The 128,395-nt window shown below is 36.8% G+C and overlaps 4 protein-coding genes across 5 annotated transcripts; 3 read left to right on the plus strand and 1 right to left on the minus strand.

Moving 5' to 3' along the window:
• Positions 1-29,992: 29,992 nt before the first annotated feature.
• LOC140171419 (uncharacterized) lies at positions 29,993-53,920 on the minus strand. Its single transcript, XM_072194677.1, has 19 exons — positions 53,627-53,920; positions 50,644-50,896; positions 50,211-50,352; positions 49,289-49,411; positions 48,511-48,633; positions 44,677-44,802; positions 44,266-44,388; positions 43,298-43,432; positions 42,988-43,116; positions 42,182-42,337; positions 41,556-41,711; positions 36,719-36,874; positions 35,499-35,762; positions 34,418-34,684; positions 33,877-34,137; positions 32,831-32,956; positions 31,893-32,027; positions 30,612-30,731; positions 29,993-30,281 (listed from the first exon to the last, which is right to left on the minus strand). The coding sequence occupies exons 1-19, from the start codon at positions 53,698-53,700 to the stop codon at positions 30,088-30,090; spliced, it is 3,063 nt and encodes a 1,020-aa protein (XP_072050778.1). The 5' UTR covers positions 53,701-53,920; the 3' UTR covers positions 29,993-30,087.
• An 18,042-nt stretch (positions 53,921-71,962) lies between these two features.
• Positions 71,963-77,023, plus strand: LOC140171985 (uncharacterized). Its single transcript, XM_072195333.1, has 4 exons — positions 71,963-72,375; positions 74,237-74,495; positions 75,998-76,139; positions 76,968-77,023. Exons 1-4 carry the CDS (start codon positions 72,287-72,289, stop codon positions 77,021-77,023), a joined length of 546 nt encoding a protein of 181 aa, XP_072051434.1. The 5' UTR covers positions 71,963-72,286.
• A 1,238-nt stretch (positions 77,024-78,261) lies between these two features.
• On the plus strand, positions 78,262-85,098 carry LOC140171420 (hyalin-like). Its single transcript, XM_072194678.1, has 9 exons — positions 78,262-78,379; positions 78,701-78,826; positions 79,654-79,788; positions 80,448-80,603; positions 81,724-81,879; positions 82,426-82,575; positions 82,975-83,226; positions 83,933-84,211; positions 84,452-85,098. Exons 1-9 carry the CDS (start codon positions 78,301-78,303, stop codon positions 84,721-84,723), a joined length of 1,605 nt encoding a protein of 534 aa, XP_072050779.1. The 5' UTR covers positions 78,262-78,300; the 3' UTR covers positions 84,724-85,098.
• Positions 85,095-121,126, plus strand: LOC140171421 (epithelial sodium channel subunit alpha-like). Of its 2 annotated transcripts, XM_072194680.1 has the most exons (12): positions 85,095-85,902; positions 86,212-86,346; positions 87,186-87,305; positions 88,237-88,547; positions 88,752-88,858; positions 110,465-110,628; positions 111,158-111,273; positions 111,939-112,044; positions 114,960-115,032; positions 117,603-117,660; positions 118,745-118,891; positions 119,592-121,126. In XM_072194680.1, exons 4-8 carry the CDS (start codon positions 88,492-88,494, stop codon positions 111,946-111,948), a joined length of 453 nt encoding a protein of 150 aa, XP_072050781.1. In that variant the 5' UTR covers positions 85,095-85,902; positions 86,212-86,346; positions 87,186-87,305; positions 88,237-88,491; the 3' UTR covers positions 111,949-112,044; positions 114,960-115,032; positions 117,603-117,660; positions 118,745-118,891; positions 119,592-121,126. The 2 variants fall into 2 exon arrangements, with proteins under 2 accessions (XP_072050781.1, XP_072050780.1); XM_072194679.1 differs by lacking the exons at positions 88,752-88,858; positions 110,465-110,628; positions 111,158-111,273; ... (3 more) ...; positions 118,745-118,891; positions 119,592-121,126 and having other exon boundaries at positions 88,237-88,478.
• The last annotated feature ends 7,269 nt before the right edge of the window (positions 121,127-128,395 follow it).

Here is a 128,395-nt window from a genome sequence, read left to right on the forward strand (position 1 = left end):
GTATGGAAGTGCAGACGATCAAAGCCCCGTGCGCCATTACAGCTAAAGGACATAACGCAAATGCACTCTGCTCTTGAAAGATGGTGCGTCGATGTTAGATATATGTCTCCGACTACTCCATCTGGTAGGCTATTCCAAACGTGAACTGAAGTGAAGATGAAGGTCCTGTCAGTAGATATGGTTCTAGAAACTGGTACTGTGAGTGCAAATGGCTTAGAACTGGCAATACATTTCATATTTTGATATTAATTTAACAGCTAAAATCGTAGATCTTTTTCAATGCCCGGTTTAATATTGGTCATCTTTGTGTTGTTTTCTGTCGGCAGTGACAAACGATTCTCTTCTCAATGTCGAGGTTTAATGTTATTTTATGTTATATGGACTACGACGTGGATATGTTGAAGCTTGTTAATATCCGTATTTAATATCCAGAAGTACTATTTACGGCTAGGAGGTACTATTTACGGACGCAAATATAAATTACTTCTGCCCTTTCTCCCATAATGGTGTGTTTCATTTTTTTTTATCATGTGACACACTTTAAACATGTTAAACCAATCAATGAACAAGAATCTATTAATGAAGGATATGGTTACATTTATAACACAATGTTGTTATATTAACATAAAGCGCACCTAAATTTAGAAACATGAAAAACAGATCTACCTCGAGATGAAGAGATACGATCGTGAATGTTGGTTGACTTAATGTCCCGGTAATTGGACGTATTGAAGATCAGGTTTCAAAGCGTTATCTTGTTGTATTTCCATGCATACAAATCAGTAATTAAAGTACAGTTAATAATAGTGCGTGCATGGCAATAAAAAACGATTCTTTAGAATGTTTTTGTAAACATTCATATTAATTTCCATAGGTATCATGTTTCATGTCATAATACGGTATAGGTATATTATTTCGTTATTCTACCTTTGCTGTGACATGATTGGAATCTTCTGCTCGTGTGAAACAATGTGTCATTTGATTTCCCATGTGTTTTTGACACTCGATTAATCTCGAGTTGTTTTTTGAGACTGGAAATTCATAATTGTGTGTGAACGTTACACTCTAAATCTTGTGTTTAGAAAACATGACCAAAATAATATTTAGGTTAGTTAAACATTATTTTGGCCATATTTAACACATTTCGTGACCCACAGCCTCATCCCCCCCACTTTTCCCAAAAAAAGTTGAGATTTTTACACTACTGGATACCCTCTGGCTACATAATGTTTATGTACCAAATATTTCTTGCAGATTAATTCGTTTAGCAAAAATATCGCCAAATTTGAATTTCGTTCTGGTGCACAACACATTGTCTATGGAGCAGTGTAATACACATAATCATGCATAACTCGCAAACGCAAAATCGGAATGAACTGAAATTTTGGAAATAAGCTTTTTTCGTGGATATCTACTGAAAAATGTCATAAAAAGAGGATGCTAGGATCACGAAATCCTCCTTTAAAGCCATATTATAACATTTCCTGAGGAGGACGCCCTATTATATTTTTTTTTCAAAGTTTTGTTTGTCACACGATTATATTGTACTTTGATAAACCAACATACCTTGCAAAAATCAAGATTCTTGGTTCTGTAGTTTTGTCAAAATCCGAGATTTTGAATAAACGTGCAGGAACCGTCGTTTTATTATTACGATGGAAATATTAGTCGAACGCGTACACGATGTGCATGACACAGTACGTACATGGTGTGCGGGCAGTCATGACATATCAAAAGAACCGATACAGCTCACGTTCGAATGAGTGACTCGCACTGGCGACACGGTACATGCGCTGGAATCAAGTAGCGATTTTCTTTGTATTGCTTCGTCTGTTTGGGCTCAAATTAAAAGAGGACATGTCTGACAGTGAAAACTAACATTGTATACACAAAAAAAATAATACAACTCTATTTCTTATAGAAATGTTATAATGTGGCTTTATCATGTCTAAATTATGATCGCATATTTTTAGGATTTAAAACATGGTTTCGTCGATGGCTTCCTAAGGCATTAGAGAGCTTACGGTTTCCAAACGCCGTGATCGTACGCCCGTCTATTATATGAAAACAAGTAATTAGCATTATTCATAAGGTGAGTTTGAAGAGATAATTTAAATGATTCAGAAGAAGAATAAGTACGGATATAAAGAGGTAGAGTGTTCCACAGCAAATGATCTGCCCCCCCATGACCGGGATTATTTGTCACGTATCAGTATTAACCCGCTTTGCAGATAAATGCAGAAGGGGAGGATCCTTTGGGGAGATGACACGCCAGAAAGTCGTCACCACTTTGCCTTTACTTCTACTAGTATAAGCTTATACTGTTATATTAGCCTTAGGCTTAAATCTGCATTGTGTCGATATAATCAGGAGACTACAAAATCATGATAATCCGCATCTCATGATCTCATGTACTGCACACCATATACCCAGCTATAGCAAGACGAATGTGCAATTAAGCGAAGAACTCGGTTTTTCGAACGCAAAACGTACATGGTTTGTTACACTGCAAAAACAGCAGAGCAACGCTAAATAAACACTTGAACACAATAAACACTTGTTTGTACAGTGAAGGTATAGGGTGTTAATTTACTAAAATAACATTAAAACGCGTAAAATTATGAAGATGTTCATGTTCATTAACACATCTAGATTTACCACATTCGCCTTGATATAAACATTGAATGGCGTCATTTGCTGATGTAATGAAAAAAAGGTTCAGCGGGAAGTGTTAGCTTTCGTTCGATATAAAAAATTTTGCTTGGCTGAAGGAAACTATCGGGGTTTTGACAAAAACAATCACATGCAGATGCCGGATTTTCCACTAGTCACCAGCTAGCTAGAAGCTCACACAGCTCTTATGATGCTATGCACTCAATCGCGTAGTGTAAACACAGACTGTGTAGAGACAATACCATGCTAGACTCTCTGTGCTAGGACAAATATTGTGTATTCAGGTGCTAGGTGGAAACTGTGCATAGCGCATAGATACATTTATGAGAGTATCGTTTTGTAGCCAAACTTTCCGATATGAGATATAATGAGAAAGAAATGAGAAGAACAGAGAAAGAAAACAGAGAGATGAAAATAAAGGAACCTGGAACAGTGATTGTATAAACTATCCACATAATAGCACAAGGCAACCATTCGAAGAAGCCATAGCCCAGTCAGGTATATTTCGCATAACACAAGTCCTCAAATTTCGGAAACTGGACGCTGATATTTCAATCCTATGAATATTGATTGGCAACAATTTCCAATATGTCAGCGCTCAAATCGGACACAATAGATGAATAGACGCTGCAGTCCTTTGGCGATAAAACCAGATTTCGTGATTAATTGCGCATTTGGCCTGCTATGGAAGGTAGCGTTTCTGCCTCTTTTCGCAGCAGATTTAGCTATAAGTGGTTTATACCTTTCAGACGATGTCCTGTCATGTCCTGCAGGAATATTTCTTATCTATTGGAAAGGGGATTAAGCTTTAAGGAGGATGATAACATCATTAGCTGTTGTTAACTTTTATATCAGGGGATAGGCATTTGAGAAAATTTGGGCTTGGATTAGTGCAGTCATGACGTGATAACGTCTTCTGATGTGTCTGGATTTTGAAATCCGTACTTATAGTTGAAGCGTGGATGTGAATTATCAAAATCATTCATCTTCAATGCATGGTGAATTGATGACAGTGTGCTTTAAATTTTGTATGGAAGCATGACTTTCATCGATATTAGTTTTTTGATTCATATGCTGTCATTGCATTGTCTCGACTTACAGTAGTATTGAAGTACTATTCAGAAGTCCTTAGAGAACTAGAATGAACAGTGAACATGGCCGCAAGTTACCTTAATTACAGTTCAACTCAGGAATAAGTAAGCTTAATGCATTCATAATACACGCTGACTAATTCCATGATTTTAAGTTGTGATAACAATTTGGGTAGGCCTACATATCACACAATGGTATTATTATTTTGTCATCTCTTTTTTTTCATTTCGTGTTAAATTGAATTTGATTTTGTTTGAGAATAAATATGAAACATTTGTCACATGCAGGTACAGATATTTTTTGCAAATATAATTTGAAATTCACACTCCCTTTTAGTTAAGTGATTAAAGCCATAATTTGTGATTTGCTCCACAGCGACGCCCTTAATTTTTGTTGAATTTATACTCTTTGCATGATTGTAATACCCAATGGTGTACTAAAATGTCATGTGAAAGACTAAGCCTGAAGTGCTTTAATTATAGTAAAATTTAAGTTTTATATTAAAACCGGAGATCTCCGGTTTAATTCAGAGTTCAACGATCGAGTGGTGGCTAAACCACAGAATTAATTATGTGGGCTAAACACATCGCGTACATGTGTATTATTGAATCAGTGACGTATAAACTGTGTGCATATCGCTACTCGTCTTATGTCTTATTTTATTCGTTCTAGCGGCGTGAAGCTACGGCTATATTCATGATAATAATACGATCGGCGAGCTAATACACGCATTGTAGGCGCTGGAATGAAATAGCAATTTTCTTCGTTTTACCTCAGAATATAGACCATTTAGATAAAGTGCCATATTAGAAGTAAACTATTAAAATATTAGAATTTTCTAATGTAACACTCCATACCATAATACATCTGTAATCCTCCACACAGGGAGTGTGAAATTCAAATGGAATTACCTGAATGGGCAATTCCATTTGAAATCTATTCCACTGTGTGGAATATTAAGGGCATATGAGCGTATCTTCCACAGGCGTTCCAATTGTCAAGAGAGCCTACTTGAAATTATATAAATTGAAAAATGTGCGAATAGATACTTTCCGTTTTAATATCGTCAAACAATTACCCTTCACACACATGTAATAATATAAGGCACAATATAATCTGAATCAAATTTATTTACAAAAATTACATTTATTGGTGGTATACAATACTTTACAGTAATATTTAACAGTTTTATCATATTTTAACATGTTTAGATAATTATATAATTAATATGAGCGCAGTATAAGATCAATTCATACATTATAACATTAACATTATAAGAACACTAAATCATTAAACCTAAACCGTTTGGTCATTTTGTAATGCTTGTAGCACAGCGAGCTAATACAACGTATAATATATATTCGGTTTAATTTAGGCCTAATGGATTTTCATTAACCAGAAAAGTCAAGGAAGATCCTTGATTTTCACAACTCATCACCGATGTGCCGTCAGCCCGGACCGTCAGCTCTCAAATACCCACCATTACCAGTTAAGGCGGGGAGCATACACCCACCAAAATTTATCCGCCCCCTGTTAGATTTTTAAAGGGCCCTGTAACGTAATGATAGGACTTTTGTGTTGCCGTTACCCGACCGATCCGATTTTTGACAAATCTTTGGTGTTGTTTTGTTTTTGTTTGTTTTCATTGATTTCTTTCTTTTTTTGATAAAAGAATAATATTTAACGAGAAAAAAAATAATCAGAAGATTTTTTTTTTGCTCATCCAGAAACTTTATTCAGTAGACCTATTCTAGCTTTTCGTGCTTCAGTGTATTCCAGTATACATTGTGCATGTTAGGCATACTATTAACGCTCTTCACGCGGATGTCGACTGCAGACGACATGTTTAAAAAAAACCTAAAATTCAAAAAATTCGGAAATTTAAATTGTCATGACCATATTTGGAATCAGCATGAAAAATCCATTAAAATGAGTACAAACAAGCCTAGTATTGGTTCAGAAGTTCTTAAGATAGCTCTTCAGTGGTATTTTGAGAAAATATTTTAAAACTGAAACTTTTTCCGTTGAAGGGCATGGCTAGCACGCAGAGCATTGTCAAGTGTGTCTAGAATCAAAGGTGAATATTGTTCTGGTTATTACTTTAAAAAAATATTCGCAATAGATAAAAAAAAATATTCGCCAACAGTTAAAAAAAAACCCATTTGACATATCATTTTAGGTTTAAATTGGTCGAGTTAGTGTAACAAAAAGGAAAGAAATAAAATATAACGGCAACACAACACTATGCCTACTGATACAAAACCCTACTGAGTTCCTATCCATTTGTCCTTCAGTCTAGTTAGCATGGATATAAGCCACTTTAAATCGGGTCTACAAGCAGGATCTTTATCTAAGCAAGGTGTGGCCCAATTGATGAGAGGGGCAGTACCCGTCTCATTGCCAATCACACACATCACAACACCTAGTGAGTACACATCGCCTTTTACATGTACCCCTCTGGTGCAATCTACGACCTCTGGGGCGATATGGGCACTATACTTGCGATAGTAGCTTATTTCTTCCGATGTCAAATTGAAAGGTTTGGGAGGGGGTTGAAGAGGTTCAGCTAAGCCCAAATCTATGATCGTTGCCTGCCATTCTGATGAATCTTTGTCTTTACGTACCATTACATTTTCTTCTTTTAGATCACCATGGACAAATCCTGCCGTATGGAGTTCATGAAGGCCAATGGTAAGGCTTAAGGCTACTGTAATCCAATCGATTGCGTGTAAGTTATTGGATTCTAATGAATTCAGCAAGTTGACATGACCGAGGAATTCCATAGCAATGCAGCCAGTCTTTGTTATCCCATACAGCTTGGGAAAGTGTTTGCTTCCTGACATTTTGGACAATATTTTGGCTTCTTTGCGCATACTTTTGTAGTCAAACATATTGAACTGCTTTAATACACAAGGTGGACCATCATTGCCAAGTTTAGCCATATAGACACTGGCTTGCTCTCCATTACCAACAGAAGTATTAAGATCAGAGAAAATATGAATCCCTATACGAAGTACTGGAATCTTAGAAGCGAGTGATTGTTGCGTGTCACTGTCCAATCGATCTTGTAGTTGTATCTTCTGGTCCATCTGCTGACAAGCCGGGTCTTCTGGACCTAGAGTCTGAGGACAAACTGCATTGGTTTCTAAAATCATGGTGTTTCCCTCTGGTATATGTAGTATAGCTATATCGCCTACATTTGGGAGATGGATTGTGTGTGTGTCTGAGATCGGTTTGGCGTTTCCCCCTTTTATCTGATGAGTAGCAAGATCTCCAACATTTGGGAGATGGAGAGTGTGGGTTTTTGAGATGGTACTGGCGTTCTCCTCTGGTATCTGGAGGTCTGGATCTTCAACATTTGCAGACTGCAGATGAGCTATATCAGCTTCTAAGGCGTGAATTTGAGCTCTTAATGACTGGTAAGTGGAATCATCTGTTAGCTGAGTCTCTGGAGCAGCCGGTGCATCTTTTGGCGTTTTTAGATGAGACGGAGTCTCCTGAAAAAAGAAGATAAAAAGAAAGTTTAACAATTATTACAACCTCTATCTTACTATAAATAGGGAAATGTTGTATGTATGTATGTGTGTATGTATGTGGTTTATGTAAAAGGCTCCGTCAGTTTCGATCCAAATGTCGCCAAATTCATACGGGAGATCAAGGAATATACGGGAAATTGCCTCGACTTTATTTGGTTGAAATCGGTCAAGAATTGGCTGCAAAAACAGTGAAAATATGGGTAAACACGGGGTTGTTGTTATGAAAATCAGTCACCAGCCTGCGCGTCACTGCAGCTGGCAGGCAGCGCGTCGGCGCGCGAGCGTAATGCGCACTACGCCAATGCGCGCGTAAACGGCGCAGAGCCATGCGACTTGCGAGCCAGAGACCAGTGGACATGATAATACAGAAAGAAGGAAAAATAAATAAAAATTAAAGGACAAAAAGGTACATGGACGGGTCACGGGATTATGATAAAGATGAACACGTCCGCATACACGCTCTGAGAGGACGTATACGGGAAAAATATGTGTGTTGTATAAACAAAATGAAGCGGTAGACCTATACTATAAAGAAAAATGAAATTAAAATGACAAAAGAGGTACGAGTAATTAGGCCAACGGGTTAAATTAACTAAATGAAACGGGAACGAAACAAAGAAGGAAAGAAACTAATCAGGAAATGTAAGGGAAAAAAAAAAAAAAGCTATAATAATGATAACAGAATTAAATAAAAAACATGGAAACGGGAAATCACAAGCAGCAAATAAAAAATGAAGCAAAAGGAAATGTAACAAATAACAGATTTAGAAAAAAATGGGAACGGGTTTAAATAAATAAATAACATGGAAACGGAAAATCAAAATGTATCTTTTCGATGATTCTACCTGTCCAGTAATTCTTCCTGTTATAGTGAACGCTCCCATTTACTCATCTAGCGGGGACCCGCGCGAAGCGCGGGTATCCCGCTAGTTTCACTAAATTGTGAATATGCAGGCATCTGCAGGTGAAAAGAAAGATAACAAGAAAACAAGTACGCAAGTAAGTAAGCAAGGAAGCAGGCACAGAAAGAAAGAAAGAAAGAAAGAAAGAAAGAAAGAAAGAAAAAAGAAAGAAAGAAAGAAAGAAAGAAAGAAAGAAAGAAAGAAAGAAAGAAAGAAAACGGAAAAACGCAGAGAGAGTATACGAATAGGAAAAGGTAGAAAGAAACGAGCAACATAAAGGATGAAACAAAGAATAAAAGAAAAGAAAGAGCGAAAAAATAGAAAAAGCGAACAATTTAAATTTGATATAAAAGCTAATGTAATCTTGAAAGGACAATATTTGAAAATGAAAGTCATACAAAGAATCGTACAACGTTTATTTCGATCGAGTTTTATAGAAGTTAATGATTACTAAAACAATACTTACGTAGACTACCAAAGTGTAAACCTCGTCAGGGCTCCTGGACTTCCTTTTCTTAGATCTTATGGCGTTTTCCTCTGGTAGGCCTATCTGGAGATCTGGATCTTCAACATTTGCAGACTGCAGATGAGCTATATCGGCTTCTAAGGCGTGAATTTCAGCTCTTAATGACTGGTATGCGGAATCAGCTGTTAGCTGAGTCTCTGGATCACCCGGTGCTTCTTTTGGTGTTTTTTGATGAGACAGGGTCTCCTGAAAAGAAGATAAAAAGAAAGTTTAACAACTACAACCTCTATTTCACTAAATTGTGAATAGCAGGCATCTGCAGGTGAAAAGAAAGATAACAAGTAAGCAAGTAAGTAAGCAAGGAAGCAGGCAAGACAGATAGTAAGAAAGGACGAAAGATTGAATGAAAGAAAGAAGATAATTCACAGAAAGACAGACAGAAAGACAGACAGACTGGAAAAGAGAAAGAAAAAAGTAAGAAATAAAAAGAGAAAAAAGAGAAAAAGAAAGATAGAAAAAAGAAAGAAAGAAAGAAAGAAAGAAAGAAGAAAAAGTAGAAAGAAACGAGCAACATAAAGGATGAAACAGTGAATAAAAGAAAAGAAAGAGCGAAAAAATAGAAAGAGCGAACAATTTAAATTTGATTAAATTTGATATAAAAGCTAATGCAATCTTGAAAGGACAACATTTGAAAACGAAAATCATACAAAGAATCGTACAACGTTTATTTTGATCTGAGTTTTATAGAAGTCAATGATTACTAAAACAATACTTACGTCTACCAAAGTGTAAACCTCGTCAGGGCTTCTGGACTTCCTTTTCTTGGATCTTATGGCGTTCTCCTCTGGTATCTGGAGATCTGGATCTTCAACATTTGCAGACTGCAGATGCGCTATACCGGCTTCTAAGGCGTGAATTTGAGCTTTTAATGACTGGAAAGCGGAATCATCTGTTAGCTGAGTCTCTGGAGCAGCCGGTGCTTCTTTTGGCGTTTTTAGATGAGACGGAGTCTCCTGAAAAGAGAAGATAAAAAGAAAGTTTAACAATTACAACCTCTATTTCACTAAATTGTGAATAGCAGGCATCTGCAGGTGAAAAGATAGATAACAAGTAAGCAAGTAAGTAAGCAAGGAAGCAGGCAAGACAGATAGTAAGAAAGGACGAAAGATTGAATGAAAGAAAGAAGATAATTCACAGAAAGACAGACAGAAAGACAGACAGACTGGAAAAGAGAAAGAAAAAAGTAAGAAATAAAAAAGAGAAAAAGAGAAAAAGAAAGATAGAAAAATGAAAGAAAGAAAGAAAGAAAGAAAGAAAGAAAGAAAGAAAGAAAGAAAGAAAGAAAGAAAGAAAGAAAGAAAGAAAGAAAGAAAGAAAGAAGGAAGAAAAAGTAGAAAGAAACGAGCAACATAAAGGATGAAACAGTGAATAAAAGAAAAGAAAGAGCGAAAAAATAGAAAGAGCGAACAATTTAAATTTTATTAAATTTGATATAAAAGCTAATGTAATCTTGAAAGGACAACATTTGAAAATGAAAATGATACAAATAATCGTACAACTTTTATTTTGATCTGAGTTTTATAGAAGTCAATGATTACTAAAACAATACTTACGTCTACCAAAGTGTAAACCTCGTCAGGGCTCATGGACTTCCTTTTCTTGGATCTTAGGCCACAGCATGATGCCAACCAAAGCCATCTCGACCTTTTTCTTACTTCCTTCTTCTCTTTCTTTTTACTGGGAATTAGATAGTAGTAAAATATGATATAAAACTTTTTCAAAGATAATCCGACTCCACTAATGCATGCAGTGGTTTGTATTATGTAAAACGCCACTAAATTAACAGTTTTACTGGTGTGTTAGATATGCCAGCAAGCAGAATCTTAGACAACTATCACATTACTACCACACGGAATAAAGCAATAATCAGGCGATAACTTTTCGCATTAAGTTTGCATGGTCTTCCAGCATCAGACATTGCAGGTAAACGCATCAAAGTTATCGGATAAACTTAATGTTTTTGAACAATTTAAAAATTGAACTTACCTTTGTTTTGAGAAAATACAAGGCATAGTTGTATGTAATTAATGATATTCTAGCTAAATAACGAATACTAGAAAATTTTGTAAGCTGTATTTACAGCAAAATCAAATGGTATGTTGTTTAAGCTGTGTCAGAAACTGAATCATATATGTTTTGTTTAGATATCACAAGGATGTAGCGCATGTTGTCATGATGACTAGCGCAAGCGTAATACGCACGCGCTTTACGCAGTTAATCGCGCGTATTGCAATTATACCCATAGACACATGCTCGTTTGTCTGGGATTATACCACCGAGCACTATTATTTTCCCAATCTAATAATAATAAATAATAAACAGGCACTTAAGGGCTGGGGTATGAACGTTTGGACAGTATTTATTTTGGGACATTAGAGCACATCAGACATATCGAATTGCATTCTGAATACGAAGAATGTCATTCTGATATCTAATAATTTTGAATTTTGAAATTCGCAATTTAATACACATTTTATGGCAAATCATTAAAATTGATATTTTTGATATTTAACAGTACTTGAAGTAAACTTTATAAATCTGATGATTTATACTTAAAGTGTATGTAGGTGGGTTGAAAAGCCGACGATCAATTGAAAATTTTGACCTTTCGTATTAAAGATATGGATTTTTTTCCCAAAACACCCCAAAAAATTAGGTCTTTTTGGGAAAAAAATCCATATCTTTGATATGAAAGGTCAACATTTTCAATTGACCGTCGGCTTTTCCTCCCTGCTACATACACTTTAAAATATATCATTAGATTTATATAATTTACTTCGAGGACTGTTATATATCAAAATTCGAAAAATATCAAATTTTTATAATTTGTCATAAAATTTGTATTATATTGTGATTTTCAAAAAATGAAAATTATTTGATATCAGAAAGACATGCTTCATATTCAGAATACAATTCGATAGGTCTGAGGTGCTCTCATGTGCCACAAAAAATACTATCGAAACGCAATAAACGCTCATTTTAGATCCCTTAATATAGCGCATTATTACGAAGAGCCTCAATACGCTTTACAACAAAATATACAAGCAAACATAATCTTTTAAAGAACCAACACGATTAAGAAGACAGTCAGAAGGAGAAGCAAGGGAAAATGCTGTAACTCAAACGTGTTGGCTTCACAAAGCATGCAAGCAATAAGTAGTAAAATACAATTACAGAAACATAAAATATAAGCAAGCAATAGAACATGATATATATGTGAATGGTAAAATACAAAAATATCAAAGCAAAAATATAAAACATTTCGAACATGCAGCAAGAATTAATAAGAGAGCATGGATGATCGTGATCCACGATTAACCGAATTAGGTCCAACCATCCATCATTACGGCAATTTTAGGATTACAAGACCCCAAAACGGTGTAGTTAGGACTATAATAATATTTATATATCTATAGAGTCGAGACTTCCGACTATGATCTGGTGATCGGCGAATATCTAAAATTATTATTATTAATTAATCTTTCTTTAACCAGGGTAGCCCTATACAGTAGCTGGTACTGATCTTCAAAGAGGGATAACCACATGAATAAAAGGAATCCCTAACTGTTCAAGCAAAGAAAAAACCCTCGCAATAGAGTGTAGCCTAATAGGCTATATTTCCCAGAAAACAAAGCATGTGTGGTGATATATTATTTACACGTTTTGGTGCAAGTTTGCCCCCTCCTAAAATGAGACAGTTGAAAAGGGTTATCTATATATCTTTACATGTAGGTCAATGATTGCGCCCATGTAATGTTTATCATTTAGAATAGTTTGACGTATAAAGGTGTGGTCAAATTGTACACTGCAAAAACAGTGTCTAAAGATTAAACACTATTCTAGACACCACCTTGTCCTCGATCTGTAAACATGCAAAAATGCTAACTAACATGTTTAAATAAGTAAATAAATGTAGATATTTATATTGCGCTTTATGCTGTAAACAGCCTCAAAGCGCTTTACATTTATTCCGCCGTCATTAGAATATGTCGGAACCACGTTTGCAGCCTAAGTGCCGCAGGGTCCATCAGTACAACGACTGTGACTACCCCTACCAGCTTCCCATTGCACCTGGGTTGGGTGAGGCAAGCGAGGCAAAGCGCCTTGCCCAAGGGCGCAACACGGTGGTGGGACGGGGAATCGAACCCACGCACGTCGAACAAGCTCTCGGATTAAGAGTCCAAGGCCGTAACCACTAAGCCACCGTGCCCTCATGCCTACATGTCTTGTATTTAATGTAGGCCTATTTAGATATCAAAATATCTAAATAGGCCTACATTAAATACTTTACCTGGCATCAAATTCCTAAGCATAATATGATCCTCGTTTTACCAAAACTAGAAACTATACAGGATATATCAAAATGTTTACCCACCAGGCTAGTTTTGACGCATATTGAAGAGCCTGCATTTTAATATGCAACATTTGATCATCTTGAAATGACCACCATGGCTCTATAATTTTTTATTGCATCAAACTATTAATTAGGCGGCCCTTATGCTGAGGCAGTTTTGTCTATAATGATGATCACTTGCAACTGATAGTACAAATCATTATTTTGATACAGCCTGTACGCGTTCTGATGCAGGCTTTATCATAGGCCTACATCTTATTTAACCCGGCATGGTTTACGAGATGATAAACAACATGCACATACAAGGTGAAAACATCAATTGTAAAGCTACAGAGACCGTGTTTTGTTGTTGCTCATCAATAATACACTTTCTTCCTGATTTCTCTTGTGTAACATAAATTGTTAAAAAGCACAAAACATGAGTATTACTTTCAATTCGTCTGATTGCCAATATAGCCAGCGGAAATCTCGTTCCGATTAAATTCGTGGTAGTGATTGAGCTTTTGTTACATCTTGTTCAGTTGACTTTTTTCAAAATCGTCTTTGAAATATCAGGATAGGAACACTTACTTCGAATAAATTTTGAAATTGAGATATTGACGAAGTCATTAATTTGTTCCAAACAATTTGGCTCGCATGATTTTGTTTGGAAGAAACCACCTATAATAGATTCCGACATCGCTCTACAAAAATATACACTCGTGGCATCGCTCTACAAAAATATACACTCGTGGTTGAAATTAAAACATATGTTTTGCAAATTTAATACCAAAAAATATTAATTTTTGATCAATATTTATTGGCGCAAAAATATTTAGGCCTACTTCTACTTATCAAGCACAAACATAATATAGCGTTCAATGTTTAATAATAATTGTAAACATGTAGGCCTATTTCAGCCTATTTTTACCAGTTCATTGCTTGTTTGTTTTTCTTCAAATACGTCTGACTATACGTCTGACAGAAACAGTTTTGGCATTTATAAAGCAATGTTAACTTACCGCAATCTGGGTGTCCTCATAAAATCACTTTTGGTTAAATACCACTAATAGGGCTGGGCGATAAATTGAAATACGATGAGGAACTATTTGTTTTCATGGCATTCGAAAAGACTGCATTAAAATAGCTGAAATTGATCAAGTTATATAGCGAAAAAAGCACTTTTTAGAGTTTGATGCTTCAAAATGGTACATTTTCTCTCATTATATGACATTTTTGATGTAATAGTACCAAAATTCATACGCACGGCTTCGGTTTTTAGTAAATAGTCGCCCTATCATATTGTAACTTTCAGCTTCGAGGGCGCACTGTCATTTTAAGGTGTTTACGGTTCAGTGCGTTAAAACAAGAAAAGTCTCAGAGCTTCTCAGGTCAACCTATGTTGAATTTTTGATCATTTGGCATCTAAATCATATAGTTTCACCTAATATTGGTGACATTGAACTGTGAGAGTTCTGAATATGAGAAAATTCCACCCGAAATTAGGCATTTTCCCATTGAAACACGTGTAATACATAATTAGTGGTATTTAACCTTTTGTAATCTATACAGCAATGTAAACTTACCGTAATCTGGGTGTCCTCACAAAAACACTTTTGCAATTTACACAACAATATACACTCATTACAATTGGTATGTCCTCATATAATAAATAAAACTTTGCAATTCACAAACTTATGTACAATTATCGTATACAGATAATATCATAAATTGATAAAGGATGAACTTAGCCTTCATGTCGTCTGCAAACATCAACACCATTCTGATAAAAACGTTGCACTTTATGTTCAAAATAGATGAAATATTTTTCAAAGCAACCTAAATCTGCATGCTAATTTTGGAATTATATGTGCAAGGCCCTTCGTCTTTAGGCATTTCTGCGAAGGTGTTTTAACACCTTCGCAGAAATGCCTAAAAAATGCCTAAAAAATGCCTAAAAAATGTTAGCATAATAAGAAAAAAAAAGACATTTTGTTTCAAATACTATGCGAACTGCTCTCAGATAGATAAAAAAAAATGACTCATCATATCTTTGTTGAAATACTGAAATATTGAAATCTTTTCAACTCAAAGCTCGTATCTCGGCAAGATTATCGGCAAATGTTTTGATCGTGTCATCATTTAGGCGAGAATAAGAATATATAGGTCTACTAAAACTTTTCTTTTGCTCATGTTAAACGACACACTATAGTTTAATTGTGTTCACGTTTGCTATTTTCACATTTTGATAAGCGTTTTCGAAAAATGTCAAAATCCGAATTAATTTAAGGGTGTTTCTTTACACATTAACTGGCTTCTATAGTAAAAAGAAATTAGCGAGTACCTGCCGAATTCATCAAAAAAGAATGTGTCAACACTCTGACCACAAATGTTAATATACGGATAACACTTTTTAAACACTTCAACATGTTGATATCTCTACTTTACATGAAATAGAACGTTTACGCAAAACGTTTACAGTGGGATTTTACCACTAATTATATTAACGCTCCAACATGTTAATACAGACTGTATCAAAATGATTGGTACCAATCAGGTTCAAGTAATTATAGACAAAACTGACACATTCTAATGCAACAGCTCGAAAGGAGTGGTCACTCATACGGCTTCAAGGAGGAGTAGAAAACCACTCTTTTTGAGCTGTTTTCACTCTTTTACATTTAAGAGAGTATAAACGGTCAGAAAACTGTAAATCTAAGACATTTCAACAGGGTCCAATTTGGCATAGTAAAGAAGCAGGATGCACCAAACACTGATGGTACCAATTATTTTGATACAGCCTCTAGGCCTATTGCTGATATAAAATAATATGTTACATTGTTACAGTGTTTTAAGATTTTTTTGTATAACGTAGTGTGTTTTCTGGGTATAAACCATTTTTTAAATTACAAGAACATTAAGCTTCTGTTTTATTATTGGTTCCAGCAAAATCTAATTTGTTCTTGATGCTTTCATCTACAGACAGCACTTTCCAGCATTTTGTTTAAAATAATATGCTTTCTTCTTTCCTAATAATGACAGCGATATTTAGCTTTTTGTGATATAATATAATAGTGTGCATTATAAACGTCTGTTTATAAAATAGAAAATACCAATGATAGTTATTAACTTCTCCAATTTATCTACTGAAGAGAGCAAAATCTAGGACATATCGTTTGGTAACTGCAAGACTGGCCATTCCGCAATAGCTGGCAGGGGTCAGTGCCACCGAGAGCCATTACGGGCCAGGGGGTAAAATGAACGTGTGGGCCCTTTTTTCACGGGCCCCCTGAGGTCTCTTTTCTTTGCATTTATGGATCCATTAAGGTATGTTTTCTTTATTTTTACGGGCCCTCTAGGACCCCGGGCCCGGCGGAACTGGGAGGAGTACGGTATTATAATACATGTATGTTTTAGATGTGTAAAATATAGAATGCAGAAATGATAGGTCTATGATAGGGCAGCTATTGCAGTCAGGGCCTTCTGGAACTAAGCTCGCGATATTGCAGAAAGCAGATGCTAGGTGTTCACCATGCGATGTCTGCTTAATACAGTAACACCCGATTTCACTTCCTCAAATTCTGAAATCAGCCGTTTCTTTCATTACAGCTTACGCTTATAAATTCGACTTGTTGTGGCTAATCAGGCTTCACAACCGTTCTACTTTCTCTTAGATCAGGCAGATTTAAAATAAGTTCACAAACGGAAATTAATTGACCTCCTTTTGATGCTATGAAATATTGTAAACATCGTCGGTGTTGTCACACAGTGGCGAATTTGGAAAACATCAAAAAATAAAATCGCAAGCCGTTTATAAATAGTAACGTATCTAAATGAAGCCGTGTTCTTTAATTTTGAAATTTTCAACGCTACATTTATAACCAGACGAGCAGGAACTATTGAAAATAAAGCTACGACTTGAAGTATCTCATACTACTATGACGTTTCTTCAGAAGTTGTCACATTATACGTCGCAGGTATCAGTTTGTAAGAAGAGAAAATGACAAAATCGGGTAGGCCTATGATAGGGAGTCGGCTGTGAGTTATTTAGTAGTTCCATCATACTTTGATGAATAACTTTTTAAAACAATTTAAATGGAAAGGCCTTTTATTAATTTTTCTCTATTATCGCAAACATAAGGCAAAAAAAATGGTTTGTCTCAAAGCTCACGAGTGGTTTGAAAACAAATGCGAAATGCGATTTTTTTTACTTGGTATTTCCATACTGACACATTATATAGTGCCACCCTTTTTTGGGTGAAAAATGACCGAAAATGGGGGGGACTTTACACGAGGCTAGTTAACAAGGTGCAATTATTTTAATCTTTCATAACAGTGAATACACGTCAAGGTCTCCGATATTCGGCACCAGTTCAGAAGCTTAAAAAAAATAGTCTCACTTGATTTGTAAACAACTCATATTATTGGGTGGAATCTTAGCCTTACCTTCACTAAATAAACTGAGCTCACAACTTGTGAATCACATGGTCATATCTTAAAATTCTGTCCATCAAAATGGACCAAAATTACACACAGGATTACTTTAATACTCCACTCAAAACACATGTCAGTAACCAAGCAGTTGTCCAACTGACACAACAGCAAAATGCACTGACACGGAACAACTTCCTGGACCACTTTCACAGCCCAATGTTTGGCACCCAGCACAAGAAATCTGTAAGAATGCATATATACAAGATCCTTGCATAGATGATAAAACGGAGCTGCGTTCTGCTTTTCACGCACTATCCTCAAGAAACAGATCTTGTTCCTTACTATTCCACTTGCTCTCTGTATATTATCACCTGTGCAAGGATCTTGTAATCATTCTCACAGATTTCTTGTGCTGGGTGCCAATTATTGGGCTGTGAATGTTGTCCAGGAAGCTATTCCAGGTCAGTGCATTTTGCTGTTGTGTCAGTTGGATAACTGTTTGGTTACTGACATGTGTTTAGAGTAGAGTATTGAAGTAAACCTGTGCGTTATTTTGGCTCATTTTGATGGACAGGATATTAAGATATGATCTTGTGAAAAATTACATTACGTTTTGTTACCTTTAGAGACTTGATCATGTCTCACCTCCTTTTTCAACCAAATTGACGGTAATAACTCTTGTAGTGAGGGATCAACATTTAACCACAAATTGCCTCAGGCAAAACTCACTTCCTGGGAACTAAATACCACACAAGGTCATTTTTATGTAACTCAATGACCCATTTGTGTTATGCTGCCTCGAGCTGTAATGACACCCTGGTGATCTGGTCAACTCAGATACCAATCTCAGGAGGGAATTCATTTTTGATCAATTCTCTCCAGGTAGTGAAACGTAATGTGTAAGTTTCTTTTTAGCTCAGTTTAGAATGTGGGAATATTGTTGATAAAATGTGTTCATTTCTTTGTAAGAAATGACATGCAAAATCAAGATTTTTAATCTATTTTACGCCTACTCTGACACAAAATCTCGCCGTGTGCCGCGAGATTTTATATATGTGTTACTACTGGACTCGGTCATCTTGGATTGATACCTGTCTTGTTCACTGCGAGTTTATTTTCACTGAATTGGACTTTATTTTCTCACATCATAATCCTTCAAATATTCCAAAATAATGTTTTCACGTATTCATGGTTTATGTAGATCATTTTAAATATTTAGGGTTGATTTTGACAACAAATATGAGACAGAAAGTAAATAAAATCAGTGGCTACTTTTATACACATATTTTTATACACATAGAAAATAATGGTGAAAGCTTAATATTTTGTTTAATTTATATCATCTGTACAATATTATGTGAACTATATTGACGATGTTTCAAGGTAAATAAATAATCTAGCAATGAAAATTAAGCTCCATAGTCAAAAGAATATTTTTTTTTGAGAATAAAAATCTGATTTTTGCCGAATTTTTTCTGGAAAAAAAAAAAAAAAAAAAAATTGAAATAAAAAAATTCCCTCATTTCTTTTTTCTCCAAATTTTGGTATAATAGCAACGTCACACAAATCACAGAAATCATCATCAATTTCACGTTTTTAGGAAATACTTTTTTGTAGATTGAAATATTTTCTATGTATGTATTGTCACTTTCATACAAATATAGTTTAATTTAAACATTTATGAATCAAATAATGCATTTAATTGCACACATTTTAATGTTAACTGCTTTAAATGTTTCACCTATATCTATTTAAACACATACTTTTGCGCAAGAAATATTAACATGCAAACTAAGTAAATAAAGGATATTTCTCAGTATTAAAAGCAATAAAAAGCTAGATATGCTGCGGTCTAAAAAGGCCACGGAATCCAGCCGTGACATTGAAATGATCTTGGACAAAAGTTTCTTCTCGTGAGGAATGAAAGCACTTTCCAAAACAATCCATCTTAATAAGAAAATATGACCCTTGTTTGATGTCTGGTGACCTTGAATTGACCTTAATCGTATTTTGAATTATATCAACATCCAACCTGGTCTCCCAACTAAACTGCCGTTTATAGTCCGTTTACAATTTTTCTTAAACTGATCATACGGCAATTTATGAGAAAGAGTGATAACGCACTCTGCTGTTATTTTTCGGCAATCACAACATTTGAACATTATGCTTTATATGTTAGAAAATTAATTACGAAGCACGAATTATTTGGTTTCATTTTAAATAAACTCATATTGACCATAAAAACGAATAAAAACAGCTGTCTCTCAACATGCGATATTCAGAATTCCCGGCCCCCGAAATTGTCTAGTGCAATGGCGTCCCAGTAATACAATGAAGGCTTGCAACAATTGAGCACAAATAACCATGACGTCATTGCACTAGACAATTTCGGCGCAGGAATTTTGAATATCGCGTGTTGAGAGCGGACTGTTTTTATTCGTTTTTTATGATCGATATGAGTTTGCTTCAAATAATACCACATGATTCGTGCTTGATAATTATGTTCATAATATATATGTCATAATGTTGTGATTGCCGGAGACATCCTTTAAGTACGTATTTTAAACGTTGTAAATAAATATTTAACACCATAGAATATAAAAACTATATAACTTTATAAGTTACATTACATTTCAAGGTCGTTACATTAAGGTTACTCAAGACAACCAGTCACCTTTATGGTTACTCGTCGTCGTATGGGAGTCGCCGGTCTCGAGCCTGCCAGCCCTGCTGCCTTGATTTATTTTTGGTGATGCTAGGCCACATTTTTTAGGAGGCACACACTTGAAAAATAATATGAATACGTTTTGATCTCGTTTACATGGTTCGTAAATAGGATCCTGTGTGATCCTCGCATTTAATATTTAATGTCTCACATTGGTTGATGTGAAGGCCACCCCTCTCTTTATAACTATATATAAACATACATATATAATGTAAAGCTATATTCACCGCACCAACATTTCTCTGACTGGGATATTTAATTGTTGAGACAGCTTCGTTTGTACTTGTTTTATACGTTCTTGTAGTAACCTTAATGTCCGAATTATGACATTATGTCAAAATTACTCTGTTGACCTACAAACACAACGAATTTATATGATTCCATAGATCTAAGTTAGTAAAAAATACTTCACTGCTCTATACATAATTAACAGAAATTTAATCTTTAGTATTTTGCTGATCTATTGTACCAAGTTGGCACAGGGTCGACAAACAACTTTTGGCATTGTAATTAAATAAGATAAAAAATAACAGGGCAAAATTGTTTGTACTCTCTGATATTCTAGGAAATATAGTTTTGTAACATGTCCTAAATTTTAGCTAATTTAGATATTTGGAAATATTCGCACTTTGGTGTTTTAGTAAGTACCCAGCAAACACAAAACGTTTTCGATATCATTCGCAAAAGGTTATAAAAGGTTGTCAGAAAACGTTTAAATGTCGGGTTATATAAAGGGTATATTAAGAGTATAAAACGTTTTCATAACCTTAGAAAACATTTTTTGATAATCTACTGCTCAGCAAACAAAAATGTTTTACAGAAAACGTTTAAATGTCGGGTTATATAAAGGGTATAAAAACGTTTTAATAACATTCCAAAAACAGAATGTTATTTTGGGGTTGAAAAAATATTTTGCGAAAAATGTTTGCCCAAAATATTTTCAATAACGTTTTAAAAACGTTTTCATGACTTTTAATTTTAACATAATGTTATTTAAGTATTGACACAATATTTGGCAAAAATGTTTGCAAGAATAGTTTATAATAACATTTTTTGAAAACATTTAAAAATATTGTTGTAGTGTGTTTTCATATAAAACGTTTTAAAACGTTATCATGACCTTTATATAACCCGACATTTTAATGTTATTAAAACGTTTTTAGCTAAACCAAAAGCCAAAATATAACTTATTTAAAATGTTTTTAAAACGTTTTTGTGTTTGCTGGGTAGGACACGACATGGCCTGCATAATTCCCGGTGTAAATCGAATGCAACTTATAGTGACTAACTTATAGTTACTTGTAGACCGCTCTCTTCCGAATGGCATTAAGGCTAAACCACTTGACGGATATTTGTTGTACTTGCTGTCAATCAAGAATAATGTTTACATTACATGCAGGCTAAAAACTGAGTATGTGGGGCATCTGCAAATGGTCGTACCTCCCTGATATGTAAATAACAGATAACAGCAAAAACAGCTTCCATATCCGTGATAAGTCAGGGGATTTCAAGTGGGTGATTATTGATTGGCAAGTGCCATATCGGGGCATAAGTGCAGTCCATCATTCAATGTGAAGGATAAACTAGACTTTATCGATTGATTTTGCTGGAGTAGTTTCCTGTTAGCCAGGTTTAAGTACTGCAAAGGTCGAATCATGTTTGCTGTGCAGTATAACTGCACTATATGTACGACCCGTATGGACACCCGTGTTACGTGTACATACGCCTCTGGGGATGTTGAGGAAGTTATAACCGGGCGGAGTTAGCTTAACTCTTAATCATATCAGTAAGACTAAGAACCACACTGTCCAAATCATGTTCTAAGGTGCAATCAGGGCATGTGATGTCTTTATTCTGCCTACATCAGTGGAGCAAGTGAGTCATCATGATAAAGGCCAAGTAATGATGTATCAAAAGCATCTATTTCTTGGTTGGAGATGTAAAGTTATGTTGCTGTTCTTCTAGAATGCGGTTGTGATGCATTTATATAGTTATATAGATTGCTTTTTGATGTGCGTACCTACACGTCTACCTTCTTTTCCACGTAATCCCTTTTAAGAACATATTTACGAAAGCAAAATCGTACGAGTATAACGCCAACTGTAGCAAATTCACAAACTGTGATCATAGAGAAGCCGATATAGAGACCAACAGTCCCACCGAGGTCACTGAATAAACTCTCCTCCTGTACATGAAAAAATAAAAATTTCAAGAGTATGGACGAATGGAGATTTTTTTATTGACATAATACATAACTACGGGAACCAAAAAAAAAAAAATAATCCCGAAAAAACCCCACCAAAACAAAGCAACAAAAAAAAACAACAACAAAATAAAAAAAAAAAAAAAAAAAAAAAAAAAAAAAAACCCAAAACACCAACAAAAACAACATGTGTTTGTATCGGTTGTATCGTGGCAGAATTGCGGCAGTTAATGATTTTATAAATTGGGGCCAATATTTTGAAACGAATTTATTACCGCTTTATCTGGTTTTGCCAAGATCCTTTATCTATTTCATGTGTGTATGGGGGGGGGGGGCTTTGTGGGCGCGAGCCCCCCGGGGTAAAAGCAGGGGGCGGCCAAAATGAAGGGGCGGCGGACGAAGAATGGCGGCCAAAACAGGGGCGGCCAAAACGAAAGGGGCGGCAAAAAGAATTAGTAAATAAAAAAGGGCTGAAAATTTGATCAAGCATAAAAAATTTGGAAAAAATGTTACTATACATCAAAATATGCTGCGCTAGCGCCTGAAACCTTTTTTTTTTTTTTTTTTGCTCTTCACTTTTTCCAACGACCGAGAAAAAATTGCGTCAACCTTTTCGGGCTGTTGAGGAAGGGGCGGCAAAATTTAATTTTCTGCAGCCCCCGGGGCTACTTCTTGGAAGTAAACATTTAAAAAATACAAGATTAAAAAAAAAAAAAATTCTTACGAAATAATCATTCTAAATGTTGTTGCCATTATGGGTCACTCCATACCACCCTCACCTGACCTTCTCAAATTGGCTTTTAACGTATATGTTGTACCTGTAGAAATATTAATAACCTGCAAGTTTGAGGTCTGTAGCTCTTACGAAAAATACAGGAGGATTGCAATCATCCGTAGTTCGCATTACAAAAAATGGCTCAGTAGGACGTAAGCCAGTTAAGCTAGTGCCGTTGTGCCTAGTGTCGTTAACCCTGAAGCACCGCTCAACCACACGATCAGAAAAAACACGGGAACCGTAACAAAAATATATGGCAACTGGTATAAGAATATTTGAACCTAACGTCAAAGGGCGAACTTTATTTTATAGGATCACAAAAACGAAATTGCGACAAGAACTGGGAAGACTGTCACCCTTGCGAGTGAGAGTACAGCTTAGTTAGCCAATGTCAACATGGTATCATCGGTTTAAATATTCACTAACATATTAGTCTAACACCACAGCTATGTGGGTTTGCACAATATAAAATGGGGAAAAGGGCAAATGTAATTTATTTCTCGTCATGAATAACTTTGGTCAAAAATGACGTCACGGACATAAATACCAAACTCCTAATTTGCATATAGCCGACATTCTTCCAGTTAGCTCGTCATGTGATCGGTCCTTTAGCTATCCAGGTATTATAATATCTATGGTAGAACGAGGGTTGTTACGAGGGTCATTCAAAAAGTTCTACATAAATGTTCTGTTATCTTACGTGCCAGTCAAATGGAATTAACCATGAATATGAAACTGTAATTTTTGGTTATTTGGGTTGTTAAGATGCATGCATGTTGGTTAAAGCGAATACAGATTTGGTATATCGGAAACGGTTTAAGACTGAAGCCAAAAGTTTAGTAAGCAACATATTGTAGCTTTGAATATTGTCCATAAAACGTTTTATGTTATTGTCCCATTACTTACTCAGTATAAATTTTTTGGTCCTATTGGGCTCCCTGACATGCCTTGGGACTTCAAAACAAAATGTGACATGTTTTATATGAGAAGAAAACGCCGAAGGTTTCAACAGACACACACATGTTGGTGAAATTTACCAGGTTTCGACTAGACCATGTTTAATTCGTAAGTACGTCCTATTTTAAGCAATTGATGGATCTTGACGTGGAAATAAGCTGAACTGCTTGTTAATAACCTTGTAACTTACAAAATACAAAAACTGTGCATAAGACTTATTTGATTTTAACTTGTATTATACTCTTTAAAATACAAAAGATTGGTTGATAGTTATCTGGGTTTCGACAGTATGCAGTAATGATGACGATTACGGGTATATTTACCTCATAGGCGGGAACGTCTCTAGTAATAGCGTAGTTCAGTTCTTCATAGAATATTTCCACTCGGGCGACATTTTTCCAAACTGAATCTGCGTCGTTGATGTTTATAGTCTTATCTGATATTGAGTGTAAATTGCGAAGAAGATGTTTCTAGGAATTTATAAAAAGAAGAACTTAAAGTTAGTTGAAATTGATGAAAATACTAAATGTGGATCGTTCTGTTTCATTAATGTAAAAACGTGAACAAACAGTGTAAGCTAGTAGAGTTCAAGCGCTGTCCTATTTTAGTGTTATGCCACAGTTTGGATTTACGAATGTGTTTAACAACAGCTTCTTTAGACCAACAATTAGCAGTTATGACATCCAAAAGTTTCCATAATTTCAGGGTTAAGAGCACCCTTAAATAATTATGCTTATTTGTTATATTGTTTATTTATGGCATCTTTATCCATGTATAGGGTAGGCATCTTTATCCACGTATAAGGTATTCATAAATCAGTCCAAACTCACTGCGTTCCATAATTATGTGACATCTTTGTATGTATAGACATGTCTGATCGAGGGCTTTTAAGACCTCGGTCCTGTGTGCAACTAATTTTGTGCAACTAATTTTAATTTTAAAAATTAGACGGACGGAGTATGCATTGTTTATTTACCCAATTCCAAATTAAGCGGTAGTATGATATTAATTTACAGATGTCCAACTTTTGTCCCTCAAGCCAATCCCCAGCAAGATGACACCGCCCGGAATTGATCCCTGGACCGTTTGCATCAAAGGCAAGCAACGTAAATATTAAGCCATGATCTCCCACTTCACTGGCTCATTGTCTTATGTGGTCAAAGCTTAAAGCAACATATTTTTTATGACGAGCATATCTAGGCATTAACAGCTCAAATGTAGGAGATAACGCTGACGAAACTTCGGCCAGACACAAGTGACCTGGTGAAATAAGGGGGTCGCCGTAGATAGCTGGTCGGGGCAATTTTGACAGGACAGTCAAGTGTAGCCATGCACAATCGGGCTTATTACCCTGACTTGAACCGACTTTAACGAGGTCTTTTATCATGGATCATCTGCCCGCCTTTACCAGATGAGCCACGGGGAGAGCGGATAAAAAATTTTTTGGTCCTGCGAGGAATTGAACCCGTACCTCTCGCACCAAAGGCAAAGACCTTAACCAATGTGCCACGCTGCTCCCTATAGAATTGATAGAACCTCTATACATACATCCAGAGATACGTATTGGCTAAGGTAATTTAAAGACGCATACTTACAAGGTAGACATCTGACGGCCATGTAGATTGCGAAACCGTTTTGACAAAATACCTAGTGCTGTAAAAATCAAAAGAAACTATATCAAAAATCGTTTGGGCAACTAGTATACGAATTTATACCATAAATATAGAGGAAATAACGCAATTGAAAAATACACGCCGTGCATCATAATTGTTGGACAACAGCAAAAAGGATTCTAGCATAACCACGATGTCCGATTTCCGCATATTGCCGAATTCCAAGTAAGTACAAACCGACCCTATGTGAAGTGCCTTACGCGAATTATTGTCCGCGAGTAGCGATCACGCCAAAACGGTTTAACGACGCCCACTGCATCAATAGAGTGCATCAACTGCATCAACTGGGTGCGGACTCGGACGGTTTATACCATTGCCTGCCATTCGTCAGCATGCGTTGATGGGCTATTAAAGGAATGTCTGGATTTCCAGGTTTGTTTCTTGATAGCGACTCAGGTGCCAATATTACTGGAAAAGGCTTAGAAATGCAATTAAGTGCATAAAAAAATCACGGAATTGTCCTAAATGAGCTCTCAAATTGAGGATTTCCGATTTTAATTATTTTTCTTGAATATTGTCGCCTTTATACACTTTACAAGTCTGGACTTCCAACAATCAAGACTGGACAAAACGTCCGAATAATCCGAACTCCTCTATAGGGGGTGTGCATCTCTTTTTTGGAATAGCCCAATCATGTCGACTTAGAACTTATTGCTACTATTAACTTACTTGCATTGCTGTCCACAGTCACAACCAAGGGCATTGTTGTCGTGAAGGTAGCGTATGTATTGACGACATAAATCTAACAAAAAAATGCGCAAATAACTTCTAATAAGAAAATGTTACAAAACATATACAAGTATAATGTATAGGCCTACAATATGCCAATGTTTTCCGTTTGATTTGTGGATTAACTTGCAATTACCTACATACAACAAAATTAATCTGGAGTCTTCGAGGAAAGCAGGTTTTTATTTTAATAATTGGTATTCCATTTCGAATTGACACCAAAACAATGAACATTGTCACATGTCACAAAAACACAACGATTGGGCCATTTGGATAGTATACACTGAATACATTTTGCATTAATTTGCTAGTGTTGGTTAGTATTATAATTAACAGGATTTTTAACAAGATATCTTTTTTATTTCTCACCTTCTGAGGTATTTGATATCCTGCATTTTGGCCCATGAAGATCAATAGTATCAGAGCAGCCACACGCTTGCAAAATGTTAATGTGAACGCAAGTTCTCAAACATCGCTGTAAAGATTTAAAAAAACAAACAAGTCAAACAGCAGGTGTGAAAATAAAGAATAACTTTTTACTTTCGTACGTTCATCGGGTAAATAACTTCGCCATGATTATCGCATATATGTAAAAAAACGTATTTGCTTCCATTATTCTGATAAGCCCCAACAGAGGTCGCTGTAGCCGATTTTGTTAGGGCAGAGTCGCGTTTTGCCTTGGTTTCTCGGCGTTTCGCACAAGGCTCTACGGGTATATTATAGGCACACACAGCAAACACAAAACATTTTCGACATCATTCGCAAAAGGTTAGAAAAAGTTGCCAGAAAATATTTAAATTTCGGGTTATATAAATTGTATGTGAAGGGTATCAAACGTTTTTATAACCTTCAAAAACGTTTTGTGATAACTTACATTCGCCACGAGTTGTTTTGATTTAATGGCTGGCCTCTTTTGATATAGATTATTTCATTGTACATATTAAGCATAACTTTAAAAAAAAATGATTTCTATATCCATTTTCTAGATTGTCTGACCTTGATAAGAAGCGCAAGTTGGCAACAGATACACTTGATAATGACAACTTTCTAGCCCATAACATAAGTATATATTTTATTGTGATAACAAAATGCAATGGCTTTTAATTACAAAACAGTGAAGTAGAATTCAAATCCAATCTATTAATTCCACGGCACAATACCTTTCTGTTGTAACGTTCACCTTCCACCGTCACGACCTCGCCGTGACGTAAATCTTGCCAAACAACATCATCTGCGATACAATCACTGTACTTCCCTCCAAGACGAGAAACATTTTCCTAATAAAAGAACATGGATGGTGTATGGTTTATTGGGACCTGATGTCACACATTGGATAGGCTATTTGGCATTGAACTAACCCTCGCATATCATACGTATAACTGTTGTACGTGTCACGAACAGAGGCTGTTCAAACCCAATTTCTTTAAGAAAATTCTCATACAATTATTGTTTACAAAAACCCTATTCGGAACTCGTATTGTTTGTCTATTGGAAGGTAAAGAATCTAAAAAGTTAAGAAGATGAACAAAGAGGTCACTCGCATGCCAAGCAGAAGATCACAGATCTGTAGCCACGGGGTTTTGCTGGCCCGGCCAGCGATTCCATGGGTTTACGAGCGTATATGACTTAGGCTGATTGCGTTATAACATCACGTGGAATGCATACATGCGCAGTGGTTTTCCTAGTGAGCTTTTAATAGTGAGTTTCAGTCGAGTTAGGGTTATAATAACATAGACCTAAATCTAGGAAACACACGTTTATTAACCCTATAACAGAACCCGCGCCCCTCAATGCATCTATTGTAGCTTACATATCTGAGTCCAATAGAGGTTATTGTGCCTGGTCTAATCGTGATACCATCGTCAGCTGGTAAAGCTGCTACATCAACAGGATTAATTGCAACTCGTACACCGCCTTCACGGCCAAAAATACTCAGGTATTCACTTTGTTCCAAGAATAGAGTCATTTTCAGACCTGAAATAGAAAGGAGGTACATTTGTCTGATAATTGACGAATAAAGTTGACATATTATACATGGCATGTGGGGAATAAGTATGATTATGGAAATTCATACGAAGAAGTAATTTTTAAATAACATCAATCGTTCTTTTCAATTATGTCCTGCATGCATTGTCTAAATTTGAAATGTTCATGGATATTGTACAAGCACTCATTGTCTTCTGAAAACTATGTATAACTGAAGATCGAATTAAAAAGACTAGTTTGCGTTTGACGTCAGGGCAAAGGCGCGGGTGATTGGTTGCTGACCTACACAGTACGACATTTTTGGTCTGGTTGACAGGACGTCATACGCAAACTAGTCTTTTTAATTCTGTTTTCAATTATAGGCAATAAAGATAAATAGTCAGATCAGGGATTATTCCCAAACCATTTCCAGTCTCAATGATTCACAAAAAGAATACAGTAGGTATATGTAAAAAATAAGTTTGAGACTGTTGAAATATACTTAGACTGTTGAGAACAATATATTTAAACAATAAATTAATTTGCACGGAAGATTTATATATCAATAAATATTTCTATTGCAAAAATTGATTGGATATTGAAATTTCCTTAAAATGGTTTGATAATGATTTGTAATTTCTTGCTAACTTTGTTTGCATTCTGAGATTTCTTTTACTAAAATTAGTTTGAAATTGAAATTTCAGTTTCCTAAAAATGATTGGATACTGAAATTTCGTTTGCTAAAAATGGGTTTGATATTAAAATTACTGTTGCTAGAATTATTTGATATTTTACAGTTTTAGCCACCATTGGATTTTCATGCAATAGCAATAATAATAATATTGAAAATAGTTCCATGAACGAGTCCGTGTGATCAATATATAGAAAATAGATCTACTTTCTGGGAAATTATTGTTTCAGTGTGCATTCGCGTGTTACATCATTATATTGACATTTAAACACAAAATGACGTATATTCCTGTGTTATAAATTTTGCATTACGCGGGCTTTGCATATCGACATTTTCCCATGATGCAATTTTGGCCTCTGCTCTGTAACAGCTGGAGATGCATCATATAGTGAATTAACCGAGTTATCATTGTAAACGTACCATAATTAGAACCAGCTCTCGTAGATAGAATTGGAATATCTATATTACTATATCCCGCGTAGTTGAAGCTAAAACAGTTACCGTATGTATCGTCAGGAATTGTTGCAAATTTACTGTCAAGAGAAAACGAATAATGAACGAAATCAATGTTAAAAAAGGAAAAAGACACTATCAGCATGCAGCGACTCGCTACCGGTACATCAAAATCTTAAAATTCATGCAGACTTCTCCTTCACTTTTAAGCTGTTCCCAAGAAATTTTGTTTATACTTTCGTGAGGATCACTGTAAGTGCCTTTGATATCACCTTATTTTCCCATTGTCATTTTAATACTTGCCTTATGTTACAATTTTGCTCATTATATGTGCATTGTAGAATCAAATCCTCAATTTGATGACCATATTTGGTAATTTCATCAGTAGTTAATCCTAATACGTCATGAAGATCACTAAAATCAGCCGTTGAACTGAAGGACAAAAAAAGAGTTCCAATCCGGGGGATTTTCACCTTTGACCCGATGAAAACCACGTGGTTGATAGACTTCTTCTTCAAACTTAAGCGACATGGCTTCATAGTCTATGTTAGTGGGAAATGATTCCCAATTATAACGTAAATACCAATCTTTAACAAATGGAGATTCCTCTATACCTGCAATAATCACAAAACGAAACAATGTTAAATGGATGGAACTTACACTAGCTCAGAAAATGAACATTTATGACGGTACACTGACGGTACACTAGCACAACACAGGTACCCGAGGAGACCTTGAAACAATCAGTGCCTGAAATGAAAATAATCAAAATCGATCGTCCTATAGTAACGATTATATTCTAATCATCAATGAATAATCGCCGAATGAACATCAAAATATTTTGCCCGGGGTGTTGTGTCAAACATAAAATGCTCTTCAAAAGAAAGATCATCGGTACAAGAAGCACATTACATGGGGGATTCAATGTACTATACTCTACTTACCTGGGTCGTCGCAATCATTTTCATCATATCCATCTTCACAGTCTACTTTCCCATTACAACGAAAGTATCGATGAAGACAAACGCGGGAAGATGGACACTGGAAGTAATCATCTCCACAATCTGAGGAGGAAACAAATACAAAAAAGGTACCAGTTATGTTCACAAGTGTATATCCTAACCAAGAACAGATATGTCATAATTGGAACCAGCAGCCATTAGCCGCATTTTTTAGCTCGAAATTAAGACCTCATTCGTTGAAATTGTTCAAGAAATAAAGACACGGCGATCCAAAACCCTTTAAAAGTTGCAGTTTGCTCCATTGCATGCCCTATTGATTTGTACAGAAAGCGTTCGCGAACAGGAGAACGTTAAAACCAGTGTCGTGCTTTCATTGATTAGAACACAGAAGTGCAACTTTTGATTTTGTTTCTTTATTAGGTTTTAGATCACCGTTTCTTTAATTATCAACCAATTTCAACAAATCAGAGCTAAAGAGTACAGGTATTGGCTGTTTGTTTTAATTTGGACATATTTGCCTTTTTTTAGGATATACGGGGGTGAACACTGGTACCTCAATTCTTTGGCTTACTGTAGTTTAAGGTGGTACTACACCCCTGCCCAATTTTGAATTTTGTGCCTATTTTTACATTTTTCTCAAAAATTATAGAGCATTGGTGACAAGTAAGATATGTAAATTATAGGGGCAAGGACTACAACTGCTACACTGGAAATTTTATTTCAGCACAGACAACAGTTGTGGAGTTACAGTCAAAAATGAGGGAAAACCAATATTTGATCAATAAATCAATAACTACTTGCCTTGAGTTGCTGAATTTTCAGTGCAGTAGTTGTAGTTCTTGCCCCTATAATATACATGTATATCTTACTTGTCACCAATGCGCTATAATTTTTGAGAAAAACGCAAAAATAAGCAAAAAAATGGCTAGGTGTAGTACCCCTTAAAGAAACGACATTATATTATTGACATCCAACATTTCCAACTATAAATTGTGTTCATTGTATTATTCTGCAAGAGGGTGCCATAATCGATTTTTTAAAAGTGATAAGAGATCATTCTGGCTGTGGTTGCTACTCGCGCTCGGCGAATCGCGCATTTAATATGGTACACAGTGACGGTTTATGGTAATATTATATAATGGTGTTAAAATATCAACTGAAGACCCAATTTTATTTTGATCAATTGACATTGTGACATTGAGAAAAATACGTTTGATATTTTCGCACGAAAGGAAGAGCAAAAAATAAAAATATAGAACTTACTATCCGGAAAGTCACAGTACATCTCATCAGTGCCGTCTGTACAGTCCTGGGTGAAATCACACTCTGCTGTATTAGCTTTACACTGTCTTACAGATTCAGGACCTCGGCATGGTCGACTGTTCACATTGCATATGACTGTTGGGTGCAGTTTTTGAATAAGTAAAAGAACTTCAGTCAAGCAAAAATAGCTATAAATTTAGTATAGCAAGCTTTAGGCTAAAATAAAAACAAAAGGTGACTTCATATGGAAAGTCATACATGTATATCACAGAGGAAAAGGAAAAGTATTGGAAATCTGAATCTGTTAGCATGATATTGATAACAGTTGCATTAGACCAAAACAATTGGGAGTAAACCAATCATTTTAGTCGCACCATCATTTTTATAACTGGCATCATAACAAATAGAAATTTTGCACCTACAGTAAATCATGCAATTATAATTTATCTAATCATTACTTCACTAAAAGAACATATCTAGCATATTGCCGAATAGCATGAAACTATAAATAGATTGGGGCTACGGCAATGCAAGCTTGATATGTGCAAAAATGTCAAAACTCGTTTTCTGAACGATTTAGTTATTGAACATAGCGTTCTAGCAAACCCGAGCCCGAACTAGTAAAGAAACCAAGTAAAGTTCTTCTGTTAGCCATGATATTTTAATTACACTGCATAACATTGTTGTCTTGATCTCTTTTTTTCTTTCTGAGAAGCAAAATTAAAAATGTATACATTTTATTGTTACTGTCGGCAGTATTCGCAGCATTACGCAAAATCAAAGATTATACTGTTGTATGGCAAGAAAGGAAAATACAATCACTGTCTACCATTCATGCAAGATTAATAATGTTCTGTTAGACAAATTACATTATTCAATTATCAGCTTATCAATCAATAACCTAGTTTCCCATTTTTTTAATTGGTTACAAAAGGTACCTTCAAAAGAGCCGCACACCAGTTCATCTTTTCCATTGCTACAGTCAGGAACAGTATTGCACGTTTGCCACATAGGAACCTGAATACCATCTTCACAATCAAACATTTCAACTTCCTGATCTGGATCTGTAAGCAAAGGTGATAGATAGTGCGGTTTATTTTGGGGAAGAATACAATTGTACAGAGGTTCGAAAACATTATCGTCCTTTGTCGGGGGAGAGGGCAAGCTAGACCAAATCCATCACTCGTCTACACTGTGCATGCACTTGTGTTATGATTCGTAGTGACTACTGAATAACTTAATCGAAGGTCTCATGAAAATATTCTCTTGTGACTATGATTGTGTGCCATAGCGCAACTGACAATAGCGGTGCCCGTGTACCGCGCAGTTGTGACAAGATCGCACTCTGTCAAAAGTTAATTTGGACGCAACTGCGTAGTCTCAGTGCAACCAGAATCTGGTTACAAAGTCCGTCACCTTTTTTACTTTTTTCCACTGGCACATAGTTTTCCATAGAACATGTAGAATAAAAAGGGTACTTGAATTCACCGGTACAACGTCCGGACCTGGCGACATCGCTCATCTTACTTGCGAAGTTTCTTTTGTGTACGCTCGCGCTCTTTGTGCTACTTTTGAGTTCGCTCACTTAAAACTTACTTAGCGTCGACGACCCATAGGCAACATGCTCACATTCCGCGGTATGTGTAATTTTGTCAGTCGTCAACTCATACGTTTGAAGTATGAGGGCAACAGTCTAGTTGCAATCCCTCAGGATGATCCGATCTGGCAAGAACTCACCAATCCGAGTGGGTTACACCAAGATCATTCACTAGATTTTTACTGCAAATGGCACAGTTTTATGGTATACTCACAATACTCTGTACATTATATTTTTTTTTTTTTCCTTGCGTTTTTTAGATACAAAGATGTAATTTTGATACATAGATGTTTTATCGATACACAGACTGGTAAACTCGATACGTAGAAGGTAAACTCGATACGTAGTTAGACAATCCATAACCACCCAATTGTTTTAAATACTTACTTTGTAAGAGATAAACGCCAAATTCACACATAGCTATGTTACCAGCCCAGTCGGAGTACTCGTATGTTACACCTGTGTAGCCAAGTGGAAATAATTGTCCCGATGTGTGACTTTGGGATACAAGTATTACTTTTTCTCCACTTCTGGATGAGTAGTCGCTTACTGTCGGTTCTTCCCATATTAAGAATTTTCCTGTGATACCTGCTGGAACAGATTGGTTGATGTCTCCAGGGCACTTTACTGTAGGTGGCACGTCGTCAGCTGTAAAATAAAGCCTGTTTATTTATTCTGTTGGTGTTTTTAATTTTACTTTTAGAAAACACTGTTGAGTCCTCAGAGACCATGCTCAAAATTAACATTAAATAGAGAGCTTCAATCCCATCATTTGTTTTTACGCTAAAATTGATCCATCCTCTTCTAAGTTAAAACTTTATCTTTCTAGTTGATGAGAAAATATGGACTTAGACAATTTAAAGAAGTTGTAGCTCCTTTTGTTCGTATATAGGAAATATTTCCCTTAGTAGCTGTGTTTTGTACTTACGAACTGTAACAGTAAAATTACATTTCGCTGTGTTTCCACTCGCATCGCCGAAAACGTAACAAACTGTGGTTCTTCCAGGGAAAAATATAAGGTCTCCATTTCGTCTTGTTTCCGTGACCAAGAACACTTCATGAGACTTATTTGGCCTTTCTACAGCATATGGCCTACTCCAATTATACTTATAAGAGCCATCAAAAAAGATTGACTCTGTCATAGTGAAGTCCTTACTGATATCACATCCGAAGATCTCTGGTGGCTCCATGTCAGCTGAAAGACATAATGATAAACGTGAATCCGAATACTCATAGGTGTATATCCCAGCGGGATGAGGGTTAAATAAAGCCCCCAATATTCGACGTGGGCGTGGTGATGTATTCATCCTCCACTTTTACACACTTGTATGCATGTGTCTGTGACCAAATTAACTTCAATTTAGATTTTTTTTAAATACACAATTTTACGCTCTTCGCGAACATTTATTGCAGTGTAATAACGTATTCGACCATTTGAGCTTCAAAATAATTCAGCATTTTACTCTGTTTCACGGAAGTACCATACGCGATTCGTCGAGCGCACAATATAATGGCAAACACGGATGTTTTGCGCAACAAAAGCCCGTCATCTATAGTCAGACATAATACAAAGAAACCGGTTTAAAAAAAATGTAGATATTTATATAACGCTTTATGACGTAAACAGCCTCAAAGCGCTTTACATTTATTCCTCCGTCATTAGAATATGTCGGAACCACGTTTGCAGCCTACAACTGGCGCAGGGTTCATCGATACAACGATTGTGACAACCCCTAACAGCTTCCCATTGCACCTGGGTGGGGCGAGGCAAGCGAGGCAAAGCGCCTTGCCCAAGGGCGCAACACGGTGGTGGGATGGGGACTCGAACCCATGCACATCAAGCAAGCTCCAAGTCCAAGGCCGTAACCACTGAGCCACCATGCCCTACGTTATGTAGTTATGTAGTTATATATATAGTTATGTAGGATTCGCCAGTATGCAGTGACAATGTATTAGAAGATGAAATTCCTTAACAAGGACATATATTAGCAATAAGTTAAATTACATACCTACAAGGATAATTATGTTGAAGGAGCAAATTATTTCAGAGCGAAATTTATAATTCACTACCGTTACGCCAGGAGGAAATCGATCTCCAGGCATGTAGATGGACGAAACATAAACATTAGGTGCAAGAGATTCGCTTCCATTGACACCGATAGTACTTAAAACTGCAGTAGGTGGATTCCAAAAGATTTCAACATCATTAACATTTGTTCCAATCTCTTTTGTAATATCATCTGGACAGCCCATTATTGTGATGATTTCCGGTACTGAAAGAAAAAAACGTCACATTTGCTTTAATCATCCGCGATGATCATGATATCTGCATACTAGCAAATATATAGTCACAGATTAAATGTACTATAACCGTGGAGCGAGAAGAGTAAAGGTGTATTTTATAGTAAGTGCTAGTGATTTACTACAGGGACACTTCGTAAAGTTACGTCTAGTATTGGGTATTCGTAACTTAACGCACGGTTACTTGAGTTACGAAGGGTTAAACGAATAGTGAAATTGGTCCCTGATCTGTTTTCATTGTAAACCAATTTATCGTTTCTCTCAATCAGGTTACAGGTGTCACTTTTACTTTTTCAATGATTTGTATTTGTTTTATTAGTTTGATTTTTCTAGGGAGGGACATGTTGACTTTAAAAAATGTCTTTTTTTGTTTGAGAGTACTAAAAGAGTATATTTTAGTAGACATTGTCGATTGTTGACTTGTATGGTTCATGGTGGAACTGCTAAGAGTTTGCAACACTGTAAGTGCACCAAGCTTTGCACCTTTTGGCGGAAATGTTTGAGGATGGCTGCTAGGTCAGCGCTGCTGATGCAGAGCCCTAACTCCGTGTTAAAGCCATGATATATGACTTCCGGCAAATTTTAATCTGTTATTCTTTACCCAAAATGCTGAAATGATATTATAGTAATAACTGCCAGGAAGGGTTCTGTAAATTTTAAACTCAAGTAACAAAGTAAAGTGAATGAAACCCCATTGGTTATTTGACCTGAAGTTCTATGGGAACTTAATGTCATAATTGCTCTGTTGACCTGCAAACACACCCAATGTGGTTGATTCCATTTAGGTGTAAGCTGGGACATGTGCACACGTTACAAATGTGCCAAAAATCGGGTTAACAAATTATAAGATCGTATATCATGTATACTATGGCGTTAAATCCCAATGTTGTCTAAGTACATGTACTTGTCATTTTTGTATGACACTTACCTGCTCGCACAGAGATATTAACCCAGCGCTCAACATAATTGCCTGCTTCATCAGTGACTCTCTCAAGAACAATATATTCTCCTTCGGGGAAAAAATCGCCCTTTGTCAAATTGGTGGATATAATACCAGGCATGCCAGTGGTATGCAAGAATATATCTTGTAAAATATAATAGAAATCATAAAAGAAACGATATATATTGAACGTGGAAAACATAATACTTGGCAAGATATTAATGAGTTTTGTCCGCAGCATTTTCTGCGGTCGACTAAATCGGTTTCAGCAGAATGATCGTGTGATGTGATGACTTTCTGTCTACATTCAGGAGTAAATTTTGATGATGACGTCATCCTTTGTTCGCTTCAGTCTTTGAAATCTTATTTGGATATTTTCTGCTCATTAATCTAGTGGCCGTTAGATTCTAGTACATGTTTTCTTACTGCTGATCTATAACTACCAAAGATTCACATATGCAACTTGAATTTTACACGAAATTGATATATATTACTCAAGTTTTGCGGCCCCTAACCGTTACAGACATATGTAGAAGGCACAGCAACTCCAATGTGGGTTGGAATCTTCCCCAACATTTCCCCAGTCAACGCAGTCAGAACAAAAATCAATCAAATCCAATAGGGACAAATGACATTGTTCCTTAGATCCAACAGAGTTTGGTCAGTTCATTAGGTTGCCAGGACACAACACTGAGTTTACATTATAGTTCAACTCACATATTGTTCTGAGCCGATTTTTATACTCATGAAATATTTCTATGACGTCATTTTGTCATTCAAAATCAAAACGTCAACATCAAAAGGATAATAATTATAGACAAGTGATTTTAACCACTATTAAAATAGAGCACTAGATGAAAAAGACCCACATTGTACAATTAACCCCGAAGTTTAAAGGGACCATTGAAAGAAAATATGATTTGGTATCAAAATAAAGCCCATAAAATATAGAATCAATATCTAAAACAATTGAAGAACTAACTATTTTAGAAATAAAAATACAATGAAAACAACGTACTCGATTTACCCCCTTCCGACGCTACATCGCGAGTCATTTATCAAAAGTAGAAAATTGGGCGCTTTCCTGATGACGTCATTGTGGTTACGCGTTTTGTTGCGTTGACATTTTTACCGGGATAATTTGACAACAGCGATCGCGATCTAAATATCAGATGCAATAATCATGGTAATACAACCACTTATAATTATTTAAAGGTCAAGTAAAAACAAAATTCCAGTTGATTGTCCACATGTTATCAAAAAGAGGAAGTGGAGGGCCTTTTTATTTATCATTTATTAGTTATTTTTTACAATGCAAATGGATCATTTAGGCCTATGTAAAATATTCCCGGACATTATTATATTAGTTGTGTAATTTGTAGAGGAGGATGATAGGATCGAGGCTCTTGTTATTTTGATGGTTCTCTGAGAGGATGATTAAAACAAAGCCTATAAATTGAAATGCTTATTGGAAGCTATTGACAATATTATTAACTTTTGAAACATTTAAAAAAAGAAGTTTTCCCTTATAACAAAGAAAATAGCATTAAACATTTCAGACTCCCTCAATTGCAATGCCAAGCGAAAGGAAGCGGGCGGGGACGATCAACTGGTTTTTTTTATCATCATCAAGCATATGCAGCTTCCTATTTTACTTATTCATAAATTCAACCCCCCGGTCAACATGACCATTACTTTATGTAGGCCCTACATGGCATATATAAAACTATACAACTAATTATGAGTATGCCTATAGGGCAATAGGCCTATGATATAAAGTGACGATGTTGAGGGGAATATCGCCAAGATTTGTCGCAACACATAAATGGCAGATGATGTGCCGGCGCGAGCACCTCCCATGGGTATTATTATTATAGGCCTATGTAATTTTTCCGTAGGACCTACCTTAAAAAATATTCAAGAGATGATTATTTTTTCCAAAACCTGACAATTGGTATAAAAAAGCTTTTTCTTCCATAAGTTAACTTTCAAAAGTGCTTATTTTCATACCCCAAACAATGCAAAGTAGGCCTAGGCCTTTTTATTTTGCAAATGTATTCCCCTATAGGCCTACCATGTGTTACACGGGAGACTTGCCATTATTATTTGAGCCGTTGGCATCATGGGGCAGTAGCTGGACGGCAGATGAAGAAGATGGTTCAGAAGAACATGACATGCAAGCTGTTCTTGAAATAAATTACGAGGAGCGCCTAAAACATACATAGGCCTTCAAAAGCCTATATGCTACAAACATCAAATGGGAAATATTATAGGCCTACACTTATTTTAATCCATGGATGGTTGGACCGGGGTAGGCCTAGGCTATGCGAAATTGATGTCAATCGTATTTTCTAAAAACGAAATATATTTTACAAGATTTACCCAATCAACATAGGCCTACTTTGTAACTGTAGGCCTACCTTTGATAAAACGCTCGGACACTTTGCACTTTCAAGTATCAGTGGGAGTTGAGATTGGATTAGGCCTATAAGCATTTCCATAACGTAAACTAAAGGCTGACAGTAAATATTGTTCATATGATTGTTTGGAGTGGCCTTTATATGTTCCTCTCGTGGTTCTTTATCTTCAAATTTGTTTCTCATTTTTCACAGGCTTTTAAAATAAATAAAAATAAATTTCGGCTTTTATATAATAACGCCTTTTCCCAGATCTCGGAGGGTTCAAAGCGCTGTAATTTCGCTGCCATGGTACTTATCACAATCAGATCGCATCATCTAGGCTGGATGCTGCCGAACCTGTCGCAAATCTAGCCGCCTTTGGATTGTAACATCCACCAATTATCTTTTCAGCTCCCCAAATTTCATTGGGTGAAGGACGATTTTGATAACCAAACAACTAATCACCGATTTTTGAGAAGCAGGAGGAAACTGGAGATCCCGAAGAAAACCTGCGGGATCGAGATAAACCAAGTTCACATGAGTCTTTGGGCCGCGCGCCAGGGGCTTGAAGTTGAACCTGGGACCTCAGTAGTGGTGCAAGGCGAGGAAACAACCGCGTCAACTCGCTCTCCCGAGCCTGAATTTTGTTTTGAACCTAGTCCCATAAGTATGTCTCTACACGGAGCGACCGTTTAGAAACAACCCAGCAAACACAAAAACGTTTTAAATAAGTTATATTTTGGCTTTTGGTTTAGGTAAAAACGTTTTGATAACATTTAAATGTCGGGTTATATAAAGGTCATGAAAACGTTTTTAAAACGTTATTGAAAATATTTTGGGCAAACATTTTTCGCAAAATATTTTTTCAACCCCAAAATAACATTCTGTTTAGAATGTTTTGTGTCAAGTTTTCAAGATGTTTTTGGAATGTTATTAAAACGTTTTTATACCCTTTATATAGCCCGACATTTAAACGTTTTCTGTAAAACATTATTGTTTGCTGAGCAGTAGATTATCAACAAGTGTTTTTTAAGGTTATGAAAACGTTTTATACTCTTAATATACCCTTTATATAACCCGACATTTAAACGTTTTCTGACAACCTTTTATAACCTTTTGCGAATGATGTCGAAAACGTTTTGTGTTTGCTGGGAAGCAACACACTTTAATCACCCGCAATTCAGCTTCCAAACTTCGGAGTCAGGATCGGCTTGCGTTTTAGGCCTGGCGGTTAAGGCCGTATAAAATTAATGTTTTGGTTCTCGTCCCCTCCCTCCTTAATTTCTGGGATTTGTCAGATTTTTTTTTTTTTTATAGATTTTTCAATTATTTTAGACTTTGGAATGATTTATGAATTTTTCATACATAGGCCTATAAATAAGTTTATTAGAGAACAAGGACCACTTCCAAGTCTTTTTGTGGTAGGGCCTACTCTAGGGGTTCATCCCTCAGAAACAAAAAAATGAAAAAAAAAAAAGTGCGTCATCGTTTCCTCGAGCACTGTTGGAAAAGACCGAAAACTGCAGACAATGCTGATTTTACACTGAAAAAAAACACCTCCCTCCCTCATCAATTCATGAAAATCCTCTGGACGAGAACCAAAATATTAATTTTATACGGCCTAACCTAGGCCGCACGCCCGGGAGGTAGGCTAATTTGGCCTAAAGAAATTAAGTCGCATGTCATGGGCTAACCCGAAACATCAGTGCCAGGCTCTTTCATATTCTCATGAGATATTCAAGAGGAAATATAAGTAAAGAGTTGCTATATCAGAATGCCTCAGTCAAAACAAATGATACTCTCTTGCAAACGCCGAGCAGCTAGCACCGACAGCTTTTGACTTTGTCAATATGAAGGCCTAGGCCTAACTTATGTTTCCCCGTTGTTGGCCAATTTTGTAGGCCTAGCTAGATTTTATATATAGACCTATCATAGAAGTTATTGTAGCTTTGTAATTTATATTATAATATCCTTTTTAATATAGGCCTACTTGTTAGGCCTAAAAGGCACATAAAAGTTCATTGCTGTAAACACGTTCATGCGTTGGTTTAGGACCAAGTCTGGACCATGCAGTGTTGCCATGCAGCGGAAAGGATAACCACTTTGACGTCACAGGGGTTGCCAAGTGTCTCTGCACATATGAATTGGGCGGAACGACGCGACATTGGGCGCTTTGTCTTTATTTGCTGATTTGGGGGGTAAAATAAAGGAAAATTGCGTTTATCATTTTAGAAATGGATTCTATATGTTATTTGCTTTATTTTGATACCAAATATGTTTTTCTTTCAATGGTCCCTTTAACTAGCAGTTAAGGAGATTCGAATCTATGATTATTGAATGATTAAAGTATAATCAAATGAGGCCAATTTAGGTCTGACAAATGAATTAGTCCATTAGATAATTATATGATATTGCACAATAAATACCTCCTTCAATTCGAAGTTGGTCATCCCCGAAGTTGTCTGTTGCTATTATTTCTTCCCACTTTGCATATGCGCCTCTTGGCTCGATTCCGTCAACAAATTCGGCAATCACCAGTCCAAGGTCATCCATGTTTGTGATCATCGGCTGAATTAAGTCAACTGATTTGAAATATTATAAAGAAGAGAATTAATCATAGATGCTGCTGCAACGAAGCGACTAAAGTATCATTCATTTCCTCACTTCATGTACCATTCTGGGGTGCTTCCACCGCATTCCGCTTTTTGAGTGTCTCAAACACATCTCCTGGAGGTGTATCGAGTTATGTTCGCTACAGTTTGGAATACGGGCATTTGGCTAATGACTTCATCGGAGAAAATAAATCACGAATGATGGCCACGATGACCAATGCGTTTCGGAAGCCAAAGATATCATAAGTCAGATCCATTTACAGATGGATTAGTTAATTTTAGTAGGCCCAGTTTTCTGGACGGCGTTTCTGCCTCTTTCTGGTAATTTTTAATTTAAAAACTGTATATTTGTGTGTAAATTGAGGGCGCTATTTACACATATTCTAAATTTAATTTAACCCAATACGGGTTATTCTTTTCATTACATTAATAGCCCTTACCTGTACAGTATAAATTGCTTTCGTCCATCATGTCATAACAATCAAGTACTCCATCACACCGTTTTATATGCGGGATGCATTCCACAAGGCGGTTGCCATTTATATCAAGAGACGACGTTTCACAACTAAGTTGGTCTCCTTCACACGTGACAACATCTAGCATGGTAACAATATCCAACAAAAGAAAGACATCGAGTATGTAAAATGTTAGTTTACTGCAAAAATGTTGGGCACATATTCACAACATTGTTTCAAATATCCACAGGCTCAAACGTATGCTATACTGCGCCAAATAATTATCCTTACACTTGAAAAAAGTCCCAATTTTAAAACATATTTGGGTAAATTTATTTTTTAATAGATCCTGATTGGATTAAATGGGGTGTAATAATATGTAGTATTGAAAAATAAATTTACCCAAATATGGTTTACTTTTAAAATTTAATTTTTTTCTAAGTGTAAGGATACTTTTTGGCGCAGTATATTTGGGTGTGGAGGGTGGTCCGTCCGATATATCATATACATTCCGATGGCAGAATGAGCTGCGACCACTTTCTAATTTTGGAAAACTCACAACGAATGAATGAAGCGCTAATATTTGCTAGCCATGTTAACGCAACGATTTAGCGACGATCAAGACACACTAATAACAGCACCACATGGACAAAAGAAAAAAGTCCCATTTGTCTGCTTGGCGGTAAAAACGATTATATTGCAGACAAGCTTTATAAATGTTATTACTCTAAATTACATCTCAGAGCCAATCATAAGTAACCCATAAATGGACGTCATTACAATTAACCTACCCACACATGTCTCCGTATCCTCATCTTCACCGCTTGGACAGTCTTTATACCCATCACACAAGAAAAGCTGAGGAATGTAGTCATTAGTAAGACCACACTTCCATCCAGTTCGTTCGAGTTCAACAGGATCTACATTAAAAAAACGTAAAATCAGATCATTATTCTCTTCTTCTTTCACACGTTATGGTGATTAAACTGACTGCTTATAGCTGATTTAATAATACCCGTTTGAAAAAAATTCTACTCATTCTTCCTCCTCCTCTTCCTCCTCCTCCTTCCACTCCCCTTCTCTTTTTTATGAGCTTCTTACCGCATAAGGAGCGTTGTTCGTCACTGCTGTTGTTACTGTCCAATGAGCAATCTATGCTTCCATCGCAAACTTTCGTTTTTGGAATGCATATGCCAGTTGCGCATTTATATTCACTATTCTTACACGAATCACCACCTAACGAGGTAAAAGGTGCAAACAAAAAAAGACATCGAGTATCTAAAAGTATTAGTGGACTTAAAAAATGTTGGGTAAATATACACAACGTTGGTTCAAATATTATCAGGCTCAAGCTAATATCTCTTCCAATCCCAGTCATTACATTTGTATATGTACAGACCATCAAGATCCCCATACATCAATTACCACTCCAAGCAAACCTGGAGTGACTTAAATATCCTAAGACAACCAGGACGACCACCAACAAGATGAAAATACCAAGTGCGGCAAGATTCAGGAATGGCCATACAGATGACCGAACGTTTAGAGCTAGGAAGACCAGTATGATTCAGCAGGCCTAAGGTTTTTGCGCTAAGAAGACCAGTATGGACAAGATTAAGGAATGTCCATACAGGAAGGAGGCGGAAAGGTTAGCGCTAGGAAGACCAGAATGGAGACGATTCAGGATTGCCCATACAAGAGGCTGAAAGTTTTGCGCTAGAAAGAACAGTATGGAGAAGATTTAGGAATGCCCATACAGAAGGTCGAAAGTTTAGCGCTAGGAAGACCAATATGTAGAAGAAGCACTCGAAGGAGAGTGAGGGGACACCCCGCCTGGTTCTACTAAGGCACGATAAGGTAAGGCAGTACCTCAGTGACGCACATTTACAAACAAAATGGAATGAATTGACTCGCTTTTCTGCATGGTGACAAAAATGATAATTTTTCAGAGAGTCATATCATAAACGTTGTTGTGACTCTAAATTACATCCTAGAAAGAATCATAGGTATTTAATGGACGTGTTTCGGTCTCTCGTCATTACTAAAACCGTCAAAAAGAAGATACCTACCCACGCAGTTGTCCTCATCCTCACCGCCAGGACAGTCCTCATACCCATCACACACAAATAGCTGTGGTATATAGGCGACAGTAAGACCACACTTCCATCCAGTTCGTTGAAGTTCAACAGGGTCTACATTAAGAAGAAAACAAAAAGTAAAATCAGCTGATTGGGTGCTTGGCAAGCAAGTTTTTCACAATTCTTTGGGATACTTTTTTACATGTTATGGATATAAACGATATGACTTGTATATCTATTTGAATAAAATATTCGACCACTTCAGGAATATTGATTGAATGCAATCACCAGATTATAATGGGAATTCTTTGTTTTTAGCCTTGCAAGAAAGTATATACCGTAGTAAATGCTCCCTCTCCCTACTCCCCTTCTTTTTTTTTTTTTTTTGTATGAACTTCTTACCGCATAAAGAATGCCGTTCGTCGCTGCTGTTTTTACTGGCCAATGAGCAATCTATTTTTCCGTCACAAACTTTCAGTTTTGGAATGCAGATGCCAATATCACATTTATATTCACTGTTCTTGCATTCTAGTAATGAATAATAAGAATAAGAATAAGAATAAGAATAAGAATCTTACTATAAATAGGGGAATGTTGTATGTATGTATCTATGTATCTATGTATCTATGTATCATGTATAAAGGCTCCGTCAGTTTCGATCCAAATGTCGCCAAATTCATACGGGAGTTAGAGGAACTTCCCGAGACGGTTATGCGAAAATTTGGTTGAAACCGGTCAAGAATTGGCCTCAAAATCAGTGAAAATGTGGTCCGTTGCTATCCAAGGTAAACAAAAAAGGGAGTCAGTTACTAAGCTAGCCCTGCGAGTCGCACGGGCGTATCTAATGCCAAGCCGCTCGCGTAGCGCAGCGATACCGCGCGGGTAACGCAGCACTACGCCATGGCACGCGTAAACGACGCAGAGTCACGTAATGAATGACTCTATTACGGGTGAACGACCGTAGCGTAATAAATACGGGAAAAAGATGTGTGTTAAAAAGTACAAACAATATGAAGAGGTAGGCATACTATAAATTAAAAAAAAGAAAACAAAATGAGGACAAACAGGCTGTACGAGTATGTGGCTTATAATAAGTCACAAAATAAAAACGGGAATAAAATAGGCTAAAGAAGGAAAGAACGAAACTCTTCTGGAAATGTAAGGGAAAAAAAGCTATAATACGATCAGGAAATTTAAATAAAAAAGTTATTAAACTGAGGACAGAATTGAATAAATAACATGAAAACGGGAAATCACAAGCTATGCAGCAAATAAAAAAAAAGAAGCTAAAAGGGAAATGTAAGAAAGGACAGATTTAGAAAATAACGGGAACGGGACTGAATAAATAAAAAAAACCATGGTAACGGAAAATCGCAAGCTTAGCAGCAGAATTTTTTTTTAAATGGAACAAAATTGGCCCATGTAGAAGAAACTAAAAAGAAAGAATGAAGTTAAAATGGAAACGTAGGCTTAAGGAGGGTCAGGTTCAGATAAATAAAATTTGCCTTTTCAATGATTCTACCTGTTCAGTAAGTCCTCCTGTTTTAGTAAACGCTCCCATTTACTCACCTAGCGGGGACCCGCGCGTAGCGCGGGTGTCCCGCTAGTCTTACTATAAATAGGGGAATGTTGTATGTATGTATCTATGTATCTATGTATCATGTATAAAGGCTCCGTCAGTTTCGATCCAAATGTCGCCAAATTCATACTGGAGTTCGAGGAACTTCCCGAGACGGTTATGCGAAAATTTGGTTGAAAACGGTCAAGAATTGGCCTCAAAATCAGTGAAAATGTGGTCCGTTGCTATCCAAGGTAAACAAAAAAGGGAGTCAGTTACTAAGCTAGCCCTGCGCGTCGCACGGGCGTATCTAATGCCAAGCCGCTCGCGTAGCGCAGCGATACCACGCGGGTAACGCAGCACTACGCCATGGCACGCGTAAACGACGCAGAGTCACGTAATGAATGATATTACGGGTGAACGACCGTAGCGTAATAAATACGGGAAAAAGATGTGTGTTAAAAAGTACAAACAACATGAAGAGGTAGGCCTACTATAAATAAAAAAAAAAGAAAACAAAATGAGGACAAACAGGCTGTACGAGTATGTGGCTTATAATAAGTCACAAAATAAAAACGGGAATAAAATAGGCTAAAGAAGGAAAGAACGAAACTATTCTGGAAATGTAAGGAAAAAAAAAAGCTATAATACGATCAGGAAATTTAAATAAAAAAGTTATTAAACTGAGGACAGAATTGAATAAATAACATGAAAACGGGAAATCACAAGCTATGCAGCAAATAAAAAAAAAGAAGCTAAAAGGGAAATGTAAGAAAGGACAGATTTAGAAAATAACGGGAACGGGATTGAATAAATAAAAAAAACCATGGTAACGGAAAATCGCAAGCTTAGCAGCAGGATATTTTTTTAAATGGAATAAAATTGGCCCATGTAGAAGAAACTAAAAAGAAATAATGAAGTTAAAATGGAAACGTAGGCTTAAGGAGGGTCAGGTTCAGATAAATAAAATTTATGGGGTAAAAAGTATTAATTTTAAAAAGTATAAATTCTGTCGGTCGGACATCCGGGCTATCTCTAGTCTCGGGCCCAAACTGCATGTGGCTCACGGTTTGTTGTGAACAACAGAAACCGGCTGTGAAGGAGGCTACATAGCGATGTTGCTGGAGTGACATTCAATTTCGGAAAAAACGACACTCGACCATGGAATTTAATTTTAAGTTTGTCAGTATATAAACGGTGAATCAAGTAAGTTTCTTTCACTCTGAAGACTTAGAAACGGTTGTTTGATTCCACTGACTATTTGCGATCATAATTTACATTACACCAATGACAGAAATCATCAACAAAAATCGAATCAGGGACTTGTTTTCACTCGAACATCATCAACCGGAAGTGACGTGACACGGACCGACAGAATATGGATATCCAACAAGTTAAAACTATAAATTAGCCCCTGATAGAGGGCAGGACTTGAAGAATGAGGGAAATTATGTGGTAAAAGCACAAAAAGGTAGGGTTAGGGTTAGGGTTAGGGTTAGGGTTAGGGTTAGGGTTAGGGTTTAGGGTTTAGGGTTTAGGGGTTAGGGTTTAGGGGTTAGGGTTTAGGGGTTAGGGTTTAGGGGTTAGGGTTTAGGGGTTAGGGTTTAGGGATATGGTTAGTGTTAGGGTTTAGGGTTAGGGTTTTGGTTATTGTTAGGCTTTAGGGTTAGGGTTTAGGGTTAATAATAATAATAATAATAATAATAATAATAATAATAATAATAATAATAATAATAATAATAATAATAATAATAATAATAATAATAATATCGTTTTATACATTCCCGAAGGTAAATCATTGCTGTGGTTTTCACATTCGGAGAATACTTGCTAATTGTACTAGGCGACATTGTTTGCAGTGGTCGCTACGCGCGCTCGTAGAACCGCGTCATGCGATTCACAGGATGTAAATGGAAAATTTACTAGTAGGCCCTGGTAGTCGCCACAGTAGAAGTGATGTAACAGGCCTTTCTGTACCGTTGAGTATTCGCCGCAGAAGTGATGATCTCACAGGATTAACTACCATAGCAAGAGATGAATAAAATTTTTGAATATATCGCCCTGCACTACAGCGTTCACGCGGTACCTATGCATTGAACCATAGATGTCAAAAAACATATCATGTTGCTCACTCGCACAGATTAGTGTCTTTAAAAAGAGAGGTATAATTGTATTCAATCTATGATTGCAGATATTCACAGGTGATGAGTGCAACCTACTTGTAGTGCCGGGCGATAAAGTTTATATTCAGCTATTGGCTATGGTAGTCAATCCTTTAAGGGGGTACTACACCCTCAATAAATTTGTGATTATTTTTGCATTTTTCTCAAAAACTAATAACACCCTGGTAACAAAAGTTATGTATATTATAGGGGCAAGGAATTCAATTACTACACTGGAATTTCAGTGACCCAAGACAAGCGGTTCGATACTTGTGATAGAAAATGAGGTACCGCTAGGATGTACCTCATTTCGTATCATATTTACTGAACCGCTTGTATTGATTCACTGAAATTTCAGTGTAGTAATTGGATTCCTTGCCCCAATAATATACAAAACCTTTGTTACCAATGTGGTATTAATTTTTGAGAAAAATGCAAAAATAGTCACAAATTTACCACAGCCAGGGGTGTAGTACCCCCTTAATTGTTTTATTTCAGGTGTTTTGTCAATCTTACCGCAATCGATCTCATCTTCTCCGTTGTAGCAATGCACAATATTGTCACACACTAAATCATTGCTAATGCAGACTCCCATATCTCCACCGCTGCTACACTTGAACTGTTGGTTCCCACATTCACCTTAGGTATAGGATTGAAATGATAATAAATATGATGAAGATAAAGATAAAGATAAAGATAAAGATAAAGATACAGATGATGAAGATGAAGATGAAGATGAAGAGGAAGATGAAGAGGAAGATGATGATGAATATCTAAATTGGTATATCATTTAAAACAAAACAAATAACTTATTTTTCATGAAAATGACATTGCCCTTACTTTCACAAAATATAAAACAAATAATAAGCAGGCAAATGAGAAAATAAATACACTAATAGAGAAAAAATACGCACTATAACTAGCTACAATTACAACTTATATGAACATGATAGCTCTTAATTACCCAAGATAAATATTGGCCGGGTGAGTACAATATAGTCGTATCAATCATAATTTGTCATTTTACAGGAAAAGGTCTTTTTGTGTGTGTTTCAATTTCTGTACTTATTTATGCGTTTCTTTTGCCTTTTAATCATATAATTACATTTTAAATAATTGCTTCTAGATAAAAGCTTAAAATGGATGCATATGCTGATATCTTAATTATCCATTATTAGCTTAATTTCGCTAAAAATGACGCATACGACTATATTGCACTTACTGGTCGAAGTGATGTTTTATTTAATAATAAAAATGATACAACCAAGCAGCGATGACAGCCAAAGTGCTTTACCATATATGCATTCATTAGGCTCATCACTCTGATCTGCGCAATGTCGTATTCCATCGCAGACTAAATAGGGCTTTACACATTCAGTTCCATTAGCACACATGAAATCTCCTGGTATACATGGAACTAGGAGTCACGTTTGCATAAAGAGGGAAAGAGAAAATCAGAGTTACTTAATGTGTTTACACCTTAGTGCAATTGTTTATTTTGAAATTTTCTGCCCTTACTTTAGGGCGCGGTATACCAAATCACTGAGGTTGGCATGTTCTGATTTAATGAACTTAGATATGAATAAAGATACTTAAATAAATATGAAATTATGCAATCTCCACATTACTGCTAACGGGCCAGTTTTAATGCTAGTTTCGGTGTTAAAATAGCGGCGTCGCATTTCAACACTAAAAAATTAATATGTAAAGTTATCCAAAAAATAAAAGCTTAAATTAAACAAATAGTCCTTTTTAATATTTACGTAATTTTCAATGAAGATGCTATTTGAAGGTCTTCACCCTTTAACGGGTGATTATGAGTAAATCATGACGAATGATAATTATATTGTTTTGCAAGTGATCATAATAAATAAAGAAAAGCTTACATTTTTCATATAATCCCAGTGCAATTTTAGATATGGAATATATTTGCAATAATAGTTATGAAAATAAACATAGTAGTTTGATTGCGTACCACGACTACCACCCCGGAAGTCCTGCACTGTTCTATAGGCAAGTGTAATACACCTTTCTTGCCTCTAGAATCAAAACCGCCAGAGCAATTTATCTTACTACTTGGAATAAGAACATTAGGTGACGGGCCTCAATATGAAGTATAGAAAACATCATCATATGTTACAACGGACCAAACAGACCACCCAATTTAAATCATAAAGAATATTAAGTTATTTTGGATATTGTGAAATGTTTATTACCTCTGTAAGCAGTAGGTGTGTTAACATCAACCGTTAGAACTTGTCTATGTTTAGAACTACTGATAGCTGATCGTCTCACTTTATTCGTGTTGCAAACAGTCACGGCGGGGAAATCCAAGAATGTCTTCGAAACCACCTTCAACTGAAATAGTCCATTTCAAATAAAAAGTTATAGTGAAACCCACTCACCCCCCAATAATACACACTTCCACCAATTGATTACGTAAGGAACTGAACTGGAAACCGAAAACATTTCATGTTTTTGGTTTCTAACAAAGGGTAGATACAAATCTTTCGATTACAACTTAGTTACGACAATTGGAAAACAACGTGAACAAACCCAAACCCCAAACTAAAATCAGGAACTTGAAAATGCCTATTGTTACTATAAATCAATTATATCAAGGTTAACAACTAATTGTTTCAGACTCACCTCAACAGCAACTGGGGCATCAATGTATCTTGTAACGAGCACAATAGCTTGACGTAGAAAGAAGACGAACGCTGTAACCACAACCAGAGTCCAAAACAACTTGCCATACCATGATTCGGAATTGAATATCATTGGATATCCATGCGCGGTGGATATTTGTCTTGCATGTTTCCTAATAATACTGTAGCACGTCTTCTTCTTAACTGTATTTTGATTTTGCGTAGCGTCTACATATTGAGGTGCTTTTTGTGTTCTATAGTTGTAAAGTACGGATAAAGAACAGGCAATATTATGTTTAAGTTGCTTTCTTCATATGGAAGAAATTTATGTGAATACGACTTGGACAACAACTTTGAGGTTGGAAGCTGAGAGTCACAGAAAAGGTAATGGAGAGGGTCTTGATTTGAAGAATAAAACAGAAGTGCAAGATACCATAGAGGAAATAAAATAAAGAACTAACTAAACAACAAGATAATAAATGCCATTTATTAGATGGACTCATAAACTAACAGACTGGTCATTTAGAATACATGTCAGAAGGAGAGGCAGGCACTAGTAATGTAAACCATGTAAAAAAATTGATGGATGACATAATAGGTTGTGGTAGCATTTAGACTTCCCCGCAGTCTACTTGTCCATTGTGCATACGCTGGCTATTACATTTATCAACTTGTGCACATTTGATATAATTTGATAGACAGTCACCGTACTCCCTCTGTTTGTTAGCTTTGGCAATTGATTTTACTTGGGCTTTCGCGAAACTGGTAGATTCTAAAATCAGAATTGTTCAGTCTTGAAGTGATCCATTATGATTATGCCATAAGATATGTTGCATTCATACATTATACATTATATACACTAATTATTGAAACTTTTTTTATAACCATTTACTAGTATTTTGATGTAATAAATATAAGTATGATTTCGAGTTCAACTGAATGAGTTCACCGTGATGAATGCCATATTTTTATGTATCAAAAACGACTATGGCATAGTCTAGGTAGCATTAGGAAGAGAACAGCTTAGGGGTCAGTCCATGTCGAAACAGACTGAGTGTACACCCACCCTCTTGGATTATGCTCTCCTTTGGCTCAGGGGTACCTTTCATGGACCCCTAGGTGAGGTCACAAGAAAAAAATTCAAATTCAATTTCGTTTCCGAATGGCGGGCCATCTAAGTTTGGCGACCTTGACCAAAATTGGGAATTTAAGGTGTCCAAATGACAAAGCGCTCTCTTTGAGAGGCATTTTCTTCTTAATTAAATCAGTTGTGACCCTCTTTTTGAATGTGGTCACTCACTGGCTGTGTCTGAAATGCCTAATGCCAAAAAAGATTGATTTCGGAATTTTGTTGGGATTTCAGAGGGGGACAAAATCAGCACTTCATACTGTTCAATCAAATTATCTTTGATTTTGAAGGACCCATGATAATGCCACAGTGCACTTATAGGTCCTAATTATGTTCAGAATGGATTAACCATGTGCCAATGTCTATGAGCAATTAAAAAAAAGAGAAATTTCTAGACCCCCTACAGAATTTTAGGCCCCCCTAAAGTGGTTCAGCCACAAATGGCGCTTAAAATCTGCAATTTTGACACCTAATAACTTTAGGTGTACACCAGATATGAATTTCTAGTCTTTTGCATCTGAAAGAATGTAGTCTAATGTTACTAGGAACATAAGATTTGTTTTGTATTTTTTGTTTTTTGATACTTTCAAAAAGGTCGTTGACCTATGAACATTTTTCGTCATAGCGCCCTCCTGAAAGGTCTGACACATAACAAACTATACATTTTGGAATCCTCATGACCATACGAGTAATTTGATATATTACTTGACATAATTGGGAGCATTCTGACAATTTGACCCCATAACCTGTACTTTGCATGTGCATCGTTGCCGGAAGTGCATTTTTGACCCCTTAAAAATCCATACAGAGGATTAGAAAGTAGTTTTTTCTTATTACTTGACTCAAGAGCAACTTGAAATATCAGGATAAATAATACAAATGGCTATAAAGTGATCAAAAATATAAAAAAATATCATACTAAAATTGGCATTTTGTACCGTATCCTGTATGCATGGTATGTTAGGCAAAAATGCCTAATTTTGAAAGCGTCAACTTAATACTAAAACACAAAAAATACAAAACAAATCTTATGTTCCTAGTAACATTAAACTACATTCTTTCAGATGCAAAAGACTAGAAATTCATATCTGGTGTACACCTAAAGTTAGTAGGGGTCAAAATTTGCCGACTTTAAGTGCCATTTGTGGCTGAACCACTTTAGGGGTGGCCTAAAATTCTGTAGGGGTCTAGAAATTTCTCTTTTTTTTGAATTGCTCATAGACATTGGCATATGGTTAATCCATTCTGAACATAATTAGGACCTATAAGTGCACTGTGACATTATCATGGGTCCTTCAAAATCAAGATAATTTGATTGAACAGTACGAAGTGCTGATTTTGACCCCCTCTGAAATCCCAACGAAATTCCGAAATCTATCTTTTTTTTTTTAGGTATTTCAGACACAGCCAGTGAGTGACCACATTCAAAAAGAGGATCACAACTGATTCAATTAAGAAGAAAGTGCCCCTCAAAGAGAGCACTTTGTCATTTGGACCCCTTAAATTCACATTTTTGGTCGAGGTCGCCAAACTTTGATTGCCCGCCATTCGCAAACGAAATGGAATTTGAATTTTTTCTTGTGACCTCACCTAGGGATCCATGAAAGGTACCCCTGAGCCAAAGGAGAGCAAAATCCAAGAGGGTGGGTGTACACTCAATCTGTTTCGACATGGACTGACCCTTAGGTAAGACTAAATGGAAAAGTGACAAAGAGGCTTTCCTTCTGCAGTGGAGTGAAATAGATAGAGTACTAGATAAAGTATAGATGTATTTTTGTTTACAATACAAGTCATGTGGAATACATGCAAGATATAAATCCCATGGTAGAAATTATGTCAAACATACGGTACATACCTATTTTGTTCCGGATCTTCAAAAATAGGGTTGTCAACCGTGCTTCCGGAATGGTCTCCTCTGTCAGAAAACATGTTGAAATGACTTTTTAAAATGTAATCACGAGAATAAGCGTTATTCAGTTGACGGATACCGGCGCTTTATAAGTCTTCATTGTTATAATTAATCATACTATTTCCGTGGAATCTTGAAATATTATAGCGAAAACATCAAAATGTCACTCTTCATGTTTATTGTCCGCAGGTTTACAAACATGCTAACAGGTATCGACCTAACCAATGTAACCAACCACTCCTAGACCTGCTCTTCGACTATGATAATTATTATTACACATTGATAAAAGGTATGAGATAATTAGGGACATTTAGTTCTCGGTTCAATTACTGGTTAATGCACTGTGATTAAGTAGTTTTATATTGCATATTAATGGCATTAAGTTGATATACCACGTAGAACAAATAAATTTGTTGAGTTGCCTTTGAACACAGGTAGCTATTATAAAAGATTCCATATTACATTGGTTACAGAGTATTTGACCTCGACCATTGTCCGAAGTAGGTAACTGAAAGAAGTTTTACTTTCGACCTCTTCCTGACTGCATATGGTCAGTGAATCCATCAATTGATAATTGTACCTGCGGAAAAATGAAGGTTATTCCAAACGAATGCGGAACGTTTTATAATTATAGAAGATTTCAGTACACATCTTAATGTAAATCATGTTATTTTTGCCGTATTTGGCAGAGTAATACCGTTTTTAAAGCCGATTCATTCTAGGCTATGGAGCCTTTTCAACAACAACCCTAGTTAGTGAAAAATGTCATTGAAATTCGCACAGAGGGTAAAATTCTCAATTACCTTAAACTTTAAAAAAAAACCTACACCATTGTGATCTTTGGGCCATAATTATTCAGCATACGTATAGTTTGACATATCTATAACTTACGTTTATGGAACAGGGATGTAAATAACAGGTAAACTAGGTGGACAACCTGCTAATTCACAACCGGTAAATTGTTTTGCCTATTAATCAATCTGGCATCATCATATTAGCATACAAAATACATGTAGTATATCCTGCTGATATGTCTTGAAATCAACTTTTGCTGTTTGAATGATACAAGTTGCCACAACATTTGCCATATTTATTTTGTTTGATCCTCTGGCCATAATGATTCAGCAGAAGCATAATTTGACATATCTGTGACGCACGTTTATGGAACAGGGAAGTAAATAATATAGGTAAGGCTACGCTCTGCCCACCCAGTAAATCATTTTGCCTACAAATAATCGGGCATCATCATATTATCATACAAAATAGATGTAGTGTATTCTACTGACATGTCTTGAAATCAACTTTTGCTGTTTGAAAATGATACAAGTTGCCACAACATTTGTCATATTTATTTCGTTTGATCCTCTGGTCAATAATGATTCAGCAAAAGCATAATTTGACATATCTGTGACGTACGTTTATGGAACGTGGAGGTACAACGTAATATAGGTACACTCTGCCCACCCAGTAAATTATTTTGCCTACAACCAATCGGGCATCATTATATTCTTATACAAAATAGATGTAGTGTATTCTACTGACATGTCTTGAAATCAACTTTTGCTTTTTGAAAATGATACAAGTTGCCACAACATTTGCCATATTTATTTCGTTTGATCCTCTGGCCATAATGATTCAGCAAAAGCATAATTTGACATATCTGTGACGTACGATTATGGAATAGGGAGGTAAATAATAGGCACATTAATAGGTAAATTAATAGGTACATTCCAGTAAATTATTGCCTAAAACAATCGGCCATCATTATATTATTATACAAAATACGTGTAGCGTATCCTGCTGACATCTCTGATAATCAACTATGGCTGTTTCATTTTAAGGAGTTTCCACACAAAACCTAACAGAATTTTATATCAATTTGAAACATTGGTTGAATAAATAAAGCTATCCTATCCTAAACAAATCCTATACTATCCATTGACTAATGGATCTCACCAAGGTTTTCACGTAGACATGAGCGACAGTATTAATGAATCAAAATATTTTAATCACTTATACAGGGTGTCCCTGAAAGAACTGTATCGTCGGAAACGTAACTGAACATACCTTAATAACTGGTGTGGTTGAAGTATACATCAGCTATCACATACGTTTTAAATTTTGACAATTGAGCACACCGTTTTTGAAATATAAGAATTTTACGAAACCCCCACATTTTCAAACTTTTCCACGGATTCAAATAGCAATCAATGATCTGTATTCGGAGTGCTAATCACTGCCCATCATCAGCGCATGAGGCGTATATTGCCATTGATAGATATTTGACTCCATGGAACAGTTGACAATGAGGTAGTTTCGTTAAATTCTTTTATTTCAAAAGCGGGGCTGTCAATTGTCAAAATTGAAAAAGTACGCGATAGCTGATATATTCCTCAACCACGTCGGTTATTTAGTTATGTTTGGTTTATGCGTTTCAATAACTTGTTTTAAATTAATTTTCCTTCCGATGATGCAGTTCTTTTAGGGACAGCCTCTACTCTAAGGCTGAAAAAAAATGAAAAAATTATTGAATATAAAAGCAAACACTGACTGACAATTTACCCGTTCAGACTTCCTGTTTATTGTTCATTAATGTTCAAAACCAAAATACTGTACAAACAAGGAAAGTAGCTTTGTGTTAACTAAAATAATTGTGAATTGGGGCGACAAAATTTGTTTAATACATTTTTAAATGACGGGAGGAATACAAGTTTGGACTTCAAATGGCATCAGTTAATTTTTTTGCCCTATGATGAAATTCAATTATGTAAAATACTCGTGAGGGAGGCGCTATATGACTGGAAAAAGAATAGATGTCAAATTTGTTCTATATTTGGTTTAAAGGCTCTGGTAGCAACGTTTGTATTCCGATGGTTTCAGACGCAACGTAGCAAAGTGAGTTGCAAATTTTAATTCCAGGTTTTAATAGATTTCATTTATAAAATGATAATATAGTGATCATTATCATCTTGATGGACACTAATTATTGAAGGTTAAATACCCCTAATTCTCTATCACACAGTATTCAATGGATAAAAATAGGTAGCACTCACAGCAAAAAGATATTAGAGCGCTTGCGATTTCCAAACGTACGTTTCAAAGGCCCGTGCATCTTTTCAGAATCACTTTCATGTGACCATGGTGACGGGATTTTGAATAGATGCAAGTGCGATTGAAACACTACATTACATTACATTACATTACATTACATTACATTACATTACATTACATTACATTACATTACATTACATTACATTACATTACATTACATTACAAACATTTAAATAGCGAATCTACATCAAGAACGATGCGCTTGGAAACACAAGAAACAACAGTAACAATGGAATAAAAGACAATTAATGCGTTCTAGTATTATTAGGAGGTTGAATCCTCAAATGACCAAACCAAAATGTTTACACAACTATGCTAAAAAAGGAACTCATAATTTTTCACCAGGGCATATCTTATATCAAAGAGAATTGAATTACAAATACATTACATTTGATGGGTCACATAACCCGTTACCATGGTAACGGCCGCCATTCTAGGGTCGACAAATTTTAGAGCTAGAGACTTGAAATAAAAGTAAATTAATCTGCACTTTCTTACTTTCATGTACCCCTAAGTATGGTTAATATTTGATTTAGTTTTTTTTTAAATGAAAAACAATAATTATGATTTGGTCAAGGTCATTAAAATATGTTCCCATGGGTGGAACTTAAGTTTTTAGTTCATTATCGAGATATCAGCCATTTAAGTGTAATTAGTAGAAATAAGTTCGTTAATTAGTAAATTAGAATTAATTAATAGTATGTTTGAACAATTTTAGTTATAATGTAAAAATTGCTATTTTGATGCAAAAATGTGAATTTTAATTGCAGAAATTGGAACAAACTACCTAAAATGGACGTATTTAAAAAACAATGCAATACATAAGATAAAACAATATAATTCAAAAGAATATAAAATATATGGGAAATTTACCGCTTTTTCGTCAACCTTTCACACAAAATCTACAAAGAAAGGTCCGATTTCAATCAAATTTTAAATATTTTTAAGCATTGTTTTAAATCAATAATCTCATTTTGTTATTTGAATACATATTCAATGATATATTCACCCTTAAGTTGGGCAAAGGTTATTGATATAGGTCCAATGGTAACATAACGGTTGTGAACTGACACAACAGCAAAATGCACTGACATGGACACAGCCAAATAGTTGGGGCCCTGCACAGGAAATCTGTTATAATGTGAACATTGCGATGACAATTTCCAAAACGGTGCTGCTTTCTGCTTTCACGCACTTTCTTCGAGAAACAGGTCTTGTTTCACAATATTTAACTTACTCTTTAAGAATAGTCATCTGTGCAAGAATCTTGTATGGATTTTCACAGATCTTGTGCTGGGTGCCAGTTATTAGGCTACAAACGTGGTCCAGGAATCTCTTCTATGTCAGTGCATTTTGCTATTGTGTCAGTTTTATAACTGCTTGGTTACTTACATGTGTCTAGAGTAAGGTATTAAAATATCCTGTGTGTAAATTTGGTTCATTTTGATGGACAAGATTGAAAGGGTTGACCTTGTGAAAAATTATATGTTTCTTTTTGAGCCTAGTTTAGATGACCAGAGATTTATCTTGTTTTAAAACCACCGTAGTGTAAAGACCACCTATTTACATTGCGCCGTCCTGAGAGGAACACACTTAGTAGGATAGGATGTGCAGCGGGAAAATGTGTGGGCATTTTTCATCTAAACTGTAAAATAATGATAAAAACATCGTCCTTTCTGCATACTACTCTGATATTTGGACATATCTTAGCTATATACACAACATGGTACTTCCAGTTTTTGATGTAGTTGCGATGTCTATTTATGGTTACTAATTTTAGCGCCCGGGAATTATGGGTATTAAACCAAGGAATGAAACCAAGATGAATTCGAGAGGTTTCACCTCGATACCAGTTCGTCCGCAAAATATATCAAACTATAGATGGCGCTATTATGATATATACTTAAAACAAATATAAAGAAACAAATCGTCAGCCGTATATCATACTGACGTATTTGCAAAATATACGCAAATACGCATTTCGAGAAAATCGAATTTTCAATTGCTGCATAATCTTGATTAAAACTTTATTGTCGATTAAAAGTAATGCAGATATACTATATTTTCAATGTAATTCACTTAACACTATCAGAGCACAGCGCAAAAAAATCAATATTAAATATATAAAATACGTCATTATCAGGATTACTCAAACATTCAAAAACGGATACGGTACGGACCCGGACCCGGATACGCAAACGAATACGGACACGATCACGGACCAAACGCCACGGACACAGACACAGACACAGACCACACGTCACGGACAGGGGCACAGACCTTTTATTTTCCGACACTCGCATGGATCATCCGATAGGCCGCCATCTTTGACGCATAGCAATATTTTGTTATAGCGTCATCGCTTGACTTTGTTTCTTTGCTTTGTGTTTGCATAGCGCCGCCACACGTAACCATCTTTGATGCATAGCAATATTTTGTTATAGCGTCATCGCTTGACTTTGTTTCTTTGCTTTGTGTTTGCATAGCGCCGCCACACGTAACCATCTTTGATGCATAGCAATATTTTGTTATAGCTCCATCGCTTGACTTTATTTTTGTTACCAGGCGGCATAGGACACGCAACACGGACGTACGAGGCTGGCGAAGATACAGGGCTGACAGCCCCATTCACAATACACGGTTAGCGATTATAAATGGACAATTAACATACTTGCAGTGGGGTACTTTGCAGAACCCCAACGGTTTTAGAGTAAGATAATTTTGCTTTGACACCACATAACAAATTTAGAATTGTTTGTGAAAATTTCATGATTATGTGTTAATCCAATGGCGACGTCAAAAATAGCGATATCGCATCCACCATCATCTGTTTGTTACTTTGTATTTGCATAGCGCCGCCACACGTAAAGCTGAATTTATACGCGATCGCCGAGCGATTGCGATGAAACGCTTTTGGAAAGCGATGGGCAATCGCCGAATTTGCGATGCATCGCTCGTCGCTTTTGCATTTATACTTATCACGGCGATAGCGATTGCAGACGACAATTAAAATATTCTAAATGCCACAAAATACATTTTTAAAACATCAGTTGCTGTCAATAATTATTGTTTTGAATTAATTCATCACCAAAAATAATGATAATAATCGAGAAAGGTAAATTAATTAGCAAAATAATAGATCCAGTTGGTTGTATATGATTGGTTGACGCATTCACGTGTCAAGCGATATCGCTAGGAAGTTGAGATTTCTTTTGCTGTTTTTGCCTCAGCGATTTGAATCGATTGATCGGCTTATCGCTCTGGAAATGTAAGTAAACATTGAGCATGCGTGACAGCGTGAGAATCGCTTTTCTGCAAAAGCGATCGAGTATAAATTCAGCTTAACAATGACACTATGCAAAGTATGCATCAAAACAAATCATACGGATATCACAGCAAAGGAAGTCAAGGTTCGAAAAACCTGTAAATAATCCGATTGTAACCGGACGAAATTTTCCACTCACTTTGGATTTTGCTTGGGATCGATTAGAATCAGTAAAAGAGTCCAGCACAGTACCGTTTTGACCCGTGAAGGGGAATATTTATCTATATACCGGGAAGTGAAATACACAAAGATGATTGGAGGGCAGACGTGTACAGCTTGGTAAATGCTGGGGTTCGAACCCAACCGAAAAGAAACCCAAAGATAAAAAAGGGATTGAACAAAAAATAAGAATTTGAAAGATTCAATATTCTATCGAATACAACGTCATAAAACCACTATCTACCAACATGGATTTCAGAAAACAATGCATCAGTCAACTAGACCGAAAATACCTCACCTTGGTCTGGGGCGGACCTTTTATAAATGAATTTAGAAGAGCAGCAACGACACCACTTGCATTACATTCCAGATGTTAAATCTACATTATATGTAAAATTTGAGGAAAAATGAACGAGGCATTTTTATTTTAGGGCCATTTTTCTATAACTGGTCTTTACATGTAGCCTTATGGAGATAGTGCCCGTTGTGGGCGCTATAACCCCTATCTTAGGAACAAAAACTTGATTTAAAAACAACTGACACGTGCTAATTTTCTAAAATTTTCAGAGTATGTAGTATGAATATGTAGAAATATAATCAAGTAGTTGCCCTACCTCCTCTTCTCCGAAAAAATAAAAAGTCCTATACCTCAATGATAATGAAACCTATGTGTATCTGCGAACGGTTGTTTGATAGCATGTAAAGAAGATAAGGTAAACACTGATGGCGCTATTATTCTTAAATCATATTCACATCTTTACAAGGTTTACAAAACTTTTTATCATGAAATGTTAGGAATAAGTTATATAATCAGACTTGTACCCGAGTCCAGCTTGTCCGAGTCCGAGCCGAATCCTTTTGTGTCCGAGTCCGGACTTGAGTCGAAGTCCGGGAGTGGCAAGTCCGAGTCCAACAAACATAAGACCCGAGTCAGGTCGGATTCCATGCCTGGTAGTCAATCAATCAATCAATCAATCTTTATTTCATTCAAAATACAACAATACAATAACAGCAAAACAACACATTTGAATGAGGAGATGCTCAGAAGGCCAAAAAGGCCTGAACAAGCACCCCCTTAACCTTAGCCTAAGTTTCTTAATTTGTCTAATAAAATACAATTACATACATACAAACACCCCCCCCCCCACCCTCTTTCATACATTCATGTAGAACGAACTAAGCAGGAAAAAAATGATGAATAAAGAACATGCAGAATATAAGTGCAAGACAAATTAGGATTTCATAACATTTGCTCACGTATATCGCACAAGAAAGCTGACATTTTGTGAATATAGTATAAATGCTAAGAGATCAGTTAATTCTAATCGATTTTTTGTTTTAAAAGGGAGAAAAATAAAAATAAGTAAATCCAAACTAAAAGGTATTAAGTGTACATTTCTATAAGGTTTGTTTTAATTTGGGATCTAAAGAGTTTTACTGATGTAGCCGTTTTGGCGCATCTGTCAATCGAATGCCATTTTCTTGGCCCGGCGGTTCTTATTGTTTTGTTAGCAAACTCTGTTTTTGTAAGACAGATCTTGTAATCTTCAGCGTTTCTTGTGTGATACCTGAGGTGATTCCTCTGCTCAACAAAATAACTATTGAAGGCCTTTGGTAACTGTTTGGTATTATACTTGTACATAAAAGTGCTTAGTTCGAGATCATAACTATCATAAACATTAAGCAAATTGTAATTCTTGAAAATAGGGGCTGAGTGACTTAAAAAGTGACTATTCGATATCATTCTAAGGGCTTTTTTTTTGAAGTTTGAAAATCTTTTCCAAATATTTTGACAAGTATTTCCCCATGCTAAGATACCATAGTTTATGTAAGGAAGTATTAAAGTACAATATAGTGAATACATTATTCGCTCGGGGACAAAATGTTTCAGTTGGTTTATTACACCAACACCTCTAGATATATTCTTTGAGATGTTGGTAATATGAAATTTCCATGTTAAATTCTCATCAATTGTCACTCCAAGAAATTTGGTCTTATTCAACCTTTCCAGGATTACATTATCTAATATAATATTTTTAGTAACATTGTACAATACGCGTGATGTTTTGTGATTTGTACCAAGCACCATATAATTAGTCTTGCTTGCATTCACTGATAGCTTATTGGCCTTAAACCAATTATTTACTTGGTAAATGGTGGGGGGGGGGGGGTGGCGGCGAGGTAATTCAACTTTAATGTGACAGGTATCTGCCTATTGGCATTGCTTAGTTTGGGTATAACAAAGTGAAAAAGGGGTAATTGGGTATAAAACTTTGAAAATAAGGGGTCATTTGGGATAACATTTTGAAAACATGGGTCATTACTTCCAAAAAATGGAGCAAAATTTACAATACAAATTTGCTGAAAAAAGTTTCAGTATAATTTTATGGCATTTTGATAATAAAATTGTAGAAAAGGAAGGTCACTCACTACACACCGCTCTCCCTATACACCCACCCTACCAAAGCCCGTCCCACCCCACATTTCAAAAACTCAACCCAACTCAACCAACTAACCGTAGTTACCGTACACACTTACTTCAAAGACCCATACCCATTGAGCAGGTTACTCCTGAAGGTAAAAATTACATGTATCAGACCACCTGTATCAGACAGTAGTCATGTGGGGGTATTTGTATGTGTGTGGCACACTACATGTAAACTCACAGTTAAGCATACATGATTGTAAATGATTTGCAATGTATTCAAATACATTATAGAAAAATAACAGCATCATCATCGTTATCATCATCGTTATCATCATCGTCATAATAATAATAATAACAGAAATTCACCTTTAAAGGTCCATTCAGTGATTCCGGACGATCGTAAAAATCATCCAAATTCAGATTTTGGTACCTCTGTCATTGTCATAGATGTGCTAACATAGCCTGCGAGTGGTTCAGCCGAAAGCCGTGTATTTAAGGCAAAATAAGACATTTTATATGAATCTGTAGTTTAGATATCTAAATTAGCTACATGTATTTGAATGGGGCTTCAACTTCGTCAGTACTGCTGTTTTCGTAGTTTTTTGCCAAATTTGTCATTTCATAAATACCAAATGACAATTTAATTGACTTATCCTTCGCTTTTAAGCAATTTATATTAAACAATTTTTTTTACACTTGCGCTGGGATCACTGAATTGGTCTTTATTTCAAAACATCTTTTCAAAATTGGCCCACACAAATGTGTAGTGAGTATAAATGAGCACACACAAACTTCAGACACCTAATAGCCCTGTGGATGAGTATCATTCTGAGTGGGAGCTGAGATGTATGGTCCAGTGTGTTTCTCTCTTTCAAGAGCTTAATGGATTAGAAAGTTCCATGAAAGAAGTCTTAGATATTTTAGATAGTCCAAATATTTAATGAAATTATGCATTTAGTTATTTATCAATTGTTTCATTAATGATAACAATAATATGATTCTGCTAAGTGACAGATAAATCTAATTTGGTGGATATGTAGGATACATAACAGATCACAGATTTGACAGCCCCTATTAATTTCGAAAATGGCCAAATAAGTAAAGTCACCAAATTTTAGATCTATTTTGACATTTTCAGATAATCATTTCATATTTTACATGGATTTAATTGGACTGTACTCGGAGCGGATTGGCTTCGAACCAAGTCCTTTTGTGTCAGAGTCCGATCCGAGCCGAGTCTTTTTGTGTCCGAGTCCGAGCCAACAAAAAGTGGACTCAAGTCCAGGTTAAATGTCGGGTTATTGGAGGTCATGAAAACATTTTAAAACGTATGAAAACAAACTGCAACAATATTTTTTAAATGATTTCACGTTATTGTAAAATATTTTTGCAAATATTTTTTCCTAAATATTTTGTCAACAGTAATATTAATATTATGTTAGAATATTTACAGTACGTTATCAAAAAACGTTTATGGATGTTATGAAAACGTTTTATACCCTGTATATACCTTTTATATAGCCCGACATTGAAACAACCTTTTCTCACCTTTTGCGAATGATGTCGAAAACGGTTTGTGTTAGCTGTATACCCAACTAAATCTACTCTCGTTGTTTGTACATTATTTCTGTTTTGAACATAAATGAGCCATTAATGAACGAGAAATCTAAACGGGTAATTATGTTTGCTTTTAATGTTTAATAATTTTGTCACGCACTTCATGACTTTCTCTGTATCATATTGGCCAAAGGACAATGATATTTTCCACTAACTGGGGTTGCTGTTGAAATGTCTCCATAGATTTAATGACCCGCTATAAGTGCTATTTCTCTGCAAAACACGGTAACTTCAACATGATTTGCACGATTATAGTGCACATGAACTGATATCTCCTAAACTAATAGCGGTGTTCAACGGCAACTAAAATTAATATCTTCTAAGTATTGCATGTTAAGAGGCATTATCTGTTATTTTGGAGAATTTTTTTTAAATGTTTGCCACGGTCAAAAAATGGATTTCCTTTAAACTTTCATATTTGATGCAACTTGACCTGAAACAAACACACATGAAATAAATTTGGGAATAATATCCCCGTTGCCATGGTAACAGGCAAATTTTCATTTTAGGCCTATTTTCACAATTTTTTCATTTTTCTGCAGTCAATTTGTCAAGTTTTGAAGCCAGTGTTACTAATATACACAATATATATATACTGTTTTCTTTATAAGGTATGAATAGGTCAAACCTAAGATGCCGCATTGAAAGTATAAAAATAATCACCAGATGTCAGGGTGGGTTATACCATTTATTTGAAATAGGGGTGTTTTTCAATTTTTTCAAAGTATGTAAATATACCAACTTTGTATAGCTCATAAACCATATGGTAGTGCTCCGATTTCAACATCGACCACAGCATGTTGAGATGATACATTGGTCTTATGAAAAAGTTACATTTGAGCTTGGGGAAAACACATCTGTATATACAGTGTTGCCAGACATTTTCCTATTTTTCGAAATTCAACACAAATCTCACCTTAAGTTAAATGATGTGAAAATGAAACATCATCCTTTCAAGGAACATTTATTAGAAAGAGAGTTTTTATTCATATCAAATATGATCAGTTATAATGGTCAGTGTTGTTCTAAACCACATGTGTGTTGCCATAATTGGGGTTTTATTGTGATTTGTGGATATTTTCAACTTTTTAAAAGTTATAAAAATACCAAAATGCATTTCTATAATAAAGAAAGAAACATCGACCTCGTCATGTTGAGATGATACATTGGCCTTATGAAAAGTTATTTTGATCGGGGGGTAAAACATCAGTTTATACAGTGTTGCCAGATATTTTCCTATTTTTTCAAAATTCAACACAAGTCTCGCCGTAAGTTAAAAGATATGAAAATGAAACTTCACCTTCATATGGAACATATCTTTTTAGAAAGAAAGTTAATTTCATATTCAATTTTAATATCTGGGATGGTCAGTATTATTCTAATCCATATGGGTGTTGCCATAGCTGGCGTTTAATATGATAATATTTAGATATTTCCAGCTTTTTACAAGTCTTAAAAATAGTAGGCCTACACACCACAATTATTGTGGAATGAACGCAATATTAAGGTTAAAAATTAACCTAAGAACACTTAGTATGTGAATTTAAATTTTAAATTTGAGTTCGAAAATATTTCCTTCTATACAGTATTGCCAGATATTATCACATAATTCAAAATTCAACGTATGTTGAGCTTTTTCAGCTTTTTTCAGCTTTTTCAGCTATTTTTCAGTCTTAAAAATGCCAAAATACAATGGCATGCATTCCTAAAATAAAGATGTGAAAATGAAACATCAACCTCATCATGTTGAGATGATACATCGGTCTTATGAAAAATTTACATTTGAGCTTGGGGAAAAACATCTGTTTATACAGTGTTGCCAGATATTTTCCTATTTTTTCAAAATTCAGCACTAGTTTCACCTTAGGTTGAAAATGCAAGTTAATTAGAAAGAAATTTACTTTCATATTAAATTTGATCAGTTGTATAAATGGTCAGTGTTGTTCCAAACCACATGGGTGTTGCCATAATTAGGGTTAAATAGCGAGATGTGGTTATTTTAAACTTTTTACAAGTTTTAAAAAATACCATCAACTTCACCATGTTGAAATGATACATATTTGGTCTTATGAAAAATTTACACTTAAGCTTGGGGAAAACATATGTTTATACAGTGTTGCCAGATATTTTCCTATTTTTTCGAAATTTAACACAAGTCTCACCTTAAGTTAAATGATGCGAAAATGAAACTTCACCTTCACAAGGAAAGTTTATTAAAATGAAATTTACTTTCATATTAAATTTGATCAGTTGTATAAATGGTCAGTGTTGTTCCAAACCACATGGGTGTTGCCATAATTAGGGTTTAATAGTGAGATGTCGATATTTTTATAAGTCATAAGGGTTCAAATAGCGACGTTTTCACATATTTTTTGTGGACCTGAGAGCACATCAGACATATATTGAAATTTGCGATATAATACAAATTTTATGGCAAATGATTAAAATTGACATTTTGAAATTTAACAGATCTCAAAAGTAAATTGTATAAATCTAGTGATATGTACTTAAAGTGTATGTAGCTGGAATGAAAAGCCGTCCATATGAAAATTTGACCTTTCGTATTGAAGATATAGATTTTTTCAGCAAAACACCTAAGGTCTTTTGGGGAAAAATCTATATTTTCACTATGAAAGGTCAAATTTTTCAATTGACATTAATTAATTGATTAGTGGTCGGCTTTTCATCCCAGCTACATACACTTTAAGTACACATCAGATTTATTAAATTAACTGTAATATGTCAAAAAATAAAAAAAATTCAATATGCATAATTTACCCTAAAATTTTTATTGTATCGCGAATTTAAAAAAAAAATATCAAAATTATTTTATATCAGAAGGACATTCCTCGTATTCAAAATGCAATTTGGTATGTCTGATGTGCTCTGCAAAGGTGGGTGACCAACCCCTTAAAATAAAACACAGAAAACATCAAACATGTATACTTTAAAATATACATAAAAGCCATAATGTTTTTACTAATATACACATACCAGCTAGGCTAAAATAAATTAAAATAACATAAGATTGTTACATTGCAAAAAGATGCATATAAGAGTAAGATAATGTTTAAATTACGCCTACCCCATATTATTAAAGCACACATCCCAACTATACTTGCAAAAAAGATATGGGGAAGAAATGGGCAAAAAACTATATAGATCCAGCAAATGTCTCGAAAGATATGAGAATAGTCAAAGACGCACAGAACCTTTTCACAGCCAGACAAATTAATGTCCAGTTACCTTTCCCTAGAGGAGCTCGCAGGAGAGTCGAAAGTATGAAGAAGAAATGACCATTGAAATGTTGCATAATATTGTTGCTAATTCTATGTCATTCAAGCATCCCCTGCTCATTGATGACATGAATTTGTATGAGCTTGTAAAAAGGAAGCAACTAAAATTAAGCTTTCAAGACTGAAGGAGATTTATATTAACACTTTTGCAGATACTTGCAAGGTTAAAGCAAAATAAAAAATCACCAAATGTTGATAAAAGTTGTCTGAGGAAATATCCGTTTCAAATAGAAAAAAGAGGACTATGGCACAGTATACCTATGACATGACCCCGGAGGGGGTTCTCCCTGGTTAAAGGTATACGGGGATGTGCCACGATTTTGGGGGTACCTTAGCAATTTTGGTATGTCGATTGGTGGGTTTGCAGTGGAGACAATACACCAAATTGGGTGCATTAAGGCAAAAGTGCACATAAAAGCGCCAACTTAGGACAAATGTGTGTGCTTTTTGGGTGTTTTTTGTGAAAAATTGGAATACTATAGCTGTAACTTTAATAACGTGTCATTTTAAAATTGAAAATGTATCCACATTTCACTATTAACTCCATTTATAGTGGCATCATCCATGTGGTTTATTCATGGCAGCGATTTAAACAATATAAATTCTTAAGTGAGACATACGTTGAATTTTGAATATATGTGATAATAACTGGCAATACTGTATAGAAGGAAATATTTTCCGAACTCAAATTTAAAATTTAAATTCACATACTAAGTGTTCTTAGGGTATAACCTTAATATTGCGTTCATTCCACAATAATTTTAAGGATGTGTACTATTTTTAAGACTTGTAAAAAGCTGGAAATATCTAAATTGTCATATTAAACGCCAGCTATGGCAACACCCATATCGCTTAGAAATAACACTGACCATCCCAGATGATCAACTTTCTTTCTAAAAAGATATGTTCCGTATGAAGGTGAAGTTTCATTTTCATATCTTTTAACTTAGGGCGAGACTTGTGTTGAATTTTGAAAAAAATAGGAAAATATCTGGCAACACTGTATAAACTGATGTTTTACCCCCCACCCCCATCAAAATAACTTTTCATAAGGCCAACGTATCATCTCAACATGACGAGGTCGATGTTTCTTTCTTTATTATAGAAATGCAATTTGGTATTTTTATGACTTGTAAAAAGTTGAACATTATCCACACCTCACAATTAATCCCCAATTATGGCAACACTCACGTGGTTTATCTGGCAACACTGTATAAACTGATGTCTTACCCCGCCCCCCCGATCAAAATAACTTTTTCATAAGGCCAATATACCATCTCAACATGACGAGGTCGATGTTTCTATCTTTATTATAGAAATGCATTTTGGTATTTTTATGACTTGTAAAAAGTTGAAAATATCCACAAATCACAATTAAACCCCAATTATGGCAACACCCATGTGGTTTAGAACAACACTGACCATTATAACTGATCAAATTTGATATGAATAAAAACTCTCTTGCTAATAAATGTTCCTTGAAAGGATGATGTTTCATTTTCACATCATATAACTTAAGGTGAGATTTGTGTTGAATTTCGAAAAATAGGAAAATGTCTGGCAACACTGTATATACAGATGTGTTTTCCCCAAGCTCAAATGTAACTTTTTCATAAGACCAATGTATCATCTCAACTTGCTGTGGTCGATGTTGAAATCGGAACACTACCATATGGTTTATGAGCTATACAAAGTTGGTATATTTTCATACTTTGAAAAAATTGAGAAACACCCCTATTTCAAATAAATGGTATAACCCACCCTGACATCTGGTGATTATTTTATACTTTCATTGCGGCATCTAAGGTTTGACCTATTCATACCTTATAAAGAAAAAATCATATTTATATTGTGTATATTAGTAACACTGGCTTCAAAACTTGACAATTTGACTGCTGAAAAATGCAAAAATTGTGAAAATAGGCCTAAAATTGAAATGTGCCTGTTACCATGGCAACGGGGATATTTTCCCGAAATTTATCCCATGTGTGTTAGTTTGAGGTCAAGGTCCATCAAATATGAAAGTATAAAGAAAATCTATTTTTGACCGTGGCAATTATATTCTCAAAAATAACAGATAGTTAAAAATCGTAAAACCACTTAATCACAGTGTAATTGCCAGTAATTGAACCGACTACTTTTTAATGAAAGAAGTCTGCTAGTGCGATATATCGACTCAAGTTTGTTCTTTTGAGGGTGCGAAATAAGAGGTTTGCGGAGAAATGTGTGTAACTTTTCTTGTTACCTCGGAGCTAATTTGATATAAAGATATAATCTCGGATTTTGAAGATCGTGAAATGTTAGTTGGTATATAATTTGTGCGGTAACTGTATCTCACTGTAAACAGCAAGAGTTTCGGTACATATATATATACAAGGACTATATATCGTATCGGTATATGCAGACTATTGTCTCATTTCGGAAACAAAGGCCCACCCAGTATTGTTACCTTGCGTTTGCTTTATAATCGTTCACCCAACTGAAACTATAATACCAGCTCATTGCAATACCGCACAGGTAAAACAGAAACATGTGTAGTGTGGATTTAACCAGAGAAGATCTGATTTAACATAGTTGAGCTGTTTTCAATGAGTGTTATCTTGGTTTAATAGCTTTTAATGAGGTTTAAGTCCTGTAGTAAAGGTCGTGGTGAATTTTACTGTAGACAAAACTGCATCATGTCAAAACTCGGCATATTCACTATAAACACGCTGTAAGAGAACATGGGTAAATGTACTCTTGGAGATATTGTGGAAGCAATAGACATGATATGTGAGACTGTAAAATACAACTAATAATGACTTGTAATGACAGGAGCCAGTCATTAAGACCATAATTTAAAGAGAGTAATGCTTGTAAACAAAGCAACCACGTGGGCATGAGACGAAAACATGCCAGCAGACGTGTTTGACTGGCAAATGAAATATTAAAGGTGTCCATATTATGTTTATTACTAGAAATACTGTAAAGACGGAAATAAATTTAATCAGAGAATACACCAATAAGAGAGCATTATTTGCTGAAAATACCCCGGGGAAAATACACTTAGTCATGATCTAAACATACATGATATAATACATGTGTATTGATTTAAATGTTGTATCCATAAGTATCCAAAGATGAGAATAGGATGGCTTGAATGATTAAACAATTATTTAGAAAACACAGGTTGGAAATATTTTGAGCAATCTAGAGCAATGAAATATATTTTATGATAAAATATATCAAGACGTGAAGATCAACCATAAGGAGGAGAGGGAGGAAGGGAAGCAAGAGAATCATGCCTTCATAATCATAATCACATCCCCGTATTTTGCCATAAAACATACATTAGTATAATAAATATGAATATTATTTTAATATGAGTATTATGAATATGAATGATATAATTGTGAAATACTCTGGGAAAACCTGTAGTATAAAAGTATTTTAGAAAGAAAATGACGTTGTAACATAAATTATGCCCAGAACATAGAAGGTCTTGTGAATATTAACTTTATAATTCTGAAACGTGTCAACGTGCCTTCGTATCATCGGGAAAAAACACTCGATGTATAATGTGCTCTGACGCAGCTGCTATAGGCTTACGCGTGGACAAACTCAAGTTTGACCCTTTGAATTAAAACTGCCGCCACATTGTGCCCTGTCCCCTTCAATCTCGATCACCCATCCGCTTCTCCTCTTTGCACTCCTCGACCCGTCCTTCACTCCCTCACTTGCTCCTAGCTTTTAAAATGGATATTCGTGATATTAGGAAACCCATTTGATTTCATGGCAACGCCCTCGTTGCTACGGGTAATCGATCAGCAACTCTGTTGAATCTATTTAAATGAGGCACCTAAATTAAGGTTGGTGGTAAATAACTGTACATCGACGGTAAAATGACGTGTTTTTGTGTGCTGGCGAAGACTCAATCACATCCGTGGGCTGTATGAAAACAAAAGGTACCTCTCGCTCAAGTGGGCGCTTTCACGTGACATTCTTTTGATCACTTATTGACAGTAGCCGGTCTTGTAAAGCGTTAATACACTGTCAGATCAGTTACAGATTTAATGGCGGAACTCTTTTGTCCTAAACAAAAGGTACCTCTCGATGAATAGCTTGTCGATAAACAAAGGAACAATGCGTTACGCAATTATTGCCACTTCACGGATAAGGTTCTGCCTGATAAAGTACACTTCGAGTGTGCAAGGCTGTTTATGTTATTAACAACGCCCTCTTGAATCCAGTATATAAAAAAACCCATTTACTTATCTTAATGCAGCATGACAAAACATTAATTCAAATATCAATACCACGGGATGAGCAGCATGTACTATTATGAGTAATATGCTTGGAAGCATTAAACTTGAGTTCAGTATGGACGGAGTACTAATACAGTTAATGCTTGTTGAATCAGTCCAACAATGCTATGAGATCCTATCGTTTGATTTATTTGAAAACAACGGCGACAGAAATAGAATTAATGAACATAATAATCATCCAAGAAGTAACATACACTCCACCGTGAAGCACGTATTGTGAATGACAAGATCCAAGTATTGTATTGAAACGACGCATTGTGCAATAAGAAGAACGTATAGCATTGTCATGAATGGTCATAGCAGCCGCGAACTGAACGGAACAGCTGAATAATGCTCATGATCGTGATTATATTGTGAAAAGTAAACATGTTTTCTGCCAGGGAAAGTGAACTCAGAGGAGAACAGTTGGGAACGACGTTTCATAACCCAATCTTTGGAGATCCGAAACATACTAGGTATGTTGCAAAAAAGTTATACTATCAAATCTATATGTGACGTGTCATGTCAAAAACAGACACTTTTGGGCAGGTTATCAATTTTGATGTTTTTACATATCTTAAATATAGAGATATTTTGCTCCACAACGCCGTTTTCCCCAATGAAATCGGACATTCCTAAGCGAAGATATCGAATTCGATATCGAAAAAGTTATGGTATTATAAAATTGGAAATTGAGATATCGGCCTTTAAAAATATTATTGACAATGTTAAGAGTAGGAATTATCTTGAAAAATGTCTCAAAAATACCAGATGCCAGTTATATTCCAGTCTGAAACTATCAGACAATATTTTAAACATTAATAACATCACAAATTCGCAACAAACCCAAATTGTGAAAAAATCCCCCCGGACAGATTTTTGACTATTTATCCATTTACGATCCTGCCCTAAAGTGTCTGCTTTTGACATGACACGTCACATATCTTTGGTTGATTTCAAAAGAATTTAAAAAAACCTAATTATATTACTGATATTAAAATATCTCGTCTATTTCACTCGACTGCAGAAGGAAAACCTCTTTTACCATTTTCCCATTTCACTCTATGATGTTCGCTTCCTAAGCTACCGTATCCTCTGGTGTCATCTATTAATTATTTGAATTTGCCCGCCTCTTATCTTCTTCTGACATGTGCTCTACAGGTCCAGTCTGTTACTTCATGAGTCCATTTATGGACGTCTATTTACGTGGGAAGCCCACCATCACGTCGTTTTTATTTTCCTGTATGATATCTTGAATTTCTGTTTTTTTCCTCAAATCGTGTAACATCAATAACAATTCTTCTCATTGCCATTTCTATTACAGCGTCCAACTGTTTTAGTTGTTGTCTACCAAGAAAACAAAATATTTAAAAGTCGGGTTATATTAAGGGATCTGGAATGAGCGTTTTGAGCGTTTCGACAGTATTTTTTGTGGGACATGAGAGCACATCAGACATATCGAATTGCATTCTGAATACGAAGAATGTCGTTCTGATATCAAATAATTTTTATTTTTTGAAATTCACGATATAATACACATTTTATGACAAATTATTAAAATTTGATATTTTTCACATTTTTGATATAACAGTCCTCGAAGTAAATTGTATAAATCTAATGGTATATTCTTAAAGTGTATGCAGCTGGGAAAATTTTGACCTTTCATATTGAAGATATGGATTTTTTCCCAAAAAGACCTAATATTTCTTGGTGTTTGGAAGAAAATCCATATCTTCAATACGAAAGGTCAAAATTTTCAATTGATCGTCGGCTTTTCATCCCACCTACATACACTTTAAGTATAAATCATCAGATTTATAAAGTTTACTTCGAGTACTGTTATATATCAAAATATAAATTTTAATCATTTGCCATAAAATGTGCATTACATTGCAATTTCAAAAATCAAAATTATTTGATATCAGAAGGACATTCTTCGTATTCAGAATGCAATTCGATATGTCTGATGTGCTCTAATGTCCCACAATAAATACTGTTCAAACGTTCATACCCCCATCCCTTAAGGGTATTAAACGTTTTAATAACATTTAGAAAACTTTTTCGAAAACTCAATGCAAAACATTCTAACATAATTTTGTTAAGTGTTAACACTATAGTTTTCCAAAATGTTTGTCAACAAATATTTTGCTTTGACATCTTGACCACATTTTTAAACTGTTGTTATATGCTTTTTTCATATAACAATGTTTTAAAAAAGTTCTCATGACCTTTATAACCCGACATTTAAATGCTATTAAAACGTGTTGAACAAAACCAAAACGCGTTTGGTATAACACGTTTATAACTTATAATATATACTTATATATAAAATACCAGCAGCACTCAAAACGAACCTCGATACGGAGACTCAACTACTCAAAATCGAAATAGAGATGAAAACAAGACGTGCTCGAGTATTATTAGGTACCAAGCCACAGAAATATCATCCGCTCATGCATATCCAATAATATTCAAATCCAAAAGATGGTATGGCAAATTGTTTTGGACTCTGGTATTGGTGTTAGCTTTCAGTGGCTTAGTACGTCAGGCCTTTGTGCTCGTTAAGAGATACATTGATGCTCCAGTTGCTGTTGAGGTAAGTTTGAAACAATGATTTTGTAACCTTGATATAATTGAATAACATCGGGCCTTTTTATTTTTTAGGTTAAAATTATTGTTTTATTTTGTTGTATATTTAATACACCCTGCTATGACTTGTGCAGGATTATTGTCTCTGTTTAGCCGTTTTAAACAGAATCCGTGAGTGCACAGCTGACCTTCACACACATACAAAGAGGTCATGCGAAAGATGGATTTTTTTATGTAAAAAATTCCGCGAAATGTGCAAAAGACCCACTTAACAAATCTCAATGCATTCAATGCTACGATACTATACGTGTCAATGGCAAATCGACATTGACATTTATCGATAAGCAATTTTTTTTGTAATTAAAACTCATGTTTTTGAACCATATCAATTTCTAAGCGCTCTTTATGAAAAGTCATTGTTCATTGAATTTACAACTGTATGACAATACAAAACAGGCTGAAATAGTAACTTTTCGCACAAGATTTGCAATATTTATAGAGAATTTGCCATTGCTCATTGAAATGAATCTAGTATATGGATAATATTATTAAGTGTGCTCTTTCATTTAATGACATAAAACTTGAAATATATTGTAAGGCCGTTTCCAACAGATTTACAATATTCGTCTTACTATAAACATTGAATTGCGTCATCTCTTGACGTAAGAAGAAATGTTTTTAGCCGAAAGTGTTAGCTTTCGTTCGATATAAAAAAAAATGATTGGATGAAGGGAACATTCGGGGTTTTGATAAAAACCAATCACAGACGCCGTATTTTCCACTAGTCACCAGCTAGAAGCTCACATGGTTCTTACGATGCTACAATCCAGGAAAAAAAAGTTGGCACAGTTTGCCTGTCTTTTGGTATATCTTTGCCCCCGCTCCCCCAATTCAATGTTGGACCAAGCCATGTTGTCAACAGGTCCGTGAGACCCTCCAACATTGAATGATGGGGAGTGGGGAAGGGTGAGATATAAGGGAGTCTGTACTTCACATATATTGCATGCATGTTTCCCTCGCCTCCCCAATTTTAATAGGGCACGCATTTCCATTGTTTAGTGCTGGTGTGCCAACTATTAATTTCCTGGGTTGTAGGCACTCAATCGTGTAGTGTAAACACAGACTGTGTAGAGACAAGGCACTGCTTGCTTGGAAGAAATTGTGTGCTCAGGTGTATCAAAGTGGAAACTGTGTAGGGGTGCGTTTACCAGTCTTCCGAGAGTTTCCTGAAAATGCCAGTATAAAATATTATATGAAATACCTTTCCCATGGCTGATTTTAACGGGGTTTGAAACCACGTAAAACGGAGAAATCGACCCTTCTCATCACGTAAACAAGCTATTTTAGTATGGATGTAATCTTCATAAGAATTTCCGAATGCTGATTGGTTGATTGTTTCACTGTACATGCATATCATGGTGCGGAATTATTTTTCCTATGGGAAAATACACTGGGGGCGTTGAGGCTGTTAATCGAATCACACATCTCTAACTAATACTTCCATTTCAGCTGAAGGTGGTTTCAAAGACGCACTTGGATTTCCCCGCCGTGACTGTTTGTAACACTAATAAAGTCAGACGATCTGCTATCAGTAGGTCTAAACATAGACAAGTTCTAACGGTGGATGATAACACACCTAATGCTTACAGAGGTAATAATTTCAAGTCACATTATCCAAAAAGACTGCATATTTATGCATGATTGTAATGCCCAATGGTGTACTAAATTACCATGTGAATTACTAAGCCTAAGGTGCTTTAACATGTTTAATTACAGTTAAATTTAGAAGGTTTTATTCGCCAATTTCTCATAGAGCTCCGCATTTAAGCGGCGTTTTTGTTTTTGTTGTTGTTGTTTATGACCAGAAAACCTGCTTGACAGTAAATTTTTACTTATAATAATTATTGTGTAATTATTTTGGCAAATATTCTTATTTCAAGTTTTGAGTTGGATTATAGAAGTACAAAATGGTATGTCACACTGCCCAAAAGAACATTGCATGGCTATGGTGGTACACTATCACACTAACTTTATTCATATTGTCTAAGTCTAAATATCATTTAGGTTATGAGAAAAATCTGTATTTTAATGGGGGTAAAGTGAGAGTGACGAGGCTGTTAATTTTACATCCTTTAATGGTTTCAGACTCATTCTGGATATTTATATATGCGTTGCATTATCAGTGCTTACATGCCGCATACGATTTTTTTTGCATTTAAGAGGAAATCATATGTGTAGGTACGCAGTACGCAAAAAAAAAAAAAGAGGGCGAACAAGGAAGATAGGGGGGGCTATGACGAAAATGGTCAAAAATGGGTTAATAATTACAAATGTTACAAACAGGTGGGGCCAGAGAAGGTGGGAGGCAAGGCTTCTGACAGGGTCAGCTGCCCCCATTGCCCCACCTGCTACGCCACTACGCCACTTCTTTTCTGTAATAATGAGTGAAGTCTGACAATTATTTTTTTGTTTATAACAGTTTGGGTAGCATTAATTGTTTTTAAGCAAATCATGCAGATACGACTTAGATTTTAATGCAAGAAAGTGTATATGCGCAGATACAACGTTCGTAACGTTGCTATCTAGAACACAAGGACCGGATTATGTATGGTTATTGGTGATTCTTCTGCAGCAAAATAAAAAAATAAAACAAAACAATATACATTGTACACTAAGCAATTACAGTACATACGTTATGAGTTTGGCAGACAGCTGAATCCGTATTCTTCTTTTGGTAAATTCATGTTACGCACGAATTCTTTTATAAGTAAAGTGCCCAGAAGCTTATGTAATGGGCGCTATAGAAATCTCTATCATTATTATTTATTGTTATTAATTCATTCAAAACTTATTCATTGCATCACTACATTATACGGCTCAGTGCACACAAAACTATTAATTAGTCAGTGTTATGTGTCAATGAATATGAACCTCGTCATTTTATTAATTTCAACTTACCTCCATTGCATCTATAAGGCACCTCATGTTCTGGTAGCTCCGACCTTGGGCGGAAAGGCTGTATAATGAGCTACTTTGTGATGACTTTAAATGTCTATTTAGGTTACTCTATCTAAACCACTGAACTCTAAATTTGGAATATGTCCTATATAATAGGTTTCTATAAGTTGAAATTAATAAAATGACGAGGTTCATATTCAAGACAATTGTAAGCGTTCGTATGTAATTGAAACTTAACACTGACTAATTACTAGTTTTGTGTGCACTGAGGAGCCTTCGGGCGAAACGGACCGTAGTGAACATGGAATAAATTTGTTTCTTTTAATGTTATGTACACGCTCTCCTTCACTGGATCGAGCACTCTTTTTAATAAAAGAAGAAACACAACTTTATGAATAAGTTTCTTATTTTACATGTTTTAGAAGCAATTAATCGAATAATTGGAATGATAAAAAAAATCAATAAAATAATGTAAGTAAACCAATCGAAACTCAAAGAACCTTCTCTTGCAAAATCACAAAACTTGTTGATACGACTATATTGTACTCTCCCGGCGATTTGATTTTCATTTTTTTTTATCTTGGGCAATGATAACAGCTATGATGTCATATAACTACTTCTATATTGTTTTACACTATGTCCTCGTTTAATTTCGGACCGAAAAAATGAGATATAACAGAAAAAATTTATATTTCATACCAGCGTCTATACCGTCCAATGTTCTTCATCTTCTTCCTCCTCCTTATCTTCTTTCATCTTCATCTATCTTATATCATCACATATTTATTATCATATGAATCTATACCTAAGGTGAATGTGGGAACCAACAGTTCAAGTGTAGCAGCGGTGGAGATATGGGAGTCTGTATTAGCAATGATATGCTGTGTGACAATATTGCGCATTGCTACAACGGAGAAGATGAGATCGATTGCGGTAAGGTTGAATACAATTTAGAATAAGCAATGGTTCTGTTTTAATATCTGTTTACTGAAGAAAAGCAGATCACTAACAGAGCCTGCTAAATAATCGTCTGACGCGGTTCTAGAAGCGCGCATAGCGACCAAACAACGAATTTACATTATGAAGAAAACGATAAAATCACTCTTCGTAATTAGCAAAATAGCAACCATCTATATTATTATCTATGTAATGAGAAAAACCACTGCAATGATTTACTTTCACGATTGTAAGCGATATTATTATCATTATTATTATTGTCGTTGTAATAATTATAATGTTATCGTTCATTACTAGAGTGCAAGAACAGTGAATATAAATGCGATATTGGCATCTGCATTCCAAAACTAAAAGTTTGTGACGGAAAAATAGATTGCTCGTTGGGCAGTAAAAACAACAGTGACGAACGACATTCCTTATGTGGTAAGAAGGTCATACAAAATGAGGAGAAAGGGATAAAGAAAAAGAATACCAAGAAGAAGAAAGAAGACGAAGACGAAGAAGAAGAATATTTGAGAACAATTTCTATACCCATTTAATGTATACACAGGTGGAACCCTGCTTTCTTAGATTATCATTTTTATTAATCCCAGCATTGAATGAATGCCGAAATAAGAACAGGCGTTTCTAGTGTACAATGTCTGACTTTGCCTGAGAGGACTTAGCCTGAGCTTCACGGGCTCTCTTCATACATAAATGGACAAATACAATGAAGGGTCGCCATTGCTCTCCATAAACAAATGAACAAATACAATGGAGAAGTCCGACTGCCATACAATGAGCCACGTGCCCTCTCAAGGAGATGCTCTGTGTTCGAAATCATTACCGCAACGTTTTCTAGAAAAGTGGCCGGAGTGCCCCTCTCTATTTCGAAACGATTGGACAAGAATCTTAAGTGTAAAGCTGCTGCGGAGATTCGCTACACCTACTCTATAACAAGTCCCTTACTTTCCCGCCATTGAATCAAGCTAGTGCCCATTTGTACAGCTGGGTAGGGAGAGGCAATATAGGGTAAAGAGCATTGCCTTAGTGCAAAACACTTTGACGTCACGGGAATTCGAACCAGCGACCTCGAGCTACTTCACGGTTATGAATCGAAGTCCTAGACCGCTGCACCGCCATGCCCCGTAATTGGTCATTACGGTCTGATTCGGTTCACGTTACGTATGAAAGAATTGTTAGTGAATAAGTTGCTTGTCTCAGCTATTTTACCGATCCGATTTTACTTCTTGTATTTGTTTTTAACCTAGACCATGTTGAACTCCAACGAACTGGATGGAAGTGTGGTCTTACTATAGTTTATATACCAAAGTTGTTCTTGTGTGATGGGTATAAAGACTGTCCAGGCGGTGAGGATGAGGATAGTGACACCTGTGTGGTTAAAGGTATCTTCCTCTTTTTAATACACTCAGAACGTCCATCGATGCCTATTGTTATACAAAGCTCACTCAGTCATTTAATTAGGCACTGTACTCGATCGAACATGACCTATCTTATGTTTCCTAGGTAACGAAGCATCCTGGAATCCCTGGAAGGTGAGAACTATTCCTTATGTGAGTTCATGTTACATGACAAACAATTTGAGACCATTTTCATTGATATCGGAGCACTTTCAGGAAAACACTGATAACCCCCTATCCCATTGTTGACCTTTCCGCCTATAAGTCAAACACGGTAAGTGGTTGTTGGCAAAATTCGCGCAATTTTGAAATTTCAACCCTGTTGTATGAAATTTGACCCTTAGGAACATTTTTTGAATTTATTAACGTAGCTTGCCTTTTTCAACACAAGTTTTCTGATCTAGACACATTGGCCAGAACTTTATTTCCGAGGGTGCACGCTAGGCTCTCCTTCCAACTGAACTTTATCTATAAGCAACAATTTCCCATACGTAACTCAATTTGGTCAAAGTATGGACTTGGGTGGGTTTTGATTCATGTATTCAATTGTTCATTCTATTTTAGACTATTCATATTCCAACGTTTGTGCAGTTCCCTAACACTTTAAATAGATATCTGTTTTTGGCTCTTTTTTACCTCAATAGGTAGTGATACGTGTAAAGAAGGCGAATTCAGCTGTGAAGCTTCGTCTTTGAATATAAATGGTAACCACGTTGTTGAATGCTTCCCGAAATCAGCCCTTTGTGATGGTGTTATTAATTGCTATAACATGAGCGACGAAAGTAATTTGTACTGTGCAGGTAAGGATATAATAAACACTATGGGCTTTTTCCAACAGTCTTGAGTAGTAACCATCAAGCGCATTAATAAACTTTGATGTAATTGTACATGTTTTTGTAATGTACATCAGGACTGATTCAACTGTAGTGGAAAAAAGCTTGATTTTTAGATTTCTAGGCAGACGGCCGGCATTGCCAGATCTTCCATAATACTGTTGCAAGTTTGCCATGCTTGGGATTTCCTGATGTTAAACGTATTTTTACTGCTACCAATCCGAGCCCCGAGGTATTTGAAATCGTTATCTATTTCAAGGTCATTGTCATCAGTCTTTGGATTGGGATGGAGCCATATTGCATATCATTGCTTTGGTTTTCTTGGCGTTCATGCTGAGACCGACTATAAGTGCAGCAGCTGCATCACGATGGAGTAGCTCTTTTCGTTTTTGTGGGCCTATCCTTCTACTTTTCCTGGTATTCAGTGGGTAATTTTCATTCCCATCTAGTGCATTTCTAAAATCGATGAAGACTAAAGACTTCAACAATTCTTCTCAAGGCTATTATTTGTGAAGCTGTTGACCTTTCATTTTTAATACATGATTCAGGAAAGGACACATTCTGTTGAGTAGAAGTCTATTGTATGTAAGGTCTTTGCCACTATGGATGATAAGCAGATGTCTCTATAGTTCTTGCCTTTTCTGAGATCATCGCGTTTTGGAGGGATTGGGATGAGATTGAAAATTTGGGCTTCCTAACATGCAGCAAAGCCTCATTACAAAAAAGGAGTATCATCATGTGGGTATCTGTGATCGCTTGGACTCTATTCAGGACCATCCTGCAAAACACTTCTCTAATATGGTGCTGGCTTTGTATTTGGCTTGTGGGTATAGCTTGTCCCCTTCTCAAATACTGTTGCGATGAAACGTCAACGAACATTACCTTATGTACAGCAAGTGTTTATGATTTTAAGTAAAAGCTGGCTCATCAAAAGCCCATCTGCTTTCAATGTTTCAGAGATACTGTGTCCAAAGCAAATGCTATTGGCATGGTCTTGATTTATGATGTCTTTGCAACTTTTTCTAAACGTCCTGGGTGGCATAACAGTATTATCCATGAGTAAACCCATTTTATTTTAATATTTCAGTTGACATTATTCCGCCGAGGATCACGAACAGGGGTGAATTCTTCTCTTTCGTGGATGTCGAATTTGTTGACGGAACTGAACCAAGAGGCGCAAGGGCAAAGTGGGAAGATATAATAGCAATAGACAACTTCGGGGATGAACTTCGATTTGAAACAGGTAATTGTGCAATATCATAAATAGACTTCAATTGATTACTACTTTAATCGTTCAGAACTAATAGAGTACAGTAGATTCAAATCTTCATTTTGCCGTTTGTTCAAAACATGCATATTTTTCAAATGGTGCCGTGATGGCCTCTTGTATTTACTCGTTGTCCTTTTGATGATGATAATGAATTCATATGTAGTGACAAAATGACGTGTAGAAACATCTCATGATGTTATCAAAGTTACAGTGTGTATATATCTACACTAAAAGCAACATTTGAATCGAACTGCTCCTCACATTTTGAGAACACTGTTATAGAAGCCATTTTCGCAATTTCGGAAAATTGCAACTTCGCATGCTCAGACATCGTGACATAGTACTTCGACGAGAGATGAAACCTCATTGAAATACTGCCCAAGAAAGGATTGGTTGGACTCATTCACTCACATGACGTCACCATCGAAACGTTTCCTGATTATATACAGCAAGTCATCACAGCACCACCATCTGTTATCGTGGTTTTTCTTAATAATATTAATTTTCATTATATTCAAGATATATACCTATTAGAAACATGGCCGTACAGTAATAGCAATTTGAGCAAAGGCGACTTTTTCCCGGAAGGGCAATATCTTGTTTTAGAGATCGTCACAGATGAAGCACGGAATTATTATAATGGATTTTTTGTTCTCTCTGTGAGAGCAGGTAAGTTTCGTATAAAAAGACAAGTACATTCAGCTTCAAGCTTCGGTATCAAAACAATTCTGGCAAAAGGCACATTTAGACAAACAAGTGTTGTCAACCTTTTGAACACAACACATATGTCGCACGAAAGCCAAAAATGAATTTTTAGTGTCTCAAACCAAAATCGCATTTTTTATCGAAATCAATAAACCTGTCCCTCTCTGAATGAGTAAAACATTAAAACAAATACTGAAAAAGTAACAGTGGTATCTGATTGAGAGAAACAAAACAATAGTATACGATAAAAACAGATTATTGTAATTAAAATTTTTTTGTGGTTGTAATTATAACTCGTCGATATTTCGACCACCGATGAATGCCAGATTATTAAACTGCCTCAATCGTGACGTTTTCCTTCAGTACAGGAAATCATCACAATAATGGGCTGTCCAGATGATATTACGAAAGAGATAGGATCTAATGTTAATGATGTTGAAGTCTCTTGGAATCCACCTACTGCAGTTATAACTACCATCAGTGGAAGTACATCTCTTGCACCTACTGTTCCGCCCATCTACATGCCTGGACATCGATTTTCTCCCGGTGTGACGAGCATTGATTATGAATTTCGCTACGACAAGATTTGTTCCTTTAACGTAACTGTTCTTGTAGGTATGTAATTTATGCACTAAAATATTGCCCTTTTAAAAGGTATTTCAAACTCAAAGTCCCAAACACGCCACCAGCGGGTGCTGCCCGACGGCCGACACAGGCCCGGGTCAGATGACATAATAGCAGCATACCTGTATTTTATCGATGATAACAACACCATTAAGTGCTTAAACTCGCCTTAATCTTAAGTCAAAACGCTGTACATATACATTCAGAGACACAAATTGAAATGAACACTGTGAATGAATTAAAGATTTTAATCTTTAAAGATTTTTAACTTTAATTTAGTTTTAGCATTTAAAAATGCTAAAACAGTGGAAATAAACAAAGACAATTATTTCAAACACCCAATAAATGCGCGCGAAGTAGTTATTTTCTCTAAAAGGTTATTTCGTCTCAGGGTTGTTTGGGGTTTAAATATGGGTTCTTTATATATGATTCGTCAATTTAAGCATCACGCGAAATTTTAAGACGTACAAGATGCGATCTTACACGCATAATATGCAATCTTACACGTGTAAGATGCCATCTTACACGTGTAAAGTTGCACGTATAATCTTACACGTGTTTGGTCCACTTGGTCATTCATTCGGATGACGTTATCGGCGTTTGTTGTGGTGCACGGGCGTTTTTGCAGTTGTCACTGTACGCGCTTGGCGAATCGTCACTATACGTAAATCGCAACGATTTCAATTATGTCCTTCAGCTGACACGGATCCACCAGAAATCTTCGGATGTAATATCAGTATTGACTTGATCATGCCTGAGTACGAAGACGCTATGTTTTTCCCTGATGGGGCTTATATATATAATTGGAGCAGGCCATATGCTGAAGAAAGGCCAAATAAATCTCATGAAGTCAGCTTGGTCACGGAAACCAGACAAGGCGTAGACCCTCTGTTTTTCCCTGGCAGAACCACAGTTAATTATGTGTTTAGAGATCAGAATGGAAACACAGCGGAATGTAACTTTACTGTTACAGTTCGTAAGTACAAACATTGTATATAGGTCGGCTGCAAACCATTGTTTAATTGGGTTATAGGGAACGGCACACCGTATAATTAAAGAAAGAATAATAGTATGACAATTTTACCTTGGCATTTTAGTTAAAACTAAAAATTATGAAATTGCACCTCTTTATTTAATTCATGCAACTTTTGAGCATGGTCAATTCATAAAAAACGAAACAACACAACGACGTAACCCAACATACTTCCCTTTTCAGCCGATGACAGACCACCTAGAGTAAAGTGCCCTGGGAACATCAACCAATCTGTTCCAGTAGGTATCAAAGGAAGATTCATAATATGGCAGGAGCCAATAGTAAGTGACTACTCTTTCAGGAGTGGAGAAAAAGTAATGCTTGTATCCCAAAGTCACACATCGGGAGAATTCTTCCCACTCGGCTGCACAGGTGTAACGTACAAGTACTCCGATTGGGTTGATAACACAGCTGTGTGCAAATTTGATGTTCGTCTCTTTCAAAGCAGAGGATGATTTAAGGAAGCCCCATCATGCACTGTAAAAGTGTTATGACTAGAGTTTCAACTGCCACTTTACTTTTCAAATCCCATTGAACTCTGTGCAAAAGATGTTGTTTTAGAATTGCCCGTGTGTCATTATTACTTGGTCGATTTCAGATCTAAAGTGATGTATGCATGAAGGATAATTCACACCTTCTGTAGATAACATAAAATGTGAAATCGACCAACTTTTTGAAGGTGTTTTATTGTAAATATATCTGTCCAAATTCAAATTTAACCATGCACGTGTGTATGCAGTGGGCGGGCAGTGGTGTCATGTTCACTCACACAGCTGTGCTAACCGCAAGACTTGCTGGGAAGTGCTTAAATCATCCTCTGCTTTCAAAGTAAGTATTTATATAGATGTGTGTGTATAGCCATTATCTAACTCTATGGCACGTCTTAGGGGCCAACTATTAAGATTTCCTTCTAAGTATGAAGTTTACCTCCTGTGAATTGAGAAGACCCTTACAAGCATTATACATAATACGTACAACTTTGGAATCCCTTTATACCAATTTAAAAATTAAAATGTGAAGTAAATTTAGTACAAGAAGGTGCTTTAAACAGTTTTCATAAAATCGAACTGAAATAAGTACAACAACACAAGAACACAAGCTTTTCACAAATCGACATTTTTTCACACTCGTTTTTCTCCGAAAAGCACTTTTTAGTTGTCTTTAAAATCCACCACTGTGTATTGAACCAGACCATCTCCGAAAAGCCCCAAAAATTTATCAAGGGACAAAATAGATGTGTGCCCTCTACGTATCAAGCAAACCTCGCTGCGTATCGAGAAAAACTCTTTGTTCATTGAAAACTGATTATATATATATATTTTCGTCTTCATCCTGGGTTACTTTGGTTATAATTTTTCATTAAAACTAGCTACAACCAACCCAAATTTTTAGCGTGCAAGATCGACACACATTAGGGCCTTGCACCCTCCACTTTCTTAGGACGATGTTTCGAAAAGATGATTTGCAGACGTCTTAACAAAATACTACATTATCACCTTGGTTTACAGACCAAAATCAGGAAGTCGAAATATTTGATTGTGAAGACGGTATTCAGATTCCTATGTGGAAAACGTGCAATACTGTTCCTGACTGTAGCAATGGAAAAGATGAACTGGTGTGCGGCTCTTTTGAAGGTACCTTTTTGTAATCAGTTAGGGCTCTGGAATGAGCGTTTTGACAATATTTTTGTGGGACATGAGAGCACGTTAGACATATCGAATAGCGTTCTGAATACAAAGAATGTCCACCTGTTATACACCTATATACAATACTTATTTTAAGTATTACCATAAAATATGCCATTTTGTGTTTTCCTTTGTGAACTATAACATTTTATACGAGGTCGCTCTTTTTACACATAAACTGTCGCCAGTTGTATTCAATAAATTTGTAGCTATCTTTGATTGACTCTCTTATATTTAATCAAACACTGCACCCAACAGTCATATGCAGTGTGAATAGTCGACCATGCCGAGGTCCTGAATCAGTAAGACAATGCATACCTAATACAGCAGAGTGTGATTTCACCGAGGACTGTACAAACGGCACTGATGAGATGTACTGTGACTTTCCTGATAGTAAGTTCTCTCTTCTTATTTTTGTTATCTTTTCTGATGTTTATCTTCTCGTAGCAAAATATAAAACGTATTCCGCGCTTTGTGTATGAATAATATAAATGTTGTCTGTATTGAAGCAAATAACAGTCACAGAATCTGCAGTTATGCAATACAGCATGTTCAATTATTATTTTGAACGCCCCGAACCCTAGTATTCAACAACTATCAGTAAAAATAAGGTATGTATAATGTATTTGAAGAGAGAATTCAAGTTCAATCTATAAGCAACGGTATCCCTCAATTTTATTTATCTAATCTCTCTTTATTCTGGATAGCTCTTTCAATACATATACGTACTGGTCCAGATAACTGTTACAAACAAAAATGTCAAGGGAATAAGTATACAATTAATACATATTTTCCGGAAAATTGAAAAAAAACATAGAATATAATATGATTATGTATCAGACTTAAACAATAACATTTTTAAACATGTGCACACTCAGAGAGTCATAATCTAAAGGAACACCATCTGGAAGGTTATTCCACACCTTAGTTCCTCTATAGTGAAAGTACGTTTACCTAATTCTTCTAAAGTGGAACAACTTCATTTTTTGAAGATTGACTACGGGTACCTATGTATGGATACATTCAGTAAAAAAAATGAGAACTCAAATAAGATGGTGCTAAACCTTGAAGGCACTTAAAAACTATAACATGAAGCTGATTGTTCAACCTTTCATCCAGTTTTGTCCAATTTATTGATTGCATTAAGTCATTTATTAGAGTTTTTACGTTAGCAGTAAGCTAAATCCTATTATGCAGTATCTGAAGTTTTAAACCATTTGTTTTCTCCTCAGGTTGTGGGGACGATTACTTTCAGTGTCCTTCCTCCCGCGTTTGTCTTCATCGATACTTTCGTTGTAATGGGAAAGTAGACTGTAAAGATGGATATGATGAAAATCATTGCGAAGACCCAGGTAAGTAGCACAGTGAATCCGCCATGTAATCGGTATTATGATCCTTATGTACCTGGGTAGAAGCCACGGCTTACCGTTCTTCTGAAGAGCATGTTATGGTTGACATAACATTTTACGCATTTAATGAGACGAAAATAAAATCTTATAAGACTAAGATGAAATCGTACGCGTTTAGGCACTTACTGTTTAAAGGTCTCCTCAGTCACCTGTGTAATGACTAGTATATCGGGAATGCTTCTGGTTTCACACCTCCAAGTCATAGCCCCATAGAGATATGTGCTAAATTTGCCTTAAGGTTAGCAACTAGTTTATACTGTTACGATTTGGTAGTTCACAGCATCTTGCGAATGGTAGTGAGCTTTGGCAAAAATTGCATGGATCATTTCATAGCGAGTGTGTCAAATATCACAAATATGGTTTCGTAGGTCCTGTGGTTCTTGAGTAATGTTGTAAAGAGGGCAGAAACGTTTGTAAAATGTGCATGACTCATTAACAACGACATATCAAGCAAGTTTTAAAAGTATATGATTTGTAGAATGAACTACACCAGGCAAGAAAGAAACTCGTCAGTTATAGTCATCCTTGCTGTTCAACATCCTGATCATTTTGGATTATTGGAATTGACCAAGATATGCGCCTCGAAACCCTCAAACCCTAAAATCAAAAGTTGCCATTTTAACGATTCAATTGTGTATGTTTGTGTGCTTTATTGATTGGCCCGTGGTGCTTGTGTGCAATACAACGATGCGTGCCAATTGAAAATCGTTGAAATTGAAATGGAAAAGACGGGAGAACAGCCATATAATACTATTTGGTGGTGTGAAATCCTCTTTTCTATAGGCCTATGCCACTTTGTTTCGGAATTAATGTCGACTTTGTTAGATTACAGCTTCCATTCCTTTAACTTTGTTTTGTTTTGTAATTATTACAGGTACAGAGACGTCTCCGTTTGTGGAAGACTGGTTTATACGTTATAAATTGGAATCGTTTCCCACTGACATTGAGTATGAAGACATGGCGCTGAATTTTGAAGAAAATATCTATCAACCACGTGATTTTCATCGGGTCAAAGGTGAAAATCCCCGGATTGAACTCATTTTTGTCCTTTAGTTCGGCTGCTGATTTTAGTGATCTTAATGATGTATTAGGATTAACTGCTGATGAAATTGTCAAATATGGTCACCAAATGGAGGATTTGATTCTGAAATGTACCTATAATGAACAACATTGTAGTAACATTAGGTGAGTATTAAAATGACAGAGAAATAACGTGCTGTTAAAGGCACTAGATCCTAGCGAAAGTATGAACAAAATTGGATTTCTTAAGAGTAGCTTAAACGTGAAACAGAAGTCTGATTTTAGATTTTTGCATGTAGCAAATCACTGATAGTGTCTTTAATCTCTTTCCTAAACATTGATTTTGATCATATTCTTTTTTCATGACAGTCAATTTGCAACAGTTCCTGACGATATATACGGTAACTGCTTTACCTTTAACTACGTAGGCAGTATAGGAATTCCGATTCAATCGACAAGAGCTGGCTCTAAAAATGGTACGTTTTCAATAACAATTGATAGTGATTTCCATATACTGACGAATATCATATAATATTAACCGTCCCTAAATAAATCGTGGTGTTCAAAATGGCTTTGCACCGCCAAAAGTTGCAACATCGCCCTCTATAGTCGTTAAGTAGTTGTTTTTTGCCGTTTCTAACACATTTACTGTCATTTCCCGTATAAAATCTCCCCCAACCATCAAATACACAGTAAAATCACAAAAACCTGTCTTTTCCCGTGTAAATCGACTCAACCACCAAATACTAACACATTTACTGTCATTTCCGTATAAAAGCTCCCCAACCATCAAATACACAGTAAAATCACAAAAAACCTGTCTTTTCCCGTATAAAATCTCCCCCAACCACCAAATACACAGTAAAATCACAAAAACCTGTCTTTTCCCGTGTAAATCGACTCAACCACCAAATACACAGTAAAATCACAAAATGCTGTGTACACAAAAAACATCCTTGCATTTTTAATTCACCCCAATCAAAATTACACAAAAAAATTCCCCCTGCATTTCAACTTATCCAAAAAAAAATGCAGGGAAAAAATTCCCCACATTTTTTACCTCTTCATTTTATTCATTTAAGAAAAAATATATATAAAAATAAATATAATAAAAAAATGGAATTATTCAAAAATCATTACAACGTTAAAAAAGAAATAACTCTCGAATCAAAAGTAGAAAATAACCGTCTGTTCGTATTTTACAACAACCAGTGGGTTCAACTCAGTCAAAAAAATCCAAACAAATTTTACAAACCCGTAACATTGCAGAATCGTTACAATGTCGGTCTATGTAAAGAGTTGGGAATTCCGACAAATAAGGGTAAAAAATATAGTTTGACTTATTACCAGAAAAATAGAGAGAAGTATTGTATGGCTTCAAAAAAATATTATGAAAAAATAAAATCCTCATGATATTGATTTTTTTCAAAATAAAAAAAGGGTTTAAGAAAATAAAATATTGTATATAATAAAAGAAGATGAGAAGAATACTAAAATTTTCATCGAACGCTAAATGGGAGCGTTTTAAAAAAATCAAGAGTGAATATACGGTAAAGGATCTACGAGCCATTGCGAAAAATGCTGGCCTGCAAGGAGATTGGAGACACACCCGCAAAACCGATCTGATAAAATTTCTTCAAGAAAACTATGTCTTAGATCCGCTGGATGCTCCGATACAAAATATCGATGTACCCATTCTTGAACCAACGCCGTATACCACCACCCCCGTTCCACCCCAGATAGAAATAAAGCCAACGCAAGATTGGTCATTCTTGGATCCCCCCAAACCACCTCCCAGACGAACCAGATTTCAACGAAAGATTGCAAAGCTTTACAAACAGAAGGAAAAACCATTCGAAATTCAAGAAACCGAATCCGCTCTCAATCATTTTACGACTCGGTACAAAATCGATGGACGAGCTGGCTATATACCAAACACATTTTTAGCAGCAACTAAACAAACTGTTGTGAACCTTTTAACCAACAATCGTCAAACAAGGGTTGTGCTAGTTCTTAGCTGCATGATGGAAAAGACGAATCTCCAAACGGGAAAACATATCACCAAAGAAGCCTTATTTACCTCCACTACGGATGTTAATCTGGAGGCAACTGATCTTGATGAATTATACAATAGGTGGTCTGAAAGAATTTTGGAAAACATTGCGTCATTTCAAAACAGCGGAAGCAATTGGGTATTCAAATCGATCGTAGACTTGAGCAGTCACACAGTTAAATACAAACCGATGAGTGGTTCGTCATACATTCCGACTCCAAAAGATCTAGCCAAAAGAAAGCGATCATCAATCCTAGAAATCATGACAACCAATGCTTCAAGTATTCTATCACTCGAGCCCTCAATCCAGTTTACGATAATCCAAATCGGGTAGACAAAAAACTAAAAGCAAAATCCAAAGAGCGCAATTGGGAAGGCATCCCCTTTCCAACCCCCCTTAAAGATATTGCCAAGTTTGAAAGGAACAATCCTACAATTTCCGTCAATGTCTTGGGATACGCCGAAAAAAATTCATCCGAGAGGTTGTACAAAATAAAGTCTACCCGCTGAGAGTAGGTGCTAGCAATCGAAAACACGAAGTTAATCTTCTTTTAATTTCGGGTAAAAATAAGGATGGCCATGACACCCAACATTACTGCGTCATCAAGAGTATGAGCAGACTAATGGCGTCACAAGAGAGTAAAAATAGTCATGCTAGATATTATTGTATGCGATGTCTTACGTCCTACATCTCCAAACAAAAATTGGTGAAACATAAAGAGATATGTCAAAATAATGAAACCGTGAAAATTGAAATGCCTGATCCAGAGAAGGATTTATCTCAGTATTTTAAACATCATTTCAAGTCTCAGAACGTCCCCTTTGTCGTGTACGCCGACTTTGAATCCTTTACGACGCCGATACAAACCTGCCAACCGGAAGTTTCTCAGAAGACGACGAAATACCAAAAGCACGAACCTTCGGGCTTTTGCTACTACATCAAGTGTTTCGATGACTCGGTGTACACTCAAGAACCAGTGAAGATCACCAAGGAATCCGAGGACCAAGATGTGGCTCAGATTTTTGTGGAAACTCTAGAGCAAAACATCAAAGAGATCCATCAACAATTCAAGTTCCAAAAGGAAATGATCTTCGGGGAGCAAGAGCGAAAGATCATCAAAAAATCCACCCACTGCCACATCTGTAAGGATCCACTGACTCCCGATGATAAAGATAATTACAACGTCAGAGACCACTGTCACTATAAGGGAACCTTTAGAGGAGCTGCTCACAATCAGTGCAATCTTGCTTACAGGAAACCAAAGTTCTTTCCCGTGATTTTCCATAATCTAGCCGGATATGACGCTCATCTGTTCATCAAGAATCTTGGCAAGACCGAGGGAGAGATCGACTGTATTCCTTCCAACGAAGAGAAGTACATCTCATTCACCAAGAAGATATTGGTTGACACCTTTACCAATAAGGAAGGAAAAGAAGTCGATGTCAAGCGTGATCTCAGATTTATCGACAGCTTCAAATTTATGGCTGCTGGACTTGGCAAACTCGTCGAAAATTTGGATGAGTTTTCTGAATTACCGAAATTTTATCAGGATGAACAACTTCAGCTGCTCTTGAGAAAAGGGGTGTATCCGTACGATCACGTCAACTCTTTGGAAAAACTCCAGGAGACTAGTCTTCCACCCAAAGACACCTTCTACTCCAAACTCAACGAAGAACACATTTCCGATGAGGATTATGAACACGCTCAAAAGGTGTGGAATACCTTCGAGATGAAAACCATGAGGGAGTACCACGATTTGTATCTCAAGTCGGACGTTCTTCTTCTAGCGGATGTTTTTGAGAGTTTTAGGAAACTATGCTTGAAAAATTACAAATTAGATCCTTGTTGGTACTACACAGCTCCTGGACTTTCCTACGACGCCATGCTGAAAACGACGGGTGTAAAATTGGAACTCCTTGTGGATTATGACATGGCTATGATGATCGAAAAAGGGATCAGAGGTGGGGTTTCCATGATATCAACCAGATATTCAGAAGCAAATAACAAATACATGGGATCCGATTACGATCCGAGCAAGCCCTTCAAGTATATCCAATACCTCGACAATAATAACCTTTATGGCTCGGCGATGAGTCAACCATTGCCAACCGGAGGTTTTGAGTGGATGACTCCGAAACAGCTAGATTCTTGGGATGAAATCCCATGCATTCTTGAAGTGGATCTGGAATACCCTAAGAAGCTACACGACCTTCATAACGACTATCCCCTAGCTCCTGAGAGAGTCACCGTAAACAGGGTGGAAAAACTCATTCCAAATCTTGGAGATAAGGAAAAGTACGTTATTCACCACACGGCTTTGAAACAATGTCTAGACCTTGGACTCAAATTAACCAAGATTCACAGAGGAATCATATTTAATGAGAGTCCCTTTATGAAAAAGTACATCGATCTGAATACCGAGCTTCGCAAAAATGCAAACTCGGAGTTTGAAAAGGATTTTTTCAAATTGATGAATAACTCGGTTTTTGGCAAAACTATGGAAAACATCAGAAATCGCGTCAATGTCCATCTCGTGAATTCGGAACACAAAGCCATCAAATTAGCCGCAAAACCCAACTACCAGCGATGCACAATCTTTGATGAAAATCTTGTGGCTGTTCACATGAAGAAAACCTCGCTGTACTTCAACAAGCCGATCTATCTCGGAATGAGCATCCTGGATATCTCAAAGACAATGATGTACGACTTCCACTACAATTACATCAAGAAAAAGTACGGAGACAAAGCGAAGCTCTGTCTGACAGACACGGATTCGCTACTTTATGAAATCGAGACCGAAGATTTCTACAAGGATATCGCTCAAGACGTGGACCGCTACTTTGACACTTCCAACTACCCAGCTGATCATCCGTCGGGAATTCCGACGGGAAAGAACAAAAAAGTTCCCGGCATGTTCAAGGACGAAGCCGGAGGAAAGCAGATAGTGGAATTTGTTGGACTGAGAGCAAAGTTGTACTCTTTCAGAATGCATGAGGGAAACGAGGAAAAGAGGTGCAAAGGAGTAAAGAAAGCGGTCGTCGAAAGAAAGATTACCTTCGACGACTACAAATGCTGTCTCTTCGATGAGAAACCTCAGACGAGAACGATGAATGTGATTAGGAGTTACAAGCACGAGGTGTACACTGAAACCGTTAACAAAGTCGCGCTCGATTCCAAAGATGATAAGAGAAGTATACTTGAGGACAAAATTCACACACATGCGATTGGACACTACGCCGTAAAACTTGAATAAGAAAATTTACTTCAAAACTCTGTCGGGTGGCAACTGTGTGCCCTCGGGTACTATCATAAGCTCCTGTCTAACAAACGCTCTTTTTGGTGCACCTTCACTCAAATAGTACAAAATTGGATCACCCGGAGTCCTCACGATACTATCAACCGTGTAAGTTTCCAGAGACCAAATGGGATCGGTTGCGCGTCTTCTCTCACCTCCTCCAACTCTCCGGGAGCGTACAAATACCTCAATCTCACGTTACCTGGAATTTTAATCTCATTTTTCAACTTCTGTGGAGCTGAAGACATCGTTTCAATCTTTTTCTTCTTGATAGCATCAACCGGTTTCATTCCTATCAGCCGAGTCTCTTCGCTGTTCAAAGCTCTGATCACATCCGGAAGCCTACCCACCCACTCGGTAGACCTCACATTTTTCTGACCACGAGCTTCCATCAGTATTTCCTGCGAGTACTGATGGCCAAACAGTCTTTCAGCCAAAGTTCTGTTGAATCTTTCAACAATTGCCTGAGCTCTATGTTGACCAGGCAACCCTCTTCTGATATCGACCTTGTGCTTTTTCATCACTTCGTTCACTTTGCCCATGAATTCTCTTCCAGGATCGACCTGCAGAAGCTTCGGCCACTTTAAAACTCGAGAGTAAATTTTTTCAAATGCCTTAGACACCTCCCCAGATTCCTTCGAGCTCAGAGGCTCAGCTTCCTTGTATCTGCTCGCGACATCCACCACAGTCAACGCGTACTTGTAAAGCTTTTTTCCTTTACTCGGTCTGTCGTGAGGGAGAAACAACAAATCGGCTTGATGAACTTCATTAGGTACACTTACGTTAAATTTTGCTCTGGGAATGTACTTCGGAGGTGGTAGGTAAATTTGCCACTGAGTCTGCTTTTTTAAAAAATTTCTAGCTTTTTCTTTCGTCACTCCAACCTCTTTCGCCAGCTTGTCTATCGCAGAAACACCCTTCCAATACCCTCTCGGACTGTAGTAAACCTTAGATATTTTAGTTTCAGCCATCTTTTATTTTTAGCCTCGATTTAAAAATAAAAACAGTTTAAGAAAATCCCGGCTAATAAAAAAAAAAAAAAATGGCAAAACAATCAAGCATACTGAAGGTGGAATTTGAGCACTTGTTAGAAGAGCAAAAAGGATCCTCAATTTTGAAATGGGTTGAACTAGAAGAAGGTGGAATTTACAAAATTACCAATTTTGAGATCATGGAAACCAGGGTTGGAAAATCCGGAGTTATCACTCTCAGTGATAACACTCGAGTTTGGAGTTGTTCTACCCTAACAAAAAGGCTAGAGAACTTGGACTTGGACTTCGGTAAATCAATAGCTTTTGTTAAACCCACGGGCAAAAAAGAAAGCAAAACAACCGGGAACATGTACCACAGTTTTGACCTTGTAGTGAAAGAGTTGGAATATGATGAAGACTCAGACTAGTCGTACAGTCTACCATAACCAAAAAAAATCTCCTTTAGACATTCAGTCTAAAGGAGATTTTTTATTGTTACAAAAATGAAGTGTACGAGTAAATATAAGCGTTGTTTTTGCAAATTGTGTAAAAAGAAAACTCGCCTTCGAAAACAGAACAAAAAACCGATTTGTCTATACGGTACTGAATTTAATCAGTTGTTTAAAGAACCCGCGCGAGTGCAAAGCCTGCCAAAATGTAAAAATTGCAACTCAGAATATATAGTAGACGATGTGTGTTATGATTGTGGTTTAGAAAATGACGCGTCTCTTAACGAGAACTCACCCCGAGTTAACATCGACCAAATTCGACAATCGAAAAAGTACTGCGAAACCAAGACCTACCAGTTTGAAGAATACATCGAAATCTATCGAGGAAATGTTACGAGTACTTCTGAGATTTTGATCGACGAGTTTGTTACAAAAATGAAGTGTACGAGTAAATACAAGCGTTGTTTTTGCAAATTGTGTAAAAAGAAAACTCGCCTTCGAAAACAGAACAAAAAACCGATTTGTCTATACGGTACTGAATTTAATCAGTTGTTTAAAGAACCCGCGCGAGTGCAAAGTATACCAAATTGTTACTCAAAATACAGTGGAAATGTTACGAGTACTTTTGAGATTTTGATCGACGAATTTGTTAAAAAAAAATAAAAAAAAATAAAAAATTGTTCGAGTCCCTGAGTAAAAAAGACTTGTTAAAAGTCTTGAGATCAGACCCAAAAGCCATTCACAAGATTTACTACGAAATTACGGGCAATTTTCCCGTTGATTTTTGTCACGATCGCATTAATTTGTTATGCGATCTTGATAATATACTGAAAATTTATTTACAAAATAAACCCAAGAGAAATAATTTTAACATCCACTACACTCTTTTTTACCTACTCAAACGAAGAAATTATCCCGTAACTCTCGATGATTTTCCAGAGATTAGAGGCTCAGCTCCCACCCAAATACTTTTATCCAAAGTATTTGATAGCGACCACACCGGTTCCGAGCAATCCCAGTCCGAGCAAAGCTAATTCCCCGTTCTGGATCGATTTTGTTTGATCTTCGTCGAGATACTCTCCATCATAAAGTTGTGGTTCGGGTGGAAAAGAATCCATCAAAATTCCCGTTAAATTATAATACTGTCTCATCGCGTCATCGACGTCCGAAAAGGTTCTCTCCGCGTGACCCTGTTTTTTAATTGATCGTTGATGTAATCTATTCTTGAAAGACGCGCTAGATTCCAAGAATCTCGGTCGTGCTGAAGTTTTTCGAGAGCGAGATCGTGTCTTTTGCGTTCTTCCGAACTACTGAGAGAGTTGAACAGATAATTGCTCCCTGAAAATGCCAAAGCGTTAACCATGGCTCCACCAACCATGAATGCGATCGACGCCATTTTTCTCTTTATTTTAAAATTAAAAAAAATGAATGTTTTGCAGTCGCGGTTATAATTTCAGGAAGTGGTTGAAAAAATCACTAATTAGCCATATAATAGTCGTACCAATTCATACAGTGTTCGGTTTCATATTTTTCATAGAATTGTCCTTTTCCCGTATGAAAAAATAAAACAGCGGGCTCTTCTTTTACTTCTGACGGTACGGCTACGATGTATAGAGCCAACCAATTATAACAACGAATTTCAGCCTCTACATCAGGAATATCGGCCCAAATAAGAGGATCTACCTTTAATCGGTCACCATTGGCGAGGAAGTGAATTCCGGTTTCAACATCGATCTTGGTAACTTTGTAATCTTTGTTCAACTCTAGATCTTCAATTTTCAAAAGTGCCATGCTTTTATTATTAATTAAAAAACCCTCTTAGCACAGATAGTGCTAAGAGGGTTTTTAATATACCTACCTTGACAGAATGTTTCCCTTGGACTAAGCCATAATTTGATCCGGAAGAATTCCTTGATTCACGAGCCAATCTCTGAGCATCGTAGCCGAATAGACGCTCAAAGTCAACTTTACAATATCCTCCACATCAAGCTGCGAGAGATTAGCCGGCTTCATTTTTAGGAACTTTTTCATAACGAACGAGTTAGCCCATATACCGAGGCTTATCGTTGTTGCGTGATACGCGCCGTTTACGATCATATCTACGTTTGGATTGGTTTCTGCCATCTTCTTTATTGTAACTAAAAATCATCGAAAGGATCGACTTTTGGTTGATGATCGACCACTGTGGTCACGGTGGGTGGGCTTTCAGTCGTACCGTTTAAGGTAGAATACCCATATGCCACTATCCCTCCAACGACGACGACCGCTCCTCCAACAAGAACTGGACCTGACAACCAGTTTGACACGTCTGAAGGCATGGTCTCAGGTGTATCTTTGGATGGTGTTGCTTGCATTGCTTAAGAGGCTTTCATTTTTGCTGCCCTTTCTTTGTTTCTTGCGGCTAATGCTTTTCCAGCGGCAACCCGGTTCGGGTTTTTTACTTTTGCTTGATTCACTCCTGCCGTCACTTTTGTCGGAGGCGTCGTGTCCGCTGCTGGAACGACCACCTTGGGTGGAACGTCTACCTTAGGCGGAATGTCTACTGATTTGGTTTCTTGATCACTCATCTTTTATTATTAGAAAAAAACTGAGCAAATTACTCAAGTACCTGAGTAACACATGAGTAACATTACTCAAGTACCTGAGTAACACCTGAGTAACATTACTCAAGTACCTGAGTAACATTACTCAAGTACCTGAGTAACACCTGAGTAACATTACTCAAGTACCTGAGTAACACCTGAGTAACATTACTCAAGTACCTGAGTAACACCTGAGTGAAAGCTGAAATTTTCTTTGAAACTTCATTTTAAAGTTTTGATAAATAATTATAAACAAAAATCAGGCATTGATCATCGGAACCGAGATTGGTGTTTTAATAGCGGACACGGAAACTCAGTAAGATGATGGATTCGTTCTCCGAAGAATCAGATTTCAGCGACGAATGCGACGCGTTCGATCCGCTGTACTGCGATTCAAGAGGGGAGCATCTCACCCTATCGCAGAGGGTAAAAAGAAGCAGAGAGAGGATCGCCGAGAAAAGAGAGGTCGAGCTCCTAAAGACGCGACTTCTGGTGGAAGAGATCGCTCAGGGCAAATTTCCCAGGAAAAAATGCCCTACAAAGAGGACGAGCCCCGGTGACGCTGGTTCACTTCCTCTCGTTCGGTTGCAAGAACTCGGTCTACGAAAAAGAGATAACCTGGGAAAGACAGTGCGACTGCAAGAGACCGGATCTGCATAAAAAATCGCAAGTTGTTCCAAAACCCGAGCCGGCGATCGTGATCCAAAAAAGCAACCCAAAGACGTGGAGCAACCTCTTCAAGACCGAAGCCACCATCGCGGAGGAAGATAGAAGGAGGGAGGAGAGCGCAAAGAGGTTAGAACGGCAACGTCTCGAAAGGCTCGAGCGCGAAAAACGACGCGCCCCCAGGATGATAATCCGACTGTGCAAGTTTTACCAGCAAAATAAGCCGTGCCCCAACATCAAAGAATGCAAAGACGCTCACTCTCCCAGAGATTTTGAACAAGAGTGTAGATTTGGAAAGAGTTGCAAATTTTTAAAAAATAAAAGGTGTAAATTTTTACACAGTAAATCATAAAGAAGTCGTCGAAAAAATGTTCGAGGGATAGATTTTTTTAGTTTTGAAACTTTTGTAATATTTTTTTTTTTTTTTAAAGTTTAGTCAAACTAAAAAAAAATGCTCGAGAGGAATCGTTCCTCTTGAGCATTTTTTTTAACCCTTTGAGTCGCCGTTAGTATTCAAAGGTTAATCAATCACATCAATACTTGGGGAGTCGTCTACTGTGCACTTCGCTTCTGGTGGAAAGTCAACTTTTTAACACCGTTGCTAGTTAACAGAATAGCCTCCAACGGAGCTAGCATACGTCCAAAACTATGATACAGCCCACAGGTCCATTTGTTTAAAGCTAAATCAATAAAGGGCCCTTCGTTCAGAGACTCTTCCAGAGCATCGCGATCGGTAATCGCCAAATTTTTGGAAGGAAGAGTCCGACCAAATTTACGTAAGCGGTAACGAAGTGCTTTTTCATTGACCTGGTCACTATCCCACCCATGTGAGCCTCGTATCTGGCGTAGAGTCTCATCAGACTCTTTTGATCAAGCCTATCGATCTCAGCGGAGGTTATGCTCTTTCCCAAATACTCTTTGCTTTTTCCTGCCTCTGCTACGCCTATCAACCGTTCCCGCAGCTGTTCCGTTTCGCCAGACTCCCTCACAGGTTCCTCCCGTGTAGCCGTACCGTCTAAGGTAGACATTTCGCCTATGGTGGGCAGAACGTCCACGGTCATCGCCTCGTTAACTATATCTTCAATTTCAGTCATCTTGCTTTTTTATCTTAAGATTATTTTTGCCACCAGTACTCAGTCGGTTGTTCGGTAATTAGAATTAGTTTGGAATGTTTTTGTTTAGCTAGCTTTTTTTTGATCTCTTTCTTCTCTTCTAGAGTTGGGATTATATCGTTCTCCCTTAGAGTCTCGTCGAAACTATCTTGATCTTTTGTGTAAAACAGGGCTGTCCATTTTGTCTGCTCTCTGAGATCGGTAACGATGGAGTTATATTTTTGTGTAAGCACCCAAACGGAGCAATTATCGTGTCTTCCCGAGAATGCTAGCTGAGAAAGCATCTGTTTTCTTTTTGGTTAATGATCTGTCAGAGCTGCAGTCGTCGATAATGAAAAGTGTGTGTCCGTCTTGTATTCCATAAGTTTTGTAGCCAAATTTCAAACAATCGTTCAACCAATCGTCGGACTTTGGACACCAGTTAGGATCCATTGGAATGACATCAACGTCCTTAAAAAACCAGGATCTGTTTAAGTACGCTTTGTTGCGCGTCCAGGTAGGGCAAACGATTATGATGTATTCAAAGAAATTCTTGTATTCCCTCTCGAGTAAATCCAGAACAAATTCAGTCTTGCCACAGCCGGTGGCTCCGCAGATTATAGCCGAGTGCGCGTGTTTTGGAAACATCTTTTATTCTAGTAGTTCACGCTCTGCAATTTTCCGGCTTCGATATTCACCCGTGCATCCTGTATGTAGTACACGTAAGCGTTCAACGCTCCTGCCGTCTCGGCTTCTTTTTCGATCTCGATCTGAATACTCTGACTAGCTCCTTCAATTTTCCTACCAGATCCATGCAACGTGTCATCATCCGTGGTTCTCATGTCCAACCAGAGACCATACTTGGTCGTGAGATAATCTCGCCTCCTCACATCAGCCAATCCCGCTTCCTTGATTACGTGTGGAACGGTTCTGAATTTTCCATCCGCGAAGTGCTTTTGAATTTCTTTGAAGTGATGGTGAGACAGCATCCCAGAGGAGTACAGCTGATTTGGAACACCGTCGAGCGTTGTTGAAACTTTTTTGATCTTTGGGTTGTAGAACTTTTCGGTATCTCGAGCGTAATTGGCTCCTCCACCATCCGCAGCTGGGTCTACGAAGAGAATCAGAATACCTTTTATGGACTTTGCTCGCGGTGCTAGAGCGATATTCCAGACGGTGTCTGACTTGTTAAGCGACTCTTTGCTGTGTCTGATGACTCTGTCGTACATGACAACGCTTTTTCCATTCACCTTGTTCCTGATATCCATCGCTAGCTCAGGATCATTGACTACATCAAACTCAAGGGTAATATCTGAGATGGAATAGCTGGCTGCTGTATCCGTGGACACCACGACTTTTCCGTAATTGTTGAACGTCAGCTCGTAACTCAGCCTGTCCTTCATCTCGTACTGGAAATATGGATTATGAGAATTCAGCATCTCAAAGTCCAGAGGGATGCAAAACATGTTGTCGCCGAAGGACTTTCCTTCGGCGACATCCTTGGCATCTGTACCTTTGTCACCAGCGTCGATTCTTATTTTTCGACCTGCCGCAGACTGGATGCCCTGATCAGCGGCGTTCTCTCTTTCCTCGCTCGTCTTCCAGAGATCTTGGTAGCATAGGAATATATCAGCATCGTTCAGAGTGAAGATGCTCTGTCCTTCCAATTTAACCTCAATTTTGACACTATCGCTCTTCCGAGATTATTTACGATAGTCCTGTTAAGATCTTGATTTCCACCAGAGGCGGAATTTAGAGCAATCTTGAACCAAAGAAAACTCGTTCCAGGGTATATTACGTCATCTTTTCCAAGACCAGGAAATCTCACCGTGAGAATTCCGGTTTGGTCGATGGTACTCGGAACGTGCGTATTCCGAATGCTACGTCTATCACCTTTAACTCCTCGCGCTTTGCGAAGTTGTCGGTATGGGTCCAATTTATTTCCGTATTCAGTAGCCATCTTTTATTTATACGTAAAATAAAAACCAAAAGATGGCAGATTTTAATCCTCGAGAAGACATTCAGATGGATGACTTCGATGAATTCGAAGATACGATCGGAGATACCACGGGAGCAGTTGGTGGTACACCGGCTGAGACTGATTTTGGTGATGAGCAAATACAAACGGAGGGTCAGAGACGACGAGGAAGCGTCGAGTGGGAAAATCCCGATGTGAGTTTCGTTTCCGATAAGAGTCGAAATTCCATCGAAGATCTCAACGAACGACTCGATCTATTAAAAACGCGCGACAGCAGTCCTTCCCTGAGGAGAACCATCAAAACATTGAATCGACAAAAAGCGGAACTGGCTAGGGATGAGTTTCGGGATTACGTGAAACGCTTAGGATACACGCAACAAGGAACGATCTTTGCTACTGAAGCGGTTTTTGCGGTAGATGAAACCGGAAGAATCAAGGTCACTTACAGAAAGATCACGGTTTGGTTAACCAAACTAAAATCGAGCGAATTTTACTCCTTAGAATCGATAGCTAAACAAGTCAAAGGCGACGATCCAGGATGTACCAAATTTGTCAAAGTAGGTCTCGGAATCAAGGATTTCAAACGAGGATCAACGCCGCAAGTGCAGGAAAGTGCCGAAAAAGCGTCAACTAGCGCGAGAGACGTATCACCCCTAACCACTACACCCGCTGGTAGACCAAACAACACTAAAAGAGTTTTGGAGGGTCTTCAAAAAACAAACCAAGACATGGAAGGTTTAGCCAATGAATTGTCAAATAATCCTCACGCAGAAATCCGAAATTTTTGAACCGGACGAGGACAACTCAAGAAGCTGTCTGATGTCTATGAGCACCTTGTCCGAAGAAGGAATGAAAAGGAAACTGAACTGAAAGAATTAAAGTCTAAAGGACGCGGTTCGGTCAGTTTTACTAACCCAACTTACGAAGGTGATGAAGGAGAGCGTCTGCTACCTGTCAGCGAAGAAGATGCTGAAAGAGCTAGGGAGCTTGAAAGCGATATCAAAGAGTTTGACAACGCCATCGCGGATCAAGATGCCAAGGTCAGAAATTCGCTTCAGCGTCTGCGAAGATCGATCGAAAGTTTCATAGACAGCGATGCTACCACGGGAAGTCGGATTCGAGAACTCTTTAGACGAGAGGGTGTTACCATAGTTTCGCTGCTCACAGCCATCGGAATGACGATAGCAACCGTCGTCGAGGGTATTCTGTTAGCCACCAAATCCGCAGTCTCAGCGATCACACCGAAGCCTCCAGAACCAAAACCAGGTCCTCCTAAACCAGACCCAGGTCCATCACCAGGACCCGCACCAAAGCCTAAAACTTGGACCGATTGGATTAAGGATCAGCTCAAGAAAATAGCCAATCTCCTTTTGAAACTTGGAGACAAAGCTTTGATCGCACTTCCAGGGATCATCGGGGCTGTTGTGAATTTCTGTCTCAAAGCTGCGGGGTCTGTTGCTGGATTTCTAGCTGATCACATATGGACATTAGCTTTAGGTGTTGGAATTTTGTTGTACACTACAGTTATGGAATTTGTCAAAGAAGTAAAAAAAATCTTCTCACTAGAATTTAGTGAGAAGACTTTTTTGTGTGTATCCAACTTTTTTTTTTAAAAACCAGAAAAATAAGAAAATTGCAGCGGCTGCCAAAAATAAAGAAAGCTTTTTCTCATCATGCATTAGAGGCTCTTCAGTCAAGGGTGGACTTTCAACCTCCTCTAAAAACAACGGTCTTTTCTCAGGAGCACTGTCTCCAACATTCGGTCGAGAGTCGGTGTTTACGTCTGAGTTTAGCCCTATCTGCATGTCATCCGTAGCGATTTGGATGAAATTGTTGTATCCGTTCACGGATCCCACGAGGATTTCCATGTTGCTCGGGAGCAAGTAAAGTCCGTGACCCACGACAAAATCCAGTTTGCTTTGAGCGTACTGAAGAGTTCTCTGGTATCTGTCGATCGAGTCCGGAAGATCCACGACCGAGTTGATCGCATCCTCGACGTTTGCTAGAAATTGTTTCTGAGCGTCGAACGCCTTGCCGGAACGCAGGATGCCAGATCTGGCTTGAGCTTGGGATCCGAGAATTGCCCACGTGTAAGTCCTGATGGAGTCGTTGATTCTCGAAACTCCCGCGCGTGTGAAACCCTCGTTCCAAGTGTCTGCCACAAAACTGCCGATAGCAGCCATGGCATCTCCTTTCCGAATGGATCTGTCGGTTATATCCGGATCGTGATCAAACAGCTGTTCAATGTATAGAATCTTGTCAGTCTGATTGTCCACGCCTCCGAAGCTGTCCGCGTCAAAGTGAACTTTCCAGTCCATCGACTGATTGTAGTTTCCTCCGTTGGTAAGCTTCGACCATTTTTTGGTGGTCACGAATTTCCAGTCGTAAAATTGTTTGTTGAAGAAGTAACTGCCCATTCCGTTGGAAAGATCGAACTTTTGTCTCCAATTAGCTCTCGCGGACACTCCGAATTCGTTGCAAATTCTTTCGTAAGCGTGGGTGTCGATCCCGTTGTTCAGAGGATTGAAGGATTCCTCCGAGGGTAGTGGACAGGACATTTCCGACAGGATTCTTCTGATCTGATAATATGCGTGAAATCTGAACACGGATCGAATCATCGGATCTTTGTGACTGAGAAGTTCTTTGGACACCCCGCATCCTGACGTGGCGCACCAGACCGCGAAGTTCAGCTGGTTTTGCCAGAATTGAATCTGGTTGGAGAGCCAGTCATCGTACACCTCTTTTTCCGTGACTCTCGGAAGTTTGTACTTTTGCCACAAACTGGGAAATCTTACGTAAAATGTTCCTTTTTTGCTGACTTGAATTTCTTGATTCACGAGACTGAAACCGTGCGTCGGTTCGAATACTCCTCCGGTTCTCATTTTATTGAAAGATAAAAGAAAAATGTTTGTTACAATTACCGGCACCGGCAAAGCAAAACCTTATCGCCCGTTGCAAAGTATAGACAATAACGGCAAAAACTTAAAAATTGGAATCAAAAGGATCTCGGGTCGAGTAGGTTGGTTCAACGTCGAAGAAGAACTCGAATGGAGGTACACTCAAGGAGGGCAGGGACCTGAAGAAGCGGTGAAAATAAGCCCGGGGCTGTATAATTTTGACCAGCTCGTAAAAGAATTCACGAGTCAAATCGACGGTTTCGAATTCGAAGTCGACGACCGCGATGGAAAACTCAACATGAGAATTCACGAGCAGTATCAGATTTGGTTTCCGGACCGCGTTCGAGAAATGTTCGGATTGGACGACGAAGGGTGGCTAGCGGATGGTGAATACACGGGAGATCGGGCGATAGAATTTTTACCTCGAAGAATTCTCGTGTACCTGAATCAGCTGTCAACCACGGACAATCTCGTAGACAACGACGACGTTCTGCAGGGAGGTCGAGTTCTTGGGTCCTTCGATCTCACAAACGCCGCGTTCGGGGAATACTTCGTTTCGACCTACGAAAAGCCGAGTTTCAAAAAACTGCAAAACGGAACCATCCACGAGCTCGACTTCGACTTCAAAGTAGAATGGAAAAATTCTTCGAGAAAGCTCGATAATCACGATCAACCGCTGGATTTGGAATTTGAAATCCGATAAAATAAAAGAAAGAATGTCTATCCGGGGACCAACGATCAAAAAAATCAACGTCAATAGCTGGCGAAGATGTAGATCTTTCCGCGTACGTCAAAAAAACTGGAGCGCGAATGACCGGAAGGATTAACATGGGAGGAAAAAAATAACTGGGTTGATGAATCCAACCGACCCTCAAGATGCAGCTACTATGGGTTCCGTGACCAGCCTAACCTCATGGTTAAACGACAGAAAAGTTTCGAAGGATGGCGACTCGATGACCGGCGAACTCGCTATGAGCGGCAATAGAGTCACGGGTCTCGAACTCCCACGGACAACGAGGACGCTGTGACGAAAGAGTACGTAGACCGGCAAATTGGACACGAGCACGATACCAGCTTGCATGTTTTGGGGAGATTCATGGTATGGATGAACGAAGACGGAACGCACTATGTTTCCATCCGAGCCAAAAAACATCGACTTGGAGAGAGACAAGTTGATCGAAATTAAAAACGGAATGAACAACACTTTCAACGCTAGGCCTATGCAAATTGGCATCACTGCTGGGTTTACGAATTTGCCGAATCCCGGAAAAGATTTGACCCTCATGCGACTCACTAGACCTTTAGAAATTTTCTTCAACAACCCACATTTTATTGTTCAGCCTTGGAACCTCTCTTTTTCTTTAAAATCGGGAGTGAACCCGCCGAACGCCCCAGCGAACGCTTGTTCTTTGACGTTTCAGTCTAATCCGAATTTCTTCATGTACCTAAATATTACTTGGACCGACGACTCGATATCGTTCAAAGTGCTAAATAACGCGCGGCAAACCCTCTTTTCCGCATCCGTTCAAACGGACACTACGATTATGCATCATGTCTCGATCGAGTACGTTGAAAATAAGCTTTGCTTTTGGATCAACGGGTTTCAGCAAATGTCTACAAAACTCAAGCCCTGGTAAGTCTCCTTGGAATCAACATGAATTTTGAGCAACTGGGAATACTTAGCTTCTACGAAAAAAATTTAACCAAGCAAGAAATCATACAGCATTTCGTTGAAAACCACGTTTTAAACTTTACGGAGCACGAAGTTCTAATTGACTAATTAAATAAAAGGATGAAAAAACCTACAGCACCGCAAATATACCCTGATCTTCCACAGGGAGAGGATCAGGGAGTTCAATTTCGACTAAGTAAGATATCCGAAATCCGCGACTCCCTCGAAAAGGAAGTTGACCAAAGAGATCAACTAAGGAGAAAATACAAAACAGTTTGGAATGTGTTTTACAACACGGCTCAAGTAGCAGGACTCGTCGCAGTTGGAAGCGGAACGGGAGCTGTCGGAACTCTAGCCACGGGTGTTGGAGCTTTCGTAAGTATTCCTCTCGGAGGAATAGCAATTTTTGGAGGTGTTCTTAGTGGAGCATGCGTGGCTCTCGGAAAAGCAACGATGAAGAAGGTCGAAAAGCACGAAAGTGTCAAAAGAACCGCAGAGTCCAGTTTGAACACGGTGAATGATCTGGTGTCTAGAGCTCTTGAAGATGGGGTTGTGAGCAATGAGGATTTCCATCACATTCTGCGGGAAATGGAAAACTACCGAGGTCACAAGGCTGGAATCAAGCACAGAACCAGAGCGGATTTAATTGAACTTACGGCTGATAGAGAACGTGAAATTCGTACAGAGGCGGAACAGGCTGGATTGGAAAGAGGAAAAAAAGAAGCTTTGGAGAGTCTCCGAAGTACATTGAATCCGTAGAAAATAAAAAATAAAAAATCAAACTTGTTTTGTATAAATAAAAAAAAAGAAATGGGCGATATTTCACATTTAACGGATAAGAACATGATTAAGATCCTAAGAGCGTACGGAGAGTATGGAGAAGAAACGTGGGATGATAAAGGAAAACCATGCGGTGCTTGGAGATGGTACTACGACGAAGAAAAAAAACAAAAATAAAGGCTGAGTTGACGTTTGTTGACAATAATCCTCGGAGATAACAGTTTTGCACGAAGACGGAATAGTAAAATACAGTGAAAAATACTTTCGCCGAAAATGGTGGGACTCTTGTACTGTGTGTGACCCCTTGATTTTTGTATTAACTGCATTTATAGCAGGGTACGGTGCTACATCCATTGCTACATCCTTTATGAAATGGAAGTGGTAAACTACGACAAAAAAAAACCTCTTGTGATTATTAATCACAAGAGGTTTTTTATTTTTTGTACTCATTCTGCCTAAGATAGAATTTAAGTTCGTTTTGTACAAATAACCACGTTTAAATAAAATGGATCTTCCAAATCTAACGGATGACAACTGGGTTGAGAACCTGAAAGCGTACGGAGAGTATCGAAAAGAAATGTGGGATGATGAAGAAAAACCATGCGGCGTTTGGGGATGGTACTATGACGAGAAAAAAAAAAAAATGAAGGCTGAGATGGTGTTTGATGACAATTATCCCACGTATATGACGTGTTGGTACAAAAACGGATTAGTAAAAGCTGAAGGTAGATACAAAGACGGCGCACCTAAAGAACCTTGGGAATTTTGTGCTGGACGGGATCCTTTAGTTACTGGATACGTCGCATTTGTAGTAACCTACTTGATTACAACCATTTTAAACTGGGTGTGGTAAACTACAACAAAAAACCTCTTGTGATTATTAATCACAAGAGGTTTTTTTTTAATTTTTTGTACTCATTCCGTCTTTTTAGCATCGTTGTAGGCTTTCAAAATTTCTGTCATACGTCTGGCTTCCATCCTAATTCTTCTCTCGGGAGAATCCAAAAGAGCGCTCGTGAGAATCCAAAATGCTACGATCATCTTTATTTTAATAAAAGATGGCAGATTCGATTTATTTTGAGCTCGCTGATGATGAAATATTCCAAAAACTGGAAGACTCGTCCAAAGGAGATTTTTATATGTGGAATGGTACTAGTCTCGGAAACCTGTTTGTTGCTGCTAGCGGTTACAACGGAAACAAAGTAAGAATCCAAGCAATCAACCTTTTGATGTGTTACATTGGGTGGTATAAGGATAGATACAGGATGAGATTGTGTTTAAGACCACCTTGGATTTTTCCTGAAAGGACAGAGGAGTTCGAGGTTTTAAAAAGACTCTTGAGTTTGTTACGAACGAACCACCGATTGAAAAAAAAGATATGACTATGTTAAAAAATTATCAAGACAAATTTGGTCTTGTGGATAACTTTTGTAAAATAATATATTAAAAGTAAAAATTGATTTTGATGAAGAGGTTAAAAAAATGCATGGAAAAAAATTCCCCTGCATTTTTTTTTTGGATAAGTTAATGAGATTTTTTTCAAAAATTGTTGAAGATTTGAGTTACATTTAACCGTTGTAACATCTTCAGAGAAACCGACACCCATGAAGTGGCTTGTTGGCGCACCATCTTCCAATTCTGTAGTCGCTGCGGAAACTCGAGGGCCAATTCCTTAGAGCTACAGAACGGGGCATATGTCAGTTCCTTAGGGTTTGTTTTTGTTAGTTCTACATCTACATCTAACTACCTCCCCTCCCCCCATGAGATCTGCTGGCTTAGCGATTTAGATTTTGGACTATGTCGCGTGTGACGTCAGTTCAACGTGTGTCCAAACCCCCTCCCCCTCCCTGTTTGTGTTTTTGAAGAGTCGGAAATCCTGAGAAACAACCCCGTTCACTCTCTTTTGAGGTCCATTTGACAATTATTTCTTGTACATTTCCTTCATGAATGCATTTGTGACTTTCGCCCTTTCATTCACCTCTTCACATGTGCTGTAAAGGTAGGTCAGAAATCCTAAGAAACAATTCCGTTCACTCTCTTTTGAGGTCCATTTGACAATTATTTCTTGTACATTTCCTTCATGAATGCATTTGTGACTTTCGTCCTTTCATTCACCCTTCCTTTTTTTGTAATTTTTTTCCCCCGAGGGGACTCGAACTCACGCTGCTCTGACTTCACGCGTTTCACAGAACCAAGAATCTAAACCACTAAGCTAGCAGATCTCATGAATATTAATTAGGAAATTGGTGTATTTAAACCTTAGAATGAAAAAAAATTCAAAAACTGGCTAAATCAGCCTCAAATATTACCCAAAAAATCTGTTATTTAAAAACAAACAAATTTACAATGTTTATTTTCAAAAATCTCTTTTTACCGGAAGATTAAAAAAACAAATAGTGCGCCATCACAACAACATACTAGAAACACCGCAGTCTATTTTTAAAAATTGCTGACGTGTAATCTACATGTAGTGGTGACAGCTACATCGCGTTTTTAAGACAAAATCACATAAAAGTAATCGTGAATTCAAAAGTTTTTAGGGATAGTGAAAATCAAAAGCAACTTTGTGAGTAACTCCGAGCAATATGACTGCTAACAGCAATAAACAAACGATTTTGGTATGTGAAAAGCAATGGCCACGCCATGTAGTACAACACACACACATACAGTGTGTGAGCAGTTATATGAGTAAAAGGTCAACAGCAGTACAAAAACAAACAACTCGAAGTGGATATATTTCAACATTTTGCAGCCAGTACAAGTACGTTGTTTATAATTTAAAACACAGTTCTATTGATCTTCCATTTGTGTTTCATTAGCACTGCTTTTATTTTTTAGACACGTATATTTATCTACAAGATTTTTCAACCGACTATTGTAAAGGTAAGATATTGATTACAAAAAATTTAATTTTTGAGTTTCATAACGGCTACAACTAGAATCAGCTTTACATGTCTACACCAAAAGTGGTAGCCACTACATTGGTTGCGAACACGATTCTGTTGCAAGGGTCTATAGAAACGGTAAAAAAAAATGCAGGGGGAATTTTTTCCCCTGCATTTTTTTTTTTTGGATAAGTTGAAATGCAGGGGGAATTTTTTGTGTAATTTGGATTGGGGTGAATTAAAAATGCAAGGATGTTTTTTTGTGTACACAGCATTTTTGTGATTTTACTGTGTATTTGGTGGTTGGGGGAGATTTTATACGGGAAAAGACAGGTTTTTGTGATTTTACTGTGTATTTGATGGTTGGGGGAGATTTTATACGGGAAATGACAGTAAATGTGTTAGTATTTGGTGGTTGAGTCGATTTACACGGGAAAAGACAGGTTTTTGTGATTTTACTGTGTATTTGATGGTTGGGGAGATTTTATACGGGAAATGACAGTAAATGTGTTAGAAACGGCAAAAAACAAAAAGTCTGGTTTAGAGTTATATGTGATTTGTATGTATTGCGAAGATTACGACGAATAGTGTTCTTTCGAAAGATCATGAACAAAGACCAATTGAACCAATTTTATCTCGGTATGAATGTCCATATTATATTAATGGTGGAACATTTTCCCCCACATTTCACGTATATTGTGCCAACCTCGTTGTCAACCCTATTCGTCAATATTACAAAGGGCATCCTCCTTTATATTCCAGGTCTGAAAATGACTCTATTCTTGGAACAAAGTGAATACCTGAGTATTTTTGGCCGTGAAGGCGGTGTACGAGTCGCAATTAATCCTGCTGATGTAGCAGCTTTACCAGCCGATGAAGGTGTCACACTTAGACCAGGCACAATAACCTCTATTGGGCTTAGATATGTAAGCTAAAGATGGATGTATGGATTGAGGGTCCCCTTTGTATGCTCTTTATCCTTGATTGGTTCTAACATATTGGGAAATGGACAAATTGTGTGCATTTTCAACTGTGTATTCACGTTCATTTCGTACGTACAAAATCTTCAAAACTGGCTAAATACGGGACCTCGCTTCGATACAGGAGAGTGGTTTTGAATAGATCGACATGATCGACGGGCGTACGATCACGGCGTATGGAAATCGAACCTGAAATGTTGCCACTATAACTATCCTAAAAAGTGGCTTACCAAATTTGTCCATATTGACCAAATTTGTTTGAGAGGAATTTAAGTTCACATGTTCGGCATTAAATTGTGGTGAATTTTTACGTTTCTTGATTGTCTCAGCCGCTAAATTAGTTTGGATAACTTTCAAAGTAATTTGTGACGTTTCATTTAAAGCTCTATTTGTTTTAAGTTATAGAAAGTAGGATTTGAACAACCCTTGTCTAAATGAAGTCCAATTAAACCCTACACCATCCATGTCCTTTCAGGAGAATGTTTCTCGTCTCGTGGGAAGTACAGTGACTGTATTCCAGATGATGTTGTTTGGCAAGATTTACGGCACGGCAAAGTCGTGCCTGTGTACGACGAACATTATGACTGAAAGGTATTGCAGCGTACAAAGTATAGCTTGAATTAATATTTTTCTTAATTCACTATTTTATAATTGTTTAAAAAGACAGTTTGTCAGCATAAAGAAAGTATACTAAGTATTATAATGGTTCATGATATAAAAAGGGGCTGGAAAGTTGTTTTTATCCGTGGAGTATTTTATCGCGTGTCTCTGTTGCAAATTTGTTTGTTATCGAAGTTCAGACAAATCAAGAATTGTTTGGGAAATCTTTTGTTCAGTTTTGCTTAAATATGTAGCATAATGAAATGAATCTCAAAAGATCAGCATTTCAGACTCTCGATCTAGACCTAACTCATATTAATATTGATAAAAATGTATTACCATGGACGGTAGACTTTAGTTATAGCATTAGTACCGTCGCGAACACCGTATACGGACGAATCAGAGATTACTATGAACTGTTCCTATAAAATCGTATAGTGACTTATGCAATATGCCGAGCAACAAAGGCAAAAACAACTTTTACCAAATAAGTAAACTCGACCTTTACAGGGCTTAGTCAGATTAATAAAACTGGAACAGCTGATAGCTACTACTACTACTCGCCTGCGGTAATGTTATTATTAACTGGGCATCGTCCGAAAGTAAAAGGACTTTTTATTCTCACTTAATGTTTGAATTGTTTTTCCTCTTTATAGCGATGTTTGAGAACTTGCGTTCACCGTAACATAGTGCAAGCGTGTGGCTGCTCTGATACTATTGATCTTCATGGGCCCAGATGCAGGATATCAAATACATCAGAAGGTTAGAAACAATAACTAAAGATCTTCATTTAAGGTATCGGTTTGCAACGTTTACTCATTTTTTGTGGGACATGAGAGCACATCGGACATATCAAATTGCTTTCGGAATACGAGGATTGTCCTTCTGATATCAAATAATTTGATATTTTTTAATTTTGTGATATAATACAAATTTTATTGGAAATTATTAAAAAATTGACATTTACCAGTCCTCGAAGTGAACTTTATAAATCTAATGATATGTACAGGGTGTCCCCCCCCCCAAAAAAAGGCCCCTCATTGCGCCCTCTTTATCTCCTATTTCTGAAAAGTCCATCAAATATATTTTGGTATGTAAAGAAACCTTGAGTCGTTAGCTTTAATAAACCAAAACAATTATATCAATCAGCTCACGACTTTTGAAGATATGCTCTTTTAAAGAAATGTACCCGTTTTTCACTCTGTCCACGGAGAAGCTTTGACTACTTCAAAGATACCATGCATGAATATCAAACATTCCTCAATGATAACTTTATAAAATAACTTTATTTATGGAATGGGCTTTATCGGTGGATTAATGGGCAATGGATTTTGTTAATAGTGTCATTAATTTGTGGGTAAAATGGATGCCGAATGGGACTTCTTTTGCTTTACTTGCAATTACTTATTTTTCTTGGCCTTTTTGTTTTATTATGTTTCTTACTTTCTTACTTTGATGTTTCTTGCTTTTTAAGTCATTTCTCTTTTTAGGATAAAAGGTAGCCCTAAAAGGCTGTTTGGGTTGTCTTTGGTTCTTCTGAAGTGAGTTTACTGTGCTGCTCTGCCCTCTACCTGCTGTCTCCTTGGTGAATACAGGTTTCAGCCCTGGTCCTCATTGCATCAATTCCGTTGCGTACCATCCTTGTGCGCCGGATACTTGCGAATGCATTCAGTAATACGTTTGCGAAGATCTTGGATTTTGCCACAAAGGAAACAAAATCAAGTGGTGTGAGGTCTGGTGATCGTGCAGGCCACTCCACAGCATGAGCCATCCCAACCACTCTGTTTGCTACCCGTGGACAGAGTGCAAAACGGGTACTTTTATTCAAAAGGGCATATCTTCAAAAGTTGTGAGCCGATTGAAATAATTGTTTTGGTTTATTAAAGCTAACGATTAAAGGTTTCTTTACGTATAAAAATATATTTAATCAACTTTTCAGAAATAGGAGAAAAAGAGGGCGCAATGAGGGGCCTCTTTTTTTGGGGACACCCTGTACTTAAAGTACAGGGTGTCCCATAAAAAATTACCGGGCCAGTAAAGTTGGATGTAAGTCGAGAAATAGACATCAGAATCCAAAAATCTAAACTTTAGCGTGTAGCCCATCTTATTTTGCATCTTATATGCCAATTTTACTGGAATCGGTTGACTGATTGTGAAGAAATGAGCGATTACATAACGCATGCGTCAATTCACTTCGTTCCAAGTTTGAAAGAAAGATCATTCAACACAATGCGCACTAGTGGTTAACTGTCAACGTGTTTCATATTTTGTTCTGTGCTTTTTATTTCGTTCTTTTAAAACAAAAACGTTTAATTAGGTTTTGTTCAAATTTGAAAATCTGCACGATATTGGAAATAAAAGCTTGCATGTAAGATGATGTTCGGTACTTGTAAATATCTTTTTTCGTTAATGTTGAAGAATTATTTCATAAAGAACTCCAGCTGGCTTAAAAATTTCTCACACATTACTATTTTTGGAATATTTCCAAGAAATTGTAATGCAAAGCTTAAATCTTTTAAAATTTTAACATTAATGTTGCATGGTATCAAAAATCACACGTAAAGCTGTAAGCACTTGATCATTGTCATTCTTGGCTCAAAATGTTCTTTGGAAAGTTAAAATATAACATTTTTGCACCAGCTGAGAATTAAAATTGGAAAGCTTCCAATTGCAGATATCAAAGTTTTTTCTTGGACAAACTGTTATTCATCTTCAGTGAAAGCATGAATAACATAACACCGTCGGATTATAAAATAGATAATGTGGACTAAATTTAATGAGATACACAAACTTTAGGAAGCGGTGAGCGAGTATGAAAAAAGCGCCTGTTGATCAAACTTGGAATGAACTGTACTGATGAGTGCATTATGTAATCGTTAATTTCTTCGTAACCAGTCAACCGAATCAAATAAAATTTTCGTATGTAATGCACAATAATATAGACTATGCGGTACATTCTAAATTGTTTGATTCTGATGTCTATTTCTCGAGTTACGTTCAAGTTTATTCACTCGGTAATTTTTTCTGGGACACCCTTTATATGTAGCTGGGAGGAAAACCGTCCATCATTTGAAAAGTTGACCTTTCGTATTGAAGATATACATTTTCCCCAAAAATACCTAAACATTTTAGGTGAACAACTAAATCAATCAATCTGCTCCTTGGTAAAGGTACTTTTGTGTAAATTGTTACATTCCTTTGTACACATATTATAATGGTCATATTTGTCAAATTGCTTATCATTGTATGTTCCAAAGAGACAACTCCGATCTTGCGATGATTATCTTCGTCTTGACTATCCCATGACTAGAGTCTTAGCTGGTGATAGAACTTTTACAGTTTTTGCATCAAAAGAGTGGAATAAGCTACCTGTCTATATTAGACAATCTTCATCTACAAATATATTCAAAAAATCTCTTAAAACTTATTTGTTCCCTTAACATGTTCTTATTGGTACGGTATTGTAATTTGTATTTTTAAGATGCACCTTCAAAATGTAGTTTTAAGTGGTAGTATTAAGGTATTTTGTAAGCGCTCTGAGCCTTATGGAAATGGCGCAAATGCTCTTTGTATTGTATTGTATTGTATTGTATTGTATTGTTTGTATTGTATTGTATTGTATTACTCACATTATTGTTTATATATTATACATTGATATTTGTTCAATTTTGTATTAGATTTGTGTCGTCAATACATACGCTACCTTCACGACAACAATGCCCTTGGTTGTGACTGTGGACAGCCGTGCAAGTAAGTTTAATAGTAGCAATACAGTTCTATAAATCTTCGTGATTACAGCACACAGACGGATAGCAGACAATGAACCAGTATACGTCCGCACGCCTACGTCCGCATCCCGTTGTACTCTACTCTAAAGGGCGATGTTCTCGATTGTTTTTACAATTAGCTATATTCCAGTTGCATGAGAAATCCGCCCTCAACTAAATTGATATTAAGGGCGTTGGCTATTACCAGAGAGTTGATATTCTTGAGAGGGCACTCTATTCACGTGGTTTCTTTTCCAACGCTAAAAGATCACGAATTTTGGTGGTTTGCAAATGAAAAGTGTCCGCACTATCGATTGATTACGTAACTGTTATGAATAATTTATTAGGTTTTTCAATGCAATCGCCTCGACCCATTAATACATATTATCTGTATTATCAAAGTACTTGGAATAGCAATCCGGTGAGTTCACTGAACTACGCCCTAATACTGATGGCGTTTTAATGGCGTTTAATGGCGCTAATCCTCTCCATACACAGATGAACAAATACAATAGATGAAGGTCAACACGTATGACCTCCTATGTGACATGTTATATGTGATGTACAAAACCTGAATATCATAAAGATCAGTATTCGTTTGTGCATATGAACTGCACATTTACGTTGCTAGATATTACTCATTATATATAATGACAAATATTGGTATTATGACAATACGGTATATACATTGTATAATAAACGACTAATAGATCCTACTATCATGGCGTCAGGTCAATGTTCATCATACCCCGTATGTTTCTTAAAATTCATTCATATTTGAGACAAATTGCTGTGCCAATTTTATTGGTGCACAAGTAGATCCGTGTTTTTTAATTTTCATTTCCTTTTAATGAAAGAATTAAGGTTTTCCACTGCACGGGGGCCACAAGGGTGATACTAATTTTAATGCTATATTTTCAAAACGAATACGTGCTCCCGGTTGGCTCTATAGCGATTTCACAGAAAAGGTATTTCTAGTGCAATGCAGCGTCGGACTCTAGCTGAGAGCGTAGCCTAAGTCATTCCGGGCTCCAAAAGGGCTCTCCATACACAAATGAACAAACACAAAGGAGGGTAGTCTCCTCCGTGACCAGCTTGATTTCGATGGAGCGGAACCAAATTGGCTGCGGAGGAGACGGGTCATTTTTCCATGCAAATTTTTCAGTGTCAGCCGCCTGCTATTACTAACGTTGTTCCTTGTTATGTAAATGAGACAGTTTACACGTCCGTAGCTTCTACCATGGAAGTAAGAGACATGGAAGCTGGTCGATCCAACACCTATTGAATTATTTACGTAACATTCTATACAGGGTACGTATCAAGCTATTGTGATAACAATGTAGTCAGCGTGTCTTTGATGTGGATCAGACTTGCCGCCTTTGTTGCCAGTTCGTTTATTTACAGGTTTATTATTTTGAGCAAAAATCGTGTTTTTCTTGATTATGTTTTAAGTATGTTGTTTTTATTCGGAAAAAAGTGACAGGGATGTTAGATTTGTAATCCATAATTACAGAAATCCATTCAAAATATCGATTTCTACCCTATACTTACAGATTTTCTTAAACTTCAAAATATTGGAAATCATGCATTTACGTCTAAACCGCTAATTAGCGGTAATAATTGATATGCGCACTTGGCACATGCTTTACATTATAAAATGAATCCCGCATCTATTTGTGTGCCCGGGGCTGCCCGAAATTGCTGTTGACCAGAATGTTCCAGAGTCGGGTATTATCTTTACATTTTGCGTAAAATAAATTGTATTTCATTTCATTTTCTGTTTTAAAACTGCTATCTGAAAGTCTAGCATATATATACATTTAATCGGTAGGTTTTCACATAATTACATACTTTTAATAAAATTCTATAAATTAAACTGATAGCATTCTGACCATTACGTAGGGATTTTATAAAATCTGTTTGTGTTCATAAAACTAGTCATGCACTGCGGTAATATAACACAGCCCATTGTCAGGACTTAGTACACGACCTCGTACTGCTATTGATTTTTAAGCGGAACTTTGATTTTAGACATGGTACACGTTGACCATGCGATGACTCAATTGTTCCACTTTCAACTGTACTGCTTTTGTTCAGTATCGCGGCAAGTATGATACTCACTTTGATGTAGTATTTGACCAGCTTCCATGTGTATTACTTCCATGCTTCTACACAGAAATTTCTGAGCTATATTTTTGTTATTTCCCATTTCCACGTGCATCAAGCCCGTTTCTATACAGTTGAATGAACAATAAAAGAATCTTCCAAACGACTATACAGTGCGAAGTAAATATTGTATTTGTGTACTCATGAAATGCAATGAAATCCATGCACCCCCTTTATGAAAGACACGATCTTAATCACTCACAACGGATGTAGATTTCATATGCGGTCATCAATTGAGGTAACCCCATTGGAAATTCACACACCCTATGTGGAATATTAAGGTTATATCTTTCATAGGGGTGTATGGATTTCAACTGAAATAGCAAACTATTTCCTCAAGTAGTTTAAATAATACTAGTTGCTCTAATTTTCGTCTGATTTTCACAGTACCGGGTATTTTGTCAAAACGGTTTCGCAATCTGCATGGCCATCAAATGTCTATCTTGTAAGTATGCATGTTTAATTATATTATGCTGTTTTAAAGCCATAATGTGTGATTTGCTTCACAACGACGCCCTCAATCTTACTCCGATCTCTACTTTTTGCATAATTATAATGCCATGGTGTACTAAAAAAACACGTAAAAGACTAAGCCTGAAGTGGTTTAATAACAGTAAAATTTAACTTTTTTTATATTATTAATACAGGGGAGACCCGGTTTTATTCAACGTTCACCGATCGAATGCTTGCTAAAATGTCCCGTGAATGTCAGCTTATGTGTACACACGTCGAGCGCGATGCTTCGTGCAGTATTACATACATATATATACGATCGGCGAGCGTAGTACGCGCATTGTAGGCGCTGGAATGAAATCGCAATTTTCTTCGTTTTACCTCATTTGTTTAGCTCGAAATTAAAAGGGGATAATGTGATCAGTGAAAACAAACATTTAAATAGGAATCTATTCTTTATGCAAATCACACATTATTGCTTTAAGCATGCCCACAGAAGACAATGAACCAGTGAAGTCAAAATTTAACAGAAATCATTAAAAATGAAATTTCTTAAAAATCTAATTCATGGAAGGAAGCGATGATTTTTTTCATAAATATTATATCCATGTCATACATTTTCCACCAAATATGAAATTTCTGCTGCATTATGTTCAAAGAAATAACTAGTCAAGGTAATCAATAAGGCGTTCGACTATGGTGCGAGATGTTGAGAGTTTGAACTCTTGTTGTGTTTTAGTACGATCTCGTAAAAAAATTGAGTTCGCTTGAAATTCCCCTGGACAAGGAACTTGCTGCTAATTGTCTCGTTGTAACCCGTGGAGATGCTGATCCTGGTTGCGATGGACAAATGAAGAATGTCTAATGTGTGCGCTCTTGAAGCTGCAAAATCCCGGAGTTGATGGTTTATGGCATGACCTGTAAAGTGTGTTGAGGCATTTAGATCAACGTCTAGGCTTTGTGCCTTGCGTAGCGTCCTTTTTAAATGAAACAATCCAATCCTAAAACTGGAAAAAAAATATGGCTTATGCCATCGCACTCGCCTTAAGTTCTTTCTTTTTCTTTCAAATTTCTAGAAACATCTGCTTCGCAACATACAATCAATATCAAAAAAGACTATTGACATCAACGACGCAGAATCAGTTAAAGAAAATATAGCCGGAGTGGAAATATTCTATGAAGGGTTGAACTATGCTATTACTAGAGACGTTCCCGCATACGAGGTAAACGTAATTGTCATCATTACCGCGTACCGACGAAATACAGATAACTACCAACCGGCCCTTTGTATTTTTTCATAAGCATAATTCTGGTGTTTCTAAGATAACTCCTCGCCTGATTGATGTCAACCCACGTCCATTACATCTATAAAGCAAGATTGGGTGTCAGACCACCTTCTTTACTATGAAGCAACTCATGCTCTGGTAATTCCGACCTTTAGGGAAAGGCTGTACAACGAGCACCTCTGTGCTGACTGTGAAAGCTTGTGAATGGTTATTTAGATATTTTTTCTACAATGAACTGGAAAACTGCAATGTTCCATAGCATAAGTTTCTTAGGAATGTATAGCTATGGATCTCATATATCCGGTGATACCGGAATAAATACAAACATTTCCCACGTAATTTCGCAACGTATGACGTCATGATGTTAGCACACACTTGCAAAATTGAGAAATTATGGATATGTATAAATGATGTCCGGCTAAAAAAAACCGGATTACCTGCAAAACATATAATGAAATGACCCCTGTTGTTAATAACATTGCTAAAATTGGAAAAATTGCTCCAGCTGCTATCCTACACGCCTTAACTACGCAATTCTGACGCGATAAAACACAGGGTTTTTTGGGTGGTATCTTTTTCTTTATTCCCTTGATAATGTATTCGGTATCTTTAATCATTCTTTTTTCTCCATGTACAGGTGGAAAGTTTATTCAGTGACCTCGGTGGGACTGTTGGTCTCTATATCGGCTTCTCTGTGATAACAGTTTGTGAATTTGCTGCAGTTGGCATTGTACTTGTACGATTTTGCTTTCGTAAATATTTTCTCAATAATGATTCCGTGGCTGCTTAGATAGACATGTAGGTACGCACATCAGACGGATAAGCAATCTAAATGCATCACATAATGATTCCAGAAGAACAGCAACATAACTTTACATGTCAAACCAAGTAATAGATACTTTCAAACATCCTCCCTTGCCCCTTGTCATGACTCAATTTAGGCCAAACAACAAAATATCTCAAAGCCCTTGGCAGTTTATCATTTGCGATAATTCAATAGTTCACGGTATAAAATTGTGGTTCATTGACACAATTACAAATATCAGTTGTTTTATACCTATAATCGAATCAAGTAATTCTTTTCAAAATGTATCTCAGAATTTCACGATTTTACGGCAAAGATAAAAAACTAATTACCGTTTCAGATAAGAAAAACGAACGCGCGCGGTCGCTTTGAGACATTTTTTATTTTGTTTGGCCTAACACTCGGAAGCCATCACAAATGCTGTTTACACCTTGGAACACGATTTAGATATATAGTTTCTTACAGAAACATGGTTAACAATCGATGACTGTTGTTATCAATCAGGGAAGGGCAAGTGGAGCATACTGCAGTTACTGTCCGTTTTCCTATACACAATACACAGTGCTCTCACCATTGACGCGTGACCTCTACAAATGATGTATGTTGGAAGAATGGGCACTTGCCTAGTTAACATCACTGTGTGAAAAATAACCAGCCAATATTTAACTTATTCTTCAAACTTCTAGCAAATATATTTCTCTAACATGACCTAAAATTACAGCTAGGTTAGATGTTCAGAAATAGTCGCACTTTTGTAAAATATGCGTGAGGGCAAGGCATAGCTAGCCAACTCCCCGTGTTAATTGAATGGAGATTTGACCGAAAATATTGGTATCGGACCGCTCACTTCTGGAGGATGCCACAAAAAACGGTACAAGCTACATTTAAACTATTCTCTGGCAATCATTATGATGAGTTTCTTATATAGTATGCCGAAATTGGGTACTGTAAGTGATTGACAAAGGGTCGCACTTTTGTGGTTTAGGAAGGATATGTAAACGACAGATAACACCAAAAATATGAAGAAATTATTTCCAAACCGTCCACTACCATTGTTTCCTTGCGTTTTCTTTATAATCGGTTACCCAACTGAAGCTGTATTATAGCAGCTCATTGCTATATCGCACATATAAAACAGACACATGTGCACAGCCAGAGAAGATCCGATTTAATCAGTTGAGCTGTTTCAATGAGTGTTATCTTGGTTTAATAGCTTTTAATGGGGTTAAGTCCTGCAAAGGTCGAGGTGAATTCTACTGTAGACATGACTGCATCATGGATACTATAAGTGTATGTATCGCATCTTGTATACTTAAACCCAGTCACTTGAAGTATTTTTCTTCATGATTATTATCAATGTGTTTTAATACTTGTGTAAGGCATATAATACATTGATAACATGTTTACAATTTTAAATTATAAGTAGAAAGTAGGTATACAATTTATTATATTTAGTAATCTATAGGGGTACTACACCTGTGCTAAATTGTGACTATTTTGCATTTTATTTAAAAATAATAACACACTGGTAACAAAAGTTATGTATGTTATTGAGGCAAGGAATCCAATTACTACACTGACATTTCAGTGACCCAAGACAAGCGGTTCGTTATTTATTATAAGAAATAAGGTACCGCTATGATGTGCCTCATATATTTAACCGCTTGTCTTGGGTCACTGAAATTCCAGTGTAGTAATTGGATTCCTTGCCCCTATAATATACATAACTTTTGTAACCACTGTGTTATTAGTTTTTGAGAAAAATGCAAAAATAGACACAAATTTATCGAGGGGTGTAGTACCCCCTTGAAGGTAATTGTTGAAGTATTATATGTTTGATAGAATCCTGTTGTCTATCTCATTGATCATCATAATTATTAGAACAAGAGATGATCACAGTGATCAACGGGCTCTTGACGAAATACTTACAATTTCATTCATGTTTAATATAGTTTATATTAATTATAATCATTTATGTGTACCTCATTGACTTTGTCTTGTATTGTGTTGAACATTAATTGAAATAAGTCTAATTCGAAAACAGCTTTTTTTTTTTAAGAAACGACAAATAAAGACCCAAAGCAAGAACACTAAAAACCAACTTGAAAATGTAGAAACTAAAATTACATAATTAGGATTGAGAATTCATAATTAAATCGTAATAAGATCAGTATGAATCTGAACAGAAACTTGCTGTTGACATCAAAGATGAGGTTTCATCATCCATTGCAGACAGAACAGAGTAAAGGGGTTGCAAGTGAAGACCTGAGCGCAAGAAGACCGTAAGTCCACTTGGCCCCTCAACAAGTATACACTAAAGTTACGTATAGTTTCTTAGGGTTTTATCATGTTTAATACATGTACCAGGGGGAAAACATCATGAAAGGTTGTGAAAGATTTGTTTTGGCCCTGAACATGTATAAAACATTACCAAACTATACGAAACTATACGCAATTTTAGAGTATACATGTTGAGGGGCCAAGTGGAGTTACAGTCTTCTTGCGCTCAGGTCTTCAAGTGCATGTCAGAGTAGTAAAGATTGATCTACTTAAAAGTAGTGCAATTAAGAATGGCAGTTACTTGGAATGAGCATGCCAAATAAATAATATTTCACATCTATAATAAATTACTGAGTTTGGCGAATTGGTAAGGCTAAAAACTTCTACGTTTTACATTATTTCGGAAAACGGATTTTTTGCGTTGCGTGGAGTAAGGTTGTCCGCACCCCATTAAAACTTCAAATTTTGTTTTTGTTTATGTTAAAGGTGTCAAATAATGTTAATTAGTTTAAAAGCACTGACAGCTCCTGCGAGCTAAAACTTTTCACACCAACACAATACACTAATGTTGACATAGCCTAAAATAGGCCTTCTGTCCTGTCATCTGTGTGAAGATAATATGCCTGTAGTCTCAGCTGTGTAGTCAGGGGCTACTTTAACGTGCCTCCTGGCACGTTCGTGCAGTGAGATTAAAAATCCGTGCAGTGACAATTAAAAATTCGTGCTTAAAATGTAAAGTAGACAAGAGTTGCTAGAGCTTTTCCCCTTTGCAGTCACTTTCAAGGAAAAATTTCAAAATGTTCGCACTTTTGACCACAATCAACACTTCAGCATGCCTTTTCACGAAAGCCTCATTTCATAGGGCCCGATGCACATAGAAATAGTTTGAGAACCGCTACCTTAAACATGTTAAAGCAGACACGGAATCAGGGGCGTCCCTCCTCCAAAAAGTAGAAAGTGGGGGAAGAACAAAGAGGAGAAATTGGGGAAAGGAGAGAAAAGAGAAGAGAAAGGGGACAAAGGGAAAAGATAAACATTAAATTTCACGAAGGTCTATGTTCAGTAGACCCATGCCTATAACCAGGGGCGGATCCCCGGGGGCGGATCCAAGTTTTTGAAGGGGAGCCATTCTTGAAACATATTCAGGCTTGCTTCATATGACCAAATTTTACGACAAATACCACTCTGTCGACCATTCTGCTTGGGGTGCAAAGGAGTATCTCTCGGATTCAAAAAAGGTTGCAAATACTGGAATAGGGTGTCAAAATCATCAAAATTACCTCCACTGAGGACCATTTGATAAAAGATAACTTACCTATCCATTTTTTACGATTTTGACACCACCGACTTAGAGCAGACACGGACGCGGACGCAGGGGGCACCCTTCCAATCAACACTTCAGCCAGATGATGGTAACCGACAGTCATTTAATGCGGCAACAGCCAATAGCGTAAACAAAACAGACAATATGACGGCAACACTGCCTTGGACGTTGGACGCCCCGTGCCGAGGTGCGTTTTTAGCTCTATTGGCCCTATTACAGAAAAAAAATTGCCCCCATTATAGAAAAAAAATGCACAAAATATATTTCCCAGTGCAAAACATGAAAATAAATAATTTTGGATTCAAAATGAATGTGAAGAAAAAGAAATTATAGCCGGAGTGGGAATCGATCTCGGACCCTTTGCGTTATTCATACAAAAATTCAAAAACAGTACTTACAATGAGGTTAACTGTCGAACCTCAACGGATTTAGACTGATAAAATAGTGCTTGATAACATGCATACACTTTTGGAATATAGATTGAGATATTTTCGTGTTTACGTGTAAAACCAATGCCGACGTCAAAATTCAGTCAATCTTGGCCGGCCCCCCTGACTTCAGCATTCTTTTTCTTGAAAACCTCATTTCATAGGGCCCGATGCCAATAGAAATAGTTTGGGAACCGCTACTTTAGAGCAGGTACGAACATTGGGGTACGCCCCCAATAAAAACAGCACTTCATCACCACTTCCGCTTCCTGTTTTTGAAAAACCTTATTTTTATAGGGCCCGATGCATATAGTTTATGAATCGCTCATACTGCAGTTACTGTTCATTTTCCCATACACTGTACTCTCACCATTGACGCGTGACATCTACAAACAGTGTATGTTATATTATATGGGCATTGCCTAGTTAACGTCAATGTGTGAAAAATAACCGACCAATATTTAAAGTACTCTCTCAAATTCTATATAGAAAATATAGTTTTGTAACATGTCTTAAATTTTTAGATAATTTAGGTGTTTGGAAATATTCGCACTTTGGTGTTTTAGGAAGGATATGTAAACGACAGATAACACCAAAAAAAAAATAAGAAATTATTTTCAAACCGTGTTAAGTCTACAACCATTATGTTTCTCATTTCCAAGAATGCTGGTTAACAATAATATGCAGACTATTGTCTCATTTCGGAAACAAAGGCCCACGCATTATCTTTACCTTGCGTTTGCTTTATAATCGTTCACCCAACTGAAACTATAATAACAGCTCAATGCAATATCGCACAGGTAAAACAGAAACATGTGTAGTGTGGATTTAACCAGAGAAGATCTGGTTTAACATAGTTGAGCTGTTTTCAATGAGTGTTATATTGGTTTAATAGCTTTTAATGGGGTTTAAGTCCTGCAAAGGTCGTGGTGAATTCCCGGGGTGAAATCTACTGTAGACAAAACTGCATCATACCTTAGAGATGGCACAAACACAAGAGGTGTTACCCCTCCCCACTCCTCAATAAAAGAAAAAAGGGGGAAAAGAAAGGAACATATAAACGAAGAGGAGAAATTTGGAAAGGAGAGAAAAGATAAGAGAAAAGGGAGAAGAGAAATATTAATTGTATATATATATACTTTTATTGAAAGATTACTTTGAATGAACATCATGAAAGTGATCAAACCCTAAAGTATAACCCTAATTTTATAGACTATAATCATGATAAAGATAATTATTTTCCTCAATGCATGTATATTGAACATGTTGAATGATTAAATAGTTTGTTAGAATTATGAATGAAAGTGAACACAATCATGATCTTGAAAATGCCGTGTCAACAGAGAAAATGGATCTATCTATTGTCCATAATAGAAATTCTATATAGCCTAGACAATAGACATGATCTATATAACGTATATGTGAATTCATTTAAAAGACTGAGCTCAATGAAGAACCTTATATGCATACAAATTGCATACCCAATAGAAGCTAACATAAGGCATGAATGTTTCTCATTTCATATCATAACATCATGATTCATCTGTTTTTATACTTTGCTGGTACAATAACTAAAACTTATCTTCACGATAGATCTGTTATTTCACGAAATTTATTCTAGATCTGTTATTTGTTCTCATCATATTTTTCCGACTCTGATATTTGTATTAGTTGTATCTGCAAGATTGTTGTGTATTTTGCTTGCTAAGTGCCTACATCGTATAAATCGTTATTGTAATGTGTTATGTTATCACAATCTTTTTATCGGTAGTTGATGTTGCCTTTTGACAATATCTGAGAGATATGTCACACAAAACCTCGAAGAAATAAAGTGAAACGAAATATTGGCATAAAGATCAAAACAGCTTCTTATTCTAAGAGAATAAAGTTTCCATCTGAAACTGTCACAATGCATGATAAATGTGAATTAGTAACTATATGGCAACTCTGTATCAAAACAACTTGTATCTATATACTTCGATGCTTAAAATATATTACATAGCCTACTGCATGGGATTTGGTTAAAGGTAAAAATATGCAATATAATAACAAATCTGATAACTCAAATGTAAGGGATGCTTGGAGGTTATGTTGACCTATTTTCAAACTATAATAATTATTTTTCCAATTCCTTTATTAAAGTAAAAATATAATATAATTTATATACATACGATTGCGCAAAAAATGTTTAGTTTTTCCAACATTAAAAGTGGCTACTGGCCTAGTAGGGCCTCAAATCTGTCAATACGTCAAGATACAGGACAACCCAGAAGTATCTATACCGGGAAAGTTCAATTTTATTCGGTGTGAATGGCATTGCTATTGCTCATTATTGTTTCATATCAAATTGTAAGCGCTCCTTATTAGCAAAGTCATAGTTCATTGAATTTACAACCGTGTGACAAAACAGGCGAAAATAGTAACTTTTTGCACAAGATTTGCAATTTAAAGAGAATTGGCCATTGCTCATTAAAATGAAGCTAGCACATGGACAATATAAATGTGCTCTTTCATTTAATGACATAAAATTTGAAAAATATTTAAGAAATACTTGAGATTTTGACTTTAAAAACATTTTGGGCAGGAATGGGTCATTTTCAACAGTTTACCACATTTGCCTCACTATACACATTGAATCGCGTTATCTGTTGACCTAATGAAAAAGTGTTTTTAGGGGAAAGTGTTAGCTTTCGCCCGATATAAGAAACTGCTAATTGGATGAAGGGAACACTTGAGATTTTGACAAAAGCCAATTACAGATGCCTATTTTCCACTATGTCTCACACAGCTCTTATGATGCTATGCACTCAACCGTGTAGTATAAAAACAGACTGCGTAGAGGCTAGACTCGCTGTGCTTGGAAATATCTGTGTGCTCGGGTGTATTGAGGTGGAAATTGAGCGTAGATGCATTTACAAGAGAATCGTTTTTGTAATCAAACCTTTTCATATGTCATTCTAAATTCTATTATATTTAGTAATAGGTATGTCACAGTGGCTGCCCAATAATTCTGCCACACTGTGCATGCAAGCATAACAGTGAATTGAAAAGCGCGCGCTTCAAAGTTGACCAATTTTAGAAAACATCTATGTCAAAAAATTAAATTTCCTCATATGCTTCATTTATCCAAATTGTTTGAATTTTTAATATATGGTGTGTGAAGACTTTCCGAGGCTACCATTACAATGCATTGACCGATTTCAATTCCGTTTTTTGATTTTTGATACTTTAATAACGCTCATTCATGTAGAAACATTAAATAACGTGTTTCTGCTGCGCTTATTTTTGGGTGATATGCCTATTAATAGCTTTCTTAGGAATTTTATATTTTAAATATTGGGCATGGAATTAACAGAATATTGCGTAAAATTGGGAGTTATGACAAAAAATTACTAACCATACAGCACACATTTACTTGGCCGTCATGCAGGTATTTTTGCTGTTTTCTGTTCTGACTTGCACTAAACAGTCAATGAAAGTAACATACAAATAATTGGATGCACAGTTGATTTTTGATTATTTGTATTTGTTTTTCAAACACGGTATAGGTAATTCTGGGACACCCTGTATTTTATGAAATTTTAACCATAAAATGCATCAATACTGATCGTGTGATTGAAATTTCATTATGTAGCCCCCCCCCCCAACCTCAACGTCTGACTGTTCTAGATCCACCACTGGGTCTAGATCCACCCCTGCCACCGCTGCCTACCACCCCCCACCACCACCACCAAAGGCTTTGCTTACGAGCACGTTAACAAGCTATTACAATGTTCATCCGGAGATTTTCACGTTGGCGGCGTGCAGTGACTTTTCACCACTAAAATAGCCCCTGTGTGTAGTCCTGTGCTCTGGTCACTTGATTTACTATTATAGATACCCTAGGTATTCAATATCCTGTTGCAGACCCAGACTCAGTGTTGCCAAAAATTTTCAGTCAGAATCGCGGGTCAAATCGTCGGGACATCGCCCAAATAAAACCATTGGTTTTCTGTTTGGTTTCCTTAACCATTGCTTTATATGGACAGGAAATGTACAAATTGCGGAGAACATTTCAAAAATCACCCAATCAGGCTACCAAATTGTTATTTTGGCAACCCTGACTATAAGCAAACATCTCATTTACACCTATTGTCGCACATCTTGAAGAGTTACCAAATCCATTATGTCCATTATCAGGGGCACAGTCCAGTAACCCCAATACATTTGTACATTCATTAAATGACCTTTGAAAATGTGGGTATACAAACTCATACTCTGCAACTCGAGGTCAAATTTTGCATTATGATTGTTAAATTGAGTTTATTGAACTATGCTAATGGGATGAGGCCATTGTCGTCCATAGTGTCAAAAGGGTGAAAAGTCTTTTTGGCGGTCAATACTGAACATCTCATATAGGCCTACCTAATACCTAATAACCAACTAAACCAATGGCTACAAAATATTGACTAGCCACACACCTTGAACATGTACAATGTATGTGACCCAATGAGTATTATAGTGCCAACCATTCTCTCATTCACATAATGATATTGGTTGGTACTGGAGTGAGTGGACATTGTTTATACGCCAATCAATTACATGATGACAATAATTATATTGAC

Source organism: Amphiura filiformis, chromosome 15, assembly GCF_039555335.1.
Source record: "Amphiura filiformis chromosome 15, Afil_fr2py, whole genome shotgun sequence".
In the NCBI taxonomy this organism is placed as follows: Eukaryota; Metazoa; Echinodermata; class Ophiuroidea; order Amphilepidida; family Amphiuridae; genus Amphiura; species Amphiura filiformis.

Coding starts and splice junctions, on each gene's coding strand:
- LOC140171419 (XM_072194677.1), bottom strand. CDS start 53,700: ATGTTTTCTGACAGAGGAGACCATTCCGGAAGCACGGTTGACAACCCT. Junction 34,685..35,498: donor CAACATAATTATCCTTGTAG/GTATGTAATTTA, acceptor TATGTCTTTCAG/CTGACATGGAGCCACCAGAG. Junction 30,282..30,611: donor AAATGATTGCGACGACCCAG/GTAAGTAGAGTA, acceptor TGATTATTGCAG/GTATAGAGGAATCTCCATTT.
- LOC140171985 (XM_072195333.1), top strand. CDS start 72,287: ATGTTTTCTGCCAGGGAAAGTGAACTCAGAGGAGAACAGTTGGGAACG. Junction 72,376..74,236: donor GGAGATCCGAAACATACTAG/GTATGTTGCAAA, acceptor ATAAAATACCAG/CAGCACTCAAAACGAACCTC. Junction 74,496..75,997: donor ATGCTCCAGTTGCTGTTGAG/GTAAGTTTGAAA, acceptor CTTCCATTTCAG/CTGAAGGTGGTTTCAAAGAC.
- LOC140171420 (XM_072194678.1), top strand. CDS start 78,301: ATGGGAGTCTGTATTAGCAATGATATGCTGTGTGACAATATTGCGCAT. Junction 78,380..78,700: donor AGAAGATGAGATCGATTGCG/GTAAGGTTGAAT, acceptor GTTCATTACTAG/AGTGCAAGAACAGTGAATAT. Junction 79,789..80,447: donor TGACACCTGTGTGGTTAAAG/GTATCTTCCTCT, acceptor TTACCTCAATAG/GTAGTGATACGTGTAAAGAA.
- LOC140171421 (XM_072194679.1), top strand. CDS start 85,830: ATGTGGAAAACGTGCAATACTGTTCCTGACTGTAGCAATGGAAAAGAT. Junction 86,347..87,185: donor GTACTGTGACTTTCCTGATA/GTAAGTTCTCTC, acceptor TTTTCTCCTCAG/GTTGTGGGGACGATTACTTT. Junction 87,306..88,236: donor AAATCATTGCGAAGACCCAG/GTAAGTAGCACA, acceptor TAATTATTACAG/GTACAGAGACGTCTCCGTTT.